This window comes from Psittacula echo (assembly GCF_963264785.1).
Source record: "Psittacula echo genome assembly, chromosome: 2".
NCBI lineage: Eukaryota > Metazoa > Chordata > Aves > Psittaciformes > Psittacidae > Psittacula > Psittacula echo.
In genome coordinates this window covers 10792901-10937079 of record NC_137737.1, presented here as the reverse complement: position 1 = coordinate 10937079, position 144179 = coordinate 10792901, and the positions used below count along the sequence as shown (strand labels likewise).

The 144179-nt window shown below is 43.0% G+C and overlaps 2 protein-coding genes across 4 annotated transcripts; both read left to right on the top strand.

Annotated features, from left to right (window-relative positions):
* The first annotated feature begins 2939 nt into the window (after positions 1-2939).
* BLVRA (biliverdin reductase A) lies at positions 2940-39169 on the top strand. Of its 3 annotated transcripts, none has more exons than XM_080609851.1 (8): positions 2940-3006; positions 20839-21007; positions 21124-21251; positions 22955-23074; positions 23701-23798; positions 25186-25293; positions 26036-26207; positions 31628-39169. In XM_080609851.1, the coding sequence occupies exons 3-8, from the start codon at positions 21133-21135 to the stop codon at positions 31899-31901; spliced, it is 891 nt and encodes a 296-aa protein (XP_080465977.1). In that variant the 5' UTR covers positions 2940-3006; positions 20839-21007; positions 21124-21132; the 3' UTR covers positions 31902-39169. The 3 variants fall into 3 exon arrangements, with proteins under 3 accessions (XP_080465977.1, XP_080465976.1, XP_080465978.1); XM_080609850.1 differs by having other exon boundaries at positions 20839-21036; XM_080609852.1 differs by lacking the exon at positions 20839-21007 and having other exon boundaries at positions 2999-3006.
* A 40219-nt stretch (positions 39170-79388) lies between these two features.
* Positions 79389-141769, top strand: VOPP1 (VOPP1 WW domain binding protein; the record flags this gene model as incomplete). The annotated part of the gene is made up of 5 exons (XM_080611217.1): positions 79389-79439; positions 120568-120626; positions 134854-134931; positions 136975-137111; positions 141015-141769. 5 exons carry the CDS (start codon positions 79389-79391, stop codon positions 141194-141196), a joined length of 507 nt encoding a protein of 168 aa, XP_080467343.1. The 3' UTR covers positions 141197-141769.
* Positions 141770-144179: the final 2410 nt, after the last annotated feature.

Below are 144179 nucleotides of genomic sequence, written 5' to 3'. Positions count from 1 at the left end.
CTCTCTTGTGCCTGACAACATAATTGACAAGTGAGAGGTTGCAAGGTTGTAGCTGAAGTTAATTAATACATCTGCTTGCTAGGACTTGTAACGCTCGTGGGACTGTGGAAGGTGGGAGCGGGAAGAAACATGGTCTGGAAAGACAATCAGCAGAGCAAAACAATGTGCAGATACGGCCAAAAAAACACAGACAATGAGAAATACAGGACAAAAAGGGGAGCGGGTGGCCCAGCCTAGTGGGAACTCTTTTTTTTATGCTCCTAAGAAGCCCTGTTAAGAGGATGTTTTGCATGCAAAGGTGCAGGTTTTTAACCTTTCTCTCGTCCTGCCTTTCAATTAATGTCCCTTCTTTGTCTTTACCTTCAGGGGTGGTCTGACTCCTACATATCTAATTTCTCCCTGAAAAATCTGTTTCATACATTTCAGACCTGAAGAAGGATTTTGTGCCAAAAGCTTGTCTGTGATTCCCAGCTATGCCTGTACTGGCCTAATTACGCCTGCAGCCATTCTCCTTGTAATTTTACAGTGGTGAAAGCTATACAATATCTATCCAATTCCGGTGAAGTTTTATTGGTATTGAAAGGTACTAGTCATTTATAATACTCTCTCTGCTATTTCCATATGGAAAGAGAAACAGACTGTAAGATACGATACACAAGTGAAGCTATGTCTGCACTGGCGGTTATTTGCTGTGCTTTTTCCAAGGTTGGAATTTCCCCCTGCCCACTGTGACTGCCTTGGGAACCCTGGCTTCTCCTGCTATGCCAGCAGCTCATCTCATAGCCACAAATGATTCCTTCAGAGCCCATGTTTCCTTCCATCTCTGGAGGAAATGCTCTCCCTCCAGCTCCCCAGGTCTAGAGTTCAGTTAAATGTTGGGTTTGTTATCCAGCTACCTGAATAAATCAACAAACGTATGGCAGAGAGAGCTCAAGGCTGTATACAGGGATCAAACAGCAAGTAGTTGCCTTACTCGTTTAAGCTAACCAAACTGTACACTGTGGTGGGAAGAGGCAGTTGTACCTTCCTGTTCGGCTGCTTGTTGTCACTCCCACCTGGTTTTGGGAGCTGATTCATCCAGAAAGTAGGGGTATTTTAACTTTTCTACAAGGTTAATTATGAGATCAGATAGGTCCCGCATCCTATGGAACATGTGGCTGTACAAATGGGAGCAGGGTTACTGAATCCAAAGGCTCTGAGTTACATCTGCCTCTGATCACTCCCATATGCCTTCTTTCGTATGTTCTGCTATTCACTATGGTTTCCTATCATGTGCTAATTGATTAATTACTTTATGCTAAGTGTACAGTCACGTGCTAGTCATTAGTAGTCCCATATGTTGAACTCATGTATATCTTTAAATGCTGTATCTCCTGGCCTGCCAATCCTCCTTTATGCAATAGCACACATGTTGTAGATCTTCATTCATGCTTTGATGGACTTGAAAATTCCTGCTCATTAACCTTGTATGTAGTACTTCAGTTACTCTCTGGATCTCCTCCTTATTGCAGTTGTGTAATGACTATAATTAAAACTGCTGATACATAGATCAGTGCTTTAGCTTGTGGTAATATGACGTCTTAAAAGGGGAAGAAAAGAGTTCTGAAAAAGGCCTGCGACATACTTGAAACATCCTGCATAGTAATGTCAGTATAAACCCCATGTTCAAATGAAGTTATATGTCAGACCATGGAAGTTTTGCATGAGTTTATAACTGGCTCAGAAATTGTGACCCTGGAAAAGCCAGTTTGCTGGGAGGAGGCCAGCTGAGTTCCTGAAGCCTTGCTGATGAAGTTAGCTGATTAGCAGGAATGAGGTGGGAATAGATGAAAAGAAGGGCATGTTACTCTTACAATCGCAACCTGTGGGATTTCAGAATAAAGAATTTAAGGAATCTGGAGCTGCATTGAATTTTCGCGTTTTAGATGAAGAAGACAGGCTTCTGGGATTACTATTTACACATAGCATGGCCCAAGATTTGCCAGAAACAGATTGAACACACTGAGGTGCAAAACAAAATAGTTACTGTTTTCCCCAGAGTTATTTCTGCTTTATGTTGGAGGTGGATGAGTACAGGATTTGATCCTTTGTTCCTCTAGTCCCAATGTGACACCGGTTTGGATTCTTTCATAGTCTGTAAATGCCCAACATCAGCATGGTATAGAATGACCTGTGGAATTCAGATGGATCCTCCTTTCAAACACTGTTTATTGCAGGAACGACTGGCCTGGGGGAGAATAGCTGCACCCTTGCACGCTCTTATCTTCCAAGCCCTGAAAGAGGCAGCTGAAAGTCCTGTTGAATGTAGATAAGAAACTAAGTAAAGAGGCTGGGAGTAAATGTGACTCTCTATGGAAAAGCTAGTGCTTCAGCACAGTATACTATGGGCCAGGAAGCAGTGCCTGTAGGAAATGAGACAGTCTTGAGTAAGAGCTTGTGTAACACGTGCCCTGAGCTGTTCCAGCAGCTCCTTTCTGTATACGGCCTGCTCAGGCACTGCCAGGCACAGAATGATTTCTTGTCTACTTGGCTGTGCTGAAGCTCCTGATTTTCTGAGCACGGACTCAGCCCACAGCATAAACCATAAGGATGCAGCTGGGTGGACATAAGCACTGCTGATGTACCATGTCTGTAAGCATTGCATGACTGGGCTCTGGGTAGTGCTTGGCTGGGGTGACCACTGTGAGGGGCTTAACTGGGGGACTTGCACAGGTACCCAGCGAGGTGTCAGCCCCTTGCTAGCCATGTGCAGCTTTCTTGGTGTTCTCTAGGCGACAGCTCCCAGCCTTAGTGCCTGCACCAGCCTTTCTGCAGCTGCCTCTGGCTATAGCCCGCCCCTATAGTGTTCTTATTGGATTCCAGGCCAAAGGGGGTGTTGCTGCAATGATAACGACAGGGCGTGCGGTACATTGATACGGTGGAGCTGCAGAGCGTTGTATAAGAAGGAGCTGCAGGGAGCAGAGTTGAATTAAACAGGATCACGTTTCTCCTCTGTGAGCCGAAGAGGTTAGTGACGATTACTTAATCCCCGCTAACTGTAATTAGGATTTGGAAGCACGTCTTTCGTCTTCTGACCCTCCCTCCACCCTTCCCAAGATTGCTTGCCACTAGTGCTTCCCCCTTGGTTGTGAAGGAATGGGGGAGTCCTGCAAGTCACGTTGTCCTAATTGCTCCAAAGACACCCATCACACTAGAGGGGACTGGCCAGCACTTAGGTGGGGGGGAACAGAGAGAAGAGGGGGGGAAAAAGGGGAAAGACTTTTGTTTGTAAGAATGTCCAGGGTGCAGTGAAGCATTGTATTAGCTTGTAAGTGATGTGGAACAGCCGAATAGCATCATTAGGTGTCCAGAGCACCGTGTGGTGAAAGGTCATTTAAAACCTTTCCTACAAAGTGTCTTCTGGGCTTGTTTTCAGAATTGCTGAGCTTTCTCCAAATCCTGTTAAAATCCATGTTTACTGCAGGTGTTTGACACGCCTTTCTGAAACAGCAGACCATTCACCTTGCTGCACCTCAGTTTACCCATGTGTGAAATGCGGATGAGAATATATACCTTTTTAAAAGAAATGTGATGGGGCCATATTCCAGACAGCCTTTTTTGGGAGAAAGATACAGAATTGGTGTGTAAAGCACGTGGACACCTTACTAGTAGATACTTTATGCTGTAGTCACAACTACCACCAATCTCTAACTCTTAAAAAACTGACGTATCAAGGCTCAGTCTCCACAGAGAGAAAAGACAGGCTCAGCCTTTATATAACTCCCCTGGCGTCATGCTGAACTTCTGTGTTGGAGCTTGTTCAAAAAAACCAAGCTAGTGTTAATTAGGACAACAGTTTATTGAACTGATTTTGTGTGAATCACTTTTATCAAACTCTTTGCATTGCTTTGCCAAATTAATTTTCCTGGAATGAGGATAGTCGTTCAGCTGTTGGTTCTCTGATTACAGATGTGAACACAGATGACACTGTGTCAAAAATCAGTAACAATGCTTGAGCATCCTTTTCATCATTTGTGTTGATAAATGGGACAATAAAGACAAATCTGTTTTAATAATATAAATCCAACTTGAAGTTTAATCTTCCCAAAATAAAGAGCAATAGGTAAATATTTAAAATTGTAAATAGTTAAAATTATTTTCACATGCAAGAATGCACATTTAAGAAAGCCGTAGTTAAAGTGTCGCTAAAAACTGTTGTCACAAGCACTGCATGCAACTTAGATATTCAATAATTGATAGTAAAATATTAGTGATCTATATGATTCTTACTGTTGGATCAGAGAACTTCCCTTATACTGGAAGGCTGATGATTTTGGACTTGTCCTCCTGAGTTTATAACCATATGGTCAACAATCTTTTTTTCTAATACCAACCTCACAGTTTCTTTAGACAGTGAATTGAGTTACTGTTTGTAAGCAGCTGGAATTTGAGTCAATGAAGTATGGTTTACATTATCCTTAAAGGAATGGTAATGCTTATTTTGTAGAGCTAAAAAGGAGAATCAGTCTTCGTAGTTTTCAACTTCTTATGCTTAGCATCCTCAGTATTTTCCAAATTGTTGTGCTCACTGGATGTTTCAACACCCGTTCCTCACTTCCTCCCCAAAATTTCCCAACAACCCTGAAAGATCATGTTCAGCTCTGTTAAATGTCAAAGGACCAAATGTTTTTAAGCTCAGCAGATGAGGACAGGATAAGAAAAGGGCCACTTTGATCTCTGCACTGAAAATGAACCATTCATTTCAAAACAAGTGAAGATAAATGGATAAATTGGAACTGTTGGAACAAGTCCAGAGGAGGGCCACGAGGATGATCAGGGGACTGGAGCACCTCCCGTATGAAGACAGGCTGAGAAAGTTGGGGCTGTTCAGCCTGGAGAAGAGAAGGCTGCGTGGAGACCTCATAGCAGCCTTCCAGTATCTGAGGAGGGCCTACAAGGATGCTGGGGAGGGACTCTTCATCAGGGACTGTAGTGACAAGACAAGGGGTAACAGGTTAAAACTTAAACAGGGAAAGTTTAGTTTAGATATAAGGAAGAAATTCTTTACTGAGAGGGTGGTGAGGCACTGGAATGGGTTGCCCAGGGAGGTTGTGAATGCTCCATCCTTGGCAGTGTTCAAGACCAGGTTGGATGAGGCCTTGGGTGGCATGGTTTAGTGTGGGGTGTCCCTGCCCATGGCAGGGGGGTTGGAACTAGATGATCTTCAGGTCCTTTCCAACCCTAACTCTTCTATGATTCTAAATTAACTGGTCAGTTCTTGAATTAAAACATAAATTACTTTCCATCTTACACTTTTGTGTCAGGACTTCAGTAAGATGCAGAAGTGGAATGCACATTGGCATTTTTGCTTTTTCATAGAATCATAGAATAGTTAGGGTTGGAAAGGACCTTGAGATCATCTAGTTCCAACCCCCCTGCCATGGGCAGGGACTCTGAAGTTACCTTGGTTTCATATGGCTTGTAGAGAGGATATTGCCTGTATATTGTGCAGATTGGTTATAGGAAGCTTCAATGGGTATTTTCCATTACCACTGGTGTGGTACGTTGAAGCTCCGTCTGTGCTGCCATCCTTGGCTAGGTAAGCAGCAGTCAGGCAACAGGAGATAAAAACAAAATCAAACTACATCTGGAAAGAAGTTGAGAAACTTAACAGGAAGAGCTTGGATAGACATGATAAAAGCAGTAACTGCAGTGGGAGAATAACTCCCTAGGAAAGGAGTTACTGTGTTTGACACAGTGATACAGCAAAATCAACATATGCAGGACCAGGGATGACTCTTTCACCTCTAACTTTCAGGCAACTATAGGTCTTTCTGAAACTTGCAGGTAGCACTCAGGGTAGTAAAAAAACTTACATTATGCTCGTACTGCACTTCAGGTTACTTCACCAAGGAGGGTAGGAATGGGGCTTAGGGAAGGACAACAGTCTGAAAACCAAAATGCTTAGCAGCTTACTCCTGTAGTAAAAAGCCCAAACAACCCAAAATTTGAATGTATACATGCTCTATTGTAACTTAGAATGAAGGTTGCTGAGGGCCTGCCTCTCTCGTCTGGAGCTAGGCTTGAACACGGAAAGTGTTCTCATGCATGTAAGGCCAAGCTTTTGGGCTTTACATCTTGCAACTTTATGTGCAACTGCAATAAAAATATAAATATACGTTTGACCTGTTCCTTCTCTACTAAGCAAAATGAGCTTTGGCTTTTTGTTTAACTGAACTTAAGCATTCCCTAGACTCATGTTTGCAACCCAGACAAAGCTCTACTGTGCTAATTAGAAGGCATTGCAGAAAACACACCTGTCTGGGAAAGATAATGAAATGCATTTGCTAATCCTTTTAGTCCTGATGAGTGCAATCTACCACTTTAACAATGAGTTCAACAGCATAAAAGAAGTTCCTCCTTTTTTTGGTTTTGTTCATTCTTTCTTCTAAGTTTAGCATTATAAACCAGTTAGACCCTATTTGTGGCAACTAGTGTTCTTGTTATAGTAACTATCCTAGATGCTAAATTAAAGGCTGAACTACAATGGCTGATACAGCAAGCTGTTCTCATGGCTCAAGTAATGTTACTGTGGTTATTAGCTTTCCCTCTTAGTGAATTGTGTAGGCAGAAAGGGATCTTTATTGTCTTGTCATTACCTTTGTTCTGTGAAGGAGAGAAGGGGAAAGCTACCATAAAGAACATGGAATTATTAAATAATCCCTAATAAGAGGAAGAAGTGGTACAGGATATGAGGGGAGAAGTTGAGACTGCAGTCAATGTAGTTGAAACGCCATGGATGTTTTTTAGCTATGCCAGAAACTGCAGAGCCTTGTGAACTTTCCTGTTGCTAGGAAGAACAGCCCTTTGTCAGTATTTACTGCCTTTTGCAGGCTCCGACACAGATCAGCAAAAGAAAACTGGTTAGTCTGTTTGGTGATGAATTTTGAGAGTGCATTGGCTTGCTTGTACTTGTCTTTGGCATAATTTGTTGATGCTATTTAGGCATAGCAGCACTATGTGCAGCTGGAAGTGGGTCAGTGTGTTTGTGTAGATCTCTCTGAGCTTAGGGGTGTCAGATACAAATGTATAAAGGACTGAGATTATTTTTTAGTACTCATTAAATAAGTTTAATAAAATTAATTTGGATGGAGAAGGCAAATTAACTCCTCGCTTCTGTCTTCTTCTAAAGCTATGATTCTCTAGTGGCAAAAATCTGTGAGGAACTTGCAGAAAAGGATAAAGATGAATTCTCCATTGGTGGCAATTGACTGTTAAATGGTGAGACTGTAAATAGGAGTGATACACTTACAGCATTGGAGGTGACCGTGGGCTTCACCTGCTTTCATTTTTGGTGCCCAATGTAAGACAGAGTAAGCCTGGTTTAGTTTGGGTTTCTTCCCCAGAAGTACAGAGTATTTGAATTTGCAGTCTGAGTAATGATGAGTTCATCATCCAGAAGCCAGGATAATTGTTATCAGCGGCTGCTGAAAATGTTTGCTCTAGGAAACATGTTTTCCATGTAGTCTTCTTTGTAATCTTCTCAAATGGCAGCAGCTGAGCAGAACGTTGATTTTTGAAATCTATTTTACGTTTACTAACTTGCATAGTGAAGTGGAATAGCTATCCTTGCATTTAGCCCAGTATTTACAAAGGTAAGACATACTGTGTGGTCTTATATGCCTGTCATATGTAATGAGACCTTAAGACTAAGAGCTGTTGACTAAATCTTTTCAAATCAAACAGGTCATTCGCATGAGTTCGCTTGTTGTTTAAAAATAACATTATTCTGACAGGTGTTTCCAACTCAGTCCTTTCCTTTCCTGGTGACAACCTGCCTGGTACAGTAATATTTGCAATATAAGCACAATGAAAACACAGCAAAAGAACCATAAAAATATCCATGTTATATGATAATATAAGCAGGGCTTGAAGTGGCTGGATGGCAGCTGGTCCTCTGTTAATAGTGAGGAGAAGAGCTTCACATCCTTTCTGCTCTTGCTCTCTGAGCAGGGAACGTGGCAATGTAATCCTCTGGTTGCTCTGAGTCCCTTTTTACTGTTAAGACTCCACCAGAAAGGATGCTTTCTCAAGAGGACAGAGATGGAGAACAGAGTCTTTATTCTCTGCTTGCTCTGAAGAAGACGTGGTTTTGCACCAGGAAAATGCATGGGGCGTGTTTCCCCCAGATGGAAGGTCAGCATTTTTCTTGCATTCATGTGCTTGGGTTGGGAGAGCACCCTTCAGAAGAGCTGCTGATCCACTGCAGCATAGTGCCATCCCTGTCAGCTGGCCAGTACCTTCCCAGCATCAAATAACCTGTAATACCAGAAACAAAATGTTCCTGTTTTCAAAACACGAGGGGAAGTCTTTCTATCCTAGATGCTGCTAAGCTATCCACTCCTAAGGAAGCATGAAGGTGATGATAACCCTGGAGATGAAGTTTCTTTTTGGTTAAATGACTATTAAATGAGGCTTCAACACTTCATCTTTTGCCTTTGGGATCTCATGCTGCCATGCTGACAGAAATGGCCTTTTTCATCGAAAGAGTTATCATGAGCAGGGAGAACTGATGCAGTTGCCAAGTCACTCTCCATCATATTTGAAAAGTCACGGCAATCAGGCTCAATCCTCAGTGAATGGCAAAAGGGAAACATCGCACCCATGTTAGGGGGGTTGTACTAGATGATCTTTAAAGGTCCCTTCTAACCCAAACCATCCTGTCATTCTAATCAACAGAAGTTCAATATGCATTCCTTTACAGTGTGCTCATTATTTTTAATTTCCAGGTCTTATATGACATTATTTTTGCTTATGTGCCTATCTGGAGTAAAGTTTTCTATTCCAGACTGCAGAACTAAAATCCGTGTGGTAGGAGAAAAAACCATCCAGCCTGACAGTACGTGTAGTCAAATGGCTTGTGACCTGTAAGCCTTGTTCACAAGCCATTGTTTGACCACACTGTTACACTCTTTCTGTGGCTCAGTTGAATCCTAAACAATGCCAATAGATCCAAGTGGACTCAGAGGACAGATCATTGCAGGCAGTTGTCATTTATGTATTCAGAGCTGCTGAGGCTTCATTGCTACCTTTATATACACAAGTCTGACCATGGGAGGAAAGAATGGAGATTGATTATCTGATATCTAAGGGACGTATCTATAAACCAGTGACAACTTGGATATGCATGTTTAGAGTCTGTGTTTCTGGTATTAGTGTAGGATGCCTTGTGTTATCTGTTTCTAATGATAGTTTATTTGTCTGAAACTCATTTTTTTTGGAGATGCCACAGTCATGCCCGAGTAATCAAATCAAATCAATAATCAAAATGAATCTTGCACAGTGAGCTTCTTTCCCAGAACCTCAAAATGCTTTATGGAATTACAGTAGCAGAAGGTAAGAAGAGATTTAAACTGATATTTAGAAAAGCTGCAAGGCTGAATAAAGTAATGAGCAGGATTGCTGTTACATTTTAAAATCACTTTTATGTTATCATTGGTAGCACAGGATGGTGGTGGTGGTTCAGTACAGCCACTCTCTTCAGAACTCAGTGACCTCTTTGGCTGTTTAAAAGAACGGTGCAGTTAAGGACATAAGCTTGAGGTGGGGACAAAGCTCTTTTATAAGAGTAACTGTTAAATCATTTCACCAAAATATTGCAGAACAAAATGAAGTTACTATATTCTAGTAAGATCTGGATAGGAGAGAGAAGTGCCTGTATTATGTTTCAAACAGGATTATTCACTTGTGGAAATCTGCTTCCATGATCCAGTTCTTTTTCCATCTCTTTTACATAATGTATTTCCCTCTTCCAGTGGCCTGAGTATTGTCTGCTCCTGAACCTTTGCAGCAACTGTTTTAGTTACTGCAAAGTTAGGCGGTTGTGCCAATCCTGCTTTTGATGGGATATGATCCATTTGTTCAGCCACAGTTGGTGTAACTAAAATACTGGTCCAAATTAAGCCCATTCACTTGGCAGAGGAAATGAAAAGAGCAGTACTGGGTTCTTTTATCCCAATTACATGGCCATGCTGGTTCTCAATAGGTTGTGTATTTAAAATACTCCTTCAAGCAGGCAGTCAGCTTCACTGAAATCTTCCAGCTCCACATCTTTGAAAACAGATTGTGAGGAGGAAAGGGTTTTTTTAAGCCTACCCATCAATTATAGTTATTTTCACATAGATTTTAGAGAGGGTCATGAGTTTTGTAGGTGCTGCCAGCAGTTTCACTGGTCCCAAACCAACAATATTTAACAATGCGGAACCTATGATGCCCCTAATATGCTGGCACAATCCATCCTGTATCCTTCTCCAGCTAATGTCACTGGGTGGACCCAATCAAGTTCATAATTTTTAATGAGTTTTGTATTCACTATACATCTATGTCCAAGAGTTGCCATATATATTCATCTACCTTCAGACATGCTTTAAATATCAGTAGTTGTTGGAGTGGCTTGAACCAAGTAGAATCTTCTGCTCTGCTTGCAGTTGGACCCAACTTGCTGGCAGTTTTTTAGGTCCTCGTGGAGACTTTTTTTGGAACAATAGGTCTGGTGATGGTGGATCTGTAAAGAGACAGAAGAGTTATAAATAGGAACCATTTTGTATGTCATTCTTTCACTTCTCTGTCAAGCCTTAGCATAAGCATGTCAGGCTCTAGGTTGGCACCCTTGAAGGTTCCAGTTTAAGCATGCTCAGAGCTGTCTGTCCGTACAGGCAAATCAAAATTGGAGGGTAATTTAGCCGCCTTCTTGGCATATGAAACTACATCTCTGCTTGTAGAAATTGCAGGGTTTGATGTAGGTAGACCTAGGAATTGGGAGATGTGGAGTTTGTGTTGTGTCCGCTTATACTCAAAGAAAGCATTGTTCTTCCTAAAACTTTGCGTAAGATCTAACGTGCAGTTGAAGTACTGCAGGAAACACGGTTTTACAGCATTCCTGTAACCTAATTGTTTTTAATTAACTTCCTTATCAGTACAGTTTAAGTAGGGTACCAAATGCCCCCTCTAGTGGCGGATAATTTGGTAAAGGTGGTTTTGGTTTCTTGGGACAATTTTAACAGATGAGTAGCATGCCATTAGTACTTGACTGCTAAATCCCATTGAATTGCTGACTAACTCTTCATGAGAGAGCTGGCTAGTGGCTGGCCTGTATGTTCTTTAGTGTTGCGATGCCCAGTATGATGAAAAATACTGAGCTCTAAAGTTAGAAGGGATTTGAGTAATCTCAATTGTTATTCTTCATTCAAGAGCTATTTTTTTCTTACTCAAACAATTGCTGAAATAGGTATATTTCAAAAATTTAATGGGAATGGAGAGCATCTATTGCATTTTTCAGGCCCTACTGAAGAGTGGTAGACTGATAAAATGACAGAGGTGTTAGCTGTTGCATGCATCATTTTTAGGATTACAGTGTTATGCCAAACTTTATCTATTTCTGAAGTTTTATCAGTCTAGTTATTAAAGAAAACCCCAACTTTCTATCACTCTCAATTGATATTAGAAGGGTGAAAACATTTTTGCTGGGGTAGAAGAAGAGAAAGTTTGCTAAAAAAAAGGTATGCTGGTCTGACCAGCTCCAATTTACATGTATGTTGTTTGCTCTGAAGAGAGTATGGGGCAGGCCTCTGGTGTTATGAGTTGCATCGTGCTAACGATGAAAGCAGGGGGTTTCATCAGCCATGGTAAGCAATATCTCTATGGTGACTGCAGCATGTAGCAAGAGTGCTTTTTTTGCTTGGGGAAATCTCAAAATAGGTTAGCCTGTTACAGATCTGTGATGCAGTGACCTTTAGTGGACCGGAAGATAGGTATCATCGACTGGGTTGAGTCCAGAAAGATATTAAAAGAACATACTTGTGGCTGGATGTGTTTTGTTCTTCTGCCTGCTAGTATTACAGTAAACAGCAAAAGCTCTTATTTCTTAATGTACTTGTAGGAGCATTCTCATTGATGTCAATAGGATTACTTGTGATTAAAGCTAAGCCTGCATAAAATTCCTTGTAGGGCTTGGGTTTCTGATGAATTTAACGGCAAGAGAAGGGAAAGAAAAATATTTCGCATGTTATATGGTATTGGTTTATATAGATATTTCTATACAAACCTTACTTATAGCCACCTTTTCTAGATGTCTGATCTGTGTAGAGTTTCCTACAGTGAAGAAGAGAGGTTATAATGATACCTACATCTTACATTGCACTTATCATCACTAGGTCTGAGAGTGCTTTACAGAAGAGAGAAATTTCCCCTGTTCTGGAACTGGGAGGACTGACAGGAAAAGGAGATGTGATTTGCTTGCTTCAGGTCACCCAGTAAACTTATGGAAGAAAGTAAGAATACAGGGTGGAAATACAGCTTTTCTGCATCTGCTCAGCCCAGCTCTGCATTTGTTAGGCCCTCTGGAGAAGAAAGCGTTTGTAGAAAGGACTGCAGTAATGGGCAGGCAAATTCAGGGGCAGATGTAGTAATTTAGAAGATAAATTACTTCCCTGTAATTGTCCGTCATCACTTTCATTACAGCAAAGGCTTGGAAGCCTCTCCTGGCATTAGAGTTTACCTGCAAAGCACTTGTGAATTGTTCAAGTGAGGTGAAGAAGCTGCTTACGTCATTAGGTGACACAGGGAAAACAAAATGAGCAATAGAAGGGAGGGAGGGGAATGGAGGGAGATTATTTGGCATGTCTCGGCTCCCTGCCCGGTCAGCTACACCTCATGTGATTAGCTTCGAGTAAAGTTTCCCCCAAAATGCAGGTATGGATGAGCAGTCCTCCTATTTTATTTTTAATATGGAAAGCTCTCCATTTTATAAAGTGTTAGAGTCAGCACAAAACAGCAAGGTCTCTTATCAAATAGATGTTTAAGCAGAGTCTCAGTGGTTAGCCATGTGGAGACTTTACTCTGGTGGCTTTATCGTTCTGCAGGGAAGCCAGGGGACACCGTTCATGGTCCACAGGGAGTTGGCAGAGTTCAGGTCTAATAGCTTTAGTGTTTACATGAGCATTAAGTCAAGCCAGTGGTGGATAATGTGTATCATGCCTTTTTATTTTTCCTCTTTGAGCAAGTATCATTTTTAGCTTTACTCAGGGTTATTTTGTCCAGCCTGTGTTCAGACACAGACTGCTACTGGAGCAATAATATTGTTTGATCCCATGGAAAACTCTGATCTGTGAACTGCTGAAAGCTCCATACCATAGCACATTCTCCTGAATGCTCATCTAAAATTGGACTTTACTCCAAAGTAATTGACAGTTGCTTGTTAAAACACTCTTCTACTGCCAGGGACAAATCCACTTTCAAAAATTGATAGTACATTAAAGCCTGAAAGAAATTTTGGAGACTTTTTGTGGCTCTCTCTGCTTTAGTCATATGCCAATTAGCTATGTACAAGCAGCCTTTTGGTTAAAGAATAGCTGTGATGAGACTGCAGTTATGTGAGGTTGTTTATTTACCCACCAGAGGTTTCACAAAGCAATCTGTAATTCCCTCCTGAGTAGTTCCTGGAAACTTAAGGTTGGAAGTAATGGGTTGGTTTTTAGTTTATTTTAAGGAGATATTTTTATATACATGAAATAAAAAATGAACCCCTTCATGTTGCCCAGGGAAGTTGTGAGTGCTCCATCCCTGGGGGTGCTCAAGGCCAGGTTGGACAGAGCCTTGGGTGACATGGTTTAGTGGGAGGTGTCCCTGCCCATGGCAGGGGAGTTGAAACTAGATGATCTTAAGGTCCTTTCCAACCCTATCTATTCTATGATTCTATGTCATGTTAATTTTTTTCAGGTGCCCTAAAGCAGGCTCAGTTCTTTTCTGGATAGTTTCAGCCTTTAGCAGTGTAGGTGTATCAAAATCTAATTTTTCTCTCAGAGTTTCAAACAAAATGAGCCTGACTGAGGACTTAGCTACTCTACACCCCTCTGGGACTCCATCTCAGAAATGTTATTTGGCTTTTTTTTTCCTCTTCAGACTAGCAACCAAATCTGAACCACAAAGGGTGTTTACAGACAGAGAACAGGATGAAATGGTCATTCATAGCCATGCACGTATGTTGCAGCACTTCTGATTTAGTCACCCAGAGGGTGAAATATGTCATGTATTAAAAATAGATCTTTGGATTCTTCCAGTACCTTTTATGGTTTTTATATTACTTTTGTGAAATGTCTTTGCTGCAAGTATGGAGTTGTGGCTGTGGAGAGCTGCCTTAATGTGATGGCAGTCGGGACCACTGCAGACTCTGGAGTCAGCAGGGTTAGGTTGCAAAAGTGTGTTTTAATAAATGTTTTTCTTTCTGCTCAGATATTAATGCTGGAGACAGCATATCCGTTATGGGTGCAGTCATTTATTATTAATCACCCATTGTACAGAGTAAAGGTGCTTGTTTGGCAGCTGTAATACAGCATCTGGCCATGTCTCAATATAACTACATCAACTTCAGCTTTGGCAGCCCACTGGAGAACCAGAATTTAATCAGAAAGCCTGCATATAAATGTAAAATGACGCATGTGTATAGTTCAAATAGTGTTTGAAAGCTAGGAAGAAAAGACCATTCCGGCTGTTTCCAGGGCACAGTGGTGCCAGTCAGGGTGAGAGACTGTTTTCTGCTGGCAAACCTCTGTGAGAGTTGGTGCCTTGAGTTACAGCTCACCAGAGCCTATGTGCCTGCCAGGAGACTGGGGCCTGGGTTGTGATGGCCAGAGTGATGAGTGTGAGAGATGGAGAGGCACTGGGAGGGGGTGGGATGTGGGGGGTGTGATACTCAAGACTGTAACAAACGGCTCTCAAGGAAGATGTGTGTGGTTGCTCTGCAGCTTCTCGGTGCTGTTGTTTTCCTTTGAAATATGGAAACTGTAAACGGTCTTGGCAGGTTTTCAAGAAAATTTCTGACTCTCATTTTATGGCCAATTAATGTTTTAAAAAGAAATAACGAAGAGTGTTCGTGGTTGCTTTCCTCACTGTCTCTTGTATAAAGACTACTTTTATCTCTTGGTTGCAGCAAAGGCAGAGCAAAAACACAAAGTCACGCTCCAATGTGTTAGCAGTCGAGCAATTATTTTCTCTGCCTTCATTTCTGGTTTTCCTTCAAGTTCTGCCTATAGTTAGGATTAGTGACGCCTATGTATGGTCTCCTTGAGAAGGTACTTCAGCACATACAGGTGTTAAAGCAAGTAAATGGCTTTCTGCAGAACAAAGGATATTTATGCCTTTGAATAGGCTGCTAAATTGGAGCGTTTGTGCAGTTCTTCCCTTTTAAAAAACAGCACTAACAAAAGCCACATTGTTCAGCTCCTGCTTTCTCTGCTCCAGGCAGATGTGTCTTGCTAATAGTAGACAATGAGAATAAGATGGGGTGGTACAGGCTCTAGCATGTACCAACACCCCTCTGCCAGGTTGTGACTGCTGTTGTCTGTCCAGTGTTCCCCTAAAAACTTCTGTTGAGGGAGATGCTGCAACCCTCATCTCAGGGCTTTGCTGCTGTAACAGGAATTACATTTTGTATGATGTTTAATACATAAGTCTCCTCACAGAGACCTCTGGAAAAATTCCTCAGTCCGTTCTGGGTTGCGTTAGGGGAAAATGTCAGGCTGACGCAGCCTGAAAGGGGCAGGGCTGTACAGCTCCATGGACCCTGGTCCAACCAGGCTGAAAACATACTCCCGATCACCACACACACAAAGAGCACACATATACACCACATATATAGACATGTATGTGGCCAGCCACACAGATTACAGACAGAGCACTCACAGAAACACAAATGGCACCAGCAGCATCTCTGGCTGAAGGTCTGCTAGTGAGAATATATATATATTCTTTATATATATATGCACTTTATATATGTTGAAAGTACAAGGTGGATCCCTCCAGCAGCCAGGCTCAGACACCCAGTCTACCCAGTAGCAGCCCCAGAATCCCAGTCTTTGTTGCTGGCACTTGGCCATGTGAGTTCCTCTTTATTCTTTGGAGTACTGGGAGGTGGCTGCCTGGAGTGTGGGAGTTGTGTGTTTTTAAGCAGCAGGAAGGAAATGATGACGTGTCGGCACTCAGGTTTGGTAGAGTTATAGATTTAATGTAAGCAAAGCTCTGACAGGTATAGAAGGGGGTGTTGGAGAGAGAATTGCTGAAAAATCACTGTGGGAATGAAATGGTTCAACTGTTGAGTTTGCAAAAGTGAACTAACCTTGACGTACTCATCCGCAAGGTTCCTGCTACTCTTAAGATACGTGTGGCAGCAAAGCAGTAGTCACTTGAAGTGGCACAATTAAAAAGACCAGGCTGGGAGTGCTTCAGGAAAGCCTCCCACATCAGTGTTACGCTATTGCAGGTGACATTAATGGCAAAATATTTCGATTTTATGTGAGTCACTCATTCATCTCTGTGGGAATGAGACTTTGAAAACTGCAGGAACAATGTACAAGGCCTACTGACATTCTCTGCGTATCGTGAGAGAAGGTACCCGTTCTCAACCTGTCATGTATAGAAAGGCCATGACAAATTTTCTTGACGGGAAGATAATTCTTCAGTTCTGCCTTTTACCTCGGCTCTGCACTGGCGTTAAGTGATACTGCACAAAACAGAAGTAAGCCTTGCTCCCCATAAGCTTACCTCGGTGAGGTAAGAGGTTCTGAGATGTAGGGACTGAAGTCCCATTGTGATTGTACTGGGGAGGCACATGCTTGCTGGGTGACTGATCCCTTTAGGCATACTCCATTGCTTGGTTTGCTGCTGTTTTACTGCTAAATTTTGCAAGAATATTTGAGTATAGAGCTGTTTGTTTGGGTTTTTAGCCTAGATCCACCCAATGGAGGAAATAAGCAGAAGAGTCACAGAAATCTCAACAGAGAGCAGAGGGGTGATGTGACAATGATGTATTAGTGTAGGATAAATGATCTTCTTCAGCTAGATGCCTTTCTCATCTCTATCTCTGTGTCATGCAGGGCTTGTCTCCCTGGGTAAGAGGACCCCCTTTGTGCTGGCCATCAGTGGGAAAGAGCTCCCACACCAGCCAGCATTCACCATGCCCCAGTTCAGAAGGGACCCTTGGTGGGGCTGGCAGAGCTCCGTGCAACCAGGCCAGACCAGTAGGTGCTGGGTGGTGGGAGGTACTCCTCAATCACAATCTGTGAGCATGAAGGATGTCCCTTTCTAGTCTTCTCCTCAGCCCCTTTACTTTCCTACAGCGACTTAGGTGGAGAAAATGCTTTTGGACACTGGCTGATGCACTGTTATATCACTTACTGTACATTTCTTTTTTCAGTATGACAGGAGTCAAGTTCAGCAGCCTTAAAAAAACCTCTGAAATCATTTCGTTAAAGCTTTAACCAATATCACTGATTTTAAGAAAAAAGCAAGGAAGGCAGGCACAGCAGTTTACAGTTTGGCCTTCCTCCTTCATCCTTTTCCTACTTGAAAGAGAACGTTGCCGTTATCCTCATGCAAAGGTTTGAAGTAAGGAGTAAATTTTCATATATTCATCTGGACTCTCAGTTGAGTATTCTCTATTCTGCTCTTACCTGGTTCTGAAAAACACCTAATTTACTTTTCTCCCTGAGCAGCTGCAGGATTTGTTGTGTGGGCAAAATGAGGGTAATAAAAAGCTGCAGCAGGGATGCAGACATAGCGATTTTTCTCCTCACTATGTGCAAAAGCAAAGGCTCTGTAGCGTACATTTAGCAGCTGTCTCTTTCCGTGTGGATACCGTATTAACCTGCAAACCTTGACCTGGACCGAATGGCTGGTTGCCATGACAGCATGTTGCATCAGAACAGTTATTGGGTTTAGGTTGAAATCATCTCGCCCCTCTTAAAATGTGATTTCTGGGGAGGTCGTCAGGTGAAACTTGGAAAGTTTTTTCAAAGGAGAGGCAAAAACATTGATGTTCAGCAACACGAGCATCTGCCCAGAGATGTTCTTTGTTCATGGCAAGAAGGCAGGTGGCTCCCCACCTCCTCCACTTCATTGGAGAAGGAGGTCAGCAGATCACCAGAGAAACAAGCAGTTCTTGGAAACGAGATGGCTGTAGGAGGTTCAGGGGAATCTGTCTGCTGTGTGACTCCCACTCCCAGTCCCGCTAAAGGCAGTAGGTGAATATTAACAGCTTAACACTCCAGTCACCTTGAAAATTTCTGAACTTAAAGTAAGCCCATGATCAGTTACTGTCAAGCTGGACTGCTTCTAAACCTCTGCTGACCTGGTCCTGATTCACACTGAGGCCCTTTATGACTCTAAAGAATTACAGTCATACACTTCAGAAAAGCATTTCTCTGGCTTTTTGATGGCTCTGCTTGGCAACATCCTATGGGAGACTGCCCTGGGGATCGGAGGGGCTGAGGCTGATCTGCAGGGGCAACCTCCCCAGAGCACAGGTTTCTCACTTCAGTGTGCTGCAAGCGGAGCCACGCGTGGCAGAAAGCTGGTGTGGGTTGGCAGGGACCTGACAGAGCTCAAACACAAGAAGTGCACAAGCTGGGAGGGACTCTCCAGGAGGGACATAGAAACAGGGACCAAGCTTTGCAGGGACAGAGCTGGGAAAGGCAAAGCTCAGCTGAAGCTGAAATGAGCCACAGGAAAGGTTTCTCTGGGTGTGCTGGCAACAAAAAAAAGGCTGAGTAAATCTCAGCCTGCAGCTCAGTGGGGCCAAGGTGAAGGAAATTAAAGGCACTTGATGTCTTTTTCTGCTGTGGCTTTGACTAGTAAAGGTCTGTCCTCAGACTTCCTGGGTTTCTGAGTCTGCTAAGTTGTCTGTAGGAATTTAGCATTACCCACAGTAGTGGAAGACAGTGATACAGTTCTGGAGCTAATTGAATGTACAGCAGCCCCTGACACCAGACAAGGTACATCCAAGGGTGCTGAAGGACTTGGTTGATGTCACTGCGAAGCCACTTGGCAATCAGGAGAGGTTCCTGGTGACTGGTAAAGGGCAAGTACTGTTAAATGTCTTTATTAGCCACCTGGATGATAGGATGGAGTGCAGCTTTGGCAAGTCTGTGGATGAAATCAAACTGGGGGGAGTGGTCAGTGCACCACTGATGCCTGGGGGGGCTGGAGAAATGGCAGACAGGAGCATCCTGAAGTTCAACAGAGGCCACTGTGGAGTCCCATGACCACGGGGGAATAACTCTCTGCATCAGGTTGAGGACTGCCTGGCTGGAAAGTCAGAAAATGCCATGCAGAGGCTAGTGGACAAGTTGAACCTCAGTCCACAGCATTCTCTTCTGGCAAAGAAGAGGCTAACCTTGTCCTTGACTCCATTAGCAAGAGTGTAGCTTGTTGCATTGAAATGGCAAAAAGCAACAAGGGAATTCTGAGTAGATACTAAGAAGTTAGATACTACTACTACTAAGAAGTAGATACTAAGAAATTCTTGCTCTGAGGGTGGTCAAAGGCTGCATCAGCGACCCTGGGAGGTTGCCAGATTCACATCTGTCACTGTGGGTTCAGTCAGAACTTGGTGTGACCCTGGTGTGACTGAATGGGGTTTGGATTGGGTGACCTGAAGGAGCTTCTTCCAGCTAAGATCATTCTGCAACACTCAAGTCTTCTCTTTGGCCATAGAGAAAGTTAAGCCCAGACCAGGGCTCTGCCTGTGGATTCAAGTGAAAATGGGTTGTGTGCTTATGTTACTCTCTTTTCCCTCTCGCTCGCTCTCAGCCTTATACATCTCTCTTTCCTTCTTTTACAAGGAGGGCTTTTACAAGTTTCTTTTACAATGTGCCATCACGTTGTACCTCAAGTATTTGGTAATGACATGTCACTGTAATCCCCCTAGAAAATTCTTCCAATATCACTCACTTCTTTTATATTAAACACACTGCTGTGTGTTTTACCCTGGTACCCTTTTGGCATGTATAAGAAAGCAGAGTTCAACACTGACAGGAATATCTACATAGGCAGGAGCTCACAATAAAACAAAATCCAAATGACATGTGATTTCTTTGATGAACTTTTCTCTTGGTGTCAGTTGATGTAATTTCTTTACAGCTGTCAACCTCTAACTCTGCCAGAACGGTCTCTTACAGCTGTGCTGCTGCACTATGATCTTGTCAGACAAGAGGCACAAGGAGTGAAGTGGGGTTGTCCTTTTATCCCTTTAAGTCTTAGGAGGATTTGAAAGGCTGCAGCCAGGTAGTGGAACTGATTGAAAGAGTTCACTCGGGTGAAGGGATTGGCAGTGGCAGGAAGGAGAACACTGAAACAGAAGAAACAGAGTTTGAAGGGATGCTGTAGTAGAATGGAAGGAACAAAAAATGCAGTGGGGCTGACTTGGCTTGGTGTTAGGATGGCTTTCCTGTAAATCTTAAAATTACTGTACAAAGTGTTGCTAGTCCTCAGGGTGGTGGAACAGTGCAGGTTTGAAAGGTTACAGCAATTGCCTAGTGCTTCTGCAGATCAATGGCAAATCATAAATCCAACAGGAGAATTTATTACCACTGGTCCAGCAAGTGCAATTCCTGGCTCGTCCTCTCTATGATGCAATTGTGGCAGGAATGCGCTTTTGGGAGATGTAAATCTTGAAGACATTAAAGGGATGGCAGAGCTTTCTTCATGCATGGAAATGTCAAGCCGGCATCTTGACCAAATTATCAGATGGTTGGTTGCATCTTGACGTTGTAGGACATGCTAGTGGTTACACAGGGCAAGAAAAGATGCTCTTCGCTTCCTGTCCCGAAGTATTTCAGCTATGCTGCCATGCACTGTGAATGTCGGTGTGGCAGCCCAGGGCAGGCTGTGCTGCAGACACTCAGGAAGTCAGCAGGGTTTATATAAAGCTCTGCTGGGTCTGTAGAACTTTTTGGCTCCTTTCCAGCATGGAAATGGTGATATAAATAGCAGAATGTCTCACTTTTGAAGTCTGCCTTCTATTCACAGAAAGGAAGAACTTTGTGCTGGAGCTGTGATATCATAGCTGTTAAATACAAGCCTCAAGACCAGCCCTATGACAGTCTGAACCGCTTGACCACATCTCAGTGGGATGCGAGTGAGCTCAGTAGCCTGTAGCATCACATCTCTGTTAGCTCGTTGCTGACATCTGAATAAGGTTTGGCTGTATGAAAGCAGGGTTTAAGAGTAAGCCATCCTCCCTCCTCTCTTCCCAGATGCTTCTCTCCCCGCTAAAAGACAATAAATGTTGCTTTTTTTTTTCCCTTTGGCCAGATTAACAAAATGTTTGGGACAGTGGTGGTTGGAGTTGGAATTGCTGGCTTAGCACGAATCCGGGACTTGATGAATCCGATGCCTTCCAGCCCTTCTGAGCACCTGAAACTCTTTGGATTTGTGTCCAGGTTAGAAATGTCATCTTAGCATGTTTAATATGCGTTCTGTAATGATTCTTTCTTCTGGTGCACATGCCTTTCCATGAGGAGGACTATTATTTCAGAGGGCAGGGGATGAATATCTGAAGTATTATATTTCTCTTATAATTAAGGCTGTCTGAACAGGGAAAGTGTATGCAAATATGCCTGTCATTCTGAGTGGCAGCTAGGAAATGAGCACAGAAAGCTTTGCAAGAGGGAACTAATGGGCTACCTTAGTGAGATACCTTGCAGAAATTGCTGAAGTAAAAGCTGGGAGATGTTCATGCTGTAGGATCTGTGTGGTAAAAGGAAATGCAGTTGTGTCTGAGATTTCCTGTAGGTTCAGAGTGGTACAGACAATAGTTACTCTAATGAGCTAATGTTTGCATGGTATTTGTCGAGATGTTTAAAAGACATAAGTTTTACAGCATTTAAAAAAAGGTGTGTTTTACAAAAACATAGGTTTGTAACATTCCTAATAATGCAACTTCATCATAAAATTCTAATTATTTTCTTTTTGGCAAGGTAGTGAACCTGTAGTGTCTTTAAAGAAAATCCCTTAATTTAGTACCTACAGTAAAGTTGCTTCTTAGAGAACCAGAGTCTTTCTCACTAGCTCGGAGACATGGAAATTTAGTGTATACCTCCCTCTGAGCATTCCTGCTAGGCTCTCTGCCTGTAACATCAAGGTTTTAAATAGTTAAGCAGTACATGTATGGATCTCTGACTGTGAATGTATTTTTCCAGCTATATTTAAATCATACAGTCAGGGTTGGTTGTTTGGGACTGAGAGGACCCATTAGGTCATTCAGTCTATTTCCCTGCCAAATAGACTCCTGGTTCCTTGATGCCTTTGCTAGTGCTACAGCTAGCCTCAGACAACACTCAAGATAGGGTTTTCACTACTTCTGCTGAGAAACAGTGCTGCCAAAATGCACAGTTCACAGGTTCACAGACAGCTTGCTTGGATATGTTGTCTTGCTCTTTGCATTCCAATCACATGCAAACGTTATTTGTCTTTGCTTTCAAGTCCGGCTTGTGGCCTACCCTCATGCCCTCTGTCACCTATCCTAACACTATCAAGGTGTCTGCTCTAGTCTTTACTGATGTAAAAGGCTTTTGGGGGGGTTGCGTGTGTTTCATTTTCAGGTGGAGATTGCTCAGAGTGGTGGCCAAGAGAGCCTTTCCCTTGGCTCTGGCATTGGGTGTGTGCCATCATAGCCAAGCATCTGCTTTGTCCCTCTCCTTCTTGTCCATACTTGTTGTAGTTGCATGTGGCCCTAGCAGCTCAAGTGCTTTGGCCCGTGTTATCCAGCATGGTGGGGAGAAGTTCTCCCGTAGGAGCAGTGTTCTCCTTCTAGTCACTCTTTTAAAATGGTTCTTTCGTAATGATGCTTATTGAAAAACAGAACAACAAAACTAATCAGAAAGCACTTCAATAGCAGGACAGTTTCTGTGTTGATACCACCACCTACGCACTGGCCCATCTATTTTGTTCTTTTGTGGACTACACTTCTGTCTGTAAGTGCTCATGATCTTCCTGGATAACAAACTGCCTTTGTTCTACCCTGGTTGAGCTCAGTGAGACAGCCATCCATGAGAATAATTTCTACGTGCTGTTGCACTACATGCAGTTGGAGAGAATGGACTGTGACAGTTATGCTCTGGTTGTATTTATGCTAAATACACAGGAGAAGCTTTGGCAATATTAATGAGGTCAAGCAGATTAGCCTGGAAGATGCTCTAAGAAGCAAAGAGATCCATGCAGCCTTCATCAGCACAGAGAACAGAAGCCATGAAGAAACCATCAGGTATTTTGAAGTGGTTTTTTTCCCTCTTTCCTACCCTTTCCCATGTAATTTAGAAGCATAGAGGAGCTGTGTAAAGCTGTTGCAGGAGAGGATGTGGACACTGGAGAAGAGACTGCCAGACTAGAAGCCCGAAGCAAAAGATAGTGAGTTCCCTAGGGCACCCAATAAACCCTGGAAGAGAATGTGATTTAAGATGCACTCATTTCCCAGGTAATTCAAATTGCATACCTCTAGGCCTGTGTTTGGTGGACAGGCAGCTAAAACCAGGATTCAAAGACTTTCCTCACAGATTATATAGACAAAAGTCACTCTGGTGCCCCACTCCAGCCACTCAAGTGTCTGGAAGTTAGAAATTGCGGTGCTCAACGCTGTGGCATTTTAGTGACTTGCTATAGGTGAGTGAGGAGATTCTGTGGAAAAAGAATTAAAACTCAGCTCTCCCTGTGTTTGAATGTGTGATGTAGCCACACACCATCCTTGCTAGGAAACTTGCAGTTGGTTTTGTTACTCTGCATTGTTCATTTCTCTGCAGGGGGCTGATGGTGGGAATGAGAAGCAGCTTGCACAGTGCAGAGAGAGGATTATGATGATATTCTTTTTAAAGACTGATCTTGTATCCCTTTCAGAATGTTTCTAGAAGCTGGGAAACATGTCCTCGTTGAGTATCCCATGGCTTTGTCTGCTAAGGCGGCCCATGAGCTCTGTGAGATGGCTGAGCAGAAAGGTAATGCATTTGTTCTCAAGGGTGTAAAGAGTATTACCTGCTGGGTAGCACCAAAGGCATCTCAGCCCAACTCACAGGGCTCCAGTCTACTCTTAGTCATAACATACAAGGGAGTATGCTTGTCTCAGAGATGTGTCGATCTAGGATTTAAGTTGTGTGTAATGGGAAAACAAACACACAGATGTTATTGCAAAGAGTAAGCTACATTTGCCCTCACAAAAGCACTGGTCTCTGTGACACTAAATGCAGTTAGAGAAGGCAACATCTGGCACACTGATAGGAAAGCACTTAATTAGTGTAGCCATTTGACTTGTGCCCTTTTCTGTTCTCTCTCCCTGAAAATAAACTGGAAACAGCTCCCCTAACTAGTATTTGTGATGTGCTGGTCACACGCAGCTGCTCATGCTATAGTAGGCCGGCAAGATATCCCTGTCTGAAAGACAAAATCTCTTTATTTCTGGAAAGTGTATGGCCCCATCCCTGCTGTGCCAAGGGTCAGGAGCTGGCAGTTCAGCTGAGACCAATGGGGATGTATGGGGCTGCAAGGAAAAGGACAGTGCTGGGCAGGAGCACAGTACAAACCCTTTGGACAAGCTGCACTATTTAAACCACTACTTCTTAAAAAATTCCTTTGTGACTTTTGTCCTAGAACACTGGAGGTACAGGATTTCTGCTTTGTTGTTTCCTTGTGCCATCACCACTTAACTGCCTTCTTGCTCGCCAAATAGCTTCCCATTGAGCGGAATTTATGCCTTTTCTCCTGAAGCAGCAGCAGTTACTGTCAGCAGACTAAATTGTCTCTCCTGGAAACCTTCCAGAAACACACATACTGAATGAGGGCCACATTCAGTGTGTATCGGATAGCCTCTATTCCAAAGTAGTCATATTAATTGCAGTGGAGGGAGGTTATCTTTAACATATTGTTACAATCTGGATCTGAGTATTATAGTTTTTTTTACTCCTCCTTTTTTTTTCCCTCACAGGGTAGTGGGAAAGAAATGCAGAACAAGGAAATGTGAGGGGAAAGAGGCCAAGAATTAATCTGTCATTTGCTTTGAAGACTTATGTTTCAGCTTTAGTTGGGTATTGGGTTTCATTACAGAGTTTCTGTTAAACATAGTGGCTACTGTTCCTGTAGTCTCTATATTTGTTGTCTCCTGAAAAATCCTTAACCCAGATTGATGTCTCAGAGCAGGGCCCGTGTTTGATTTTCTTCCTGACATCATTCTGACAGCCATGCATGAGAACATTTATAAGTGAGTTCCCATGGGTGGCTGGTGAAGCCTTTATGGCATAGACGTGCCTTTGATTCACTCAGAAAGCTTTTATTTGGTCTGTCCTGATTTTTGGTGGATTTTTTCTTTGTTTGTTTTGTTCTGCATGGCAGATAAAGTACTTCATGTGGAGCACATTGAACTTCTGACTGAAGAGTACAAGCAGCTGAAAAAAGAGGTGGCTGGGAAAGACCTGGTGAAGGGAACATTGCATTTCACAGGTCAGTACCTGTGGGGGAATTGAAGTCCATCTGGATTTGTCTGACTGCTCCACAGGGACGTCAGTCCTTCTAGGCTTCATTCAGTCCTTTTAGATAAGAGTCTGCCTATAACTGACTAGAAACACAGGTATCAGTTCTGGATATTCCCATGAAATTGCAGAGCTGTCTGGAAAGCACCTTTGCCTTAACTGTTGTCTTCTATGGACTGTTGCTTTGCTACTCTCTTTCTGCTATTTGGTGAAGAATGCCAGCCCATGCCTTGTTGTATGGAGGAGAGGATACTTCCTCACCCCTTCTGTACTTTGGTGGTAGTGACCACCATTTCTCGTTCATATTTGTCTCAGAGAAGAGAATGAGCTCTGAGGAATTGTCCCAGTTTCTAGTGGGGACTTTGTTTTCACTACTGGTATTTGGCCCTGGAAGAGTTGGGAGAGGCTTTCAAGCTATTGTTTTCTCCCTACTTTATTCCCTTGTTGAGTCCAACAGTTGAATATAACTTCTTGTCTACAACATATCCTGAAAGGTTTGTCGTATATGTACTTTGTGCAGCCTTCTCTCATACCTTACCAACTGATTTCAAGGTTGACTGTGTTTGTTGACTTTCCTGCTCAGTCTATCCACTCATGGCCTTTCTACACCCTGGTCTCTAAGCCTGCAACACTGCAGTTTCTTCATCCTTTCATATGTGGAGGGCATTATTCTCTTTCCCATTTCTCAAGACTTTCTGTTGCTGTGTTGCCAGGTAGCGTCCTTGATGAAAACAAAACAGGATTCCCAGCTTTCAGTGGGATTGCCCGACTGACTTGGCTGATTGACCTCTTTGGAGACCTCACTGTTACCTCTGCCACCAGAGAAAAGCAGAAGGATAAGAATTATTCTAGAATGACTGTTCACTTTCAGACAGCAAACAAGAAGTAAGTAAATGGGCATGGCAGCCAGGCTTCTCATGTGTCATCTGCAGGAGATCTGCATCCTCTCTTCCTCTTGTGGAAATGGAATGAGTAGCTGTCAGCATGAAAGTGTACAAGACAAACAGGCCTGAAAGCTAGGCATCAGACATTCTAGCTGTAAAGCTAATCTTTCTTTAAACACTGAAAAACTCCAGCTGTTTGAAAAGGTGGTGCACTGCTTGTAATACTTAACTTATAGCACTGTAATGCTGTGCTAGTAGGTAGTACTAGCTGGAAAGTAAGAGAAAATTATACATTTTGAGCAGAGGTATAATATACTACTGAAATGCCACCATGCCAAGTTTGCTTTTGACTAATGCCTAATCTGCAGTACTGAAGTTTCCTCGATACTTCCTGAGTAGGACAACAATCTGTTTCCCTTTCTTGTCTTTTTGCTTTTCTTTTTTTTGTCTTTCATTGCATGGGTGAGAATCCAGCAGCCAGGATTACTTGTCATTTTTTCCAATCATTGCACTATGGCTTTGTTGCAGAAAACTCTTTTGATGATGCATTTTATAATAACGTTTGACCTTCCTTTTATATGATAACAATAGCTTTGTTATCAAATAGTATATTTTTAATGCTACAACATAGTGTATTTTTAAATACTGTGTGACCATGAAGTAAGTCACCAGTGTTTTATACTGTGGATTGAGTACTGAACTTGGTCTGAAGTGGGGTGGTGTAGTGTTTTACTGGAAACTCTCAGGTTTTTTCATTCTGGGCCATCTGCCTGAAAGTCATGTCCCTCAGATACGTTGAAGTTACTTATGATGACACTTTACTGCATGCTATAGGTGCAACTTGGTAATCATCTGACATGAAAATGTACAGAGAAGTTACCTAAGGTCTATACATTTCTTAGGAGGTAGGAATGGTGACGGAACAATTTATTCCTTTCCTTTCACTCCTGCTTTCCTGTTTTCCCATATAGCATGCTGTGCCTTTGAGAGAGATGACCTCTTCATAGGCATATGACAAAAGGCATACGAGAAGACTAGGGAGAGCAAGGGAAAATAAGACCGTATGGGAAAATGTTCTGGCCTGTCTGTGTAATAAAGTTCCCTTTGTATTGCGCATATACTGCTAGAACGCTTAAAACAACAAAAAAACCAAACATCAAAACAAAAATCAACCCCCCAAAAGCAACAAAACCACCCCAAAAAGAAGCAACCACAACAACAAAAAAGAAAACTCACCAAACTTAACGCTTGCTTCTTTAGCAATTTTATGTAAGCTTTTAGTTAAAAATTAATAACCTGAAGGACCAGCTATGTGGGGAGTGAACAATCAGGGCTCATCCGAGCTGTTGGTTTCACCATGGGTCTAATTAAGCATTTTATCAGCCAGTCCTACAAAGCCCACTGCAGTTTATTGTGGGATTAGCATCTTGTCTTAGCAATCTTCCTCTGTTTAAAGAAAACATCATTTTCAATGCCTTTAAAAATGCAGTTCTGAGAGGACAGAACTCCGTATAAAAGCTCTGTTTACCCTCTTAGCAATTTGCCAGTAATTAAAGTAGCTGTAAAGATCTATAGAGTGAGATTTGAACTAATTCCAGCAGGTGGAACTAGCGGGTGGTTTAAACATTTCCCTGGCTGTCCTGTCTCCTAGTAGTCCTTAGCTGACATAAATATTTGCTAGATACAAACCCATTTCTACATTACTGTTTTTTTCCTGCTCTACACTGATACCCACTACTGTTGGTATGGGTCAGTGTGTGTTTTGTCACCATGAGCATTTTAATGACCTCGGGGGCAGTCAGCTTTATGCCTGTGGGATAATTTACGCTGGCTGGAAAGTTACATAGCGTTCCTGTATTCTGTTCGGTGGCAGGGCCATATTTCCTGCTGACCTTCCCTCCATTGACGTCAGTGGAGTTACAGCCGCAGAGAATTTGGCCCACTCTCTATCAAATGAAGTTATGGCCCAGCAGTAATGGTGGTGGTGTTACAGCTCTAATTTGCCCAACCTTCATTGTGCTGAGGGACGGGACAGGTCTGCACCTTCCCTCAGAGCTCTCTCATCCTTTTTCGAAAGACATGAATGCACTAACCCTGAGAAATCAGGTTAATTCAGCCTATTTTTTACCTTGGAAAATACAGCAGGTGCAGAATGCAGGAGCCTGTGTTCTGCTTGTTAAGCAGGGATTTGTGCAAAGGCTATAGTCTGCCTCTGCTGCACAGCCTGCACTGGCTGCTCTTCTGTCTCCGGGTGGATTTTGGAGGTGCGTATTAACGCCTGACACCCAGCTATCTGAGAGATGACCTCTGCCTCTGTTCTGTTTCCAAGAGAGTTGAGCTGACAGCCTATCTGTGATAAAACATTGAGCAATCCAAGGAAAGCCAAACCCCCACTGACAGCATGCCTGGTTTGGGACTGCAGTTCCTGTCCCAGGATTATGGAGCTTGGATTCAGTAAATGTCAGAAATGAATTTTCAGTGAGAGCTGGAGAGAGAATGATTTGGGCAGTGTCTCTTTTGATGTTAACTAGGGGTAGGCTCTAATTGTCTAATTCCCATCCAAGGTAAGGTAGCTCCTTTTGATTGCATGGTAAATAAAAATTATTGGCATTGTCAAAGCATGAAAAGGAAAATGTCTTAATTTCTTTTAAACATTTTCTGAACACATAATCTGACAATAAGCATTTGAAACAATGTTTTTATTGAGATCTAAGCTTACAAAGTCTAATCAAATAGCTGCAAATTGAACATCCGTAAAAAAGCATGTAATAACTGCTTTCTGCAGAAGTTGCTACATAAAATATTAAGCTGAGTGGATCCAGAATTCTTCCAAGCATGAAACCAGCTTAATTCTTTTGCAGGTACAAAGATTGCTTGCCTCATTTGGGTTTATTGAGCTAGCACAGTCCAACTACAGCCACTTATTATTTGAGGAAACGAGAATCAGAAAAGCAGAAAGCCTCTTCCAGCCTCTGAGTAAAATATAGCTAGGAGAGCCCAGTCCAGGAATCTGGAAAGACACAACAACCACAGAAAGTCAGGATGGTTTCTTCACTGCAGGTAGTGCTTGCTTTTAAGAAGTTAGTATAAAAGTGGTTTGTTACTGTTCGGTTAAACTTTCTTTGTCGTCTTAAACTGGCCAACATATTTTATGTGGCATTATTCAGCTACCAAAAATGCTGGATTTGTTGCTTCTAAGTAACATTTCTAAATAACTAACTTCCTCCATAATACTTCGTACAAATCTTTAATGAAAATGGGGAAGTTACTTTTTGAAAAGCAGCAGCCCTTCACAGTTTTCTGACATAAAGTGCAAACCTGTTTCTTAAGCTACAAAGTTGCTTAAATCACGTGCAGACTTGCAGCATGCATATTTTTATAGCAGAAGAGGGATTAATTTTAGTGTAGTAGTTGTTGTTAATTAAAAAATTAATAAGTTCTGGTTACCAATCAAGTAATTTTCTCTTTGGGAAAATAACTAAAAGTCCGATTGCAGGAGATCTATTTCTAAACCCAACGTTTTCCTGCCCACTGATCTAAATCAGTCATTTTAATCACTTTGATTAAATTGTGCCCTCTCTGCATGATTGTGCTTCTGGTTCAGTGGCTTCCCCAAGCTAGAGCAGAAGGAAGCGTATGCTCGAGCCTGATCACTGCTGTGTGTGTGCACTAGGTCACTCCAGGGAGGTGATCCTGCATTGACACTGCCTGTTTTGGATCATATCATGGTCTCTCCACTACTGCATGGTGAAGATCTTTGTCTATGGCTGCCCAGTGGTTTCTTCATACCCATCTACCTGAGATAAAGCAGCTTTGAATAACAGTGGCCTGTAGCTATTTGCTATCATAAGAACATAGCGCTGACTCTCTTGAGTTGGAGCAAAACCCAGCTTGCTCAACAGCCTGCCTCTGACCAAGGTCAACATCCAGCACCTCAGGGAAGGAGGATGAGGACGTAGAAAACACTGAGCGATATGGTCCTCAAGCACCCTTGTGGCCTGCAATGACATGTAGCCTTGAGACTTCCTGAAACACGAGGTGTCCTCACATTTATTATCCTCTGAGAATTTTTCCCTGTGCGCTTTGCAAGCTGTGATTTGGTTTCTTCTTTTTTTTGTCCAGTTGTGTTATTCTATCCAGTCAGGTTCATCTGGCCATGCTTAATTTTAGAAGAATAATTGATACAATGATGTGCATATAAAAACTGGATCCTAAAGCATAAAAGATTAGGTGCAGAATCATTAAGCTGAGTGCTCTGCAGAATGCATTCAGGAGTGATTGACAAGGACTTTCTTTTTAGATCTAATGATATTGAGGATTTAATGGGCACTACTTGAAGACAGAGTTTATTCTTCCATGCTATTGATGCCCTCATAATTTGTGAGTGGCAGACTAAAATGGGTCATAAAGGACTGTGGAAAGGCCATCAATAACCAAATAAGAAAAATGATGTGCATCCTCTAAACACAGGCAGTAGTGAGTGCTGATGAATGAGCTGCAGAAAGGTAATGGCACGTTTTAGGCAGTTGACAAAAGAGCAGGAAGGGAGGATCGTGGCTGTGGCTTGTGTTGAGGACCATTCCTCAAAGCCTCTGTATGAATTTGCATTTTAAGTCCCCTGAAATGATGCAGCATGTGCCGTGGCTCCTCTCTCCTCAGTCAAACTAGGAAGTTGGGGAGGAAATTGTGAGGACCTGTGGGCTGTGCCAGTCGATAGCCAACACCACCAGTAGTTGGCCTGGAGACTGTGTCTCATGTTGACTTAAGACAGGACTTTAATTAAGACCTGCTTGAGAGTCAGTGTAGCTGAAACAGGTAAAATTGACATTTTGTGGTGCAATCTCTAGGATCAACTTGGTGCTCCCAGTGAAGAGAAAGAAATGTATTTGAAAAGCTTGGAGAGTATGGATGCGAGTGTGTGCACGGGTGAACTTGCCATCTGTTCAGCTCATTGTAAAGGGGTGGTGTTCAGCTTGCATGGAAGCACCTGGTTCACGTAGATTTATTCTTGCTGGAGGAATAACTGGAGACTGAGGGCCTTGTGAATTTAGCTGTGATTGGATCACACACAAAACATTTGGATGTTTAGCTGCACTTTTCATCCAAGTCCAGAAACAAGCAGATTAAATTTCTCTCATCCCTGTGAGATGGCTAGACATTGCTGGCTTCACTTTGTGCAGAGGGACATCAAAGCTATAGAGAGTGCTCAGATGGTGTGCTGAAAGTCATGGCATGAAGCAGTTAAAAGACCGTTACCTGGTATTCAACTCTGCAGTGACTAGGCACGTTGGTCAGAAAATGTTACCTGAATATGCAGTGATTGAAATGGTGCATTTATTAGGGCATTTTCTGCAACTAGAACTAGAACTGTTGATTCCATTTCTTCATAAATACTCTTCTTTCTTTGTTCCTCCACACTAGACCTCTGACTTGGATTGAAGAAAGGGGACCAGGGATGAGACGTGAAAAGAAAATCAACTTCTGTTTCACAAGTGGTTGCCTGGAGAACTTCCCTCAAGCCCCGAGGTCTGCTGTGGGCCTTTTCATGCAGGATCAGAACCTTTTTGCCAAAAAACTGCTGGGCCAGGTATCCAAGGAAGAGCTGGCTGCTGAGAAGTGGCGAATTTTGCGGTGTCTTGACCTTGCCGAGGAGATCCAACAGCACTGTGAACAGCCAGAGAAAATCCGTTCCTGAGACTGCTCTTAGGGAAGGAGGAACATGGCAGAAGGGAAAGCTGTAGGGCTAGAGCTCACTGTTGCCATCAGGCAGTTGCTATTTCTGTTTCATGACCTTCTTTTTGCCTAGCTGTGATTCCTAGGCTCTCTGGGGGGGCTGGAGAGCCTGGGCTGTACCCTGTGCCTTCTGGTTTGCGCCAACACAAAGCGACGTTACCTTGCTCCAATGCATTGCTGTCCTTCCAGGCAGGTAGGAACCTAGCAGCAACAAGCTTTCCTGTGACTTGGCTGGAAATGTCCCTGAGAGCAGATACTGGAGGACTGCAAACACTAGATATGATTTTCCCTCCTGAGTTCTCATCTTCCCCCTGACAATGAGGTATGTCTCATTTAATAGTATTACCTAGAAAGACGTATTAGTTAGAATGATGCTCTAGGTGAGTTTTCCACCTCTTTACCTGATCTGCAGAACTTGGGCCACCACAGTTCCGACCTTTTCTTCCAGATACCCCACATTGTTCTGTGTGTTTGCTCTAGTTAGTTGTTGTGCCTGTTTAGGGGGTTTTGTTGGTGTTTTTGTTGTTTGGGTGGGTTTTTTTTTCACACTGGAAATCATCTACCTTCAAATAGAATCAAACCAGAACAGAAGAAATATCTTGTCTCTTGATAGATGCCATGTTGAGCTCACTCAATTTCAGTGGTGCCCTGTGCCAACATAGAAATCTTTTCCCAGCAGAAATGAGAAGAGGGAAGAAATGAGAACAGTACATTAAACTAATGCATCACATGGCTGCTTTCTACTGAATTTAAATACTTTTCTGGAAGCAGCATATTACTGTCCTTCATTTGTGTTCTGTATCTAATTCAGCATGTGAGTGGATGACTGCAAAAAATAATATACGTGCAAATTTCAAGGAAAACAATAACTCGTGCACTCCTGGAAACAGTGAAATTACTTAGAAATAGTGATAAAATTAGAATAGGACTATAGAAAATTGAGTGATTTGCAAATATAGCCATGCAGTTTTGTTGTGGTTTAACCCTAGCTGGCAACTAAGCCCCACACAGCCGTTTGCACTCTGCCCTGGTGGAATGAAGGAGATAATCAGAAGGGCAAAAGTGAGAAAACTTGTGGGTTGGCATGAAGACAGTCTAATAAGCAAAGTAAAAGCTGTACATGCCAGCAATGCAAAACAAGGGATTGATTCATCCCTTCCTATGGTCAGCAGGTGCTTGGCCATCTCCAGGAGAGCGGGGCTTTGGGAAGACAAAACACCATCACCCCAAACATCCACCTCTTCTTTCCTCTTCCCGCACCTTTTATTGCTGAGCGTGACATCTTATGGTCTGGGATATCCCTTGGGTCAGTTGGGATCAGCTGACCCAGCTGTGTCCCCTCCCAACTCCTTGTGTACCTCCAGCGCACTCACTTGGTGGGGTGTGTGAGAAGCAGAAAGGGCCTCAAGTGTCTATAGGTGCTGCTCAGCAATAACAAAAACATCCCTGGGTTATCAACAATGCGTCCAGCACAAATCCAAAACACAAACCCATACCAGCTACTAGGAAGAAAATTACCCCAGTGAGACCCAGGACAGGTTATGGCATACGACACCTGTGAGGCATTTTATAGTAGTCCCAAGGTCACATATGAAGATATTATCACTTCCCTAAAGAAGCACTTTAGTTTTAGGAGAAGCCTAAACAGCGCACAAAACTCTTTAACAGTTCCTTTGTTTGCCTTTTACTTTCTAATTACAACATCTGTCGGTGCTATATTTATATAGCAGCAGACTTCAGCCTGTGCAGTTGTTCTTTCAAACACAGAACCACCGTTTCTCTTTCATGTCATTACTTGGGCAGTTTTAAATTAGGGCACATACATGTTGTGAATGGATACAGAATTACAGCCAGTCAATATTGATGGGGAAGAAAGTTTTCCTTTGAGTAAACAGTGTTCTTTCACAAGCTGACTACACTTCAGTTACTTCTAAACAGCGAAGGAAAGTCTCTGTGTTATTTTCCCCAATCAGTCAGATTTAGGAGCAACTGGAACTTGATATGTGAATGGATTCAGCATGTGAAATTCGTTTAAAGCTACTCCTTTGTTTAAATCAGTGAAAACCCTCCTATTGACTTCAATGGGTTGAAATATGTGGTTTGGCAGCAGATCTGTGCAGGTAGTTCATGCACTTGCCTACTCAAATGGACACCTTCCCAAGCACTCACAGGAGTTCTTTATCAATGTGATGGCCACTGCCTGGGTGGATCTGATGCTGTATGACGGGGAAAAAGTGGGTTTGTGGTAAAATGGGATTGGAATCTCTAATCCCATTTCATTCCAATCTGGAATGACATTCCAATCTGGGATTGGAATGAAATTAGTTATCTGCCATGTGTGTATTTATCTGCTATGTATGACAGCACAAGAGGAGCTGTTTCTTGGCAAACTCTTCAGCTGCAAATATGGGGCGAATACCACTTGTTTACACACTAATTCACAACAGGTAGCTAGGGAGGGAGGGCAAAGGGAACAGACTTACACTCCCCATCTACAGGCATCAAAACTAGCCACCACGTTTCCCTGGGTGCACTCTGCATTGGTGGCGAGAGCAGTATTCCTCTAAGGAATGACAAATAAATTCACAGGAGCGCTGTAGAGCAGCAGTGTAACACTGTGCAGTGAATCACCCTCTGGAGAAGCTTGTTTCTATAGAGAGTGCCTGGGGAAATTAGCTGGTTAATTGGAGCTAGGGAAGGCAGATGTCTAGAGCTGTATAGCCCCCGCCCTCCTCCACCCCCCTCCGCTTCCTCCCAGCTAACCTGCTTGCATACTGCTCTCTGCCCTGCTCCTGGGAGCCTGTAGCATTCAAATGGTTTTTCCTTCAGCCCTTTGAGTTTGCTGAGGTGCTGTCATGGTTTGCATACAAGACCTACTGGATGTCAAGCTTCAAATGCATATTGTTTAACCAGATGTTGAACTCGCCAATAAAATACTGGAGCCCCTAATCATTCCTTTTAGTTCCCATTGTCTTTTCATTTGCAGTTCCTATTGCTTGTGCTGAAATGATTCTGTCCCAACTGGTTTTCCTCTGCCACTCTCACTCTTCAAGCCCTGTGAAATCCTGCCAGCGACTACAGGCTGTGATCCTGTCCTAGAGCCCTCAGCTGTCTCCCTCTCCTATTTCAAAGTTTTCAATACAATGTGGTGGCATTTGTGACCTTATCTTAACTCCCACAAAATTCTTGCCCTTCCGGTCTGCTCCGACTCCTTCCCAGGAGTACTGGCAAGTCTAAATCTTGGCTGTTTAAATGTTTCCCAACTGGTGTATGTGAGCAGCCTTTTTGAACTTGCCACATAGAATCTGAAACAGGTATTGAAATGGGTTTTCTTGTGGTGTTAATAAACTGCTTTATCATAGAACAAATACTAGCAGGAGTGTTTTTCAGACAGTATCTGGCATAGCCTGAACCCAGCCAGTTTTAGAGTGGTAGAGGAATGAAAGGTAAGTATAAGGTGTGACACGGGCAGGTTAGTATATCATATTCTTTGGAGAATAGCTGATTTTCTGCTGGAAATCACCCTACTCCTGTGGGATGCTGTAGGAAGTCCATTGCAGTACACTTGATCAACTCTGCCTGGTGCGATGGAGTTGGTATGGAAAGTGCCGTAGTGCAAAATGCTCCTACATAAAGGAGGGATGCTCGGTTTGCTGACACAGGCTGAAGATGAGAGGCATGGAGTCACTCACTGCAACGTGCTAGCTGGAACCTGGAAGAGGTGGTTTGGTCCAAAAGCCCTTTGAGGGGGCTAGAAATCAGGGGAATGGAACATTTCCAAGGGGGAAAGAAACTAACTGTTGGCATGAGGACTCGCAAAGCTGTGTGGGAAGCTCTAGCTCAGAAGGAAGGAGGTGGATGTGATTTACCTGAAAGCCTGTTCTGTGGGGGCTGGGAATGGGGTCTAATTTAACTGTGTGATTACTCAGGACTGTCAGGATCTGTATGGGAACATTGGAGGTGGGATAAGCGGAAAGGTGAAGAGGACCTGGGCGTGCCACAGGAGCTGCTTGAGTTGACATTACTGATGGGAAAGGTATCATTGGAGATCCCAGTGCAGGTTAGGAGGGCACAGAAGAACGTTCTGTTTCACCTGTGATGGCACCTTTCTTGTGTGCTACGCTGCAGGGACACTTTCCAGTCTTCCAGGCAAGCATTCCCGTGCACTGGCTTTCAGTATGTCCAGATGCCTGGCACAGAACTTCCCCAGCTCTACAGCTTTTCCTCTGGAGGCGATAGAAGTATCCCAAGTACACCAGCCCCCAGTACCTCACTCTGGGATTCAGGGAGACAAAGAACAACATGGTAGAGTCACCCAAGCCAAGCAAACTCAGGAAGCATGAGGAATATTTTGGAAATTGTTAATACACAATTTTAGATACATACATTACTATGTATTTAATTATTACTAAAGACATATTTCCTCTTAACAACACATTTCCACTCTGTGAATGAACTGTGGCATCAAGGATTTCTAAGTTTCCTGCCTTTCTGCTTCAAGTCTGCTCCTTTCAGTCACTCTTCTGCCTCTTTTCACACCATATACCGGGTGTTTCCCTCCTGGCCCATCACTGCCAGACATCACCCAGTGGATTGCATCCAGCTGTGCCCTAACATGGGCCAGCTGTGCCAGAGACCCCTTTTCCTGCAAAGACCCAGTAAATAGGAGAGGGTTCAGGAGATGAAGGAAATGTTTGTCACCTCTTCGGTCTGTCCAGCCCAGCGCAGGCAACGCTTGGGTGCTTTCCCCTGACCCCTTGTTTGGTGAGGAGTGTTTCTTGTGCCAAAGATATGTTGAAGGGAAAGGCAGCACATCACCAAGCTCCCTCAGTGCCTTTGTTTGCCAACAGCAAGACCCTTTCTTCCAAAGTTGAGAAAGCTGATGTTTGAGGTGAGGAGATGAGGTGAAGACATGGTGAGAGATGGGGGATTTTGTCAGCCTTTTCTCTCTCCTTGTTCTTTCTTTGTTACTCACCCAGGCCCAGCACAGAAAGCAAGTCCTTTGGGACCTGTGAGAAAGATGTTTCCTCTGTAGGCTTAAGATAGCTGGCACTATGCAATACCTTCCAGGTGTTTTGTAAGGGGAGATGTTAAGATGCAGAAGTGGTGCTGGCTTACCTGTAGTTCCTCATACTTGTGGTGGTTGGGTGGAAAAAAGAAGCCTGAGCTGTAATCATTTGATGTGGGAGGAGTCCCATAGTTTTGAAGGAAGGCTTAGTGCAGGGGTTCACATTAGCATCTTTGGGATGTTCATTTATGAGCACAGTTTGCCTGAGAAGGGGTGGCAGAAGGACAGGGGAAACTGGAGAATCACCTAAATGGAAAAAGAGGGAAAACAAAACAAAGGAAGAGAAGAACTACAGCTGTAAACCATATATCCGAGTGCAACAGCAACTTGGATGTAATTTTCTCCAAAGAGATGTTTCTGACTTCAAACACTGTTCTAATTGTGAACTCTGGCACTCAGGTGGGTGTCTGTGGAAAAGCTGGGTTTAAAAATTGAAGTCCAAAAAGATGTTACATTTATTCCTAAACCTCCAGGTTCTTCTGTTTCCTTTTTTTTAACAAAAAGCCCTTCAACACACACAAAACCCTATAGGAGAGTTCACATTTACGGTATTGAAATACAAGTCTGCCATTGATTTGACTCCTGGAGAGGCAGCAGTTTGCCATGTTTTGCAAGAAGGTTCAGCTAGGACAAGGATTAATTTGATTATCTTTATTTATTAATGCTTATTTCTGACACAGGAAAGAAAAAACCCTGTTATTCTGGGATGGAAGAGAATGGGCAGAATGGATGCCTCTTCCTCCTGTGGGAAAAAGAAGGACATCTGAAAATTAGCTGTTTCCAAACTGGGAGCTGGCTCTTCTCCCCAGGGAGATACTCCTCCATCAGTACTCCATCAGTACTCTGAATCAGAGAAACTGGAAGAGCTTGTGGCTGGGGAGAGATTAGAACAGCAGGGAGCAACAAGATGGGGACTGAGGGAAGATGCAGCCTCCAGCAGCAGAGATCAGAGAAGAATTAATTTCCCCTTGAAACATGGTCCTTGTGACTGATATCACTGGCATGTCACCAGAAATCATTAGCAAGAAGAGCACTGTCCAAAGCTAGGTAAACCTAGATGGTGCCAAGTTATTTTTCTTGGGTTGAGATATGTGTCCAATGTTACTAAATCCTTCTTACTTCCTGAGCTGTACTGTTTTGGCCTTAGGCAATGTTGGAATTGAGGTACGGTAGCCCTGTTTCTCACCCACCACCTTGATGTGAGTTTACTATATTGACCTTATTGGGAATGCAGCCCACAGACTGATCTTCCATCCTCAGAGACACAGTTACGGTTCATCTTGACCCTGACTGGTTGTAAACGTGGCACCTCAGAACTGCAGGCAAAACAAGAATATAATGGATTGGCAAATTCAATGTGTTGCATTTGTCGCATGATAAGAAAATTCTTCCTGCAGTGCAGCAAGCTTCCCCTGCAGTATCTGTAGGTCTGAAATTATTGATCCTATTTCAATTTACATGCAAATCCAAAAATCATCCTGGGTTCTGACCAGTAATTGCTAGTATTGGGTGCTTTGGGCACCAGGTTGTGCTCCATCACTTCAAATAGGTAATACCTGTATTTGTACACACACAGAGCACAGCTGGATTAAACCTCTTTGTTGAATGGAAACAAGTTATGAATGCTGTTAGATCAGTATAAAGCAGTAGTCTGTTTTAATCCCCTGAATTAGGATTGTTTTTACCATTTTTTGGTGTTGTGAACCCAGTTTATTTTGAATATAGATGGCAAGCCCTCCAAACGTCCTCATAGTTTATCTTAGTGTACTGCCTCATCTTCTTGGTGTCTTTTTGCTTATCTTTGTCCTGCCATGAAATCTACTCAATTTGTGCAAGTTCCTTTGTAATTGCTGTAGCAATGTATAAGTTTAAGTAGAACTGAGTTTTAGTAACCCGCTTAGTGTGGTTTGTTGAAGCACAAAGTTTACAGTTTGCCCGTAAGGGGATCAAACAAAACACATGAAGCATTCAACACTATTAGAACACATGTGGTTTCTAAACCAAAAGGAAAAGGGCTGCCAAATGCTGTGTTGAGCTGATATTTACCACTGTAATGCCTACTTCCGATTGTGCGTTACGGCTCACTGTTGGTGTCAGAAGAGCAAATGCCCTGGTATGGCAGCTTGTTTGTTAAATAAGCTGTCCTAAAGTTGGTAGGGATAAAATGGAGGCACAGAAACAGTGACTCACTTATCATTTGAGAAGCCTTTGTCAGCATCCTTTTGAGATTGATGAAGTGGATGCTTCTCAATATGAGCTACTAAATGTCCTCTCTAGCCTTGCACCTGCAGAAGACTTAAAGAAAGCTGAGGAAGAAGAGGTATGAGTGAGATGGTTGGGTAGAACAGTGAAGCATTCAGGAAATGAATAATAAGGTAATTTTAGGATGGAAGAACTGAAGCTGGAATGGTTTATACAAACACTTGTATAGCAGTCAGGTAAAAATGGGAAAGAATATGTGTCTTGGTGAAGAAAAGAGATTGGGAAGAGGCATATTTGTGGTTATCAAAAGAAGATCTTTCTATATAGAGAGAAAGAGAGAGACTTGTGGAAAGAATGGAAAAACGTAATGGGCTTGGAAGTGCTAATGGTGGAATTTTGAGGTTAAAATAATACAGGGAAAGGAGGAAGTGGCTTACAGCTCAGAGGCAAGAAAGGCTTGCAGAATAGCAGCACTAAATATAGTGTGGCAGCAGAGACAGGATCATCCAGGGAGCAGAATGGGAGGAGCAAAGCCTGAGGAGGGTAATAAACCAGGCACAGAAGGAAGAGCAAAGCAGCAGTTTGGAGGAAGATGGTTTTTATGGGGAGATGAGAGGATACACTCCTTCTCATCAGCACTTTATTCTGTCCTATTGATACCTATTTTTCCTGTCATCTTCTATGTCTGTTTCCACTTCTGCCATTTCATCCACCTATCCAACCATTCACCCATCCAAATCCTCACGCATCAGGAAGAAGCTGAGAAGCCACCTTTCCTGTGTCATGATGACCCCTGGTTGAATTCAGCGGATATTTTAGGCAGAGGTTTAGTTGCAAGATTGACTTCTGGTAAATTGTATATGAAGTGCTCTGCTTTCCTATTGACCATAGTGTACGGTTTACTTCCTGGGAAGTGTCTCCACTCACCCCTTCACTCAAGAGAGGTGTTTCTCTTCCAAACAATGCTGGGTTCTTGTATTCCTTTTGTTGGCAGCTCTTTACAACCTTTGCAAACAGCTGGAAATCCTTCTGTGTTGGGGGAAACCTCACAGGTCATTCGGAAATGCAATAAAAAGAGACTGTTTGTGTACAAGGATCAATAAATCTGAATGCAGTTGCAGTGAGAGAAAACTGTCATGAAAGAAGGGGAAAAGGCTAAAGTGGCCCACTGAGTGAGAATGCTACTTACACTGGAAAACCCCTATTCTAGCTTTTGATAGAAAAGCCTGTGCAATATGAAGTAATAATAACTGAGCAAAATTAATGGGACCTGTTGTGACATGGGAAGAGTTACAAAGAAACCTGGAAGTTAGTACTGTAGATGCATGAAGGGATTTTGAAGTTAGCGAGATTCAAGGAGGTCAAGAATCTGATGATCCCAGAGGGATGAATCACAGAATGGTTTGGGCTGGAAAGGACCTGAAGATCATCCAGTTCCAATCCCCCTGCCACAGGACACCTCACTCTAGACCATGTCACCCAAGGCTCTGTCCAACCTGGCCTTGAACACTGTCAGGGATGGAGCATTTACCACTTCTTTGGGCAACCTGGTCCAGTGCTATTTGAAGCCAGTTTGCAGATTGGGCTCTTGCTGATCTTGAAAATATGAATTAGAGTTGTTGGGAGCAGTAGGGAAGAGAGATATAGGATACTAAGAGTTCTGAGAAGATGCATAGGACTTTTGCAGCCCCTGGCACTGAATCCCTCAAAAAAGTGGTTATGCAAATGATTGTATTTGAAGCAGGTGCTGGTAATCCCTAAATATTTTGTGTGTGTATGTTTTGGTGTGGTGGGGCTTTTTGGTTTGGTTCAGTGTTTTAACAACTGCATATTGACAAGAATAGAGCACAGCAGTGGTGATTCAGGGTTTGACAGACACCGGCTATAGCAGAGCCAAATGAGGCCTTGAGAGAGGATGTGAAAAGTTCAACGTACAGATAAAGAGATGAAGGTGAAAATCAGAAGCTCCAGTGGAAGATCACAGAACTGAAAGCTGACTCATGCTGCAGCTTCTGAAGGCTGTGACATATCAAGAAGCAGGTGGGTAATTTGGTAGTTACTGGAGAGTATGTGAAGGATGGAAAGTTCATAGAAGCTGCTACAATGGAAGCGCTAGAAGGCAAAGGCGTTCAGCTGGGAAATGGGTTTGTCCAGTGATACCTCCTTAGGTAGCGAGCCAGAACTCCCATCACTATTTTCCTGCTCTCCTGGTAAAATAAGAGTGGGAGAAAAGTGACTATATAGGGAAGGAACAGGTAGTGTCACAGGGACAAGGCCATGGAGTGTGTCCTGGAGTGTTTCAACACAGTGCAGAGACCAAACTGAGTTTCTGACTTCACTGGGGGGTAGGTTTCAAGTCAGATAATTCTGACTTTAAAATAATTTATCTGTAGCCAACCTTCCATGCAGAATCCACTAACACAGGAATAAACTTGTAACACATCACAGTGGATGTCCTGCAGATACTCTGAAACAGAGGCAGCTCCCAAGAAATGATGGAGACAACTGTAATAGTGTCCCCTCAATAATGCCAAAGAAGGATCTCAGGATGCTGCTGAGCTTGGTGGAGGATGAAATCCTGTGGGAAGGCAATGTAGGTGATTCTGCCTGATCTCCCTCCAGAAACAGGGACAAATGCACAGTTTTTAAACCTTTTCGTGAGCTTTTTATCCCAGGATGTCCCCCCAGTGGGATCAGATATAAAATATAATGGCTAAAGCTGTTCAGAGAATGCAGAGCAAGTGTAATTTTTCAGCAAAGAAGGGAATAAACCAGAAGTCACTCTGCATGTAGAGGGGGGAAAAGCAAGTTGAAGTATTACTTTATTAAATTATTTATTAAGCAGGTTTTAATTTGAATTCCTGAAAACTGGTTCATTCATTATTTATCAGTGTGGGTTTTGTACGGCTGAAAAAGCTTCATGGGAGTTAAAACACTGGGAACTTAAAAATTAGGAATCAGTCAATGCATTACACCCAGTGAAACCCTTTAGGTTTCCACAGGGAAAAGCCTTGTATTATATCTTAGAGCAAGAATCTTTGCAAGATGAAGTGGTTCCAGTAATATCTGATGCTGCAAAGAAGAAAATCAGGTAACAGATGGAAAAACACTTGCAAGCTCTTAAAGTTAAGATCAGAAAGGAAATAAAATGGTCTCCCCACACCTAAGCCTAATGAAAACTAAGGAGAAGCCATCTGCCACCAGCCAGAGGCTGAGCCAGGCTCTGAATAGGTGTTCGTAAGTCAAACGAAATGGGAAATGAAATTAGTGAATGAAATGTCTTTAGAGCAGCACAGACGTGTATGAAATGTCTGGCTCTGCCAGGTTTGTGGAGCGCTTCTGTGGGCTCCAAGCAAGGGAACACAGGATTGTTAGTTTCAGTGTGATGCTATGGATATCTAGCTTATGTCTAGATCTGTCAGCATGCATTTATTTGATACTAGTTGACCAAATTGTGAGTGTTAACATGGAATGTGCTCGAAAAGGGATGGCAACAGCTATTGTATCCTGTTCTCAAGGTTGGGTTAGGTGCATGCAGCAGTAATTGTGTCTCCTAGCAGCCCATCCTACTCCAGCTCTTAAGTCCATCCACAGCTGAGCCAGAAAAGTATCTGGCTTTGATCTCCTCTCAGTCTGCTCCAGGCATGACAGAAGAGCACCCACCCTCCTCAATGCCCTGAAGCGACAGCAACTTAATCTAGAAGTTTTCTTCCAGATGACAAATGTTGACTGAATGTAGCAGTGGGATCTGGCAATGGAATAATTTGTAAGTGATTGGGAGCATCAGAACATGTTTAATAATGTGCAGCTTTGCAGATGATGTATAATGTGAAAACCTGACAAACTTCAAGTTGCCATGACAGCTTTGTCACAAAGACTCTACACTTTTATATGGAAATGGTGACAGAAGCGATGCAGGAGTTTTAAGTAATCGGTAGATGAGATGGTACTGGGGGCAGGGAGGGAATTTGGCATCCCAAAAGGGAAAATGTTACAAAATGGAGAGAAAGAGAGATATGGGACGCTGGGGAGGATGGCACCCTGGGGCCTCTGTGGGCTGGAGGGACTGGTGGGAGGAGAAGCAGCAAGCAAGGGTCCAGGAACAGAGGTTATTGGTGGACATTAATAATTCTCAGTGGGAGGACATAGAAAAAGCTTTAAAAGCTGTTCAGAATGCGGGTGGCAAGACATCCAGTTAAGAACCATAAAATGAACTGTTGTGAGCATTGTGTGACAGGCCAATACATTAAAAACAAGTTCCTGCATATTATACAGCACCTTACTTAGTTACCAGGCTTACAAGCAGGAGGTAGAGGAGCCCAGCGTGGGGATAGAGGAGGAAAGTATTTGGGTCCATAAACCACAAGATGCTGGAACAAGGCAAAATAATATATGTGAATTGATGGAGGAAAAAGGAGCCCTCAGATATGGGCAGGAATGCACAATGGATGCCCTGGATACCTTGTGTTCACAGTGAGGTAGCTCCTGGAGACGCTGCTTTGAAGTGTGTTGCTGGCAAGTGGCTTACGTTGAGAGAAGAGCCCCTGGACCATACTTTGCAGCCAAGGCAACTGATGGCGGCAGGGTGGTGCCTGGACTGTAAAGGTTGAAGAAGGCAAGAATCAGGTAATGTGTGGTGTAGAGCATGTCCAGTGTGTGGCACAAGCCCATTGACATGACTGGTAGGGGTTTTATTTCACAATGGAACAAGTAACACAAGCAGGAGACACCGAGTCCTTGGTCACAAATCCCACATCATTAAGCTGTTGACCTTTGGCTACTGCTCCTCTGAAAGCTGTGGGTCAGCAGAACTAAGTCCTCCTTCATCTCTGGACAGACATGAAGAGCTGATGAGCAGACAGCTGAATAAGCTGATAGCCTAAGGAATCTGTGTCTCTGTAGAGATGTAGATTTGCTAGGAAATTCTGCTTGATTAGAGCTACCCCATCTATGATCAGAGCGTCTACTGTGTACAGCAGTTTAGTGAGCTTTTCCTAATAAAATGACTTTATAATACTACTGGTTATTCTCATGCAAGCTGAAGGCTGGAAAACAAGCTTGAAGAAATATATGGAAAGCATCGATCTTGAATCCCTGGGAAGGATTTGGGAATTCCAAGATACTGACAATTATTATGAGAGCTTGTTGGACAGTTATGAAAAAAACACGAATGAATGTTAGCAAAGATGTTTTGCCGCACGCAAAGAGTTGTAGTCAATGGCTCCATGTCCGGCTGGAGACCAGTAACGAGTGGTGTCCCTCATGGATCAGTGTTGGGACTGGTCTTGTTCAACATCTTTGTCGGTGACATGGACAGTGGGATTGAGTGCGCCCTCAGCAAGTTTGCCGATGACACCAAGCTGTGTGGTTCGGTTGATACACCGGAGGGAAGGGATGCCATCCAGAGGGACCTCGACACGCTTGTGAGGTGGGCTGATGCCAACCTTATGAAGTTTAACCATGCCAAGTGCAAGGTCCTGCACCTGGGTCGGAGCAATCCCAGGCACAGCTACAGGTTGGGCAGAGAAGAGATTCAGAGCAGCCCTGCGGAGAAGGACTTGGGGGTGTTGGTCGATGAAAAAATGAACATGAGCCGGCTTCAGTGTGCACTTGCAGCCCAGAAAGCCAACTGTATCCTGGGCTGCATCAAAAGGAGCGTGACCAGCAGGTCGAAGGAGGTGATCCTGCCCCTCTACTCTGCTCTTGTGAGACCTCACTTGGAGTATTGTGTGCAGTTCTGGTGTCCTCACCATAAAAAGGACATGGAACTGTTGGAACAAGTCCAGAGGAGGCCACGAGGATGATCAGGGGACTGGAGCACCTCCCGTATGGAGACAGGCTGAGAAAGTTGGGGCTGTTCAGCCTGGAGAAGAGAAGGCTGCGTGGAGACCTCATAGCAGCCTTCCAGTATCTGAAGGGGGCCTACAAGGATGCTGGGGATGGACTCTTCATCAGGGACTGTAGTGACAGGACAAGGGGTAACGGGTTCAAACTTAAACAGGGGAAGTTTAGATTGGATATAAGGAAGAAATTCTTTACTGTGAGGGTGGTGAGGCACTGGAATGGGTTGCCCAGGGAGGTTGTGAATGCTCCATCCTTGGCGGTGTTCAAGGCCAGGTTGGATGGGGCCTTGTGTGGCATGGTTTAGTGTGGGATGTCCCTGTCCATGGCAGGGGTTTTGGAACTAGATGATCTTAAGGTCCTTTCCAACCCTAACTATTCTATGATTCTATGATTCTAAAGTTTCAGAAGAGTGATCTATAAAGTGGATCACAGACGTGAGGATGCAGAAAAGTTAGAAAGGAAAAGGAACACTTGGAAAGTTAGCAGAAATTGATGTGAACAAGCAAGGATTTCTCATTAATGAAAAAGAGTGGGAAAATTAGGGAAATGAAGGATTTAAAGAAAACAGATATTGTTAATGTAATGAAGGTCTGGTATGTCAATGAGGTATTGATCCCAGAGGGAGCCCACAGAGGACTCTGCTCCTGCTTGTACTTGTGCGTTACTTTACATAATCAATTAAAATGTTACCCCGAACTCATTGATGTGGCAAACTTTACTCAAAAACCTGTCCCTTGTTGCTCTTGAAATAGCAGCTTACAGCCTTGTCAAAGCATAGCTTACTCTCTCAGGCCAAGTTTATCCTTCAGTTGCTGCTGGTTGTTTCACCTCCAAAGCAGCCCAGTGCACTGGTAGCTGCTTATTATCCCTCATCATGCTCCTGCCCTGTAACTGCAACGTCTTCTTCTAACTATGCAAGCCCTTAGTGCATGAGGACAGTGCTATGGAAAGCATAGCTTGGAGAGTGTTTGGAAAGCAATTTCTCTAGAGAGGCTTTATGAGCCTTGGGTCTCGTCCATGCTGTCTGTCTTGCAAGTTGTTAGTCACGTTCCAAGGGAAGAGTGTGCCTCAAGATAACCCCTTTGCTCCTCTGGGACAAGCAGAAGCTGCTTCCTTAGCGGTTCATCCATTAATGGAAAGAAACGTGACCTGGTCAGTAGAAAAAGCTGACCAATGCTCTGTAAGGTCTGTTTGTACACTAGTGGCTACTAACAAAGGAACTGAGGCAAATTTAACTGTTCAGGGTACATTTTTCACCCCGGCAGCAGCATGGACTTAGTTGTTCTTTCTGGGTTTGTGGCTCTGAGAAAGAAATGAAGATCAGCCTGAGATTTACATTTGGTGCTGTTTGTAAGAAGACTCTCTCTGGAGCCTTGCAGTGTCTTAACAGATGGAGACGGGGCAGAGATTCATACCATGATGCTTATTTATTATTAATGCAGCTTTTCCTGAGACAGGGGAAAAAATATGGTTTTGTAGGAAACCTTTTCCCCTTTCCTGGAATGGAAAAAGAATGACATCTGGACATCTCTTATTCAGCTGCACTTGGGATGCATGTTTTCCCCAGACACGCATTTCTGAATCTCATGATGAGCTGGTTGCTTAGAAGTAGCTCTGTTAGGCAGCTTCTTTTTCCCACAGAAAGCAGCTTGAAGAAACCAGCAGTTTTGTTGTATGGCAGTGCCCTGTTCCTTTCTTGATCTCAAAAAAAAACCTCCTTCTGCTCTTATTTATCCACCCCAAATACATAGAAAAACATAGAAGAGGAAAACTCTACGAGGGGCAGTTCCTGCTCGATGGGTGCGATAACAGGCTGTTGTTGATTCTTGTCTGTAAGACAGGGGTTTGAAGTACTAGGAGGAAGATTTAGACAGGCAAGGGATCCAAATTATGACGTTTATTTCTCAGTTCGTTTTTTACTGAGAGGCAGGAAAAAGGAGCGTTTCTGGAGGAGCCACTGTGAATTCTCCCTTCTACGCATCAGTCCCTGTGAAAAAGATGGAAATGTCCTTTTTGGCTCTTTTCCTGAGGCAAATATCCCTCCTTCTGACTGGTATTCTGCAACAGTGAGGTTTAAAATAAGCCAGAGGGCCAAAGGCCTGGAGTCAGGGGAGACTGGAAGAGTAGGGAATAGGGAATGAAGGACTCAACAGAGAGGCTGCATTTGAGAGAAAGATGAGATGAAAGGCAAACCTGGGTTTCTTTTTGTTGTTTTTCACCCTTGGGGCCTAATTTACCAGCTTGGTCCCCTGTAGAAATAAATGATTAATCAGGATGATTAATGGTATCCACCAGTACCAGTGGAGCACAAATCCTGGACTGGTGACAGTGCCAGGAGCTTGACTGAGCAGAGATAAGCAATGACCAGTTTACCAGCCTCCACGACTGCGGAATGGTATCATTTTGGCAGTCAATGCCAAGAGACCTGGCAGGACTCAGGGAACATTAAAAATGCCCTTTAGTCATGATTTTTCCCCACTGTCTTGTGCTGTGCATCCTCTGTTGAGACTTTAGGCCAGCATGGCCCCGAATGTGCTCTTAAACCTGCAGGAATACAGATCCTGATGCATTAAACCCCAAACCAAACCAATTTTATGGGTGGCAGATGACAGTTGTTGAGTTGGCATGTAGGAAAAGAAAGGTGCTGCAGTGTGGGAGCCCAGCTGGCTCCTCTCTGCAGCCTGTAGTTGAGATTAATGGAAATCTTTTCATTAGTGCTAAAAGCTCTGGGGACCAGTTCTGCCCAGTTAGTTGTTTCAGCGGACATGTTGTGTAAACACAGAGCAGACTGTACCCTGGAATGGTGATCACTTCATGTACTACTTATATGGCCCTCTCGCCCCAGTTTGATGATGGTCTTTTTTTTCCAGGGGGAAGGGAAAGGTGAGGGAATTCGAGGAAGTGCACAATGCAAGAAAACCAGCAGCTTCCTCTTCCCTGTTATATTCAAGTTTTCACAGGTGTATTTTCTGCTTCTTTTTAATATTTGCCAGGAATTTAGTTCAGGAAGGATGACTGCTGAACTAGGGTCTCCTTCCTGCTCCCTCCTGCCTTGCCTTCTTGTGTCTCCATTTCCCCTACTGCTCCCAGTACCCATGTCTCTTGCATTGCTCTTGTCCCCTTTTGTCTCTGCTGCATTGTGCCATTTACTGACGCAGTCAGGCTAGAGCGAAACAAAATGTTTGGAAGAAGAGAAGGTGCCTTTGCTTTCCCAGGCTTGTCACGCCTGCAGGTCAGTGCCTACTCTCTGGAAGGAAGGATAAGAGGAAGGATAATATGACTGAGACATCCCAGCAAAGAACAAAATCAGTCTTTCATCTCATTGGCATGTGGCACTGCAGGACATGAGTGAGTCATTAGAGAAAACCAAGTCTTTCAACATGCTTTGCACACATGTTTGACTGCAGAATCAAACAATTGCATTTTTCATATTGCTGCTTATTTGTTTTGTTGGGTTTGGTTTTGAGGATTGCTGAATAGGGTGTGCTGTGCATTTGTGTTAAATGACTGAAATGAGCATGTCCCCTAGATCCCGTCGATTACAGTGTCTTGGCTCTGAGGGTAATCTGTACCCTCCAGAGATACCCAAACTCGTGTGGTTTGCTTCTGGCATATGGGTTACCTTGGATGCTGAGAAAAGTTTTGTAGGGTGTGAAAAATAGATTCAACGTAAGATGGTAAAACCACTCAAACAAATCAAGTCCCCGCTTGTCCTAATCTTACACACACATGTAGACCTGTCTCTGTGCATTGCAGTGATCCAGAACACCGGCGTCGATGACAGGAAATCATAAACATGACCCATAGCCTTGCATGTACAGCATGTGAAGCCTTTGTTATTCCGTGCAGCTAGAGATTGGCTCTCTCTGTCTCAGCCTGTGCCCTTTCCTGGTATAAATTAAGATGATCCTGGACCCTTTACAGTGGTGAGGTGTGTAATTTCACAGGTTTTAAATGAAATGCACTTAACCCTATCAGCAGGATAGCTCTTATTCTGAGTTATTCAGGGCTCTGCAGGCAAACAGAATAACTGAGATGAGGGAAGACATGCATAATGCAAATCATAAATGATTTAGGCCAGAAGAACAGATCTGGTGTGTTAATCTTTGAAGAACACGTAAGGAGATCCCTGTTGAGACCAGGGAAGGTTGAGAGAGCAGCAGGCTTGCTGGGGCCTGACCTAGCTCTGCATCAGGTCTCTCCAGGACACTGTACCATAGCTGCAGGCAGTTGGGGAGAACTGGTTGATGCACCAGCCAGAAAGAAACACCTAATGGTCCCTAACAGACCGTGAGGACAAAGGGATGTAGTAAGAAAAAGCCAATAGCATACCAATTGTTCTTCCTCCTCCCATGCCCTGCAGTATCTCATTGTAATTGCTTATACTATGGGAACACTGTATTATCCTGTGGGTGTGCAGCATCCTGAAACCTAAGGGTATTGATGACAAACAGCACCCATGTGGAAGTAAGTGGCTTTGCAAAGAGGAACAATACCTGTCTTGTGCCTACGCTGAGCAACACAGGCTTTGTCAGAAAGCCTGGCATTCTTCCATGCTCGGCAGCCTGTAATCCTTTTACAATCATTTCCTTCTCCTTTCTGGGATATGAATATAAATGACATTTCTTGCTCCAGGGCGTTTGGAGAGGCTCTATAGAGATTCAACACACGAATGCATTGTAAACAATATGCCTGCCAAAGCTCACACGTGGATATTGCTCTTGATGGCACCTGGCTTTCCTCTGGGTCATGTTAGGAGCGTTGACAGAGGAGTAGTGTGTGTCCCATAGCAAGCTGAGCACCATGCTGCGGAACAGCCTGGCTGTTCATGTGGCAAAACTCTCACAAACTTCCAGTGGCTTCTGACAACCACCACAAAAGAAACCCAAAATATTCCCTAGGGGGGTTTGTATCTTTTGGAAATAACTAATGCCTTTATTAGCTTTTAGCAAATACCAGTTTTGCTTTCTTGTAACACAAGCCTAAGGCTGAAACCAGCCAAAAGCAGTAGAAGTCTTTCAAGGACGTCCTGAATTGTTTCCATCAGATTTAAAAACAAGCAAACAAACAAAACAGTACTGAGGCCTAAGAACAGGAAAGCTGTGAGAATCAGAACTTACATTATGGCATATTCTGAGTATTCTTGACAGGGATAATAAAAGGAGAAAATAAAACACTACCTCATCTGGTCAATACAAGCTGTGCAAACCACAGTACTTTTCTCTTTCGGACGCTATCATCTCTTTCAGCCAGACAATTATCTTCCTCACTTTCACAGCTGATTTCCTTAGCTAAGCTGTTGTTTGGATGCTTTCATGTAACAACAAAACAGAAATATTCCAACACAGTAAATTGTTGTAGAGCATGATTATACGTGTAGGATGACAGGTAACTGAACAGCTTCTGAACTTCCCGTCTTCAACAAATACTCTGTGCTGAGTTGAAGATGTCATTATCTGCTGGATAATTGCCCAGAGTCAAATGCAAGTTGTTCTGTGAGCAGCAGAGCTAATGAAGCTTGCTTTGCCACATTGTTTGTGCCTTTTGTCCCTTAATTCCCTTTTCCGCATGGAAAACTTGTTGTAAAATGCTTCTTACAGTAGAGACCAAGTGTGCTGTGATCTGCAGTATCTCTCTAGCTCCTTGTTTTCCCCCAAAACTTGTAGAACTCCAGATAGGAGTCTGCAAAGATTAAGTGATGTCCTCTCCTATTCAAATGTGAGTGAAACAGGTCAGTGGCCTCCAAAAGCATTAGGGTTACCAGGAGCCAGTAAGCAAGTGGTTCATCCCCAATCATGTTCCTCATCAAATTAGTGCTACTGTTGGTGAAGAGTGCTAGCCTGGCACCATCTGAGATGAGATACAGTTAGGCAGAGAGCTGGGTATGCCCTGATGTATGCACCAATGAGCCATGAGAGAAGCTTCCTCAGCTCTCCTTGCTACGGTGGAAATCTAGGAGAATATGTGGGCTTCTCAAAGGAAGTTGCCAACTGGAAAAGAATAGCAACCAAGTGGGATAAACATTTGTGCTTGTGTGAGAAAAATATGTTGAGATTTGGACTGGGAACATAGCTGGTAGACTGCAGTGGAGTGTGCTTATTGTTACTGGAGCAGGTATCCATCCCAAAGGCAGTGCCTCCTGCCCAACAGCGCTGAGCTGAAGAGGCAACACATGACTGACATCCCTCAGTATAGCTACCAGCACAGTGCCACGTGTGCTGCTTCATGTGAAAAGCTATGTCTATGCTTAGATAGATTGTTGGGTCCAAAGTTTGGAAGCCAGTTACAGCAGCCACCATAGGGGAAGAAGGTGCTGGGATGCGAAAGTGCCAGTGTCATGGTCCCTAGAGTTGTCCCTGGGTTGTCACTTTCCTGCTGCATTGAAAATAACAAGACTGGTTATTTATGTCCCAAATGACAAGTGTCGGCTTTCATTTATAACAGCAAGGATGACGTACTCATTAGCTCAGATTTCCTTTTTTTTAATACAGAAGTAGAACTACATGCAGGGTTAAAGCTGCTCTCATTGTTTTTAGCAGATGTGGAATTTCAGCATTAAGAAGACCAGAGTTTTAAATTAATCTAAAATCACGAGCAATATGTGATTTGGGGAAAAAATACCAACTGGCTGGAAATAACAAACATAAGAGGGGAAAATACACCTACCACCAGAAGCACTTAGTGTGGGGAAGCATAAGCAGCTGCCCTCTCATTTCATAGAACCATAGAATCATAGAATAGTTAGGGTTGGAAAGGGGTTTCTTCTTTTTGCGAATATTAAAGGATTACTTAGAGAGGTGGTGAAAGCCATGGTCAGTGAGAAGGCTCCTTTCTGTGGCCTCACCATGAGTAACACCAGCAGATTTTGGAGCAGGAGAAAGTGGCTGGGGGGGGGGGTACATCAGTAGTATAATGTGTGACTTTTAGTACAAACTTCAGTAAGGAAATTAAGGATGTGGAAGATAAAGAAGCAGCCATAGGGTTTCACTGACTTGTAAGGAAAGAAATGCATTCAGCTTGTTTGATATAGGACAAGTGAAGGAATAATGATCAGGGGCAGCACAAGGGGATAACATGGGGGTTCTCTCATGGTAACGGGGAAGTCCTTATCTTAGGGTTAGCGCAGCGATGCTCAGCTTCTTCAGACTGGGTTTTAGGATCTAGCTGTGAAGTAGGTGGCTGAGGTTTTAAATAGCAGCCTGGCATCCTGGCTATAGCAAAGGGGAAGGGAATCTGGCCACAGGAGCTAAATGCCACTGATATCACTTGGTGGTATCATTTAAAGCCAGAACAGTAACTCAGATTAAGGGGCTGACAGTGCTTTTTATAAGCAAGAATGTTAATAAGTCCCCAGGGACGCTGAGGATCAATCTCTGCAATCCTCTCTGTTAGAGATGACCTAAGAAGTTTGAGGTGCATTGACTACATGTTAAATAGAAGGCAGGCAGAGATGTGATAAATTTACAGGATTCAGAAATCTATAAATTTCTGTTAAAGTTAGAATAAAAGGAAGTAATAAATTCTCAGTCTTGGGTTTTCCTGTCTGGGAATAAATCCCAGGTCTTCCCACCAGCCAGGACACGCAGCTGTGCTGCTGCCAGGGGCGAGGAGGCTGTGGAGGTAGAGATGGAAGCACGGACACTGAGCTTTGCTTGTGCTGGAAGGGGTGGGCAATGTAAATGTTCATAAACAGAAAAACACCGGGTCAGGTCTGACTTCTGTCAAGAATCAGAGCACTGTGGTAGGAAAGATCTCTGCTAAACCTCTCCCTTGGGCAAGTTAACTCTGAGTCACATGTATAACAGGTAAACCATGGGATTATATATCATGGAAGTGTGCCAGCTAAACCTTTAATGCCATCCTGGAACACAGCACAATGACAGCGATAAACAACATGTGCAGTAATCGATATCTGGAAGATCTAAGCCCATCCGAAATATTTTCAGGAATCAATACAGTGGTTTTGGTGTATTGTGTTGGTGAGGGGCTATCACGTTTACAGACAAACAGAAAGATCTGTGTTGTTTAAATTCCTTTCTAGTATTAGCTTAAATGACAAATTCATCAAATAAGCTTAAATATCTCATCTGTTACCTCTTTGCATACTACACAGTTCCCTAAAATCCTCAAAGGTAAGGATCTCTGAGCAGCCAGGTCACAAGGGCAAGTGGCATGTCAGCATTTCAAAACACATATACTGAAATCCACTTGATCTGCTGATGTCCTTGAAGATAGCTGGGGAAGGACTTCCGGGCTTCAAGAAAACCGGAGCCCTCTCCTCCTGGAAGTCTGAAGTAATTGCTTTGGATTGGAGTTTCCTCCTTAACAAGAAAAATAATCCTAGGAAAAAGATGTTTATTTAGTTGAAAGGCAGCGTGAAAACTCTTTGGCACCTGCAGAGTTTTTGGTAAAGTAGTGAAATCTCCAAACAAGGGCCTTTAGTTATTTTCTCTTGGTATGCATTTATGCAGTTCTTATGAACCACCACAGCAAGAGAAGCCTCAGTGCCTTGCAATAACATGTTCTCATCCTGCGGGCCAGTTGCTGGATACTACTTAGAGTGACTTCAATGTAGAAATAAAATTTAGGATGCCTGTTTTTAGGATGGCTGTTTTTTGGTCTCACAGGTATGCTATTACATTAATCAGAATTTTCTCCTCAGAAATAACCCTCTTTAAAGGTTTTACTCCAACTCTGAAAATAATGGGCTAGACTTGAGCTAAATTTGTGCTGGAGAGGTGGGGTTTAGTGCTCTTTTGGCATCAGCAAACTGTTTAACCACGTGCCTCTGTGCAGTCACACTCAGGCCAGTGAGTGCATCTCAGTAATGTCAGAGAGAACCTCACTAGTGGGGAACCAGATGTGGAAATGATACAAGATGTTCAGCTTACATCTGCTAAGCTGGCACTTACAAACAAACAGGGTGTCTTGCTTGCAGAATTAAGACCCTGACAGAAACCATAATGCTCCTGTTTTACAGTGGAGCTACAAACGCATTGCGGGCATGAGCTCAACAAATTCATAAACTAAAAATATATGAATGTTGGTTTGGGTTTTTCTAAAGGTGCTCCCTTTTCTGTCTTAGCCATTTTCTTCGACTCTTGCTCTATTTTTGCTTCTCCATACTTTGCAGGTACCTTCTTTGCAGTGTGTTGTCTGTCAGAACCTCCAGAACAGATTTCATCAGTGTCCCTCCCTTTCTCTATTTTAGGTAATAGAAGAATTAATTCTATTTCACATAGTGTTCCCATTTGAGACCTGCAGTAGAAAGCAGAAATGACAAGCTATTCAAGCCACAGGGAAGATACTGTTCAGAGCCCACGACCATCCTGTGTTACCATGCTGGAGACACATGCCATGTTCTCTGAAGGTGTTTTATTTTGTGTATCATTCTCACTTGGTTGCAGTGTGCTATTTTGAAATCATTTCAGGCTCTTCCTTGCTGATATGAGTACTGTGTAACAGCAGCAAAAGTATTCTTCAACCATTTAGAAACTATCAAAGGTTACAAATAATGGTAGATCTCTGCCTTCAAATGTAAATCCATATCTTAACCATTCAAATGCTTTGGTTCAGCTTATTAAAAATACTCATCACACTAGTCTGCAATTTATCAAAGAAAGGTTTTCCTACTCCTCTGTATGTTTTAATTCAAGCTGTGGGCTTAAATATACTGTTTCATTAATTACAAAAGAGATTTTCTTCCTGCCTTATGTTCTACTCTGTATAGCATACCAAATTAACAGCCAATGCAGGATGAAAGTAAGCTCCCCTGTGCACAAGTTTATCTGGAGGCAGAGTCTGATCTGCTACAGATTGACATGAGAATCACCAAGAGACAGGTTTACTCTTGCATCACAGACTGTTTGTTATGCTGGCACCCAAAGAAAACAGGTGTAAATGGAGATGTTTAACTGAAAAATTGCTAACGTAAGAAACATGGAACTTCATGTCACCATTTATGCCATTATTTATCAAAAGATGTTTGTTCCTTATGGTTCCTAAAAGACAACACAACATTTTGTATTAAACTGTTTAGCCAGAAATCCTATGGAAGAGATTTTCCAAGTGTTCAGATTGGTTGGCATCGGTCCTTCTGAAATTAAAGCTGGCAGGTTGGGGAAGCTGATTGGGCTGCTGCTGAGACCTTTACAAAAGTTCATCCTGCATAACATGCTGCCTTCAACAACACAGCCAGTTCCTGTTAAAGAGCTTTTTGTGTCAGGTGATGCTTTTTAACTTGATAATGAGCCTGAAGTTCATAAAAGCAGAGCTTGCTCTATCATGGGTAGCAGCAGGGTTTCTTTGTCAAAGGGGCTGGGTGTTTGCATCTGAGTTTTGCTAACAATTAACATGGCCCTAAAGGATACACTGAAAGCAACCTGCTGAGCATCTGGAAAAGCAAGTATATCCTATTTGTAATTGAAAACAAGCGTTACTTTGGTGGACATGGTTTTGAATTCTTCAGGAATAAGCTGTGTTGTTTGGTTTCAATGAGACCTGTTTCTGCTGGAACAAGTGTGTTGTGTTAAATGGTGGTCTCAGCAAAGCCTCCTGATCAGCATATGACTTTCTCTTTCCATTGTGGTGGTAATGATTTGAGAATCTTGCTTTTTCCTGTTTGACAACCAATGTATTGATGGGTAGGTAGTGACTGGGCTTACAGCAGGCTTCTTATAATGCAGATGTGTATTTGCATGGAAAAGATGGTAGGAAAGAGTGGAAGCCTTGTTATGGGAACCCTCGAGGGGGTTACTTCAGTCTCTTCTGATCTTGGTTTGGGAGACACACTCAATGCTGTAATTTGCACACAAAATGTAGTCTACACGAGGAAAAGCTCAGCCAAACTTGCTTCCATGTGGGGTGCAGTCAGTATAGAAACTGAGGGCCTTACTCCACCTGCTTTTATTGAGTAAAAAACATTATCTAAAAGAAAAAGCATTGCTTGAAAGGTTGAAATGCTTATATGATTATCCCTCTAGGCATAATAAAATAATAATATTGCTTAGCAGAAATAATTTCTTTTTTAATGCAAGCAAAACACTTGACAAATTCCTTGTAACATATTATATTATACAAACACTTAGGAAATTGTCAATAAGAATACAAAGAATGTACAGAGGATAAGAAAATACATGTGTAATGTAGGTAGGGCTTGTATTGCAGTGGGAGAAACTGGAAGGATAGGAGGTGAAGTGGGAACATTTAATATTTGGGGTCAGAGAGAGACAGATATAGATTGAATGTAGTGCGCTTGTGGTGGATTGATTAAATGCTGTGAGAGTGGGCCTGGCATGCAGATGGAAGAAATCCCTCCTATGGAAGATGCAGCCAGAGAAAGAGCTGCTAGATGGTTGTGGAGTGGAAAAAGTAGGTTTCTCAAGCTAAAGATATGTCTTCCTCAAGAACAGCGAGTTTGGTGAGGAATGAAGTATAAAAATGTATTTTTTCAGTGTGCCTGCTACAGCTTTTAACAGAGCAATCTAAGATCAATGGCACAAACTGCACGATACAGGAATTTGTTCTGACAAGCTTACCAAACTGCCTGCTGATCTCTTTATTTTTATAAGGAAGAGGGACGGTACACCTATGTATCATTAACATGAGGATTCAAAGCATGGTAATGATAATGGAGGCAGACATAGGAGCAGCAAAGCTCTTGGCTTTCAAGGGGTCTAGGAGGCAGTGGACAATAAAAATGCCCTAGGTCAACCTTAAGGCAAAAAAGCATGACTTTACAACATCACAGCAAAAGCAAAGCTGAAGCAGCCTTTCTGTTAGGGTAATTTACCCAGAGGTATTTAAAGGTAATGGTAATTAGGTGGAAATTGCATCCAAACATGCTGGATGTGAGGAATATTTAAAGGAAAAATGCTGAGCTGTATTTAGCACAGTCAGTGATGAACTCACTTCTGAGTTCCTTAAAACTAGGTCTGTGGTTTTACGTTCTGCAAAAGCCTGGCACAAAGTATTTGGATAAATTGTGAAAGCAGAGCGTAATTTCATTTGTGGAATTTATGGAAAGGGCTGCACCGTTTGCAGTGCTCCAGAGAGTGATGGCAGCTTAAAGAGCTCTGGGTGCAATAAAGCCACCGTAAATCCCAGCTGAAATGAATCAATATCTTGTTTCCAAATTCATTTGCAAAACTTGAAGGCTGGGTGGAGCTTACTAAACTGTGCTTGCTTTGTGTGTCTTAGGAGTGAGTATTTGAACTAGAGCTGAATATGTTTCTAACAATGAATGTACATGAGAGACTATCTCAGTGTGAGCAATTACCCTACAGCATAGTCAAGTGCATTTGTTCTATATCTAAGAATAATGAATTAATGACTTCCAGGATGTGTTGCCTGGTGTTTTATGGCAAAGGAGTAGGGAGTAAAAAAAAAAAAAGTTAAAATAAAACAGTGGGACATGCATAAAACTGAGATGGAAGTCTGCATTCTGCCTCACCCCAGGAGAATATAAAGTAGGTGTGGATAGGAAAGGAAAACGTAACATGATTTTTGAAGAAGCAGTGCTGTTGTAGGGAAGAATAAGCAATTGTACCAGGTGATGGTTGTTGCATATTCTTTCTGGCTAGAAAAGGTGTATACTCTAGAACAACCTCTCCTGTAAAATTAGTTGAAGGAGTATCAGTTATGGGTTGCCAGCACAGCTGCTTTTGGATGAAGGTCTACAACATAGCTTTGAAGTGTGACAGATACTTGTATGGCAGGAGATATTTAAATTGGCCTCACGTTGGATAACAAAGGACTTGGTACTCGCTTCAAGAAGGGCATTATGCAAAAGCAATAGGGAATCCAGAGACTATTCCAGCAAACAGTGGGAAAGGGTTTGATTTAGTGCAAGTAGATTTAGCAAAGGACTCAAGGTGGACATGGCAAACAACAACAAAAATGCCCCATAGTCTGGATCTCCCCTAGTTTTGCTGCATAAAGCAGATAGTGCTGATACGTGACTGAAAGGAAGGACAGAGGGAGTAATCCAGTATGGCATATATTGGGATGGGTGAACATATTTAGCACTGAAAGAAAGGAGAGATAACAAAGAGGCAGTTTATCTGCCTGCAGATAAAACCAAAGTATGGCTATAGAATATGCACCCTGACGGTAATGAAAAATCAGTTTCAAGCTTTTATGAGCTGCAAGAGGGAACCAGGAGGTGGTACTGGGAACTAATAAGCATGAAGAGATGAGGAGCCACGTTTGTAATGATCGCAGGAGCCAGAAAGCAGACTCATGCTTATCACATCCCCTGGTGCAGCTCTGCAGGTTTCTACCCTCGGGGCAGGCAGGGCTCTGGCTGCTAATAAATCTTCTCTGCCTTCCTAGGGAAGGCCTTACAGCATGTGGGGTGCAGATGGACAGGGAAATACAGCCAGACAGTGCCAGGCAGGAAGGTACAGGCTTGGGTCCTTCCTAAGGGTGGTTGTGGGACCCAGTGTTCCCCAGAATCTGCAGCTGTGCTCATCTAATGTGGATGCAAGGAGGATTTGAACACATGCATGGAGCCTGTCTTTCACTTTAGATGCAGAATTAGATGGAGACAAGGATACTTGGGGGTAATTGCTCAACAAAGCAACAACAAGCACTGGAGAGCTGTTTCTCCTCTGATTGCATGCCCCACAGTTCTGTAAGGATAACCTGTGGATGTTTTGCAAGCAGGAATGGTTTCTTGAGAAAGGATCACCAGCAAATGCTGCAATAAGCCCAGGACTGCTTGCTCTGCCCTTGCACTTGGGCAGCAGCCCTTCTGCTAGATGAATGATTTGCAGAGCTACTTTGCAGACCGGATTTGTGAGGATGATCTGGTTTTAACAAAAAATAGCTGAGGGGAAAAAAGTTATTTTTAACCCAGATCAGTTCATTATTCATGCTTAACAGGAGAGCCTTACAAAGTCAGGAAGGCACGAGTGGGAGGAATGCATGCTACAGAGCAGGGTATGGTTTCAGCTGCCTGAAGAGGGGCTGTGGGGCCCGGGATTTAGACTCTGCTTCTGGAAACCTGGCAGGTCTCACCCTAGTCCAGGGTTTTTCTTCTTACTAGTCACCGTTCTGTATTTGAGCGGCCAAAGGGAACTCTTGAAGTTGCTGTTAACTGTTAAAGGCTGCTGCTTTGCCAGGAAGAGCATCCCTACTTTTACTTTTTACTTTTAAGACACCTAGGTTGGGAAAAGGTAAAAAGACTCCTTCTTTTTCTTCCTCTCACCCCAAGACTGTGTATTAACTCACAGTTCCTCTGTGCTCAGCTTAGAAATCACAAGGACTGTAGTGAAGGCCAGGTTCAAAGGAGAAGGTGGTGATCACATCTGGCCTCCTGTGCTCTAGCCGGCTGCCTGGGGAAGGCTGGGCTTGAGGCTTATAGGATGGGCAACAGAAAACAAAGGCGAAAATAAAAGCCTGGCTTTTAAATCAATAATAATACTGTCTCTTTATAATTGTTGGTGTTAGTTATGCAAAGCCCATTCTTTGTAACAATGGGGTGGCCAACTAAGAGATGGTGCCCTGCTCGGAAAGGAAAACAGAACATTATGGGTGTGCTACCACCAAGGTATTAACTGAGGCAGGGTGAGGCACATCTTGACAAAAGCTAGCTATCCTCCTGCTATGAATGCCTCATGTGGTAGCTGTGACAGAAGCCTGCATTTTTTGTGCCTCGGCACAGTGCCTCAAGTACATAAATTAATTTCTCCTCTTCCCTTGTTTTCTTTTATCTTGGGAGATTACTGAACTGAGTGTCTGCCTTCTCATAATGAGGCCAGAGTACATTGGAATTATCTGCGGGCATCAGTTAATAAATAGCAGAATAAAAAGCAAAGAGCTGGCTGAGGCTGATGGGTGTCAGAGCTTCACAGAGCAGCAGCCCCTCTCTGCGTTGGGTGAGAGCAGAAGATGAGAGCCAGGGCAGGAGGGCACAGCTTGGCCATGCTCCTCGTGCAATTAAACTCAATTACCTGACTCTGTTACCTCCCCCTCCCTCAAAAAGCAAGGGTCTAAATTGCTGTCGGGCTACAGCTGCTAATGAGGCTGAGCTACACAGTGGCATGTTTAGTGTATACTCTGTTGTGGTGGTGGAGATTGAAGTAAGAGACAGTGGGCTGCACCAGTGGGGACAACAAAATCTCACAGCTTACTCTAAGAGAAAGCCATCAATTCTGATTTATGACTTGAGTGGCCATAGCAAGTCATTAAGCAGTTACCACTCATCTCAGCAGGAGACAGAACCAATGTAAATGGAAGTGTTATTTACTTGCTATTCTCCTTTTATTATTATTTCATGCAGAACTTGTTGCACTGCCTATCAGTAAGGCTGCCCAATGCTTTCCTTTGGGGAAAAGCTGTTTTCACTTGCTTCTAACAATTCCTAATCATTTGGACTGTGATTTTTCCACACCAGATACCAGGTTCAGACCCAAGTAGTTTTGGAAAAATTCCCAGTCACTGTGGTTTGAGGTTTTTTAGGTGTTTCTTGGAGAATACACATTATTTTGTGCGTGTTAAAGTTTCACCTTTTTTTAATGCTTTGAAGTGGGAAGGAATTTGCTGCCCCTGTGGTGACCTGCCAAGATTTGGCAATATTATAAACTGATGGAAGAAAATACAGTAAGAAATCGGAGCTGAGCACCACCGTCCTACCCTGGCCAGCTCAAGGGTAACAGGATGTTGTGCTCTGAAGGTAATTGAGCAAATAATTATGTGCTGTTTGTTTGCTGAGTCTGTGGTTCTGTTTTCAGTGTGAAGCTTGCAGATTTCTGCATTTCTATATGTGTTTGTGTGGCAAAAGTGAGGGCAGCTTATCAGTCCCAGCTCCTAAAGCAGCAAGATGTTTTCCTTTGGAACTGGCCCTCTCTGTAACTCAAATCTCTATCCTTAATACAGGATTGTATTTATTTTTGATGGAGCTGAGGCATGAAATAAAAGATGGGAAGCGCCTTTCCCTCCTCCAGGAAAACACAGCAATTACTCCAAAAGAATTGTTTCTATAACATCACGTGCCCAGGTAATCTTCTAGTTGAAATCTTCTGACATTAGTGATACAGATAAACTCTTGTGTTTTCATCTGTTTGGATCAAGGAACCTAGAAACAGTGACAGCCTATTTATTTTTATGGTTGCTGAACCTCTATTAAGAGGTATTATGCATGGTGTTTGATTTTTCTGCCTTTACATCTTCACATCCCCATGGTTACTGTTTGATTAAACTTTGATCAGAGAAAAGGCAAATTATGTTGTTAGTTACTTAACCCTGTATAAAAAGGGCTCTGCGGGTAAGAAAGTCAATTCTAATTCACACAGGCACAGAATCTGAAATCCTTTTTCCACTAGAATTCCCACTTGCAGGGAAAAAAATGGAGTTTTTAGTAGCCTGTGTATGATATGGTCCTTTATTTTGTTCCTGGTATAAACTTGTCAGTCCTTGTTTTTTCCTCATCTATTGACTAGAGCTGCCTGCTTGAATAAGAAAGAACTGTTTAAGGTTGAAAAACCACCCTTATGTTCAATGTTAGTGACGTTAGGCAATCAATGCTTGATTAGAAAATCAAAGCCACTTCCTTTTTCATTCTTTGAAAATGTTCACATATTCACATCTCTTCAGGCTGAGCTCTAACGGTAGGATAGACTGGTTACCTCTTTGTGATGCTGACCAGCTTCAGTGTATTACTAGAAGAAAGAAGTGACCCACCCAGAAGACAGCAGCTCTGTGCTCTCCAGGTATCCATATATATAAAGTATATGGGGCATCTCATATTGGACCAATAAGTAAATGCTCAGCTTTTGCTGCTCAGAACTTGAGCATCAGCAGAATATTTTTTCCTGATTCATGAGGAATCAACTCAGTTTCTTGCAAGGTTTGACTGAGCAGCAGCACATATGCCCAGCAGTGTGAAGTACATGGCTGGGGAGGGACATCTGGGGAGCTTGCGCTATGGTGGGACCTGTTTGAGTGTTTGACTGTGTGTGGCCCTGGCACAGGTTGCCCAAAGGAGTGGTAAATGCTCCATCCCTGGCAGTGTTCAAGGCCAGGTTGGATGGGGCTTGGGTGACATGGTCGAGTGTGAGGTGTCCCTGCCCATAGCAGAGGGTAGAAACTGGATGATCTTAAGGCCCTTCCCAACCCAAACTGTTCTGTCATTCTGTGATTCTATGTTTCTGTATTGCAGTGTGACATTGCCAGCTTGACTCTGCACAGGGATGAGTGGGTCAGGATTAGGCCAACCTGATCCTTAGTGTATTGGACCAGGGAGTGACAGAGGGATTGCAGCATAGTTTAGTGGACAAATGTAGCTGGAAGCAGGCTGTAGAGCTCAGCTTGGGAGTCTTGACAAGCCTAGTTTTAGGAACATGTGATATTCATTACAGTGCTTGCACTGGCAAGAGAACAGGAAACTCCTGTGAAACCAAGGGACCCCATTATGGTCGATGCTGTAAGCATGGGACTGTGCCAAGCTGGGTGGAAAAGAGGGATTCTCATGTTTCATGGTGCTTGAAGTGGTTGGAAAGAAGTGTTAAGTTTGGTTTAAACCAGGAAGCTGGCAGTCAGAAAAAGCAGAGAAGCAACTGTGGTAAATTCTACTACTGTGACAGAATTAGTCACAGTCAGGAGGATTGTTTGAAATATAAAATAATCCTGGGATAAGCATCACAAGGGAACAAGTCCTGCAAATGACATGGAAAATGGGACAGAGACAGAAAGTAGGGTTTTACTTCAGCTGAGGCAGCTAACAAACTTGATAGCAATGTGGCTAGCCCTTGAAACTGTGAAATGTGCAGGAGTCTTGGACTCTAATATGCATAGATTAATGTGATAATACTAAGAGACTGATAAATGAACTACTTATTCATCTGCAAGGTGAAAGAGTGATGGGGGATTTTGCATCTCCTTAAAAAGGAGGAAATTGCACTAGCGCTGTAGACCTGCATCAAGAGAGCAAGAACATTTGATAGACAGTTGATCTGGACTTCATAAAAAGTGAAAGACATACGAGATAGGAATACACTTGAGAACGACAGCTTGTGGCAAGTTATGATAGCTCCTTTTTTCCTTATACAAATCAGGAAACAAATGCCTTATTCACTTTCACATAACAAGCAGAGGTTCAATAATCATCTGCTCCAACAATAGGAGACAAAAATATCTTGGATGTGTTTCAGATGAATAATAGTTGAAAGTTGCCATGAATTTAAAGACAAGAAAGTTGTTAAGATGTGATTTCTATGTAGACAGGTGACCCTCAGTCATTTTCCTTTGCCCCTCTGCCCTGTTCAGCTACGGATCACCACCCAGGGATGATGGACAATGACATTAACTGCTTAAGGAATAACTTGTGGAGTGACTCAAAAAACCAATCAGGCAGGGGTCAAGCCCTCTGGCACTTTCAAGCCACCAGTTTTTACAACACATGGGAAATGACATCCAGTTGTCTACATAACAAATTCCTCTCTTCATGCAACTGGATGTAGGGCACTAGGAGGAAGAAAAATATTGCAGCCTTTAAAACGGGGAAAGCCCCCAGCCAGAGGCAGTTTTAGGTTAACTCCAGAATAAAACTGAAGTGAATGAAACTTCATAATGCTCCAGCCAAGGACAGAAATGTGTCATACCAGCTCTGTCACCAAGGCATCAATAGAAACACACAGAGCAGTGAACTGAAAACTATTTAGAAGTAGCCACAGTAGCTCTTCTTATGTGCCCCAAACACAGAGCCTATAGTATGTAACACTACAGTCAGTATTTAAGACTCTGGAGCTGCTGAACCCTTAAAGTTCTCTTTCTCCTCTCTCTATAGCTGAGAGCACAAACTTGCTGCATCAACAAAAATACTGCTCAGTCAGAAGTGTGTCAGACAGATGACTGGATGATCTGTATAGCTACTCACCACTTCTGCTGGTCATCAGGAACTGAAAGAGAAAGAATGGGATTTAATTTTAGAGACTTCTTTGACATGTACAGAACTGCAAACACTTTCCAGTGTCACGCACTTCAGTTTTGGATTCTTACCAGATGGTGTTGCATGCATATGGCCAAACTAAAAAGTACCTTAGGCTAGTTGTACCCTTCCTTTCACAGCATTGCTGGGAGAGAGAATAAATGCTTGACAACTGAGAGGGACACAGTAAATGATTGTCAAATAAGAAGTTAAAAGCCATGAGAGTTCTTGGCACTTCTTATTCTCTACTACAATGGTTTGATGGTTATGTGCATCTGGAACTGTACAATATGCACATTCAGATTGCTCTTACAGGGGCTACTCTTGGCTTTCTGGAGCATGGCTGCCTCCTACTTGGCTGTTCCTCCACCTTTCTTCATCTTCCGAGACTTCTGCAAGTTGCTCCACTTCTCCTTGTCATCTCACGATTCATCCATGCCTTCACACTTCAGTTGGTCTCTTCTTCCAACACCCGGAAAAGTGTTTGGTTCTTCCTCTAAGATCCAAGCTCAGTACTTGGAAGGGGCTTCTAAAAACCTAAGCATGGTCCTTAAAAGGACATTGCAAACAGCTCCACAGGAGAACCAAGAATCTTTCTTTCTACTTATCCTAGCACATGCTACAGCTGGGTGTAGGAATATTTACAAATGGTGAATAACATAAAGGTGTTATTCTGAAAACAGAATCTGAGATGTGAGACTTGTAACAGTAAAAGTTGCCTATCACGCAAAATAAGTAAAGAGGGAATTTCCACCATCAGAAAGAAATGCAAAACTGTGCAAACTGGGCCAATTCTCCAGATACTCATGGCAGATGCACACAGGGCTCAGATTAAGATCTGAGCTTTACCAATATAGCAAAACTGTTGTGATGGTTTATGAAAACGGGGAACCCAGAATTCACCACAGTGAAAAAACCCCTCTTGAGACTGTTTCCATTTTAGCCAACCCACGTTTCCAACCTCTGGGGGAAGATTTAAGAGAGAGAAGAAAAAAAGCACTTATCATTGTAGGATGTCTTGATGCAAGAGGGAAGGGGAAAACTTTCAGCCTCCTGCTGAATGCAGGATGCAGCTCAGGGAGAAAGGAGTCATGATAACAATAAATTCTTTCACTGAACCACAAAGGAATCCTAGAAAGGCACCTCTCCTCAGTTATCTGAGTAAGGTTACCTGCAACTGCTGTATTATTGTAGCATACTGGGCAGTCGTAGTGCAAGCACATGCTGGACTGTGGACCCACCTTAGCTGAAATGCAGGCTTGCAAAATGCAAAACAAAGTTGTAGAATACTTGATTTGGAAGCTAATTTGGATTTGAGATGACTTTCCTAACAGGCAAATATAGAGTAATGAGCTTGTACAGAGTTTTAAAATTGCTAATTTTTCTTTGGTTTTCAACAGAATTTGATTAGTGGAAAGATGTCATTTGGTATATTTGTGGTTGAAGTGAGTGAGATTCTTAAGATAGCAAAAAACTAGGCTTGCTGACTCAGGAGATCTCTTTTAGGTTAATGGATATAGCCTGAACATATTGATAAGCCATGGCATATAAATAGATTAATGACTTCTGGCTGATGTGTGAAGCCATGCTAAACCTGACCGTGAGTTGTCTCAAAAGCTGTCATTTGGGTGGATGGTGTTCTGTGAAACCTGTAAGGACTGCTAGCGGGCCTGCTGATGTTTAGAATGTGGGAGCTGCAGCTTCATTAGCGTCTTTTGGGGTTAATGTGGGGTGCTGTATGGAGAGGTGGCAATGGGAGACCTTAGATACAAAGGCCAAACTCTTTCAAGCCAAACAAGCCCCTTTATGCAGTAAAAACAACAGTGTGTGGGAGACTGTGGGCATTAGGCTTAAAAGCAGACTAAACCAAAGCTGCTTGGTGCTGAGGATGACTGGCTGCAGGTGCTGGAGCATGGAAGGTGAGGAAGACATGACCTCAAGAGGGAGCAGAAGGAGTTTCTTGGACTTGGTGTTGCTGGAGTGGTAATCAGTTGTGACTCTGAGCACAATACAGGAGGAAATTTCTTCTGCTTTGCACAGGAAAGCAATCTCTGTGTACAGCACTGTAATAAGACATGACTAGAATGAGAACTCTGTTTGGTGACACATAGAAAACTTATCCTTCAGGAACATCCCTGTGAGACCCTGCATACAGACTGGCTCACCACATTCAGGCGAAATGAGGCAACAGTGTTTTCCATGTGTATTTAGATTGTAAAATTTTCTCTTTTTTGATGAGTTTGTTTCTTTGCTGAAGAATTTAATGAAGATTTAAAAAGTGCAATGCATACTGCGTGCAGCTGCTGGGACAAGCAGGAGTTTTCCCTGGGCTGCACTCACAGAGGGTCTTCACATTGTTTCTCCGAAGAGTCTGTCAGCCTTGCCGAAGCAGTACAACTGCAAGAAATGAATGGCTTATGAAGGCTTACCAGGGTACCAGACATCTTTCTAATTACTTCACAGAATCATTACAGAAAAACAAGGATGAAAGCCCAAATGAAGTGCAGAATGCCACCAGGTCAAACACCGCTGCCATCTCTTCCTTCTTTCCTCTGGACCTGTCCTTTCATCTCAGCATTAAGTACCCACTTCCTTTAAATAGCTTTTTATCCTGACCAACTCTCCTAATTAACAAAGCTCCTTCAATTTGTTTATTTTTGTTGACTTCTTGCAACAGAAGGCTTTAATGGTCCATTCCTTGTAACTGAGTAAGCTTTCTGGACTCTGCTTTGCTTCAAGTAATCAGGCAATGGTCATCTGCCCCGAAAATGCTAACTTGGCTTCTTCAGCCAGAAAGAAAATAGACTCCTTGAGTTTTGGGAGTAAGAGAGGGTGAAGGAGAATAGTTACTGTACATAAAACATGGTCTATAAAGAGGAGCATGTATCTTGTATCAGTAAACACAGAGAGAATGCTGCTTCATTTATCTACAGACTGAGCAAGCTGCTTGATATTCTTCCTCCCCGACAGAAAATGACAGCGCACAAAGTGATAGCATTATTAATTCAGATGAATAGTAGCACACATCCCTGTGCTATATAATTATTTCACTAAAGTGAAGGATCAGTTTAAAATGTCATTAGAAATCTAACCAGCAGAAAATAATATGATTCCACTGACATTTATTTAATTAAAATCTAGAAGTTAGGAATATTAAAATGTGTATTAGCTCTAGGAGGTCTTTTAGGGCAGCATCACCCAGTACCTTACCCCTCTACGTGTCGTGCTTCTCAGGGAGCCGGGGGCAGAAGAAGGGCAAGAGGAGCTCCTGGGGACCCAACTCATCGCTGAGCTTTACTAAAGGTGGCTTGCACGCAGTCGTCCAAAACATCCTCACATTAGTCAAGCAGGGTTTCCGCATTACCAAAATAAGTATTTTCCATTCAGTCTCCAGAGTTGAAAAACCAAATTGATTCTCTGATCTGAGAGAAGCAATGGCTCTGAGCCAGAGCCCGCTGAAACCAAGACAAAGATCCTGTGCTGACTTCTATAGCTTGCTGGATCTCACCCAATGAGAGTAAATGATATTTTCTTTTCTAAAGTGAGTTTTCTCTCCTATAGCAGCTTCACACAGTATTTTCCACTGTGGCTACCTTCGTTCTGTTCTCCTACTTGCAATTTCAGACTCGTATTGTTTTGAATACTTTATAATTTTGCATTGTCAGGGTAGTTTTCTCCATGGTTTCACAGAGTGAATTGACCTAGTTAAAATTAAAGGTTGCCAGCATAAATTAGATTAGGTTGGTCTAGTGATCTGAAAAAGCACTGTAACATGCTGTGTTTGTCTTTATTTCTTTCAGTAAGAATGGCTGGGTGAAAAGACAGCTATTAGAGCTATGCGGTTTAAACTAATACAATTACAGGTCTGATGGTATCCTATTAGGATGCAACAAGACCAATTGAGCAGTTATTTCAACTAGATACATAATAATTCCACTGTTTTATTTTTAACTATGAGATTTCATATTCCATTTGAAATGCATATGAATCTAGTTAGTAATGAAGTAATACCATTTACTGACAGCAAGGATATTTTTACCTTAAGACCATCAGTACTGTGAACTCTCAAGCCTGACATAAAAAGAATATCTTATCCTGAGCTTCAGTGACTGCAAGAAGCAGAGATCTTGCTCTCTGTATTACAGCACAGGCCCAAGGTCTGTCATTCATGAGGGTTATGAATACAGCAGACAGGAGGGTGATGTACGTTACCAGCCTCATCTACAACAAACATCTTGACTCTAACTCTTTCTAGGCACAGTGTAATACTTTGAGGCTGAGCTGCTGCTTGAATACTGGCTGGTTCAATCTTCTTACGCTTGCCCTTAAAACTGAGTGGTTATTTCTGGAGAGTGAAAAGCAGACTGATGTCTCCTTAAGAAGGATATTTTCTCCTGACAGTCCTATTGTTCCTGTAAATAGCTCCCACCACCACTAAAAAAGGACAAGAGGATAATGGATATTCATCCGAAGTAGAGTCCAGAAGCAGTTTACCTTGGGAACTGCATCTCTCTTTGCAGGCAGAATCCCTGCAAAAGGCAAAGCAATGCCTATTATTAATAATACCTAGATAATAATCAGTAAATAATTGGTGTTGACATGGCCATTTGCTGCTGTGTATCGCTCTGCTGTGTGTATGGTAAGCTGAATTGTTGACTCCACTGGCAAAAGCTCTATTGCTTTTTGGCTTGTTGATACTCACCTGCTTGTTACTTCACTATCAAATGCATGGGTGTGTAAAGATTGTTACACTGAGCTGTAGGACTCCAACACTCCTGCTATATGTGGGAGCAATTTGTCACAATTCTGTATCACACCATAACTCTTTCTCCTCAAGCCAATTTTTAACACAGCTGCAGCCCAAAGAGACTCTCTTTTGGATCCATTTTTCAATGTGGAAACTGTTATTGTTTTAAACCCATTTTCTGCTCTTTTGTGTGCTTTGCTGTTTGTTACTAAGAATTCAATCTATCTGTCTAAAAATGCACCTGGGAATGAATGGTGTTTTGCACTGACTGTAGAATGGTCTTGTTATTTTTTGGGCTATGGCTGCATTATAGCTGCCATCTTAAAAGTATTGGGACACTTCAGATTTGCTGTTTTCTTCCTTCTTTGTGCAGTCAGTTACTATTTTGAAAAGAAAGGAGAGAGAAAGGAATGGGATGACTTAGGATGGAAATACTTGGGGCAATGAACAGAGAAACATTTCCTTTCTTTTGGAGGAACCCATCTTGTGTTTGTACCATTTCTGAGTGGTTGCAGCAGTTTCTGCCTTATCTTGGGTTTCTATCTCAAATATTTTGCCAGTTAATGCTCCTGGGATATCTCTATTTGAATGCCACATAATCCTTACTATCTGAGAAGCACTAATGCCCATCACATGCCCATCATAGTATACAGTGTTGTGTAGCAGTGGTTGCTATAGTGTGCCATGTAAGATTATCAGCTTCCCTTGGTGTTTGGTAGGACTGCTTTTTTAACATCCCTGTATCCCAGAAGTGTTATTTAGCCCCACCACATCCTGGGCCCTGCGCTCAATAAACAGCTTTATTTCTGCAGTTGGGCACACATTGCCTCTTCTTTGGTATCAGCAAGCTCAGAAAATCCAAACCTTCCTTCATAAAACATAAGGACACCATAGAGTATGCTCATGATGTGGTTTTTCAAGAGTGGGCTAGCTGGAAGAGGGAGCATTACAAGAAATGGGCATGGGAGCATAAATATTGATTTGAATGACTGGACTTGAAATTGACTGAGAACAGGGCAAATGTTGCTAACATAAGGCAAGCTGTGCCAATAAAAAATCTAGCATAGTTGAAAATGAAGCTCCTTGAAAGTTATTTAACAATGCACAGCACACTGCAGTGGTTCAGAACAGGGAAGGAGAGTCTCAGACAATAAACACTGTAGTGGAGTTTAGGTAGGTGTGAGATATTTGTCCACACTGAATAGCATTAGAGGCTTGTTAAGGCCAAGCAAATAATAAATCACTGACTTCAACGGACTTTACTGTTTACTATGCCCTTACATTTAGATCTACACCGTGAACCAGGATGCCAGAATGCATCTTGAGTTAGTGAACTGATACTCTTCAGCTGAAGGAGTTAGCTTGATTTATGAGATAAGCAGTAATGCACACCTAGAGAAAACTAAGGTAGTTTCCTCACACAGGGCCTTACACACTTCAGTGCCTGCATGCACATTCCTTTTTGCACTATTGCCTGGGAGAAATTCTTGGCTCTGGTCCTCAAGTTTCCTGAAGAAGGTACAGCAAATGGTTGGAGACACTCTTTTTGAGGGTGAAAAAACCCCACTATGCAGTATCTTCACTCAGGAGCTCTTACACCTATTGAATCTATAATCCATTGGGCTTCTTTCTTCACTCTTGACATAGAAATTGCCTCACTGTTTATATTCCAGCAAACCTAAAGTTTTCTTGTCCACAGCCTTTCAGGATTCATTTAGACAGCAAAAGCTACCCAGGTGCCAGCACTTGTATCAGTGCTGTGTTTTGTGCTTGAATGGTTTAGCACTATGAAACTCTGGGATAAGTGCTCGGAAACCCTGCCCAAGGGACAAACCTACACTCGACCCCCTGTATTCCCCATCCACCTTCTTTGACTCATCATTCCCTCCTGGAAATTTCCTCGTCTGACAGTTCATTACCTCACATGAGCATGCAGTGGACAACCCTTTTCCACAGTTTAAACAACATGAGTTGTTTAAACAACAGAGTTTAAACAATGTGGCTCTGCTACACCTCATGCTGTTTGTGCCAGCCAGCTTTGCAGATCTGCCTGCCCTACACTTTTATCTAAGCTGTGTATCCCTATCATCGAGACTGCTTCACTGTAGACCAACCAAGTGTTTAGTGCTTAGGGTCACCCACTGGGCACACTTCCAGGACATCACTCAGTGAGAGGGGAAAGGTTACTCATCTATCTATTACCACTGACCTTCTTTCTCTGTTTTAGTCCCTGCTGAATTTTCAGGAATGCAGGAGATATGCTTGATTCCCCTCTTGTGGTTTTGTATGTAACCCTGGTAGTGGAGGTGGTAGTAGCAGCAGTAATAAAACCTGGGAGAATAGCTGGATGGAGATGCCACTGCGGACAAATATTCCCTAAGTGTTGCATGTGTGTGAATGTAGATGGAGACAGCACATCTCAAAGAATTTTGATTAAAGGTTAAAGAGTCTGCCTTTTCATGATGGACCCCATGAGGCTTTCCAAGATTGCTACATCAGAGTGAGCGAACAGCATTGTTGCACAGTTGTTTTAACAGCCCTACATAATTTCCATTATTGAAAATAGTTTTACAGATCAGATGCCCCATTAGTATTGTTCTGATTTCTTGTCATTCTGACATTAGTTGCATTTTACCCCTTGTGATTTCTAGAATACATCTAGTGTTCATTTTGTTTCAGTCCAGCAACAGCTTAATCTGCTCCCCGTCTCATTACAATATGAACAAATTGAGATTGCTGTAGGGGTTGAGAGATTGTTCACTGCACGGACAGGGAGATGAGCTAAGACAAAGTGAAAATAAAGTGCTTCAGACTATTTCATTCCGGGGGGCTTGTCCTCACAGGCCACAGGGGATGGCTTTGCATTTCTATTATGCCACCATGTGCTTGGAATTGCATTCCCCAGGCGTTTACTCCTGAGCTCAAAGACAGCTCACTGACAGCATCTGTATAAATCACATACTCCTGACGATAAGTTCAAGTTCTCTAGTCTCTGCCAACACTCCTTTACTTTCCTCATCTCTTTTCTTTTAACTTAGAGAGAACAACCATGTATTTAAAACAAGTGTCTACTCTGTAGAAGAAATCTGTGGTAAGCAAAGCAGAGAGTAACCAAGCACTGACAGGGATGCACAGACATTCAGCCAGAGCATCCTTTTTTTCATTTGCAGTTTGCTGTACTGCCTAAAAATGACTCTGGAACAAAAAGTGGTTTGGTACATTATATATTTTTACATACAAATTACAGCTGGGTTACTCAACCTCAGCGGCTGTTGGTTCTGTGCTTGCTCATAAGGGGAGAAGCTCTACCACCCCCTTGTCCCCTACCCTGCCTCTGTACCACGGGCTGTCACTTTCCTATGGGAGGATGCACACTGTATTTTATCAGCCCCACAGCACTACCACTCCATGGCTTGCAGGCCATCATTATCACCACTAGGAAACTCTATTTCAGTTGATTTCCATCCGTGTGCAACACACTGCTTATAGTCACTGCGCTCTGTACCGTGCCTTTCTCTTCAGAGCCCTATCTCCCTCTGTCCCATCATCCTCTCATGGCTTTCAGACCCTCCTGACAAAATCTTACTCTTTTTCTGACCTTGGTTCTGTCTGGCCAACGTTAGGCTGTTTTACCTGACTTCTACAGATGTAATTCAGCCCTGTCCTCCCCTGGCAGATGTGAGCATCTGCCCAGAAGACCTTCTTCTGTCTCCTTACAAACCATTTGAAGGCAGCTTGAAAACTTACTACTTTAATTTGACAGTGTTTCATACTTATGGTGCTCAGGTCTGAAGTAGTGCAGACTACCCCTAGCTCTAACAGCATGTGTTTAGACTTCTAACTATCCACTGAAATCAATAATAGGAACCTAAGTAGGAATTCAAAGCTGAAGTGTGTTGTTGGCGCTGAGCTTTTGTCCTAAACAACACTCTGAATGAACTTAGCCTTCCTTAATCCTTCCACCAAGCCAGTGTTTGTCCTTTCACCATGGACTGCAGACAAGAGTTCGCATTTACAAATGATCCATCTTGTAGGGAAAAAAATAATCCCTCTGAGCTCCTGACTTCTCTAACATGAAGCATTAGTATCTTTGCTGAGGGGATAAAACTTCATTCCTGATTGAGAAAACGGAATAAAAAAGCATTTGATCTGATTGACACAGCTATTCTGATTGCATTGGGTAGTATGTTTAATCAATAAGCTTTGTCCTTTGGAATACTAATGCTTATCTTGTACTTGCTGCCTTTCAAAATACTGTTTGATATAGAATTATTTGTTTAATATGACGGGCAAATATCTGACTCTACCAAGAAAGTCTGAAAGTCACAGAGTGTGAACAGTGGGATATTCTTTAGGATCCCAGGTAAGGTGGTGTATAGATAACCATTTCATATTTTCTTAGAAATGGTGTCTGGAGTGGCCACAGATTTCCAGTGTGGTAGTACATAGTGACGAGGAATACTCTGGACTCTCTGTTGGAGGCCTCTGGGTATAATCCAGTAAGCAGTCATTCTGTTTCCATTCAGGGACTTATTTTTAATGTCAGTAGATATGAAAACTGATCTCTTGATGCACTTTGCAGATATGAATGAAAATTTAAAAAATTAATGTATGGATGTATTGGAATAATAAAATACAAATCAGGTACACTTTATTTGTTTTTTGACTGGTGCACCTCTATAATATCTTTCCATACAAAAATGAAGTTGGAGGAGGTATAAGTACTTACATTACCACTGGAAGGAGGGTTACTATGTCTGGCTCATCTCTCTAAACCTCCACAGACTTTTACTGAAGATGTAATTATTGAAGATGGAGGCACTGGGGGTAATAAGCTACTGACTGTTATAAGTTAAGCAAGTCCTGAGTCAATATTTCCTTTAAAATTTCATTTAAAGTCAGTCATGATGAGTAGTTATTGGTGTAAGTAATGAAAAAAGTTAGTCTTTATTCTGAGAAATTGGTTTATAATTTAACTATTATTCTGTCAAGAGACTACACCTTTGTGTAAACTGCTAGACAGTTAGGAAAAATGGTCATGTTTTTTTCAGTAAATGGCCCATGTGTCTTAAAAGAGGCATAGGATCTTTAAGAAAACACAGCACACACAAAGAAAGTGCTTTGAACAAGCCACAGAAGCTGCAGAGATATGACATTATGTTTGTCTTGGTTGGTTATTGCTGCATTCATGAATATTTTTTCCTACCTGTTTTTAAATGAATAATGCTAATGGAGTTTCTCAGCAGATATCAGCGGTGATTTTGAAGGGCTGAGACATTTACTGAATTTAATGTAATTTAAAAGGGCTTTCTTTTACTTACTGACAAACGCTATTGCCATTTACACAATCATAAAAAAAAAATCTCAAGATATATTTGAGGTAGATCCTACACTTAGGATGCAGAATTTGGAAAACAAACAAGAATTTGACTAATTTTTAATAGGATCCATGAAGGAGATAGTGGCATATTTTAATAAATACAAAATTGTAGATTTACAGTTCATGCAGAGTTGCAAATGAGAATTTGCAGCTGTATTTGTTTGCTCATAATAAAGTTGTTACCTGCTTCACACACACTGAGTGGAACTGAGTATTTCTCAATAGTATTAGAAGCAACTGTTTCAATATAAACAAGAAAATGCTCAATAAAGAACAGTTTATATGCACTATAGTCTTTAAAAATATTTACCAGTCTAGGTTCAAAATAAATAGGGTCTAATGGAATACATGTGTGTATACGTACTGCGAGTACCTCCTAGGAATTTTTATACCTGTTACTCAATTTGAAATAAATAGAGGAGTGGCGGTCTCAAAAATAGTGTGTGTTTTTACATTTCTGGAAAGAGAGATGGCTGAGTCAAAGAAATATGTTAATATTGGCACCTCTGCTAAGAGAATGATGGCAGTATCACGGGCATGGTGTCCCTGGCCATGGCAGGGGGTTGGAACTAGATGATCTTAAGGTCCTTTCCAACCCTAACTATTCTATGATTCTATGAATATTATTGAGGAACACCCAAGAATCCACAGGAAAGGGATATTGTGAATGTTCTAGCTGCAGTGCAAGCCTCGATCAGATAAAATAGAGCTTCATTAATGCTAAGTAATTCAACAAGAAACTGAACATGAGCCGGCAGTGTGCACTTGCAGCCCAGAAACCAACCATAGGCTGAGCTGCATCAAAAGGAGCGTGATCAGCAGGTTGAAGGAGATGATCCTGCCCCTCTACTCTGCTCTCGTGAGACCTCACTTGGAGCAGTGCGTGCAGTTCTGGTGTCCTCAACCGAAGAAGGACATGGAGCTGTTGGAGCAAGTCCAGAGGAGGCCATGAGGATGGTCAGGGGACTTAAGCACCTCCTGTATGAAGACAGGCTGAGCAAGTTGGGGCTGTTCAGCCTGAAGAAGAGAAGGCTGTGTGGAGACTTCACAGCAGCCTTCCAATATCTGAAGGGGGCCTACAAGGATGCTGGAGAGAGACTCCTCATTAGGGACTGCAGCAGTAAGACAAGGGGTAATGGGTTCAACCTTAAACAGGGGAAGTTCAGGTTAGACATAAGGAAGAAGTTCTTTACCGTGAGGGTGGTGAGGCACTGGTGCAGGCTGCTCAAAGAAGTCGCAAATGTCCTGGCAATGCTCAAGGCCAGTCTGGACAGAGCCTTGGGCGACATGGTCTAGTGAGAGGGGTCCCAGCTCATGGCAGGGGGTTGGAACTAGATGATCTTGAGGTCCTTTCCAAACTTAAACATTCTATGATACTGCTCCTGGAACTATTTTTTATTTTCTTTTTAGATATATATGTTTGCTTCTATGTGCAGTCTCTGGGCGCTCTGGTGTATTAAGCTCTTTGAATGCCATATCTGAAGAAAGACTGGAATCAGCATGGGAAGGAAGGGGCTGTTTTTTTTACCTAGGGACCTTGCCTCCAACAATAGCCTTATCTCATTTCAGTGTTGCGTCAACCCGGCACAGTGTGTGCACCCTGCCTGCGTTGCTGTCTAGCTGCAGTGCAGTGGAGCGAAAGTGTTTATTACCTAGACAAGCTCGAAGGGGCTCTGCTGCCACTCGCACTTTTGCTGAGAAAATGCCACATGCTGGGCTAAGTTCATTTGTACTCGAACTCCATTACAGCTAATGGGCTTTCCCTGGGGATGAAGATGGTTCCTTGAAGCTAGGCGGAAATGAAAGAAGACATCACTTAAGGGAGCCAAGATATGACTGAAATGAAATATGAAACCGTTTATTCCTGGGTCAGGAGCTGGTTTTCCTTTTTCAGCTTATCTCTTGGCCTGGAAAGGATTTTATAGCATAGGATATCCATACCCTTATCTAGCCTGGATAATAAACCGTGTGCTAGGAAGCTGTGTGGCTTCCTATTCTTCCAGCCCACTGCTCCCATCTCACTCTTGCTAATCTGTTATTGGGTAAAAACAGTGTTTATATATATATATATATATATTTTTTTTTTTTTCCTTTCTTGACCCAGATTAAGCCTTTTTTTGTGATAAAAAAAAACTAATGCTTTCTTGGTTCTCAACCTAAACTTGCTAGTGATGTATGTGTTAATGATTAACTGAAATGCATCTGACAGCTGGCTCTTGCTTAGGTGTATTGGATAATGGGACATCAGCTCAAAGGGCAGGCACTGATGGCCTCCATGGATAGCGATGTCTTAGGTTGCAAGACCCCAGATTCCTCTCCTACCTTTTCTTTATGCATTAGTGCACTCTCAGTCATCCCAGAATTTGTGCTATCAGGGTTTCTGCCCATTTCTGGGCTGTCAGACCACCCCTGTCAGGAAATACAGCAGCAGCACAGAGCACCTGTGCTCAGCACTGACATTCAGATTCACTTGGCGTCTCCCTATATGAGTCATGCTGTTTGGCTTCTCCGTGAGAAGTCATCATGTCTTCGTTATGTCTCCAAAATGCCATCTCCTGGGTCACGCAACACAAAAATTAGGAATGGGAAGGTTGTTTAGTGATAAAGGCATGTGCCAGGACAGGGCTCTGAAAACTGTCCTCCTAATATTTCTATGACTTGGAGCCTTTTTGAAGTGATGCCTGACTTTATTTGTATGTACCTAATGGGGGCCTGAAAGAAATGTGGAGAGGGACTATTTACAAGGGCATGTAGTGACAGGACAAGGGGAATGGCTTTAAACTGACAGAGGGGGGATTGAGATTAGACATTAGGCAGAAATTCTTCCCTGTGAGGGTGCTGAGGTGCTGGCACAGGGTGCCCAGACAAGCTGTGGCTGCCCCATCCTGGCAGCGTTCAAGGCCAGGCTGGATGGGGCTTGGAGCAAGCTGCTCTAGTGGAAGGTGTCCCTGCCCATGGCAGGGGGTTGGAACTGGATGAGCTTTAAGGTCCCTTCCAACCCAAACCATTCTATGGCTATGTGAGAGGCCTGCATCAGCCTGGTAGATGGGAACAGGAACTGCATGGGCTGGCTTAGACCCCCAGCCTCCAGGGTGTACCTTTGACACTTCAGAGGAGAGGGTGTGCTCCTGCCCTGGCCCTTCATTTCTTCAGTGTGCTTAGTAACAGCCCTAGGTCATCTTATAAAGGTCTGAGGACTAATCCTAGACCAGAGGGAAGGTGTTCACCAACTCTTGCAGTGAGCCCCCTGACTAGGTGTCTGGTATAGTTGTGGCCCAGGTGTTTGCTTCACCCCTACCTTGTCCTAGTGCTTTGAGCCTCCCTTTCCAAGCCCTTCCCAGCCTTACAACAGCAGGACACCCGTGTTTGGTCTTGTTTTTTAAGTTTAGGAGAGACTGGAGTTTATTGAGGTCTCTTGCTCTAGCTTTATAGGAAAGATAGCTATTTAGTCCTCAGAATATCAAAATAGATAAGGGAGGAAACTCTTACCTTCTCCTGTATCCCTCTGAATGCACACATTTCCAAGCAGCAGTTCTGAAGGAGGTGTACCCTTCCGCTGTCCTTTTGTGGGCTAAAAAACAATTAGCACATCCTTGCAACACACAGCTCCTTCATTCAGCACTTCCCTGTTGTTACAGCCTTCAAGGAAGAAACTTGCTGTCTCCTGATGCCATATTGCCCAGCGAAATGTCAGCAGGTGGTTGTTATTTCCATACAGTGAAATTGGGGAAGTTTAGGAGGTTTTATTATCCATTAATAGCTGGCAGTTTTTATTATCCATTAATCATACTTCTTCTCAGGCCTAGGTCATATGCGTAAGAGGTGACTAAACTTTAACGCTTTCCCGCACACTGTGTGACATTGTGCACTCACAGGTAGCCTGTGCAAGTCCTTCCTCATTTTGATACTTCTTTTTGTCTCTATTTGATGTCAACCAGTCTGAAGCTGAGAGGTATATTTTTCAGACAAGTACATCTCTGAATTTTCTAGAAGATGTCTAAGGATACGTCATGGCCATCACTTTGTCCGACACTGAAGATGGAATGATTCAGCTACACACACAAGTCTTTCTTACATAGAAAAAGACACACTGTACACTGGGTGCCATCATCTAATATGGATCAGCTCATGTCTCTATACAGAATCAGAATGGTTTGTGTTGGAAGGGAACTTAAAGCTCGTTCAGTTCCAACCTCTTGCCACGGGCAGGGACACCTTCCACTAGACCAGGCTGCTCCAAGCCCCATCCAACCTGGCCTTGAACACTGGAAGGATGGGGCAGCCACAGCTTCTCTGGGCACCCTGTGCCAGAGCCTCAGCACCCTCACAGGGAAGAACTTCTTCCTAATGTGTAATCTAAATCTCCGCTCTGTCAGGTTAAATGAGTTCCCCTTATCCTGTCACTACATGCCCTTGTAAATAGTTTGTCTCCAGATCTCTTGTCAAGCTCCTTCATGTATCGGAAGCTGCTATGAGCCGCCTTTTCTCCAGGCTGAACAACCCCAACTCTGTCTTCACAAGAAAACCTGTTCCAGCGCCCTGACCATTTCCATGGCCTCCTCTAGACCTGCTCCAACAGGTGACTGTCTTGTGCTGAGGACCCTGAGCTGGATACCGCGCTCAGGTGGGTCTCACGAGTGGAGCAGAAGGGGATGATCATCTTCCTCCACCTCCAGCTGGCCCCGCTGAGCTCCACAAGGCCCACACGGGCCTGCTCCTCCACCTCGGGCCCGGCACCGGGGGCACCCCGACCGGCTGCTGCCCTCTCCCGGAGACCCCACACGACCCCTCCAGGCACAGGCCGCCCGTCTGCGAGGCCAGGACCGGGTTCGCTCTCCCGCAATAGAGTAGCCCGTTACTTGCCCCTCAAGGCCGGGCAGGGCTCCGCTGCACCGCTCCCACCCTCCCGGTCCGAAGCGCCAGGCGGTGCCGGGGCGGGCCGATTCCTCTCCCCGCCCTCGGCCTCTTTGTGCCGCCCGCCCCAGCACCACGCTGCCCTCCGCCTCGCCTCGCCGCGGCGCTGCCCGCCCGCCCGGCTCCGGCTGAGGGGATCGGCGGGTCAGCCCGCCTCCGTCCCCGCCCCGCCTCGTCTTTCTGCCCCCTGCGCGGGCTTCTCACCGCCCCTTCCTCCAGGCTGTGTGTCAGCCTGTCCTGCTCGCTGCCCCTCGGCTGTCCCCGGGGCTTCACCACTGCCCGCCCGGGATGGCGTCGCTGACAGCGCCTTGAGCCGGCCGGGGCGAGCCCGCCGCCGCCGCGGGAGGAGCAGCAAGAGGAGGAGAGATGAACCGCTTCCAGCCCTGGGTCGCGCTGCTGCTCTCGCTGCTGTGGGAGGTGAGGTGGGCCAGGGGGCGAGGGGATCTGCCGGCGGAGGGGCAGCTGGAAGCTGGCAGCCCGTGCCTAGCCCTAGGGTGCGGGGGGTGGTGCTGTAGTGTTTGTTTTGAGGTGAACGTCCTTGCTGGAACGGGCTTGGCTCCGGGATTGGCGGGGCTAGGCTGGGCAGAACCCGGCTCTGGTGCCGGGGGAGGCTTCCCTGCCCGGGTGCGGTGGTTACGGCTCTTGGCAGCGACCTGGCTTTGCCTTCTGTTTAATGTTCTATTGCCGGAGTAGACGATGGTTTGTGGTGTGCCCGAACAGAGTAAGGCGGGACCTGTAGGCAGAGGCACGGGATGGCTCTTAACATCCTAACATTCCTAACAGGCAGGCTAGCCCTCCAAGGGACCCGGAGCACGCTCCTTTCATCAGGGGTTAAATGGAGGGTGCGTCTTGTATTTGAAGTACCCTTTCGTGGGCAAAATGCGCGTTGCGAGGTAGAGGTGCGGCGGCATCAGCTCGGGAGGAGCCGTGGCAGCGTGAATGAACTTCTCCGAAAGCCTCGGTTGTGCAGCTTTGGTAGTTACAACAAGCAAGCAAAAACAAACAAAAAAAAAGAGCAGAAAAAGGGGGGATAAATAGCAGCTTATGTTAATCGGAGGGGGATTTGCGCCACGCAGTTCTGTCACGGGGCTGGGAAAGCAGCTCCTTTTCTAGCAGGCAGATCCACAGATGCGTTCTGGTGGAGAGCTGTCTCTCGGTCTTTGGTTTGCCCTTGGGGCTGGGGGTATCGGTGGCCACCCTGGGACAGGTCCATCATGAGGACGCTGCCAGTGTTGCCATCAAGTCGTTGCCAGGACACGTGCAGTGGCAACGTGCTGGGGTGACTTCGGAAGCAGCCCTGGGCTTGTCGTCTTAGGTACAGCCTTACATGTATATAGCCCATAGGTAGCCTAGCTGAAGGTGTCGGAAGGGTGGAGAGCTGTGTTGTCTCTTTGATGGAGCAATTTAGACAGAAAATGAATGAATTTCTTAAAAGAACAACATACCACTGAGCCCATATGTGGAAACAGGAGCGCTGGCTGTGTAATTATTGGTTTTGGTAATGGGTATAATTCATGAAAATGATATTTACTACATGTTTACGCCACCTACATAAATGAGCGATTTCTGGTATGTTGCCTGCTAAGTCATCCAGCATCATCTCATTGAAACACTCAGATCAAAATCACCATTTAATGTAAATAAATGCAACTCTTTTCAAGTTAATAGGGCTGTGTCTCATTACCCTGGCTGTAAACCTGGCTCAGAGCCTGGCCAGCGGTTGCTCCTTGACTCTGCTCTTCAGAAAGAACAAATGGCAAAACGTTGATTAAATGAAACAGGCACCGACATTTCCCAGAGGGGATTTGTTCATCCTAGAGTGTGAAAGGTTTCACCCCTCCAGGATCTGTTTGATTAGATGTCTCTGCTCTCTTAAGGTGTATTCTGCTGACAAAGATCCGGCCTGCCTGAAAAAGAGTGATTTGCATAAATCCTCTTTGGATGTAGCCGATGTTGCTGTTATTTAAGCTTTTGTACTGGTTTTAATTGTGAGGGTGGGTTTTTTCTTCCATTTAATCCAGGATGTTTGTTTTGACATCTGGTTTTATGGATTTTCTTTTTTTTTTTCATGTTTTGCAAGTGCTTAGGATACCTTTTTAAATGAGACGCTATGTAAATAAGTGTTACAAATTGTTTTAAGTTGTACTCTAAAGGAATCAGGATGCTGGGGGGTTAAATAACTGGATTGGACACAACTGGTCGTTTAGGTTTTTGGTATTTGAAACTTTTGCTGTCTTCTGCACTGACTTCCATACTGGCTGTTATCTGGAATAGCGTTGTTACAATTATTTTAAATCTATTTGCAGCTTCAACATGATCTTAGTTAAGATTTAACAGAGCGTGAGCTGAGGAATATATTTTTCATTCAGTGTTCTGCAGGAGGCTTTGGCTGTTATCCAGATAATGGAGGGCATGGGAGGGAAAGCCATTTAATCCCTCAGAGCAATTTGCAGTAGTTTACTGATGCTTAATATTCGCCTTGGTTAAATTACCCAAAATACTTGTTGCAGGATGTTCATGTGTTTCCTGGCATCACTGTCAAACCAGGATTTACATGTAAGAAGTTGCTGTCTCTCAGTGCTAGGGTGCTAGTCCTTTCTGCAGAAAAGCTTGAGATAAACTAATTACAGAAATGCCCAGAGCACTGTCATGGTAGGAAAGGGATATTAATTCTGAGTTTTCTTGTTTGATGAGGGTTTTCCACTATAGCCACAAAGACTTCCTATGTTGGAAGAAAAATCTCCAACCAGAGCCCAGGAAGTCTTGTTTTGAGAAGAAATTGTTGCTAAAAGCCAAAGATGCCATGAGTTTTGCTCACAACTTAGTCACAGTTGAGCAGTTTAACGTGAGCTAAAATGGGGAACTTTTACGGTGGATAACTTGACAGGTAATTTTTAGTTCTTGCAGGGAGAAATGAATGCTGTTGGATCTTCATCCATCTGTCCAAATTAATTTGGCTTCTTGGAGGTAGCAGGGTATTATTAACTGCAGTTGCCTGAAATGGCCTTTTACACCAGGAACCTGGATGTCTGGTAGACCTGCACTACTGGGGCATGTGGTTTCAGCATTCAGATATTCAGGGATCTCGGTCGCTAGCATGGCTCATGGTTTCACCCAGAGGACTCTGTTTTGTCTCAGTTTTTTGTGAATAGATGGCTCTCAATTTTATGGAAGGCTTTGAGAAGGTCCTTAAAGTGATGTCTGTTTGGGATGTGTATGTCAAGATTTTTCTGCTTTTATTTCATCAGACATCCCTGGAGCTTTGGCCATCTCAGCTTAAAGGTGATTTTAATGCAATGTCTTTGGGATAGGAGCAAAAGTAAAACTAAACAAACAGCCTGCCCCCTTAATGATGAACTGAGTTTATTTTCAGTCTGAATGAGGGCACTGGGGTGTCTCTTTGTGGCTTATTTCTCAGACTGAATGCTTGCTTTCTTCCCAGCAAGCTGTGGAAGTGCTGGGTGGAGGTGATCTGAGTTACAGAGGCTCAGTGGAGGATGGGGAGGCCCTACAGTTGCTTAAGCTTGGTAGAGGACCCTGCTTGTGCTGCAGTGGTAATAAAGGTGTTTTATTGTTGTGGATGAGTAACTTGCTGGGTAGCCTTAACTTGCAGAACTGTCAAATAGCTTTAGGTGCCTAAGCTTCTGTTTGGCCCGTATGGTGTGTCTAGAAGAACCTAGGAGCTAATTCAACTGCCTGAATATTTAAGTCAAGCTTTTTAGTGCTCTGTATTAAGGTAAGCTGAGGCCTGTGGTAATTGCTGTAGGTGGTGTGAGATGTGGGTGAGAATCTCACCATGAAGGTTTCCACATAGCTGCACAAAATTCAGATCATCACTTTTGGAGATACTAGCACTGATATTTCTACACATTCAGTTTCTCATTGCTGAGAATTATAATGTAGATGCTGACAGAAATACTGGCAATTGAATAGTTGGGGGAAAAATGAGCAGTGTAGTCCTCCTCTTATATCTTTCATCTGAAAAAATAACTACAGAGGAGCCAAGTGCCTATTTTTTCTTAAAAGAACAGAAGAATGGACATGTCATATGAACAGCAAAGTGTGTTATCCTGAAATAAGATTCAAGCACTCTCGACAGTCTGTCATACAAGATTTGCTTAAATAAAAGCCAAGTTGGCTACAGCTTCTCAGTTGGGTGGTAGCTGTTGTGTGGATGTTTTTAGTGTTATTTTTGTGAGTGCACTTCAACAGGAGAGATTTTAGCAAATAAGAGAAACCTTAAATCTCTGTCCTTCCTGAAGGAATGTGTAGGAATGTATTTACCCATGAAAGTAGGAACATTCATGCACACTGGGGTTATTGTCTCTATGAAGTCCCTCTCTGTAGAAGCTCATGGATACTGTCGCATTGCTGTTTTAACTCTTGTGGGTGTTGTGTCAGTGGGTGGTGGGAGGAATAATCCTGTCCAAACTGATGGGTAAAAGTCTATCCCAGAAATTCTGCAAGGGAGGTGTTAGTGTAGATGTGTTAACTAACACTCTCCTACTTGTTAGTTTTAGTTGTGTACAGGCTTAGCAGCTTAAACAATTTGAGGTGTTTTGTTGCTGTTGTCTTACCCTCTTGCAGCCAGTTGGAAAGCAGCTATTGCATTGCTGAGTGAAGGCAGGAAAGAGCTTTCTTAGGGTTTATAGTTTGGGGATCCAACTGGTGCTGGCAGATCTTCCCTCTCTCTTGACAGCAGTGAGATGGGCTGTGATTTCCAGGCAGGAGGACTGAGCTTGCACACTTTTCTCACTTTCCTCCTTTTGGAGAGGAGATGGATTCATGTTCACTGCAGGAAGGGAACAATGGCCAAGTGCTATTTGCATCCTGTAAGGATAGCTCTGTATTGGAGTTTTTGGGGCTTGGGGTTTTTTTTTTTTTTTTTTTTTTTTTAATGAGAAAAAGCATTTATAAAACTGTTTATATGTTTTTTACAGCAGTCAGAAATGTTTAGCACCTTCTGTTATCTGTTCCCTGTAAAAGAGAAGTGATCTGACTCTCTTTAATTCTGGTGCTTCGCACTCAGCTAATGCAGGTGTGTGGAAACATGTATTAAACTTGACCAAAGCAAGCCTTTAGACTTCAGCTGTTCTTTGAAAATGGATTTAGTTAAATCACTGAAAAAAGGCTTAGTGGAAACTGCCTGTGGTTTAATGCAAATTTGTTTTGGTTTACTCCACTAGGAAGAGAGTTAGGAAAGCTGGAATGAGTGTGCCTGCATATAGAGGTTTACTCTGCTCATCTATGTAGGCTGAGTTTACAGGCAGGAACAGATTAATGCTTATGCTACAAAATTTAGAATGAAGGTGGCTACCAATGTACTTCAAATTTGTTGTGATATAAAGTAAACCCCCTATATTAAATAAAAAGCCAACAAAACAGAAAGCTAGCAACTTCTGAATCTTTGAGGCTCATTTTTGAAGGTGCTACATTGCTGTATATCCCCAGCAGTGCAGCTGTTTGCACAGGTTTTGTAGTTCTGCTGGAAGCTTTGTTGAAATCCTGTTAGGATTTATTATGGCAAGTGCAAACTCTGTTCTGACTAGCAAGAAACAAAGCCTTTCTAAAATGACAGGCACAGTAGTGCCTTTTGGGCAAGGAATTTTAGGTCTGTCTGTACGCTGGGAACACAGCCTGGAAACGTGAGCATTAAATAGCACTTGCAAGACAAGAGAAAGATAAGGTCTTAAATAGTGGGTATTATGACTTTCCTGACATCAGTAAGGTAATACATGGGATGAAATAGCAGGCATGGTATTTCAGGGGTCGTGAGAGGGGAGTCTGATTTTATTGAATGCTTTCTTCTTTTTTTTCTCTTCTTTTCTTTTTGAGAACAATGTATCTTGACAGGTTTCTCACATATTAAGTGGAAAAGTTTTCACTGCTGAGTTAAAAATGTCTTTCTTCTGAAGTGTGTCTTCAGCTTTGCGCTAGATAGGTGTTAACTAAACCATGTTTTAAATAACTCAACTAAAAATCTCTTCCTCTTTCTCAATGACTCAGCTTTCAGTCTGGTAGTTTTTTTAGAAGGAAAGGAATTAACAATCTGTGTGTCATCCAGCGCAGAGGTGGCAAAGGTGGTCCCTAACCCCTTGTTCTGCCAACTCCCGCAGGTCTAGCGACCATGTGGCTAGAGAAGGATTGGCTCAACCCGCTGATGCTATGGATGACGGAGCCACCAAAATTGGATAGGGAAAAATTGAGATGGAATGGTTTCCCATTGATTGAGCAGAGGTTTGTGCAGTAGTGTCATGAAACTTGCTGCAAGGGAGGAGCGGGAGTGTATGGCTTGGAGCAGGGCTGCACGCTTTGGTAGCACGCTTCTTTCAATACGTTAGGTGTCACCTAATGGGAATCATAGCATCATTTAGGTTGGAAAAGACCTTCAAGATCATTGAATCCAGTTGTAAACATAACACTGCCAAGTCCACCACTAAACCATGTCCCCGGACAATACTATGTTTGTACTGAAGCAGAAGGCAGTTATGCAGACCTTTTCCATGCACAGCTAGAAGGGAAAATAAGTGGAGTTTGGTTTTTGTTTTTCCCTGAAAGACGCCATTAGATAAGACTAACTTTTCCAGACCGTGTCTTATCATTTTCCCACATTGCTTGCCAAGTGTCCATCAGAGCAGAAGTGCTGAACCTGGTGCTAATGACCTCCCCAGCCTTTCCCCTCTGTGGGGTTGGAAGGGGTCATGGATGGAGGCTGTACCTCTGGGGAATGTCCACCATCAGCTGCAGTGTGGGAGGGACCATTGTCCTTGAGTCCAGCTGACGGGAAACTGCGACCTAGCAGTTGTCCAGTGCATCCTACACTGTGTCTCATTTGTGGATTGATCTGGGCCTGGGTTTAAAGTTCAGTGGCAGTAGTGGAAAGTGGCTGGTTTTGGATGGCACTGAAACAGAGTGATGGGATTGTGCTCTGACTCCAGCCTTGGCTGCACTCAAACACTTGTTAAGCAGCTTGTCCTTTCCAGCTGAAGGAGGAATGATGGTATGCCAGTTGGCTTGGTCTCCGGCCTCTGGCATTGATGGCCATCATGCAGCTAAATAGCTGGCAGTAGTTTTGCGGGTGGATCCTTCCTTCTCAGCTCTTGCAGTGATGGAATTAGAGGTGAGGATTGTGGACCCCAAGTATGCAACCTGTACATGTACACATCTGTCTTTCCAATACACTAAAGCAAGTGCATTTGATGTATTTTTATGCCTTTCTAGTTACATGCATTCCAGTCTGTTTGGATCTTCCCTCATAAGAAGAACTGGATAACCCTGTAATGAAATTAGTATGGGAGGAACGTAAGCATGTGGCAGGGGGCTCACTGATGGCAGACTGAAGACCAAGGGCATCATGGATTTCAAGAGCCCGACACTTGATGTAAGAGGTGTATATTACACATGTTCATCTTCTTGAGGCTCAGTGACACTTCCACCAAAGGAAGGCTGATGCTTTTGTAGACCAACAGACCTACTCTGCTTAGCTCAGTCTTGCTGGCAGTATAGTTACAGTGACAGGGCTGTGCTACCATGGCATTAAGAGCTGGTAGTGTGCCTGTGATCTGGAAGGCTTAGTCTTCCAGAAGTTAGGAGCTCCATCAGGGAATGTATATTAGCAAAAAAATCTGATAAAACTCCCAATGATGTCTGTAGTACCAAAACCAGGCTTGTTTTAAGTTGATGCAAACTTGGGTTGTTTTGTTGACACAGTTGTGACTTTCTGCATGCCTAAGGGAGGTAGGTAGACTGGTGTGTGTCCTGGCCTGAGTCTGTATTTCTCCCTTTTTGGACAGGAGATGCTCCTTCCTAACCAGAGAAGCTTAGTTGTTTATACTGTGCTGGTTTTAGTACCGTCCTGTTAGTGTTGACACAGCACATTAATATTAGAGTGCCTGTATTGCACAGCAACATCTATTTAGGCATGGCAGTATGATTCAGACAGTGTAAGGGTCTCTACCTGGGGAATTGTCCATGTGTAATTCAGTATTTTGTTTCTCCCAATTTTATTGAATCTCTCCCCTGAAGTGGATAGAAAACCTGTTAACTTAGTGTCGTGGTTTAAACTCAAGTCAGCCATGCAGCTGCTCTCTCGCTTCCCCCCACTTCCTCCTCCCCGCTCCCCGAGGGATGGGGAGGAGAATTGAAAGAATGTAACTCCCACGGCTTGAGATAAGAACAGTCCAGTAACTAAGGTATAACACAAATCACTGCTGCTGCCACCAATAATAATAATGATAAGGGAAATAACAAGGGAAGAGAATACAACACCTCACCACCTGCCGACCGATAACTCGCCCCCACCCAGCAGTGATCCAGCCCTTCCAAGTAACTCCCAGTTACATCCTGGGCATGACGTGCTGTGATATGGAATACCTCTTTGGCTAGTTTGGGTCAGGTGTCCTGTCCCTGCTTCCTCCCGGCTTCCCCTCCTCCCTGGCAGAGCGTGAGACTCACAAAGTCCTTGGTCAGACTAAACATTACTGAGCAGGAACTAAAAACATCGGTGTTATCAGCACTGTTCCCAGGCTGAAAAGCGAAAACACAGCACTGCACCAGCTACTAAGAAGGAGAAAAATGACTGCTACTGCTGAACCCAGGGCACTTAGTGAATTACTTTCTGCTTTCCCCACAATATCTCTGTAAATGCAGAAAGTCAGTGCAGGCGGTTCTTGCTGTGGCAGGTGACTGTAAGCGTGCTTCAACTCTTCCTGCAAGAACTGGGCAAGGATGAGTCAAGCAAGTGTTTTCTTTCATTTCTGCTCCTGAGGGGGCAAAATGTATTGCTCATCGCTACAGATAATTATCTCAACACTTGTGTAATATCCAGGAATTCACTGCTGGCTCTCTTACAGTGTGAGTTTCCAGCTTAGGGCCCTAATTCCCTGCCACATTTGGAGCTGTGGGCTCAATCTGGGACAGGAAGGATAATGGGTATAAAAGTTCACCTTCATTTGTTCAAATGCTGTTAAAACTGACAGGATTTCAGTCTAAAACAGAGGAGGGAATCTTCCTGTCTGAATATGCTGCTTTCAAATGGTCAGACAGTTGTTTAGCCGAAAAAAAAATGGGGGGGGTGTGGGTTGGGGAAGAAGTGGTGTGTCAAAAGTTTTAAATCTACTTTTACATGGTTTGATTTTCTTTTTAAGGCTGGCATGAGCTGCTTCTATCCTGAGTGCTGTCTTGTCTATCCCGAGCAAATATCCCTAACAAGAATCGTGATTTTTCAATGGTTTGAGCAGTGCTGAGGATGCCTGCTGGTCCAGAGCTATCAGCAGAACTGTCATAAAAGGCACCGTCATGTGCAGTGGGGTTTTGCATGAGGGACCCTGATTCTGTTCTGATCTGCTTTTCCACTAAGGTAACTCCCATCTCCTGGCTTTCATACAGAAGTAATAATAGAGTACGTGATTGGGTTAAACCTCTTCAGAAGTGGGTCATCCATAGTTTGAGATAGTGTAAGATAATATTAAGCTGCTTTTTTGTTTTCTTTCTGTAGCTGAAATGATAGCAGTGTCTGTTCCCAAACCTGTGCATGTGTGTCCCTGCATAAAGTGTATTGTGCCATGCTTAAGGCTGGGGGTTTGCCTACATATGGCTTGGAATGACTTGTATTTTGAGGGAAACTAGGGAGCACAGGAAGCAGTAAGTGCCAAATGATGTCCAAATACTACTAGTTGTATAACCTTGAGAAAAAGCTAAGCATATTCCTTTGGATTTGAGTGTCAATTGGAAGAGGTGAATTGAGATCAAAGTTGTTAGTTTGTTCTGTCTTGTGTTCCTTTGGTATTTACAGAACCAGGTCCTTGGTTTTTAGTGGTGTTAATGCCTTGTTGAGGAGCTTCACAGTTTGGGGTTTTCCCATAATGCCAGCAGTGTGCAACTGAGCTTCGTGCCAGACTTGAAGCGTGGTAATGGAAAAGTGTCCCAGGATCTGCAGGTGATCTGTGGATCTTGAAGCTTGTATTTTCTGAAATCCAGGACTTAAACTGTGCTTCTTGCTTACTGTGGGTAATACTTTTGCTGCTGACTTCTTAAAGCCCATGGTGAACTTTAGCAAAATGGGTCTTGCTACACCCTGTATGTGGCAATCCTCTGTGTAGATACCTGCAAGGGCTCCAACAAGGCATCGGACAAGATCTTGAAAACGCTGTAGGAGATGTGTTAGAGCATGCCCCAAACTGTCTGGTGGGTGAAACCTCCCAGGAAGGCTATGCTGACCCATACTTTCAGCTCCTCATGTGTATGCCCGTCACAAGGTGCCCTGTGGGAACCTGTTCAATTGGAGCTTCACCTGGCTTTCCCTGTGCGTGGAAACTGTGGGCATGGCTGTGGCACAAAGCCAGGAGCATTTGGATTAAGTTTTTTTTAATTCTCTAGTAATCTTGACCTCCTATTTTTATTAAAGCCCTAATCCTGGCCCTCCTCCAAAGGCTATTAAAAGTCAATGGAGACATCTCACTTGCGAGTGCTGGGTCAAGGCTGCCTGGAGGGCGCTGGACATCTTTGACATCTCAACCAGCTTGAGGTGCAGGTGATCTGTGCTCTGTGCATATTCTGAAGCAGCATGGGCAAGGATGCTCCTGTCTTCCCTGGGCGGAAGGCACATGTTTGTACATCACTGCTTCTGAAAAGCTCAGTTGCCTTGAGTTGGCTGTTGCTGTTGTCACTAGTCTTCGCACCTCCAGTAGCCAGCGCATCCGCCCATGGTGCTGCTGGCACAGCTCTCCTTGGGGAAGGAGCTGCTTCAGCTAGCCGCAGTTGCCCTGCGTGTTGCATAAGGAGAAGAGCATCGTAGTGATTATATAAAAGAGATTATGCAACTGGGTAATTTGGTAATCGCCTCTCCGGTGAGTGCTAAGAATAGCTTGTGAAGATGCATTTATTTCTGTGATAGCCATCCACAGTGATTAAGTGCTAGAAGCTGCGGGTGCCGGGCTGTTGCGTGGGGTGAAATAACTTCGTGCCTGCTGTGTGAGTGTTGGCACTGAGACTCCCCAGCTTCGTTGCCCCTGTGCTGCCCTGGCAAGGCACATTGGTTCCTGTTCCCCTTGCACTATAGTGTGCTGTGACCTGCTATGCAGGTACGGTAAAGGTATAAAACTGCTCCGACTGTAAGTTGTCTTGGCTCTTGATGAACCTGTATGAGCTGTTGGTGGCATCCTTATGGTGGTGTGAGATGTGTAGGCAGAGCAGATGATGGAGGAGGGAACATGTGTTTGCTTCTCTGTGAATTTCAGCTGGTTTTGCTTTCTCTTGCTTCCCAGAATATCTTTTATTCATGCTGAAGTTGCCAGTACCCTCCATGAGGTGTCTGGTGGGTGCTGGATGATTTCCAGGATCCTGGTGAGGAGCAAGGATCCTCTTGGGCTGCTGTGAGACGACTGAGAAGACCACATGTGCTTCAGCCCAGCTCCTATTTGTGTTTCTTCTCGTGGGCTTTTCCCTCACTTGCAGAGGGGAAGGTGACTCACAAAATACCAGATGCAGCCAAAGCCAGCAAGAGCTCCTGTAGTGCTAATTGAAAGCTACAGAGAGAAACAGGGAGGAGATAGGTGCTGTTCCTTGCAGTCTCTTAGCCCTAAGAAGGTTGTGCGGGGATGAGCTAAGGATAGCTCTGGAGAGGGCGGGAAGGGAGAGGAAACGAGCAAAGGAGCTTTCTGAGCACTGGTGATTCATCTGGGAACATCAATCCTGGCTCTGAAAATGTTTCTGGAGCTCTCGGCTCGGCTGCTGGAGTCTGGGCAGCTGCTCTGGGCTTTCTTTTTTCCTTTTTCTTTTTATTCCCTGTCTTCCCCTATTCTTGCTTTTGTGGGTTTTTAACTTTCCCTCCACTACACCGTCCAGTAGGTATAGTTGCCACCTTCTCTTGTTGCTCCAGCCACATCATGTTCTCTACTTTGAATTGCTTTATTAGCTCTTCAGCTCTTGCTGCCTGAAGCTCAAGCTGTTTAACTGTATCTTCAAGCTGCCACATAATCCTCTTTGTACCTACAGCTCTGACCTGGTTTCTTCCTTTCCCTGGCCTGGCTCTGAACCGTCGTTCCACCCTTCTTGGTTTAGGAGGACTTTTGTCTCTTGTGCATTCTTTGACTCCGTGATTTGCAATAGTTTCTGATTCCTTGGCTGCTGGGTGCCCATTCTCTTTTAAGAATGGGTGCAATTTTCTTTTAAAAAGGCTTTCAACTTTTTCTGTACTTTCAACTTCTCTTTCTCTTCTAGGCTTCAGTTCCGTCATGATTCAGCCCTGGCACATCCACTTCCCCCATGGACCTTGCCTCTCCCATCACTTCCTTACTTTCCCCTATTTGCAGAGGGAAAGGCTGTGCCATCTGCACTTACAAGTGCCCTGTAAATGCTTCTCATGTCTTGAAATTAGGTGTTGGATACAGATTAACAAAATATAATTAAAATCCATTTTACTGGAAAGGAATACAGATTTTCATCTTTTCCCTTTTGCTTGAGTATCTGTTTCCTTGCATGCTTCTTCTCCTTTTTGTGTTAGGCTAGAGATTTGAGGGGTTGGCTTCCTGCTGCTTCCTAGAATTCCCTTTGCAGCATGGGTGACCCCTCGTTACAATGGGCTGCCCTGTGTACAGACCCTTTCACCTCTGTATTTATGCCTTCTCTTTTTACTTAGGGTAGCAACCCTGGAATATGCTGCTGTTGCTGTCAGGGCTAAAGGAGCGTTAGGGGAATGTTTTTAATGAACATATGGTTGTTGTGTAATGTAGATGGGAAGTAGGCAGAGGGGGATGCATGTGCAAGCTCTCTGAACTGTAGAGACCATGGGCAGCCACAGGCCATGGCTAATATGAAATTAGTATGATACCATGTAAATTCTCAGGTGCTTAATGGACTTAATTTTTCAGTCTCAAACTACACATTTGAAAGAAGATGTGAGTTGAGAGTTTTTGTGCGAGAGCGTGTAAGGATGCATTGAGAGCTGTTGTGGGAGCTGCTGTAATGTGAAAACTGTTTAATTTGCAACTGTGCAGATACATTGAGAATAATCCTAACAGGACTGATAGGCAAGTGTGAAGTAGTGAAAAGAGGAGGGAGGCCAAATTTATGTGCTATAATAGCTTGTTAAAGCCAGTGAAACTGAGATGATACCTCATTTACATCAATATTAATGAGAGGTATGGCTGCAAACTCCTGCCTAGGATCAAAGGAAAATATTATTCCTCAGTTTCAGATAGATAAGGGGGCTCAAAGTATATAAATACAGTTTAAACAGGTGTGATGGCGATATTCAGATCTGGAACAGAAACACTGTACAAAAATTTTGCTTTACTTTTGTCTACATTGCCAATGGCACATGCAGTACATATAATCTGATTAATTTCAGTTCTTCTGAATTAATTTAAATTCTTCTATTTTCTGGTACCCCCAAATGCAGCCTTGCCCCCAGAAACCCTGGGGCTCAGCTGGAATGTACCTGTTATCTCACTGCTGGGGAGGAGAATGATGGGTTACGTGTTTTGGAGTTTTATCTCAGATCCTAATTGATGAACTGCTCCCTTCCAGAAAAATAGCCTGTAAAGATATTAAATTTCTTATGAAGGTTCAAGTTCAGTTAAATATATTCTGTTAAATAGATTTCTAAAAGCAAGCCTGATGGAGAGGGAACAAAAATGAGTGGCGTCTGCAAATATCCCACTGTCTGGAAGTGTCTGATGGAGCCAAATTAATAACTTTTAAGAGGTTTCCTTTTGAAATGTTCCTGCAGCAAGCTTTTAAAAAAGCTTCAGAGAGGCTTGGAAACAGGAACCCTTTGTATAAAGTCTTTCCTTCAAGCAAAAACATTTAAACATGATGTGAAGGAAGGTAATGAAGGGACAATTAGTACTGGGTTCCCTGATTCTGCCTAGGGAAAGCTCAGCGGCATTATTCACAGAGGTAGGGATGGCACTTGTAATTTCATTGTCAGCATTTGTAAGTGTTACTCAAACACTGCTAATGACTCCCTGGACATCTCAAAGGTGACTGCCTCACTTGTAAGGCTTGTAAGCATGTTGGTCTTGAGGAAGGACTGAGACCTGACTGTGAAGCCATTCCAAGGTGTTTATCTCACTGTCTACACAGATCTGCCAGTTTTGTCTGGACTTGGCCTTCCCTCAGCCTGGCAGGTGTTTCTGCAGCCAGTGGATGCCAAGTGCTTAGGAGCTGTATGTGTGTCAGCTTGGCACAGAAGTGCCTGCGGGGCTGGCATCCTGCTGCTGTGCCATGTACAGCTTCTGTCTGCAAGGTCTAGGTGGACCTGCAGGGCCAGAGGGTAGTGCTCATGTCCGGGAGCCTGTTCTACAACTCGCAGTGAACATGGCAATATCATGTACCTGACTTTAATACTAATTTTAAATTTTTAAACTTTAATACTTTAATACTTTTCTACTTTTCTGCAGTAGAAGAGCCAGGTATTAAACACCCCACCTCCCCCAATTCCTTTCTTTAGTGCTGTACATAGTTGTGGAGGAGCAACTCCTTTATGACTCCCTAGACTTTGATATATGCTGTATTCATGGTAACAGCTTCTCCAAATATCTGTCTTCCAAATTGCATTAAATCTATTTATACGTTTGTGGTATTTCTTCATGCTTTATTCAAACACAAGTAATCAAATAAAGAACAAATCAGGCTGTCATGCTTCAGAAGTCTCTGACAGTTAGTACTTAGATTTTTATGGGGAAACAGAATTTTACAATTCATTGTAATGACAAAAAATGGTGCTTTTCTGCACGTCTCTCAGAAAGATTTCATAGTAGGTAAGAAAAATACGCTGTAGCATGTTCCAGTCACATCCAGGCCGGATGCATAGCCATTGTACAGATGGGTAAGTGGGCAGGAAGTAATGATAGAGTAATATAATTCTACCACAAACACTGTACAAGCTTAATATTTCTGACTCCTAATTTCCCACTCCAGTATAAGGAAACTGCTTTGACTTCACAGTAAATTTCTTTGGCTTAGGTAGGCGCATGCTTTGCTACAAGCCCTCCCTTTTTGTGGACTTCTAAACAGGGGCATTTTTGGAAGTCCCGTGCTAGACATCTTGTAGATGTGTGAATCCGTCCAGGCACGTGAGTGGTCTGGAGACAGATTTGTTTTTGGTTGGGAATCCTGTCCTTGTGGAATTACCAAATTGCTTGCCTAGTATTTGTTCAGTGCATCCTGTTAGTATTGAATCTGAGATCAATAGATACGTCCAGACTCTTGTCCTATAGGCATCTTTATCCTAGTGTTTTGATTTATGAATTTGGACATTTGCCAGAGAGCTATACCAGTACTGGGATTGTATACTTAATGGCTTTCTGTTGATCTCATTAACCTCAGAGACTGTTAGTGATGGCAATATTTATTTGGGTAGAATATGAGCTAACAAAAGTCTTCACCTCATCCCACCTCTTCTCATAGCTGACTAAATCTGTTCAACTTATTGTTGTCTTTCTTAGTGCTGTGTTCATGGACACTGAAATACTGCAGGGCCTAACGCTTGCATTTGAGGGTGGGTTTTTTGGTTTGTTTGCTTTTTGTGGCTGATTTTACGGTTCTTTGGGGTGTTTTTTTTTTTCTTTCAATTAGTCATTCATTGAAATATACAGTCCTAGGCCAGTCTAAAGTTTTGCCACTGAGTAGTTTTGGTCAAAATAGATACTACAGCACATTGAAACAGTTTCAGCACTTTCAAAGCCTGGTTTTGTTTCAATGCTTCTGAAAGCTAAGGAATTGAATGCATAGATTTACAATATGTGGTCAGAGGAGAGTGGAACTTCTTTCTCAAAAGCTTGGCATTCACCCAGGGTGTGGGAGGCCAGTTTTATCTTCTTTATGTCATCAGGATTCTTTGCGCGTGAATCACTCATCTCCTGGAAGAGATCCTGGCTGGCAGGACATAGGATGTACTGGGATTGATTTATGTCAATTGTTGACATTATCCCTCTTCTTCAGTGTGTAAAATACAAAGGAAATAATGCACTAAGCTAGGTGGAAAGCTACACCTTAGCTCAGGCTTAGATACTCTTTGAAGAGGAAGACTTGTGTTTGCAGTGCTTGTTCCAGTTATACATGTTCAGAGACAGAAGAACATAGACATGAAAGACAAAAAAGGATGACATGTTAGGACTTTTGGTTGCTGTTAAACAGCATGGCCTTGACTTGGGAAGTGCTTATGTGGGGGATTTGGGTCTGTTGGAGAAGGAGGTAATTTTGTACTTGCTGGGTTTTATGCGATGTGCCCAAAATTTTGCCACTGTGTCCTGGTAGAGATAGGATGCTGGTGTAGGTGGGTATTTGCTCCTATATTTAGGCATTTCATGCAAACAAACATTGCCAGCACAAAAATCTGTGATGTTGTCTCCTGGGATTGCCTGCAGCTTGGTGTGTGTTCACTTCCAGGAGAGCCAGAGAGGTTCAGGCGCTTCTGGCCAGAGACTAGAACACAGATTTGCCATATTCTGGCAAAAACACATTAATGGTTTGGGTGGATCTTTACTGCAAGGTGACAATTACTACTGCCTCCTTTCCCTTACCTCTCTGTTCTACAGATGTGTCCCTTGGGATGTTTAACAGATACCAAGAAAACAAAGATATTTTTTTGTTTCAGGAATGCAGGAAACAATTATGTTTCAGAACCCAAAACCTCACACTTATGTGCCCAGCTCCCTATTAGGAATGGGTTTCTGTTAAAGTTTCAGATCAAGCTGGCACCATCTGGAGTTTACCTGCCACTACATATTTAATTCATCTGCTGATAAGAAATATTTATCTTTAACAAATAGCTCATGAAAATCTGTCTTTCCTCCTCCTTTTTCATTGAGGGCGTCTCATAGCAGCATTATGAATGTTATTGCACACCCAGGCAAGGAGTATGGCAGTGCTGGAGAGATTTATTTCAAATAAGCGCTGTTCCTCTGCAATAACTAGGGAGATTGAAAAGTGGTACAGTGAAGGCTGCAGAGAAGGCAAAACTTTGTATGCCTTACCCAACTTGAAAGACTGTTGTAAAGCAGTTCTGTATGACATTTGGGCTAAGGGCGTCTATAGTGTCTTTCCTAAGCACCAGATTTTTACAGGGCTGTGGTGTTGCTGACATTGCTGTGCCACTTCACGGTGCCTTCCTCGCCTCCTGTCTGTCTCATAGAGGCTATGGTAGGGAACTCGTGCTGAGGGTGATTCTGGGGCTGTCCTTTATCTTTAATGAAAATCTTAAGGCAATTTTAGGTACTTTTTGAAAGATGTTATTTTTATGAACTAATGGAATGTCCCTGGAACTGGATGTTTAATACATGAAGTGGCGAGTGTATATATTCCTGCGTAAGTCTCTTCTGTGTCTGCTGCTCTTATTTTGGGTTTTTTTTCCCTAATATTTTTAAATAATCCAACGATTTACACTTTTTCAGGACTTTTTTTTTCATTTTCAGTTTTCCAATCTTACGTTTCTGTGGCCAGGGACAGGGCTGGTAAATCAAGATTGATTTAGCACTGACAGCCCTGTTGTCAAGACCATTCAAGGGCTCTCTGCACTGAAATTAAGAGAGAAAAAACAGTTTTCATATGAAAGTATGCACATCAGCAACATCAGTGCTGAAGTTCCTTGTACCAACATGTAGAATTTGCACTCCAGGTTTCCTGTTGCACACTATGAGGAGGAAACCCTGCATCTTCAGCCTGTGATCACAATTTTATGTGCATAAATAGTGCTAGATTGTACAACATCCCCCAAGACTTCTCTGTCCTGCTATCAGGCAGACATAGCACAGGCAGCATGGCAGCAAGCTGCCTACACACATGCCTTGCAAATATGCTTCAAACCTGACCTGGAGAGAACACATCTGTGGGTGGATACACAGCACAAGCTTCCTACCTCTTCAGTGCTCTGTCCCTCAGCTGAGGCTATCAGCAAAGCTGATGATGAGTCCTGGTGATGGGGATGTCTTTTTATGTTTGGTGGAGGAGAGTCCAGTATGGTGGTACGACAGTTGAAAAGAACATGTTATTGCTTTAGACCTCGGCTTATGTTAGAAATAATCAGTTACCTCATTCATTTCTTCATATATTTGAAGATATTTTTCCAACCACTGTTTTTATATGTGATCTACTGTACTTCATGGGGAGCAATAGAAAAGTATGGCCCCATGGCTAAGGCCATTACCTCTGTTGAGAAAGATTAAATTCTGGGGTTCTCTCTTTCCCTTTGTTTCATGTCCTTGGAGACGTCAACTTTCTTCTTGGCCTGAAAAGCAGTGCTTGACTTGTGATACAGGTGGAGTTGTACCTGAAGAAGCCACAGGCATTACCATTGAGAAGTCTCCTCCATCATTTCCCAGAGCAGGGCTCTTTTATTTCTCTTGCGATTCTGAACTTTGATACATCATTCTGCAAGGAAAAAACCCAAACTCTTCCTATTTAAATCCATGCAGCTTTGATTTGATATTTGTCTTCAAAGGAATTCTAACTCCAAGTGAAGTTCAGTCATTAAGTTATCTCAGTTGTGGATTCCCTGTGATTTTCCAAATGCTTGCCCAAGTTAGTCAGAAAATGCTTTAAATGAGAAAGGTGTTCCACTGGTTTGATCTGTCTCGAAACCCGAAATACTGTTTGTGGCTTTATCATGATGCTGTCATGAAAAGCTCATGAATAAGCTAGCACACAGACCCATCCATATGCAATGTGGATATCTGGGAGCTGTTGGTCAGAATCAGATGCCTTTCTAAATCCTCATCTGACCAATTCTCAGGCCAGGAATGGGACTTCTGTATGGGTGGGAAGAGATGCTCCTCCTGCTTGTTGTGTTAAATTTAATGGTCTGTGTCTTGTAGACGTAAAATCATCTTTGTGGTTGTTTATGGATTTTTAAATCTCTGTAATCATGGGGTTTGGATTCTTTGACTGTAGCAATATAGGGAGATTCTGAATATTTAATGGGGTATTGAGCACTGCATAACTTTCCCATGTATGGACTTGCAGAAGGTGTTTTGATGGATAGGGTGGTTTGTTTCTCAAACTCTGTAGGGTCAGAGATCATGTGTCTGAAGTATTTTATACATGTTGTGTGGGTTTTAGGTAATTAATACTTTATGCTTGCCCCTGAGATATGTGGCAGTGGTTAAAACTCAATTAAGTGGTGATTATACAGTGATTGTACTGAATGATGAATATTTCATTTATTTGGTTTGAAATAGGAAATAAAATATATTGCTGCCATGCTGGTTTTATTTCAAAAGACTCTGTCAAGACTAGCACATTCAAAATCTGTTCAGTGTCCTAAATTTATCCTCCTGGAAGAGCGCAAATATTGCTTTGAGGACTTTTTAAAAGGGATTTTGTTGTCTTGCTTTATAAGGATGCTTGTGGTACCTTTAATAATGGCTTTTTGCCTTGTCACCTTTAGATTGCGACCAAAGTCTTATTCTGCTCACACTGTTCGTTAATTGAGCTTTTGCTAAGTGCACATTGAGAAATATATGTAACTGAAAGAAATAAGATGGGTGAGGCAAGTGTCTGTCTGTACTTCTCCATCTTGGACCATGGTGCTGTGCCAGAAAAGCTCATGAGCCTGCCTAGTTTCAGAGGTCCATTCCTGTCATACTCCTCCAACGTATCTCCACTTGGATCAGAGATGTATCTAAAGGGTGTAGCTCCCTTTTTATTTCCTTTAATGACTGTTTTGGACCTGTCTTCATGGATTTGTCTAGTCACTTTTGAATCTGCTTCTGCTATTTCTTGCAGCAACAGACTTCAGATTTTGTCTATCTGCTGCATAAAGAAGTACTACTTAAACTAAGTTCCTGCTAGGACAAGAGGCATTCATTGAAACTAATGTTACAGGACCTGCTGAATAATAGCTTTGTACTCAGCCTCATTCAGCAGTGCATTCAACCTTGCTTTTGCCCATCACCCACGCATCTGTTTTCCAGGTTGAAGGCTCTCAAACCTTTTAGACCCTTCCTGAAACGTAGCTGCTCCATCTCATTATTCATTGTGGTTGCTCTTCTCTGTACTTCTGACTCCTAGCTACAAGCACTTATTGGAGAGCAGAAATAAGGACTTGGAAGTGCCCTTCAACTTCCAAAGGGAGAAATTGGTCATGAGTATCTGCTGGAAATTTGGGATTGCTCTCCTATATGGAAAAAGACTCTAACTGGTCCTTAAAAAAACCCCAAACAACCCTAACTTTAATTTCTGAGCTTTTAAGGAACTGTAACAGAATAACTGATTGGCTTGATTTGGATTCCTGTAGCATTACTGGAACTTAGCTGTAACTTACTCTGTATGAGGTTATTAGTGAAGTAAAGGACTTCTCAAAACAAAGAGCTAAAGACTAGGAAATCTGCCTTGAAAAGTACATAATGAGTCATGCCTTGTGAAGATTCATTGTCTTTGATGGGGCTGGCTAAGGGGTGAATTAGTATGTGTTCACCTCTGTGCTGATGCTGAGAAAGAGGGAAACTAGTCTGACATAACTTTGAAAGCTCAGCACTTGGAGGCTTTCTTGAGAGTGCCTGCAGGAAGAGATGGGCAGATTGTAGCCTGAAGGATAAGTGGATAAGTGCAGCTGCCAGAAGACGGTTGAGATACATGTATTGCTTCTGCAGCAAGTGCTCAGCTCCCTTCTGTGAGCATCAGAAGGAAGGCTGCTTATCATCATGACTGACTCCTAAGAGCTCTGCTGTGTAAATGGAAGTTTTATCACGCTATTTCTAGCTCACACTATTGTTTAGGAGTCAGTTCTGGTTTATATAGCTGTCCCACGTTTATGGCTGTACTGCCGCAGTGTCTTAGTGGTGTACCAAGCAACGTGGCTAACATCCTTCTTAGGGTTTTTGTGCCTCTCAAGGGAGGCTTTTTGGTGGAGCTCTTGGTTTGGTTGGTGTCTTGTTTTCTTAGGTTTTTAATGTTACACATTGTTGTGTCAGGGCGATTCCTTGTGTGTTTGGAAAGAAAAGCAGTGGTGTTTATGAAGGTGTGTGTCTGTCTTTGAGTAAGACTTTGAAAGATCACAGAGCTGAGACCTGGGCTGCTGTCAGAGGGAAAGCTTGTCTCACCCTGCTTACTCAAAGATGAGCTAAGACTGTGTGAGATACTGCTCCAGAGTCAGCTGGGCAGGATCCCCCAGCTAGGTGATCTTCCACTAGCTGAGTGATTTTTCAGATAAGAGGCTCAGGCCGTGGAAAGTTCAAGCTCAGATTTGTATTATTTTATTGAAGAGAGTGGAAAGAAACTGGGGTTTTGTTTCATTTTTGGTGGGGTTGTTTGGGGGGGCCTGTGGGTTGTCTTTTCTTTTTTGATACCCTGAGCCTGTTGGATTTTGCAATGTGTTTATGGTATAACATCTGTTAATGCTGTAGTTGGTGGTAAAGGCACCTATGCCAAAACATAGTCCACAGCACATAGTCCAAGCTGTTGGAGTCTCTTACTTATGCTCTGCCCTTGAAACTGCAGGCAAATTTGACCAGTTGTGGGTGTGTATGGAGAGTCAGGGATGAATGGAAAATCCTCAAAACATGTTTTGGTGCCCCTTTTACCTTCCTTGTGTAGCTCTGTCACCACACTGATACCTCTGTGGTCACAGTGGTAACGTGCACTTAGGACTGGAAATCATCTGCAAATTGTTAGTGTTCGCATCCACATCACTTGTATCCATTTCAGTATTGCTATAAATAGAGAAAATTTGTCCTTTTGAGCCTTAATTTGGTTATCTGGACACAAACTGCTGGAGAAAGAACGGGATTATGTGCTTTCATCTGTGTTGTTTCAAACAGTCAGGTTACATAGTCGGTCTGTTAAGTAGTGCTTCTATGAGTATATCTTACATTAAATATTGTAAATCAAAGTTCAGCCACTATGGATCTTACTTGGTGGGTGGTTTGTTTTTTTTTTTTATGAGCTCCAGTGTGGGACTATAATAACTGTAAGTTCATCAATATAGAGATATGTTTAATTTTGATTTTTAGAAGGGCTCTTTTAAGCACATCTGATACTTAAAGTCATCATGACATGAACTGAGTGAATGAATGACTTGAAATTCAAGCGTAGACATCTTGGTTTAATTCCAGCTCTAAACTCAGATGCTGAGACTTCAGACCTGGATACACTTAGTCTTTTTGCTTTGTGTTGTGTTGAAAATAGTACTATAACACCAAATCAGCTACTTAGTACCTAGGTCGTTCCAAAATTGTTCTACAAATTCAAGAATATTACTTGATAGAGCTTAAAATAAGAAGAGGAAATGATTGACAGCCTAATGCCAAAATAAAGTCCTGTCTGTTTAGATGGGGCCAGAATATCAGGTAGCATAGTTGTCAGTGCAGATGAGATTGAAAAATATTTGTAGGCTTGTGAGGCTCATGCACTCACTGCGGGTACGTGGTATCTGTTGACACTACACTCTGAGGAAGACTTGCAGAAAAACACAGGGATGTGAACAGTCACATTTAGATCGGATGTAGTATCAGAAAAGAAACCAGTGTGAGATTCCTTTCTGTTCCAAATGTTTCCTTGATTCTCCTGATGCTGCCAGATGTTTTTGCTTTGCTGCTGCTTGGATGAAAACATGCATAGGTAGTTAGTACAAGACTTTGCATACCTGTCCTATTGCCCCGACCCTAGTTCTTTCTTCCTAAATCCAGCCTAATCTTCAAATAAATCTGTGAAGTTCTCAGTAAGCCTCCTTCATGCTGCCTTTCCCCTTAACCATTAGGAAATCCTTTAAATAAATACCTTCAGTTTCTTCCCTTGCCCTTCTGCAGGTCCTGCCACCGACTGTATGCCATGAATGCAGAACGTGACAGCAGCTGAGCAGCTGTACTGAGGCCGCTTGCTGTCGTGGCAAGGAATATTGCTTTTACTCTGTGTTTTCACCTTGCTTTCTGTTGTTTCTTTTGTTTTAGACTTTGCTAGTCTCTGTTCCCATTTTGTGCAGTGATTGTGCAGCAATGTCCTGGTGCCTCATTAGGGCTTCTAAATGCAACCAATGATAAATACAACATAACAGTCATCCTGACATGCTTTCTATCAAACTCTACTTCTAGTGAATTTATTTCCCCTTTATTTTTTTCTGTGGTGCTAAGCACAGCAAACAGCTGCTTCTACCAGCAGAAACTCGAGGGAACCGACTTTCCCACTGTTCATTTTCTCTTTGGTCCATATGGATTTCTGCTTAGACCTAGGGGCAGATGCACTGTGCCTGAGCAGTTGTATAACACGCCGTTGCCTGCTTTTCTGCTCTGAACTCATAATGAAATAACCTAAATGATTATAAAAGCTTTAGCACCAGCTTCATTTCATTTTAATAGAGCAATAAAAACAACCAGTGTGCAAGCTGCTGGCTCCAGTACTCCTGCGTAAGCCATTAGCAAAACAACGTTAGTGGCTCTTGACAAAGAAAAACAGCAGTGGCAAATCCAAGAATTTGCTCTGTAAAGAAGTCAACCAAGTGCTAGTGAATCCAGAGACCCGCTCTTATGCATGCTGGCTGCTGTGAGCTTTTTGTTTGAGGTTGAGAAATTGGCACTTTCTCATGATTTGTTTTACATGCTGGCTTTGTCTTCTGTAAATATCCTTTGCAGTGTTTCCAGCAATGATGGCAACTGCCAGGCACCCAAGGAGCTTTTCCAGTTAACTTGTGTGTATGGAGACCTGACAGGTTTTGCATTTTATGCATGAGTCTAGCTCCTCTGGCTGCCTCTTATGGTCTCCTTCTGCAATACTAGCAGCTAATGTATTTGCAACATTATACCTCTCATGCCAAGTGCGGTGTGTGGAGTCTCCACATAAGGCCCAGAGGAGACCTGAGATGTCCCTGCTACAAGGACCCTGGTTCCCTCACTGGTTGTGGGAAAGCATGCCCATGTCATGGGGCCCAGCACATGGAGCCTTCTGTACTGAGGCCTCTATCTACCTAAGGTTTGTTAAGTGTTCCTTGAAGGGTGCCTATGCAGTTGGTATATTGTGTATTTGAAAGGGTATAGAAATTGTAATTAACGCTCATTAAACTAGTACCAACTGTTAATATGTAATCCTGTAGTGTTTTACTCTGTTTAAGGAACAAAGTGCTGCTTAAGGCTTGGTTTCCGTATGGATAGCAAATGGTCTGGTTTCATTCATGGCTACCTGTCAGAGTGGTTGCACCCTGGTGCTTTCTCATGGATGGTAAAAACACCCAGCAGGGCACACTGGGAGATCTCTGAGAGATTTGGTCCCCTCATCCCTGTCTCTTCCATCGTTTTCCTTTCAAGCTGAAAAAACCCACCTTTTTAATTTCACTGCTGAATGTAAAGAGGTTGCGATCACTCTTTTCCAGGAAAAGCTTTCAGCATTTCAAACTGTCCTAAGACATTCACTGCATATAGGCATCCCCAAAAACATCCGGCCAGCTGGAGCAATCTGAAAACATAGTATAAGCTAGAACAAGAGAGATGCTGGAAGAGAGACATAGATGACCGCAGGGTGAGTGAGAGGATAGAAGATGAAATTATCCCAAAACAGAGCTTGAGAAAAGAATTAATATCCCTTTATTTTGTGTTACATTCTAGTAGTTGTGTAATTCGGTACAAATAAGGGAACCAAGACTTCTTTCTATGCCCCTATAGCCTGGAAGAACATTTAATAAGTTTGTATGGATTCTTCCTTTCTGCTTTTGCAGAACTGGGTAAACAGCACAACATCATCACCTTTCCCTCTTGGCCAGATCTTGTTTCTCTGTTTAGGTTTGTTTCACTGTCCCTGCAGAACATCTGTCAATCACGTAGATGGATGTGGTTGCATGTATACATTTTTTAAATTGATATTAATCTGTGATTCATTTATGTTCAGCAGTGCCGTTGGCAACAGCCTGAGAGGTATCCTGGTCCCATGTACTTCTCTCCTTGCTTCTTTCAACTGACCTTTGTAGTTGTGAACCTTTGAAGAATGTTCATCCTGTTGTTTCCAGTCTCCTGATGCCTGTTCTGTTTTAAATGAGATGTATCCAAGCTGTTAGGAATGCCTTTTCTGCAGTAGCTAGACCTTTCAATCTTTGGTAGAGCTGTTCTGAAATAGGGCAAGCATTTCCAAATGTTTATCCTTAGACTCTCAGTGCTTTGTGGATTTGTTATTTTTAGTAATCATTTAGTTGTCAGTCTCACGTTGGAGATCTTCCTCTCCCCCACCAAGGCCAGCTGCTAGAATCAAGGGGTTATGATGACTTTCACAAATGAACGGGGAGCTTTGTAGCCTGATGGTTGCAGACAAAAGTGCTTGACATTTCGTTCTCTTTGAACAGAGTTATAAAATGTCAACACAAAAACATATCGTGTAAAGAATTCCAACAGCATCCCACTGCAAAGCCTACCGATTTTGGCTCCAAAGTGAAGAAGTTTTTTTTTCTCCCAATGATGTTTCCTTTCCTTTCTTTTTATTTAAATGAACATTGTACTGTTCCAAGAGCAGTCCATGTGGATGTGCCTGGAAGAAGTCATTGAGTTTATCTCACAGATGCAGTCATTCTGGATGCAGGGTTTTGGTTTTATGAACATGGGGCCATGGTAAAACAGCTTCATAGTGTGGGGTTTTTCTTCCCCGCCTCCTACTCCCACTGAACTAAAAACGTAGTTAGCCCTTTAGTTGCATTACCTGGTACTATAGTTGAAAGCCCTGAAGTCTCACTGAAAGCTTCTGGCTGAATGAGGCTTGAAGTGTAAAGAACATCCTCTAGTTGTAAAAGTGACCAGTAGAAATTTCCAAAATGTCATACAAGTACCACTGATAGCATATGAGTCCAGACGGGTGCTGATACTACCCAGTTGTGCAGGTATGGGGTCCATTCATATTTGTGTAATACCAGTTAAGTTCTCTTTCTGAAACCTCTCTATTAAGTGGATTGTTGGAGCTCATCAATGACCAGGGTCTGGTTTCATCCCTTCCATGCATCACTTTCATGTTGCAAGTGTGTGGAGCAGCACTGCTGTGAAGCCAGGTGTGTGATTCTCCTGTTGGTGGAGATGTTTCCTGTTTTCCTTGCTTGTCTTGTCTTACCTAGTTCTGCGATTGTTCTGTGTCACAGGCAGTTGCTTACATTATTGGTAGCTGTAATACTAAATTTAAAGACTGAATAAGGTAACTTCTATTGTCTAATTTCTTTCTTTGAAGAGAAAATGAAATGTTTTAGCAAGATGGTAACTTCTAAGAGAGGTATGTACCAAATGACCCTGTCTGAGAGTGCTGAGTAGCAGCCACGTCTGCTTCAAACCGTGAAGGCCCTGTCTTTTAGCACTCTGGACTATAGCCTATAGGTCTTTACTTGGCTAGATAGGTGCCTGTATGCTTTCATATGTTTATTGTTCTGTGATGTGACCTAACATGTACAAGCATCTACTGTCACAGGAGCAGACATGCATGCAGGGAGCAAGCTGCAGAAAGCCAGAACAATTAATCTAACATGAATAACAGGTTCAGCTGTATCACTGCTGTCTTTGTAGACACCAGAGGGATATGGCTTTACTTTGTTAAACATCAGGAAGGACCAGACACCTTCTATGAGCAGGATGAGACCAGGGAGACCTCAAAAGCCCGAGGAACAGTTGGAGACTGATCTGTTTCCAGCAGGCTCTTCACAACTCTCACCACTGCTTTGTCCCTCGACAGAAGATTTCCCCACATCCACCTGGCTGCTCTTTTGCATCCCAGGACTGAGGGTAAGAGCACAGTGCTGTTGGGTTGCCTGCCCTTAAGTGCTCAGCAGTGGTGTGCTTTGCTGCATATGCGCTTTTGATCGCTTTTGGTTTAAACTCATCCTATTCTTTACCTGCAAGAAGGCACAGGGGCCACATGTGAAACTGTTTTCAACTCATCTTCCTCACCTCAGTCATGTTCACCAGGTGGGTTTATTTGATGTGATAGAGAGGTGCGAACTAGAGTCTGATCTGTGGAGTGCTGGAGTGAGCCTTTGCTTTCACAGGGAAGGATAGGGCTGCTTGTCTTGGCCAGTGGTGGAGAAGTCTTGCCAAAGGCTGGGTTGTTGGGGCCTTGGTTTTTATTTTCCCCTCCCTGGAGTGGAATAAAACTGCATCTGAGCATAACAGAGAAGTCTTGGTAATGTTGCAAGCTTTGACTTTTAAAAGATTTCTTTTATTGTCCTCTTTAAAACTGTTACTTATTGTGTTTTACATTTTTACCTTTTAAGTGGGCCCTTAACAAGAGGAGAATGTGTTTTTTCACTAAATACTACCTGCTGAATGCTCTGTGTTTATGACCTCGAACTGCCTGATTCACATGCATAAAAGCACAAATGAAGCCCAACAGAAATAGAGGCTCTGTGTAATCAACAGTTTCCCAATTTCCCGCTTCTGAGCCTTTGATTTTTACTCCTGTACCTTAGTCTTAATTTTTCTTTTGTACTTCACTGCTACTCATGGATGTTGTGTGTGTGTGTATATGTATATATATATGAGCATTGTCTCTACTAATTCTGCTCAGGCTACTTTGTAAGTGCATAATCATGAGAAGATACTTAGCAAAGGAGTACAGAGCTGCAAGAGATGTAACTAATAAGCATTTTTACTGCATGTGACTTCACTGCTTCAAAAGTGGTTTTAGTATTTAGATGTGGTTTTAGTTTCTAAATTCTCCTTGCCAAGCCTAAGAGGCATGTTTTATTTCACTTCTGTTCCCTACAAATACCAAGTCTTTTATTACTTTGTTCTGTACTAAAGGAGGGAAATCCACTCATCTGGACTATAGACAAGTTGGTTAAAGACTTTATTCAGTGAGATAAGCAAGTGAAACCTCTCTGTGTAATGCATTTAACACCAGAAACACTTGATACTTAAAATAGAAAGAAAAAAAATCAGCTTTTCATCTGTAAAACATGTTTTGCACTGCATGAATTTCTTAGGCGCATGTTTTTCCTGCTGTATGCAATAGTAAGTCTGTGAGCCTCATCTAGTCAGTTGGTGAGTTGACTGATAGTTTTACATGAGAAAGAAAAAGGAGGAGAAAATGTTTGGTGTGGATGGCCAGTGGTGTAGATCATGTTGTCCTCTTACCCTTTCTCTGCTTGCTGTAGTTTGACTTGCCTTTGGCATTCTCACGAGCTAAAATATCTGCCTCCCGCTCAGCTAGCCTTGTGCCAGGACTGAAACTAGAGCATATTGTTCCATCATTAAATGGGCAACGTTGAATACTTGGGAAATTAACAACAGCTGCAAGTTCTTCAGCTATTTTTATTTGTACTGTGGCTATAATTTTTCTGGTGTGTTTGTGCTGAAGTCAGAAGAGGAAAGGAAAATAGATCCCCCAAGAGGCTGGCTTTTTGGTTTTAATTAAAAAAAGGCCCTGCTGAACAAAAGCATCCATAAAACAAATAGTACTGAGGGCAGCCCAGGAGTTTATTCAGTGTTACGTGGGCCCCTTAGTCTGCTGCTGGTATGACTTTCTGGGGGTTTTAGTGGCACCTCGGCACAGGGTGAGGTAACTGGCACCTTCCATGGTCAGCCCTCTCCTTTAAAAGCCCTACTGCTTGTAACATCTGTTTGAGCTTTACATAAAGATTGATGGCAGCAAAGCAATTTTCTCTTTTATTTATGTTTTATGCTCCTCGCCAGAGATATCAGCATAAGTCCACAGCCAGGCACTCTGTCAGGCAGTCTTTGGATGAGGCCCTAAAATCAAGCTAAGAAAGCTTAAGAACATGATTGCAGAAGTGTTTCTTAAGTATCATTTAATAGTCCAGTGGCTCCTATTTCTTCCCAGAAGTCGCATGGTCATGTGCCAGGAATGACAAAGCAGAGCCCACGCTTTAAAACTAAAGGTCAGCATGGGTCCATGAGGTGGCATCTTGCCCTCGTACCAAAGGGGTTCAGGCTCCTCCTTCCCCCACAGCACCAGGCAGCTCTGTGGGTGCAGAAGGGAGATTGGGAGGTGGTACTAGGGGAGAATGGATATCACAGCATTTGTTGTTGGTGCTTTTTGAGCACCTGGAATTAATATCCCTCACAAGGAGTTGGGATGTTGCCTTGAAGTTGGAACTGTACTGAGAAACAGCAGCTGTAAGCGTCACTGAGGGGAAAAAATGAGGTCTTTGCTTGATCTGTGGCCTTTTTAATAGTCTGTCTAAACACTTGGTAAATGCAGGGGTGAATGAGAGGAAGCTCATTCTGAAACATTACCCCTTCTGAAAGTACAAAGAAGATGCTCCTTAGAAGCCTTGCCATTGTGCAACTGTAGGAGCCAGACATAAGTGCATTGTTTTATTTGAAAGCAATTTAGCACGAATGTCTTTTTCCTCTAACTGAAGAGAGATGTGCTCCAATTCTTTTGTCTTTTTGTGTGACCCAGCTCAGGGCAAGACATCTATTCCTTAGGCTGCATGCAACTTTAGAAAAATGTGGGAATGCGTAGCCATTCCTTTAAAAACTTGGAAAATGTGTTGGTATGTTTCTGGATTTGAATGGAAACAAATAAGAGAGGTGGTTTGCTGTTCTTACTGAGTATCTTAAAACTTCAAGGGCAAAGCCAAACCTCTTCCCTCTAACACTTGTGCACATGCTTAAACTTCACTACCGTGAATAGAAATGGTGGTAACACAGGCTGCTGTTTGTATATGGGATCTCCTTCACATATTTGAAAGACTGAGGCTTTATTTGGTATCTGATGTCTGATTTGGGGGTCTGTAAACTGGGGTAAAGAATTCTGCTGCTTTAGAGAAACATGGCTTTATTGACATGGGCTGGCACTGCTACATTGAAACTTTCATCATTTCATTGGGAAAGAACAATGTCATGGCAAGCAGCCTTCCAGTGGTGAGGTGCCAGGCTTTGCCTTTCCCAAATTAAAGGCTAAGCACACTATAAAGGAAAGGGTTGGGGTTTTTTTGCTTTGTGCTGTGGGAGAATGATAACAAGATTTCTGCCCTGGGCTGGTGTGAGGAGCTGTAGCTAATTCATGGTGTCATGCTTCCATGTCAGAAAGGGCTCCTGGTTTGAAACTCAGTTGGAGGTGAAAAAATGGGAACTGCTGCCTTGCATGGAGGAGCAGAGCACCAGTCATCTGCCACTGGAGTTGTCCCCTCACCCTTTACAAGATACTGTCATTCCTATATGGTTGCCTATCATTCATAGTCTGCCTCTCTGATGTCCTCAGCTGCCACCCTGTTGGTTTCTGACCTCTTAAGCCTGTTTGGAAAGGGGTTGGGAAGAAGCCTTGACTGGCTCAGTCAGTGCCATTTATTCCAGTTAGCCTCTTCTGCTGCATGATGGTTTTGTTTCTGAGGAGCAGAAGGACATGAGAGGATATGACCTGACTGAGGTCTGATGTGCTTCTGGATAATCCACATCCTGAAAACTACACCCATGGGATCATAGGAGATGATTCTGACTCTGTATGATTCTGGTTTGGTTCTTTGCTTCTTACCTGCTAACTCTAACTGGTGTGCACCCTGGTGAAAGAGGAATTAGCACCAGATTTTATGCCTTTTCTCACCTTGCTGGTTGTCTGGACACATCATTCTCTTGCTCACTTGTCTGCCTGTTGCTCCTCTCGCATTTCTTTCTCCCGTCCGTGAGTTTCAGTTTGTGGTTGTGATGTAAAGGTTCCTTGGCCTGCACAGAACTGCCCTGGAAAACTGTAGGAACCATAGTGCTGTTTTAGTGCCTTTGTTCTGTGGTGCTCTTTACCCTCTGGGATGAACCCTGTAGTGCTTGGAAGAGCAGCTGGCGGGCCTGTGAAGAGAGGGGCAGCAAGCCAAGCCATGTCCTGTGGAAGCAGGAGCAATGCCCTGGATACTTCTGGAGTTGCCCACTGCTTGCAGAGGGATTGAACTTTCTCCAAAAGTTCAATTTATGCAACACTGACCAAATACGCAAGTGTGTCTGTGTTCGTTTCTAAGCTGTTGATGCTACTTCCATCTGTTAATGTGGGCAGACACTATCAAAATCCTCAGCACTTTCAGTCTAGTTGAATAATTTTCTAGCTGCTAGGTTTATAAATTAAACATTCATGGCCATATCTCATGCTATTATCCATCCATAGCAATACCTCCAGGCAGGGATCTTGAGGTTTTTTGGAGTGTAGACCACATCTTAGTGGAGAGTGAATGTTTCATTTATACCTCACCTCACTCTCACAGGTCTCAGTTGCAGAATGTCCCTGAGGTAACCCCAGGTATACTTTGTGAGGCAATAACCTTGGTAAAGAGATTTTTGATGTCTGTGTAGTCTGTGTCAAAGGGATGAGTGGAATTCATTACAGCATCCTAACTTTTCCTTGTGTCTCGTCAAGTAACTTCCTCACGTACAAGTAGGATCTATCACCTGCAAGCAGGAATAAAGAAAATGAAGATGAACCGCAAGCCACAAGAGTGGTAACTAGAGGTCCAACAGTGATAACTGGAAAATTTGCATTGTAACTGTTACTAGAGGAAGCTGAAAGCTTGATGGGGTCCAAGAAAATCCACATAAATGGATGGATGTTTGAGCAAGGAGCGTGCCCTGATTTAACAAGAGAGGAAACATGCAAAGAGCCATCCAGCATGTCCTTCATCAAGCTAAGAAGTAGGTGGTTTGAGGGGTGAAAAGCAGTTTGAGCCAAGACATGGCTCCTATACCAAGAGATAATTTGAATATTTCTGGTTATGTGTATCCACTATCTCTATCTAAAGGGGCACCTTTGGAACCTGCAGTAGATTCTTCCCCACCCCTTCTAGGGAGCTGCTTTGAATGTGGAAAAACTGACGTGATCGCTCAAACCAAGAAAATGATCCTTTTAGAAACATGCCAAATGTTGGTATGCTTTTGACTTAAATGGAGAGATTTGTCAACACTCTTACTGGATTATGTTGAAAGTTGACAAACTGGGACACTGGAGATTTATTGTTTAAGTACATTCAGGCTCCTTAATAGAAGAAAAGCAAATGTTATGGTCATATGTAGGAAGTTATTTCATTTGGAAAAATGCTTTGCCAGTAGTAGGCATTGCCACTTGCCAGAAAGGACTGAGTATTTATTTTCTATTACAGTCTTTTCATGGGGAATACTCCAAGGACAAATGTGCAGTATTTCTTCCTGGTCAAATAAGTAGTTGTGAGGTACAGCTGTTGGATTTGTCTCATTGGAATTTAATAATCATATGCTGTCACTATTGGACTGTCTGAGTAGGAGCCAGTTTAGGTTCTTAGTTTAATTTAAAAGGCATTGATGTTTCAGTCTACCTGGTCAGTGTCTGCCCAAAAGCCACAGTAGAGCATCCCCCTGAGAGCTTGAATTGACTTGTTAAATAAATACAAATTACACCCTGTCAAACTCTTCTGCTGTTTCTTTCTTTGAGGAGAATTTTGGCCTGAGAAAGAAGTGTGTTTGCTGCCAATCAGTAGGAAGTTTAATAGACTGCAAGAATAGAAAAACCTGATTATTAGCCTGGATGAACCTAAACATATAAACTCCTCCCGGTGTTCCAGGAACTGAGTCCCAAAGCAAATGGTTTTCTGGACCACAGTATGGAGATGATCATATCGCAGCATTGTGGTATCCACAGTATCGCAGCCCTGTTCAATGAGCTAGTCTTGCAGACAAGACATTTACCTCTGCTGTGTTCCTATGTGGGTTTTAATGTTTACTTCAGGGTGGTTAGTCTAGTTGATTTTGTCTAGCTACATTGAAGTTTCCTTTAGAACTGTTTTTCCAGCCCCGGTTTGGTCATTAAACCAGACTGGATTTGTGCCATAAATTGTACATCTGTGCTTTTCCCTTGAGAGACTGAGGTGCCTTGTGAGAATGTGAATGACACAGTAATGATGGCTGTTAATGGAGACACCTGTAGGTAAGCATCTGACAATTCACTGTTAAGCAGGTGGGAGCTGGGCAAGAGCAAAGCTTCCCCCTGGCAGTGTTGAAGTAGATACTTCTGCTCAAATACCTGGAATTTGAATTGCTGGGGTTTTTTTTAGGAACTGGTTTTCAAATATGAGAATGTTTCCAAGGTAACCTCTTTAATCTCTACTGTATTCAGGTGCTCATTTATTTAATACACACATGATGTATTTAATCTGATTTAAAATGAACAATCTAACACTGAACATGAGGGGTTTCTAGAATAACCTCTTGAAGGTGAGAACTTGCCTTGGCCTTGCATACCTTCCAGGGGAACAGCACTGAGATGATATTTCATTATTATCGATTTCTTTTGTTCCCTGCACTGGGTGTGTGATTAGTCATAAACTCAGCATCTTGTTTCTTGAGACTGAGGAGTTGCTGCCTTCAATGTTACTGATGTTTACAGGACTTTAGAGCACAAAGGGTTTTGATCCAGTAGTTGCAGAGTTGGAATAAATCTCTCTGAAAACTGAAAAAGTCTTAGTTGAGTTAAAAAAAGAAGTTGTTTTCCAGTGACTGCTCATAAGAAGGATCTGTGCAAGGTGTGCATCACTGGATTAAATGTCAAGAATGAAAAATAAGGGTAGTAGAGAGAGGAGCTAGAGTTGCTGTGATTATGCAGCTGCGCTCTGGCCTGTTCGCATGCTCTCTATGGAACAAATGAGTGTGTGGGGGATGCATAACATCAACAGAACAAAGCCCAGGAACTCCCAAAGCAACTGCCCTGAGTCCTGGAAACCATTAGAGAAATCTATTTTCCTTCAGCCTTTGATGGGCTGTCATAGCTTAACTAACCAGCATCTGTATGTAGCAGTGTTTTTCTACCTCAGTCTTGTCTGTGCTGCAAATGACTGAGAAAATTGAGTTCTGAATCCATCTTCCTTTGCCCAGTCTTTCTTTGCTTTGTTTTTTCTCTTATGGGAGATGAAAGGCAGCCCCTGAGGATTTAAGTACCAGGTAATTTAAAGGTTGTTTTCATTCTTGGGGTAGTAAAAAGAAGAATGAAATGTACATAGGAAACAGGCAAATTTGCCAGTTCAGCATGAACTGAAGGGAATGAATGCTGGCATGGTTTTAGAAAAACTGGGGGAAACCCAAATCTGTAATTTGCTCTTACTAGTACTCTAGATAGAGTAAGTTCCTGTGAGGAGTAAGTGCCTACTAGGGTTAGGGCTGGAGATGAACCAAGCTTCCAGTCCTTAGTCAAAGGAAAGTGCGTTTGGTATCTATGTCTTGATGCTGACTCTGAAAGTGCTACCTATGTTCACTAGAGGCTTAAAAGTAAAATCGTTGTATTGCTGTCATAGTATTTGTTTTATATATATGCTATATATTTATATGCTATAGATCATAGTATTTATTTTCTTTCATTTTTAATGAGACTGAGGGTGGAAATAGTGAATATCGTCACTCTTTGAATGATTTTCCTTTCAATTCCTGACAAATGATCCCTTTTCCCCATGCACCCTATTTTATGGCTTGTTTTATAAGGTGCTTTATGACTTGTTCTGTAGTTAAAGAATGCAAATAATAACCTTGGTTTTATTTCTCATGCAATATGAAAGGAAACAGAGTAATTGCAGAAGCTAAATTCAATTTTGGAGCTGTGGAACCTGCCCAGTATCATTTGGAACAGATCAACTGCTTCTAGCAGAGTTGGGAAAATGTTACATCTGTTTCCTTCCATTTGGAACCAAAAAAAGCTACCACTACCCCCTTGAAGCTGCAGACTCCAATGGAATGTTGAATGGTTTTTGCTTTTCTTAGGTGAAAATGCTTTCAATATGTGGCATGCCTCATGCTTTCTTGCAAATCTGCCATTAGAACTTCCAGTGTAGGGTCAGTTCCACCAGGAAGGTGTAAGAAAACCCCCAGCTTTTAGGTTTGTGCAAATGTTGCTGAGTTTATGGGTGTAGAAATAAGAAGGTAACGCATGTCCTGACCTTCTCTGGTACTGAGGATCTCCTGGAACTGTCATAAACATCTGGCTTGACATTTTGATGGAGATCCAAGCTGGATATTTCACATAACAACTTCAGTAATTATCATAACTATGGTTTCCCAAACAGTTTGAAGATGATTTGGTACAGTTGTTTCATCCAAGACAGTCAGTGGGGGTTTGGGCAAATTGAGTATTGGTCAGTGGTGACCAGCAATAGAATACGAGGATATGGAATGCAGCTGCATCAGGGTAAATTCACATTGGACATTAGGAAAAGGTTTATCACTGAAAGGGGTGGTGGATCACTGGAGCAGACTGCCTAGGGAAGTGGTCGCAGCACCAAGCCTGTCAGAGTTCAAGGAGAGTCTGGATGATGCTCTTAATCATCTGGTTTAGCGCCAGGTAATCCTGCAAGGAGTGGATGAGTTGGCCTTGTGAATTCTTCTGAGTCCCTTCCAGCTGGAGATGTTCTGTGAGTCGATGATAAGTTATTAATGTCTCAATTAGCACTCACATATGGCATGAGCTGTTTAGCAGGTGCAGTGCCTCCCGCACACCGTGCCGAGTGCGGTGCGGGTGATGGTTACACCCGTGCGGCGGGGCGGAGCGCAGTGGGAGGCTGCTGTCCGAGGTGCTGAACGGGAGCCCAGCCGCCTGCCGCTCACCCCCTCCATCTTACTGTGGGCTACGGAAAATGAGGGTCTCCTGCTTTTCCTTACCCCCATCCCCTTTGGAGACTGATAAAAGGGTTATATTTAATTGAAACTATTGTTCTAGGACTGAAGTGCATTTGCAATTTGCTGTATAATGGCAAAAAAGAATTAAAATAATGAGTCAGGCTCCTGAAATGAAATTGCATGCAAGGGATAGTTTGTACTTCTTTTGTGGGAAAGGTTAATAGATCTAAATGTAAAGTAATGCTTTGTAATGGGAGGCTATCTAATGTACAGTCCACATTAATTCAAAATAAAAATATGATGATTAATGCATGTGCTCTGAGCAGCAGAAGAACTAATAAGAAACTGCTGTTTGTGTTGAAATTTTTACTGTTGCAAAATGCACACTGATTAATTCAAAGTGGAAAAGGTGCTTCTTCTAATAATCCTGTATGAGAAATATTCCATTCTTTCTTGGAGAACAGCCCAAAAAGACTGGCCAGAAACACCTCCTTCTGAAATATATGAAAATCGTTCTTTATACTGCAAGTTATATGACTTTGTGATCATGGTCTTTATGAAACGGCTGTATATCTGGAATAGATTTTGTCCTGTTTATGGTTGCATGGAGGGAAGGCTTGGTAAAGGATCAGCATCCTTTCATACAACTTTCCTGCTGTTTTCTTATTACCTTAGTTAATAAAAATACCTTAGCATAATCCTGGCTTTTAGTAAGACTTGCTTCTGTCTTTTGTGACAAGAGCATGTCTTGAAATCACTTGTAATGTGACTTGCAAACTCAGTTTCTTAAAATAGTTTAGAGATGGGCTGCTTTTACCCTCAGTTGTTAGCATCACCAAGGAAGGGGGAGGGATAGATTTAGATAGAATCAGGCAAGGTTAAAACCAAATGTATTTTCTCTAGTAAAACGTTTTCACCCTTAGGCTACACTTTTCAGTTTGAGCATGTGTTGTCTCTAATGGATGATATTTTGCCCTTTTCTGGGCTGTGGAAGAGCACTATACTCATATTCGTGTCTCTGTAAATCCAGTCTTTCAAACTTTCAGCATGCAGAAGTCCTTCTGGTTTCAGTGCACCACATCTAATGAGCAGCTTGTAGCTCATAATGCTTTCAGCTCTTGTCTAGGCACTGAAATGGGTAGTGTTCTGAAAACTGATACAATTTTAAAGGTCAGATCCCCTAAAGCATTGTGATTCCTAGCCATTAATTGCCTTCTGGAACTGATTATTTAGCCTGGAGTTGCACTGTAGACTATCCCATCCTTTTTTCTGGGTTTCATCAAATATTTGCCAGGTGCAGTGACCAGTAAAACTGGGAAAGAAAGATGTGTGTGGGTGAGTTTTGCAGCTGTCCTTCTGTAACAGAGGCAGCAGGTATAGCCAGTTGTTTCTCAGATGCTGTGGAGCCGTATGGTCAGAAAGGTGTTGTCCTCCCGTTTCCTCAATTACTAGTTTGATCTAGCTGTGTGGAAGACAGAATATTGGGTGTAGGTTGGAACAGGATTGTGTGATCCTCAGAAATGATGTTCCATGTCTCAGATACTTTTAACTCTTTGTTCTCGTTCCATGTCTTAGATGCTTTTAACTCTTTTTCTTCCTGTTCATCTATGAATTAATCCTAGCAGAGCCTCAGAGGCTGTCACCACAAGAATGACATTTTGGTCAACTTGCGCTCTACTAATGTATAGCATATACCCAGTTGATTGGGAGGGAACGTGCTAAGTGGGTCACCCCAGCATCCTAGGAGCCATTTCTGCCACGTCAGTGTGGCAAGTCATTCTGTCAATTACCTTTTGGGTTTTTTTCCTAATGAATCTACCTATTTGAATCCTTATAACTGTAATATGTCATGGAAATTGTGTGTATCACCTAGGGTTTTTTGTGTGGCTTAAAAGAAGCAGCCTCACCCTCAGTTGCTGATAACTGATAGGGTTTCATTGACTTTGTGATTGATAGCAGACCTGTGCCTCTTAACAGAATATGGCTTTGAGCAAATGTCACAAACTCACTCTGAGTGTCCCTTCAGCATGCAGATAGCAATCGCCCTCCCTCTGCCCTCCACAAACACATTTGTCCACTGTTGGCTGCTTTCTCGTTGGTACCCATAACGAAAATGAACAATAGTCCTACTGGAAAGTATTTACTGTCTGCAGATGGGGCTCCAATTGTTTTTACTTTTCCATTATTAATTTCCAACCTCCAATAAAAACACTGGGCGTGAATCCACTGCTCTCTTGATTACAAAGAATACTTAATTGATCAGCTCTGTTTTCTTTTTATTGTCCTGTGGACTGGAAGATAATGATGTGCAACGGTGAGGATATTCCTGCTTAGAGATAGTATTTCTGCAAACCCTGCAAAGCATAGCTAATGATCTGTAGAGTACCATCTGACACTCGGTGAGCAGGCTGCCTGCTCTGTGTTCCCCCACGCCATGTGCATACCTATGTATTTACATTCTATATATAACGGCGTGATCAAAACCAGTCTTTGGTAAATGTTTTAGTAACTTCTGCTGCTCATTGTTCTTACTAGCAGTGGTAACATTTGCAATTTCGAACTGTGGCAGGAAGCACATTTCCTTTCTTAAAGGAAATCTGAATCAATTTAGAGGCCACAGAAAAGGACAGTTTGCAGTTTGTGTTGCTGCAGTCTGTCAAAGAAAACAGGCTCTGAGATAGATGCTGATGTATTTAAAAACAAACAAACAGGAAAACCAAGTCTTGTGGTTTTTTTTTCTCTTTCCAAATATGGAATCTTAAGGAATGTATTCAAGCATCTGTCTAATTCACATACCATTAATTCCCTAAAGAAACATCTGGACACCAAATCAGACCTGCGTCATTTATTTGAAAAATGAATGTACTCTTATATCTGTGTCAAACTGTTAAAGGACATAGAAAGAGGAATCTTACAAGCAAAATGTGCAGAGTCCTTCTAGAAAAGGAAAAGCATCAGCAGGGCCATATCTAAGCCAGTTTAAAACCCATAAACATACTTTTTTTCCTATTAGTGAATGGGTAAATGTCTTTTTAAAGACATAAACACTTTCTAGAAACTCTTAGGTACAGCCTGTCTTCATATAGGAGCTAGCAGAGTAGGCACCAATGCTGGTGTCTGAGGTCCTATTGTATTGCAGTGATAGGAGTTATCTCCCCTTTGTGTCTGTTTTGAGGACTCCAGCGAGTTCCTGCCAGATCTGTTTTCTTGAGGGTTTAATAGTCTCAAACAAGGACATCATCCTCCAAGATGATGTGAGGATGAGAGTCTGATGCCGGTGGCTTACAACCGCTCTCACACTTGTATGGCTCTTCATCAGCTTAACTAAGAGGCCAGTACCACTCAGAAGAATAATGTGGATCTTGGTAGGAGACAGATGATCATGGTCTGCTTCAGAGGATGTGTGTGGGATGGAAAAAAAAAATCCATGCTCTGGCTACTCTGTTCATTTCTCTGGTACATGAGTGCTAAAGACACTCAACTCCTTAGAGGCAATGACATTCTTGCCTTATTCTCAGCAGTGAATTCCCGTGAGCTCTGCTAACCGGCAGTAGAGACAGTGGTTAGTAGCCGCCGCTTTATGTCAGGGTTTACTGGCATAAAGTTGCCATGGAGATCAGTAGGAGTTTCAACTGAGAAGGGATGGCAATTGTTTGCCCTGTGTGTATAAATCTGTTTGACATGTCATGTGTATCGGATTTGGCTGTGCTGCTTGCACCTGAGGTCCACTGGCTTGTTTGCCTGATTCCGTGTAGGGGAGCTAAACAACTGCCGTGCAGTACTCATAGCACCAGGATGTTAAAAGAAGGCAGAACTGGGACTGGTACCTGCTGTTCCAGGGTCCATATAATAGCAATGTCTGGGCACTGAAGCACTTCCAGTGCAGTAAAGCTAGGAGAAATTGTTTCTTGCGCAACTTTCCCAGGCTGGAGCCTTCCATGTGACAGCAGTAAGCACATTGGTTGTCTGAAACAGAGAATTAAGAGGCAGAAACAGAAATCTTACAACTTGGGAGATGTGGGAAGGAGGAATCTTCCCAACTCATTTTAGAACTTGTAAAGCAGATTAAAATACGGGGAGAAGAGTGAGCAGAATGAGTGCTGAATATAAATGTCTCCTTTACACTTGTAAAGGGTACGCAGCCTCCACGTGCTCAGAAACATTGCTGGGAAAACATCAATTAAAATGCTCCAGACTGTCAAAGGCTTTAAAGCTGTTGAAGTAAACAGTGACTCATATTGGTTGAGAAGCAGGAAGGAAAAACACTTAACGGCCTACAGCCTGAGCTGGGCTCTGAAATGAGGCTTCCCAAGGGGTCAACCTGCAGGCACTGGGATTTTAGCCAGCCCCTGCTGATCTGCAGCCTTCAAAGGTGAAGAGCCAAAGTATTTTACACTGACTTGGCAGCGGACCTGCTGGGTTTACAATGCATATACATTCGCAGGGTGTTACAGAGAAAAACTTGGCATACTTCTGACTTCAGAGTAAGAAGAAACAGCCAGATGATGAAAATATTTGGAAGGAAGGGTAATGAAATTGGAAGCTTTGAAGGAGGTGAAAAAAAAAAAGGAGAAAAGGGCAAATGTGGAGATAGATCTTTGAATACCACTTGCTCCAGCAGCAGTTATGGAACTTACCTCCATATACTTCCTGGACTGTGGCATCAATTTGAGATTCCACTCTGTTTATCCCAAGAAAAAAAGCTCCAGTCCTTTCAGCAGGAGCTTGTGCATCTTGAAGACTGGTGTGAGCCTGTTGTATTAGTGGAAAGGCCTTTTCGCACTGATCAGAAGTGTCTTCCTTCTCCTCCCCCCACCTCGTGTACTGCTTATAACAATTTAATCCAGAGCAGTTTGTCTTCATGGGCTGTAATTGATCTGTCTGTGATTTAGCTCATCAGATGCTCATTAAAGAGCTTGCAGCCTTTCTTATTCATGAGGAATGAGAGTCAGGGATCTAAAACCACTTTGTCTTTGTCTTAACTGGATTCATTTAGTATTCTGGGATTCAGGGAGGCTAATAACTTACACGAGCTATTATTTAAAGGTGAGCTGCCAAGGGAACATGAAGGATGATCCAGCCACCGCCGGTGTGCCGAGCACTCTCCCACATTGGGTATCAGGTGTGAGCAGCAGAGGGAATTGTAGCTAAAACCCCAGCAAGACATTCCTCTGTGGAGGTGTCCCACAATGTCCTGGCTGTGTGTGATGGGATAATGCAGCTTGCGGTGGAGCTCCTGGAGCTGTGTCTGCAATGAAGATGGCATTTTATGCTAGTGATGTCAGTGGGATATGCAGAAATATTTTATGCCTGGTATATAGAGTTCGGGCTTGACATCTGGTGTTCTGTTTTAAGCCCCGTTATTGTTCTCAGCTGCCGTCTGTGCTCTGGCAGTGCCTGTAACGATGTGCGCTTCCCACGTCGCCTGCACACACACACTGAGTAAATGCCTTGTCTCCATCCTTTAACAAGGATACTCTGGCAGTCTGCGAAGGAGAACAATACCCCTGGGCTGCAGAAAGCAGTTTCCTTTCCCCGGTACTTTAATGAACACTTGAGATATTTCCAAGCTGTAGGAAGAAGAGATGGGATGGAGGAGTTCTCCCTTTTCTGGCTCCACACGCCAGAGACTTCCAGAAGATGAATAATTCCCAGCAATTACTGAATATACTGGGTAGTCATATGCTTAGTGTCATCAAACTGGTTGTGCCTTGGAACTCTCTTAAGTAACTATGACCACAAGTGGGTTTTTAAGTTCTCTTAAGAGCTGTCTTTTAAGACAGCAGTTCTGCCAGGGAATACATGCAGCTGGATCCTGAGCCTGCACGGAATGTACTGAGTGTGTTCGGGAATCAGGGAAGCTATGGGGCCTCACAGACAAAGGGATCTGAGCCCTGTTAGGACACGCTGCCATTAATGTGTCCTGACTTCCCAGTTGCTCTGTGTATCTGGATTGAGAAATCTTTGGGAGTACAAACCTTTCCCAATTTCTCAAAGTCACGGAATGTATAAATACTCTGTGCGTGTGTTTATAATTGTACGTTGTCCTATGTAAATATTAATACCATATTTTTCTTCCTTTGTAGTGTACGGAGGCCAAAAAGCATTGCTGGTACTTTGAAGGATTATATCCTACATATTATATGTAAGTAGTCATCACTTCCCTTTTTGTGGTTTCTAGTGCTCGAGAGAATTAGATTCTGAAGGCTCTTACAGTGTTGTTCTTTCACTACTTACACTTTTCCCATAACTTCTTAGAGACTTTTTCTAATTTAAAAATGAAGATGCAATAAACTTCCCTCTGTCCTCATCTTCCATATCTTTCCCTTTCTCCTTATGAACAAAAGTGTACAGACTTGTTTCACCACTCAAGCCACGCTACCTTTCCAATTGAAAAAAAATTGCAGCTTCTTAAACAGCTCTTATTTCAGAATGCTGAAAGGAAACAGAAGTAGAGCCATGTGAGGACAGGTCTCCCTTTGTTTTGAACAAGGACAGGTTATCAGGCAGAAGACCAAGAATGCTTTGAAAGTAAATTTGTCCCTTTGCTAATAGTGTTGTTTAATTTAGGGAGTCAGGACGATTTTCTTATCCATGGCATAATTGTCCTTTTGATGAGTGGCATCTACATTCACATCAGGCTTCGGTGTGACCCAAATGTCAATGACCTGTAGGTACATGATTGAGGATCTCTCTGAACTGCAGTTTTCTGTTTTAAATTGCCCACAGCAGCAACAAAGAGATGGAGGAAATGTGTGGGTGGAAGGTATCTTCTCTGTGGATTTGAGGGCAGAAAGGAAGTAAATGTACTAAACTTTGTATCTGGGTTGTATAGCTTTATAGTTGCAAACATTTATAAACATAAGTTTAAAAACATAAAGTAGAGTGGAGAAGCAGAGAGCAGCATTAGGTTGTCTGTTCTCTGAGCAAGCTCTTCCTTGCTAAAAGATTGGAAATTACTGTAATCCTAATGCTACCCAAGAACTTTCCTCCCTTTTCTTCTCCACCTCCACCTCATCTGCCAGAAACAGGAGAGAAATGCTAGAGACAAAAAGCAGCCAAGAAGCCAGGCAAGAAAGAAAGCTCACTGAAAGAATTAAATACTGTGTGGTTTATTCATCTGCGATCCTGAATGTTATCCGCTTAGGAAGTGTTTGTGCTTAGAACTCACTATCCTTTTTTCAGGTGACTGAAATGTTGAGAATTACTCATAAATGGTTGGCCAGAACAGATGGGTGAATTTAAATAAGTTCATTTTCTTTGCATACCAATAACAGGACTTTGGTTCCACTTACATTTTATTTTGTTTTACTGCAATGTGGGAAAGAAGCTGAGATGTTACGAGATTATGAAAATCTCACTGTGCCATCTCACTGTACTTTGACATTCAGGAGTGTGTTACTCATCATCACCTCAATATTCTGCTTATGTTTCTGCCCACATGCTTTTGCAGCCACTGTCTATCTCCCTTGGTAATACAAAAGAGTAGCTACTTGGATATTGAGTGTTAGTTCAGACTCTTCATGTCACAGGTAAATACATACTGAGTCCTGCAAAGGCAAAGGGTACAAAAGGGAGATTTGTTATGTGCAATAGATCTGATGCATGCAAAGTTGCTTTCTAATTAGTTTCCTTTTAGTAACTAGCTTACTGTTTTCGTTGTGCTCTGACATGGAGCATCCTGTAGAAAAGCAGTGTGTTTATTTTCCAGTCCGTCAAAAAGGTTAATTGGAATTGCACACAGCTTTGAACATTGGAAGGAAAGAAGTTGTGAGAGGGACTATGGTGTTGGTTTGGGAGATCTTTTAATGTGGAAGCAAAACTGTTGTGTATTGACTGCATGTGTGTTTGTGGTAGTTACTGCAGCACCCTGTTATCTGAGTCACTGCATAGAAGTGTTGCGATTGCCAATCTCCTGGATAGTGTAAGTAAATGGAAAAAGGAAGGGGAAAGGGGTGGGATCTGTGTGTGTTTGGTGATTATTGCAGTGGTGATGAGTGTCATGTTATTGCTATTGTTGTTATTGTGATTACAAATCTAAGTGAGGAAGAAGAAATGCCAAGGAAAAACAATAAGGATTTGGGGATGGTAAAGCTCAGAGGATAGATATGGTGTGACAAGTGGAAAATATGGAAGGGAGGGGAAAGAGGGTATTTGAGTACATGGGAGCACAGCAGGTTTAAAGGGGGCACGCATCAAAAGAATAGGAGGTCATTGATGTCTTCGGTTTCCTACTTTGTTACTTCTGCAATTTCAGTTTCTGTGTCTAGGATCCCCAGCTGCTTCCTACCTGCACTGTGTTTAGGAGGTAGAGGAGAGGCACACCACCAATCTTAGTATCTTTGGATGAAGTCCCATTGCTTTGGCACTTGTTTGACCCTTCACTGAGTTAATTCAACTTGCTAATGCCACAGAACGTTGTTCATTTTAGCACTTTCGAGTCAGTGTTGAATCAGCTTGGTACAGTTTTTGGCGAACACTGGTGGAATGGGAGGAAGGCAGTATTCTGCATATTGTGGGGGAGGAGGCATGAATAGGATCTTCTCCATTAGCATATGGTTAGATGTTAAATCATCTAAAAACATAATATGTAACTTTATCCTGAGTGTCTCCTCTGTGCAAATCTAGCTCTGGGATGTGCTGTAGTGAAATGGGTTTTATTTTATCTTACAATTTCTGGAGCAACACTCCATGAGAAGCAGATATATTTAGTCGAATGAGTTCGCAGTAGATTCCCTTCCTTTCTATCACTAGTTTTCTGACAGAAGTTTTTTCTACCCAGTTAACATATGTAGTCTGTCCTTTGGTCTTGAGACTATCTTTAGAGACTTATGAAACCCAGCAATGCAATACTTTTTAATGATTTCCCCGTGATCTCTGTCCCATGCTGAGAGTATGTCACGTCTCTCTTGGAGACACTTTGTGTTATAATGAAAAGGTTGGCTTGTCAGCTCAGAAATACCAAGTCCTGTGTGTGAGTTCACAGATCTAGTGTGGCATGCTTGGACCAAGGCATCCCTGAAGTGGCATGTCCATCCTAGAAGGTGCTTGCTTCTTCTTGCTTCTTCTACTGTTGATACAGAGAATTTCTAAGACTGCTCTTAACTTACTTCATTACCTAGACCAACCATTTCTCCATATCCTAGTTGCCTGAGTCACAAGATATTGTCAGTTAGATACATTTTGCTGACACAGGAGAAAAGTACATGGCCTGAAAAAGTAGGTAAACAAATGTAAAGCAGAGAAAGGAATTAGTCATTGGAGTCTAATTCTTATCATTTGGAAAAGCAGGAAGCCAAGTTACCCCTGACGTTGCTGAAAGAATTAGATCATATATATCGTTGCGTGGATGGACGTAAAGCAAATCAGAATTAAAGCTGTCTCAACAGACTTAACTCTGATCCTCTGCAAGGATCCTCTTCTTACTCTCACTTCAATAAGCCAGCTCAGTCTTATTCGAGATGTACCCAAAGTGTTTATGATTGGTGGAAGAGATCGTCAAGATACTTCTCTTATGTGGCAATAATGTGAATAATGACATAGTGAATGCATTAGATTGAGAAACCACCTCCTCTATATGCAGATGGCAGCAGCACTTAAGATACTCCAGTTGTTTTTTCCACTTCTGAATTGGGAATGAATAGTAGAGGGAAAGCTGCCTTACATTTTGATGATAAGGAGTAGTTTGATTAGAATGATACTGAATGTCCCTCTCATTGTTCTCTGGTATGACTGACCAATGCTGTAGGCCTCTTCTGTTTTAGTTTTCTTCCTGTTGTTAGCTACCAGCACACTGGAACTTTTAATGAGGTGATAAATTCCAGATGCTAGAACCTGAATGTTTCTAATCCTTTCCTTTCCAGGCTCCAAGGAATGTTTATAAAGCAGCACAAATGTTTTTGAGTATGAGTGGTAAGCACGTGTCCACAGCAATAGAAATACCATTGCTGATGTCACTGAGTCAGTGAAGTTGTCACCCATAGGGAGGGGATTGGCTGACTTGGAGAAAAGAGTTTTGATGCTACCCAGTATTGAGTTAACATTATTTCAGCTCATCCTGTTGGATTATTGTGCATTGAATTTTTTGACAGTGTGATATTCTAAGAGAAGCAGTGAGGAAAATAGAGTAACTCTGGTTAGAGAATTAGAGAATAGATCAGGTGGAAAGGTTTCTCAGGAGACCTCCAGTCAAACTTTCTTGCTCAGAGGTGGTCCTCCCACCCTACACCACTGGGAAGATCCTACCTCCATCTTCTTAATAACCTCCTCCTGGGTATTAGCAGGCTGCTCTTGGGTCCCTCTGAAGCCACTTCTTCCCTAAACTGAACAAGCCCATGTCCCTTAGCCTCTCCTTATTGAGCAAGTGCCCCAGCCTCTATCTTGGTGGCCCTTTGCTGAATTCACTTCAGTTTCTAAAATTCATTCTTTTTACTGGGGATGTCACATCCAAATGGGTGTTTTTTAGATGTGGTCCAACAAGTGCTCAGTGGAAGGTGCTGAGTTACTTCCCTTGATGCACTGGCTAGGCTTCTGTTGACACAGCCCAGGATGCTACTTTATTGCTGTCTTGCCGCACGTCTGGCTCACATTCTGCTTGCTGTCTACCATGACTCTAGTGCCTTTTCAGCAGAGGTGCCACACAGGCAGCAAGATGTTTGTCCTTCCCGCAAGCAACACCTTGCTTTTGGCTTTGTTCAATTTCATGAGTTCCTGACAGGCCATTCCTCCAACCAGTCTAGATCTTTGAGCGGTAGCCCTGCCCTAGCGGTCATTGACTGATGCCCAGTTTGGTGCCATCTCTAAATCTGATACTGTGTCACCAATTTGAGCAACATGCTTGTCAAAAGGACAGGTCCAGACCTCTGTGGTACTCCCACCGATTACCAGTACTGTCTAGGGAGTTGACCGCTGCCCTCTGAGTTGCACCATCCAACCAGTTATTTTTACCCATCTAGCTGTCTGCCTGTCCAGACTGTCATGGCCAAACTTGGGTACAAGAATATCATGGAATACAGTGTGGAAAGCCTTGCTGAAGTTAGAGTAAATAGTATCTGCTGCTCTCTGGCTTGTCCACAGATACGATCCACTGCTTGTGTAGTGGTAGAAGCTCTTCTGCTGCACTTGTTGTAGGTGAGGTTTGGCTTTCCTAACTTCACAGCTACTTGTGTATGTCATGAATTCTGAACTCCTCTTTGGTAGCGTGTACCTGCTTCCACTTCCTGAATACTGACTTTTTGTGTTGGGTTCCTTGTTTAGGTATGTTTTGAATGTTCACTGATGTGATACTAAGTGAAAGATCTCCAGAAAGAAGCATAGATGCTTTCTCTGCAAGAAAATGTTAGCCATTGCTGCTGATAAATGTGGAGAATAGACTAAGCATAGGGGAGTGCTATCTTATAACCTCTTCTAATTCTTATCTGAAGCAGGGCCTGAGTTGAATGTTACCAGCATGTACAGATGGTTGTGCTGTATTTTTAGGCTAATATGTTTCTGCTATGGAAAATAGTTTACTTTATACAGGAGGCAGCTGCACATGTGCACATTTATGTTGATTAAATCTGTTTATTTTTTCATTTAAAATAAATATAAGAACATTAATGTAAACCTAAAAAAAAGAGAGAATGTTTGCTATATTTTTCATGCTTTAAGCATGTTCCTGCCCTACTTGGAAACAGTCAATTCTTTTTCTTATTATGGAGAAAAATGCTGATTGTATTCTGTTTGTGGTTTTTCATGGGTTTTGAAATAAATGTCTTGTGCATTTCCACACACTTCTGCACCTCTGCATTTAAATTTTGTCGTATTTATCACACAGTTGTATTCATCTAGGTTTTGAATGTAAGCCGTTATGTGCTCGGTGGTGAGTCTGTAATAATAATCATTGTGCATTATCAAGAACCTGAAAAGTGTTCCAGATGAGAACAATAAAAAAGCAATGTTCTCTTGCTGTTATACAGACAGCTTATAGAGTACTTCTTCCATCAGTGTGTCTACAAGAGACTGGAAACTCCGCCAATCTAGACACATGGCATGTTGCATGACGGGAGCTACTTTCTGTGCTCCACATCCTGGTATGTTTACTGCTTTTAATTAAGTTGGCTTTTCCTGATGATACACTTTAGCTTTCCCATTGCAATTACAGCTGCATGAAGTGTCAGCAGGTGTGTGCTTACGGCAGTAATCTAGCTGTTGATTTATTCTTCCATTTGATTTGAAGCTGGCATGGAGGAAGGAGATGGGAGGCAATGTAATAGTTTTGCACGCTTCCAGGCACCTTGAATAGCTGGCATCATGCAGAAATGGAGACCTGGACTCAGGCCAGGGCCACCAATTTAGCAGCAAGCAGCCTCAGGAAGAGCCTGTTTGCATATGTAGTTCAATGCAAGAATGTAAGCTCGCAGTTTGTATCATGAAGGAAGACAGCAGTAATTATCAGACCATCTGTGTATAAAGGCAGCAGAAACCCACCACCATTGCTCAGTCCTGTGGGGCCTTGAGCAATAATGGTACAAACCGTCACAACTAGCTTCAATAGTCTGTGTCCTCGTGCTATATTCCTTGCTTCAAGTAAAGAACAAGATACCCTCAGTGTTGGTGGGTTTTAAGATAAAACAAGAGAGATTCAGGCTACACGTGAGGAATTCTTTACAATGAGAGTGGTAAAAGACTGGCACAGGTTGCTCAGAGAGGTGGTGGATGCGCCATCCCTGGAGACATTCAAGGCCAGGCTGGATGTGGTTTTGGGCAACCTGATCTAGTTGAAGATGTCCCTGCTCATTGCAAGGGCGGGGTGGAGCAGATGAGCTTTGAAGGTCCCTTCCAACCCAAACTGTTCTACTCTTCTGTGATTGGTTGAGGTTGTAGTCCTGACTGCTATAATCACCCAGCAACCACACACTTGAATTGGCTTCAGTGGATCAGTTATCCCAATGCACAACTTGGGGAGAATAGGGCTACCAAATTAACAACCCACTCAACTTGCTAGGAGTGAGTCCTGAGGAGGGGAGAGGTATTTAATATCTCAGCCTTCAGAGGCAGTCAGGCAGGTGACTGACCTAATTTGAGATCTGAAGCTTTGAATGATTTCAGAGTTGGAGGCTCACCAGCCATAGGCAGATTATTCTGAGAAAGGTGAGGAAAGAGAAGAAGAAGGCAGTCTCTGGCTTCTGGTGGAGTAGTGCTCTGAAACCACGCTCTCCTCTGACTGAGAGGGAGCAGGGAGCCCAGTCCCACACTGCTCTCATTTCCAAATATGCTATAATCACTGTTGTGGCTTATAAGGAGTGAGCTTCAGTTTTTCCAGCTGAGGCTCTTTGACCTGACATACTTGTCAGAGCATTGAGTCTTCCATGTCCCAGGCAAGAACCCTAACGCAAGGCTGAGAATCAGTTTCTTATGGCTTCCTGTACCTGGTTTGAGCTCTAGTGGACAGCATCAAGGAGCCCTTGACTCCAAAGTCATCTCGAAGCGTCTAACCCTTACTGCAGGGGGAGACCATGAATTAGAAGACTTGGTGGCACCTCACTGTTGATCATTAGTTCCTGTGTCCTTCTCTGTGTTTGATCATGCAATGGCTTGTGAAAAGGAAAACAAAAGACTGCTGAACATTAGTATGTTCAGTTCAGGCAGATAGCAAATTCATAGACCCCCATCGCCCCCTGCTAGCAGACTGCTTATGATCTCGCAAAGCAGTGATTAGATGCATTAGGACTGCTCGCCCACTGGGAGCAGCTTGAGTTACCAAGGACTAATTGTCTGTTTAATAAGGGCCCCAATGATTCACTAGAAGTCCTTGTTCTTGTTGGTATGAGAAATTTGCACTTCCACCTCCGGAAAATTAAAACTCATCATACAGATTATCTATGGCTTACTTTTCCAGAGCCTTGAGCTATGCTGTTTCTCTGCTGTGTTCTGTGAAAGGCCTGCAGCCTATGTTGAAAAGCACCTGTTTAAGGTACCGTGTACTGCCACCATACCAAACCCAAACCACAGCCGTTCTTGCTAGGTTCTACCACAGGAGAAGCAGAGGAAATTTCTAGATGGATGTGTGCTGGCCAGTATGCCAAGTGGTGGGACTTGCTGCCTTTAGAGACAACAAGGAGAGTCCCTCTGTAGGGTGGCTTTCCTCTTGGGATCTGAGAACCGGCATTATAGCAAGCTGCTGGGTAGCGGGAAGCTTGTAGAAGGGTTAGTTTGATAGAAGCTAAGTTTGATAGAACACTTGTTATCACATCAGAAATGGGGGAGGATTTATCATATTCCACCCAGTTCTTGCACAGGGGCAGTGTTTATAGGCTCTTTACCTAAAGAATAATTGAGAAATAATCCCTTTTCAGCTGTTGCCTGCTTCTGTTTTTCAAGTGTGTGTGAAGGACGGGAGTCGACTATCTCGTCTCATTGTAGGACAGTTTAGTTGTGTCGAAGCGGACAGGAATCTAATCTGAGTAAATATTGTTTCTGTCTCTGTTGTTTCTACTCTGTAGGAAAAAATGACCTGCCAGCCCCTTTCCCTCTTTTGCCTTATGTTTTCTTATGTGGTTAAGGGCTGGGTGACTTATCAAGTATCTGGGTAACTGTATCTCTGGTGCTGTTCCAGGCAGAAGCAGCAGTGTTTTGCTCTCAAGTACTGATGTTCCATTGCTGTGTTCATCTATGAAGCAGTTGCACTTGTTTATATAGTTACATATTCGCCAAAATCAGACTTGCATTTTACGAGGCACTGTTCTTGCGCGTGCTGAGACATCATCTTTGCTATGTGTAAGAAAAGAAATGCTTAGAACCTGTAGCTGCAGTTGGAGTTGTGTCCCTGCTGAAAATTAGGCCATGTGCACAGACATGCTAAGGGGACACAAGAAGCTCTAAAGCTGGGGCTGGAAAGTAGAGGTTTACTATCACTGCTCCGCCAGCCAAAGACCTTGCCTGTGTTACTGCTCCTCAAGCATTTAAGCGAATGCCAGTGGAGGGATGTGGCCTTTGATTGCAGCATCTATCTAGAGAGTGATTAAACTACTTTGGGACTCAGTGACTTAGATGGGACTCCTGAGGGCAGAGTTGGACTCTGTTTTGATTTCCATGTTTAGTGGCTGTAGCAAAATGGATTCCTTGGGATAACATCTCCACCATGTTTGTAGCATTAAGCTCTTCCACGTTTCTGGTGGTTTTCCCCATGTATGCAGTCAATAATCTGGGTTTTTCCTTGCATAGCAGCACAGGCAGTGGTTTTGCTTTGAAAACTGCTTTTTATTGAAAGATGGAAATGTACATACAGAATGGCTCAAATGAATCAATGGTCAAATGAACTTGGTAGAAAAATAAGTCTCTCTCAGTTATGTGCTACACCATCTATTGATCCTCATTTCTCATCCTTCAGGTCTAAACCTGAATCTTGTGGCAGCATAGTCCTGTTGAGCTCAGTGGCAATAGTCCTTGTGGAGAGCACAGCCAAGACTGAGCTTCACCAGAATTGTTTCTGCTAGTCACTTTGTGGTGGTTGCCTGCTTTGCTTTTCTTTTTGTTTCCTGGCTTATTTGATTTTTCTCTGTTCAGCCTCGCTGTGTGCTGGCAGCTGGGTTCCAAACACATTAAACATTGACAAAAAGCCTTCAAACCTTTTGTCCTAGAACAAGTAAATACATATGCACACTTCAGCTGTCTCCCTTCATCTCTTTAATGCTAGCAGACCTGAGCCTTCTGGCTTTGAGGGCTCAGCACTGAGTCTACCTGGAGGTGACCCAGCAGTCCACCCCTTCCAGTTCTTATGAGCATTTGTTGTTCTCCTTCTGGTCATTTGCCCATGCCAGTATTAGGACCAGAGCTGGGACTTCCTTGGAAACATTATGCTACTAGCCATCCCCACAAAAATGTTTATCTTCTGATTGTAGTTTTGGTCTATTGCTATATCCTCCTTTACATAATTTCCTGGCTCCCTTTGGTTTTCCTCCCCTCACTTCAAAAACTGCCAGTGCTGCTTGTTTTCCAGTGAGTCCCAGTTTGCTTCCCAGATCTTACACATACATGCAGCAGTGACTCAAGCTGTGACTTGCATGCAACCCTTTTGGGAATTAAAGTCAGGTTTGTCTTCAGGACACTGGTTAGAAATCATGCACTTCACAGGTACAGTAATGGTCGTGGGGGGGTTGTGGTTTTCTTTCATCTCCCATCCTCTGTGTCTATAGTTGGGTTTCTGCCACTATGTGTGGATTAACAATTTATGTTTTGTTTTACTCTTCCAAAAGGCATTGATAATCAATCATGTTAAATGTTAAATTGGGTTTTGGCACATATGATGCAAATGGTCTAGAGAGGAAAACTAGAGAGCGCTACAGCCTGCATTTCAAAGGTGTTGATGGGGAATACCCATGTCAAGTGAGGACAGGGAACATCATACCACTAAGGTCATACAGTCTACTGGAGGCTGTAATCCTTGCTTTCCTTCTTTAACATTTCCACTTTTCAGCAATTGCCAATCAGGGAATTCTTTTTATATGCAGTTCTTTGCTGTGACAGCTCTGCTAACAAGGGACTTGTTCAGCTGTGTGGATGTGCGTTTAAATGCGAAAGAGCTTCTGGACCATTGCATTGAGCAGCTATTATCCACAGAACACCTGCAAGTACAGGGTTTGTTTGTGGGGTTTGGGTCATGCCATATACCTTTATTTGAAACTTTGTGCTTTGCTTGTCCCTTAAGGAAAGAAATTCAGTATCATGATTTAAGTGCGAACCCCTACAGAAAGCTTGTCACTGTGATCTGACATGCAGCGTAGCTTTGGTCTCTGACACAGCAGTTCCTTGGTGTGCTAGCAGTGCAAGTCGTTGGACATGCAGGTGCATTCATTTCATTCTACTGAATTATGAATGAAAAGATTTACCTTCTAAATCATAAATCACATTGTGGACAGTTTTCAAAAGAGAGACCGTATGCTTGGTGAAGTTGCAGGTTAGCAACTAATGGATCATGTCTTATCCCATGTAATGGGTTAAATTTTGATCAATGAAACAAGCATTGCCCTAGGGAAATGCAGTTCTGGGGATCATCATTTATGTGTGAAAGAGGGAAATTGGCTTTGGAAAAGTCTTCTGTAGGAGATGGGCTCGGTCCAGTTCAGATTGGAAGTAAAGCCCATTCTTTTTCAACTGGCATTGGGCACAACCAGTCCTTCTCCTTAAAGCAGAGCCAAAACATAAGTGTAACTTAAAAGGTATGCATACCAGTTCAATAAATATATGTGCATGTGTTTAATTGTTGGGTTTTTTTATGAACCAGGGTCTTAATTCTGCTGGGATTTGCTGCCAGGCAGTAAAAGATAGTACATCAAATACTGATTACACTTAAGCTTGCATGTTACTCTATTAATAAGCTGATTTTATTGTCATCCTTTGCCTGCTAATAAATCTGGCTTTTGTAAGTTAATTTTCTTGTAATTAGGATTGATGTTATTGAAGCTGTGGTGCTTTTTCATAGCACATTGAATCAAGAACAGGAGATCAGCAGAGCTTTTGTGGTACCCTGACAGCAGTATCAGTAAATGGGCCACTTGTTCTTCCAGTCTTTTTTGACGCTGCTATGAAGTGGTGAGGAGTACAAACAGCAGGTTGTTATCATGGCATCATTCTTGATTCCAGGCTCCTACATATGGGTACATGTGCCAATACTCACAGGCACACAAAATACAGCGCCTGCGTAGGCGCTGGGTAAAAGTGAATAGGTTACTCAAAGGGATTTTTCTCTGAGTCGCGATACTGGCTTAGCTTCACAGATCCACCCAGCAAATGCAGTGCTTAGCCTTGGATAAGTTGCCTCAGAAAGCTTACTGGCTATTAGAAAATGGAGCTTCTGTAAGCCCAGCCTTAATGAGAGACTTCTTCATCCTTTGCATCATTGTTTTCATCCATTTGAAAGTGTGATCATCTGTGTAGGAGATGAAACTTCTCTTTGATGGCCTGCTTGTCTGGCATTCAGTGGTCTCAGGAGCTTCATAAACATTCAGCAGTTGAGCCTTTCTGTCTTCCAGCTGGTACTTTAGTCCTCTCTTGCTGAAAGAAAAGCTAAGCCACTGAGACTTTAAAAATGATGCTGACTTGTAGCAGGGACAATTTAGAGAGTAAAAATTAAAAGTAAATTCAGGTATTATACTCCTCATACAGATGCTGTTTTAATTTTGGTGGCTTCAATGGCCATAATTATGTATTTTAAAAGAGCCTTTTTCCATCTCTTCTGGCTCTGGAGGAAACATGCAAAGTAAGCAAGGCAAGGGTGGGCAGGGGAGAAGTATATGTTTTAGTTCAACTTTTAGTACAAGTTAAGCTCTTAGAGCTTGATCTAGGAAATGGCTTTGGGGCCAGGTACTGTTTGTGGTCAGGTGTACGTGTCTGTACTGACAGAGCCAGTGTGTGGAGGGAGAGGCAAAGACTGCTCACATCCCTAAAATCCTACTCTCTTTTTGGCCGGAATTGCCTCAAGAAGGGCTACAAGGTTTATGGGATCTGTTTCCTCTCTGCTTTTCTGGCCCAACAAAGTCCTTGCTGTGCAGCAGCAGCAAAAGGGGCAAGTGCCCATTGACATGGATGAGGTGCTCCAACCAAAAGGATGTTGAAGAGCAGAAGGGGTACCATGACCACTGGTAACAGAAGACAGCTGCTGCCACCCCGTTTTGTAAGGGGCCAGAACCTAGCCATGCATTTAACATATGTCTTAAAAGCTCCTGTGTGGGGGGGGGGAGGGTGTTGATGCATTTGGAGAGCATGGAGGAAGTCTTAATTTCTTGGTCCCGATGGGACTGAAGTTAATGCTGACTTACTAAATCTTGTTACTAGCTTTGTGAGCTTTGAGTATGAGCAGTTGTTAGGGTCCTGGCAAGCTTTAAAGAAGAAAGGTTGAATATGGGTTGCTTTTAGTTCCAGGGACAGCAAACTGGGTGTTTTGTCTATAGGCACAAGCATCTTACTCTTCTTGCATCTCAGACTGGATGCCTGAGTATCTCAATGGACCTTCCCCTGCTGATCATGTCAGATCCTCTGGCTTGCTTAAATAAATCCTGCCTACTTGTCATCAGAAGAGTGGGTAACTCTTTTCACTTGCAAAACAACTGATGATTATGTACCTATAGAGCATCCTTCTCTAGCCCCAATTAGAGGCTGAAGCCTATGTGACTTGACATATTTTGTTAGCAAAGGCTTGGTAATTGAGCATGTAAATGTGTAATTGTCTGTGCAATTATCCGATTGATTCTTTTTTCTTCTTAGTTAGCATACAAAAACAGGAGCACGGTCATGCAGGTGGGCAGATTTTCCAAACCCAGATACTTAAACATGTTCTTTGACCATACAGCTGTGAACACCATTAAAAAGATCAATCCAGTTGTGTAACTTCCTCGTCTTCTTTTGATACGTTGATATGATAATCTGCATATTTCCATCAGTCTGTCACATAACATAGTTTTTGTGTTACCTCTGTCCTTTTTCCTAGTAAATATGTTTCATTGGGCAGTTACCATAGAAATTGTTCTGAGCTTGCTGTTAATGTGCTGGCTTTTAGTGAAATGCTATCCTGTGCTTACAGTAGTTGGTTCTATAATACCTTCTAAATACCTTCTATTCCATATATGAAATATTCATTTGAAATGTGTTGGGTTTTATTTTTTTGGAGGAAAGCCTATTTAAATAATGGGACTTGTTGGCAGTTGCAGTCCAGTGCAACTTCTGAGAAGTGAGAGATGCCATTAAATTTGCAAATAACAGGAGGCTTGAAGTTTTCTCTGCACTCGGTGATTTCTCTGTTTGGAAGCTGCTGATTTGCAAAGAATGAGAGATCTGGCAGCTTTGACCTTGCAACTCTTGTTTGTTGCAGTGAATAAAATCCCAAATGGCTCATGTTTGAGATCTGCAGTGTTCATTTACTGTGAAAGAAAACACAATAATGCTGCTTTTCTTTGTAACGGGTCCTTTTGTATAGAATTAAACATTACATTCAGTCTTTTTGAGGTGGCTTTAAAAGAAGTATGCAGGAAGGTAGTTTCAGTAACATGCAAAAAGTTCCTGAATAGTGATAGAACTGTGCCATGGATGTGTACATGTGATTGACAACTTTATCTGGCCAAGGGTAGTCTGTTCGTATCAGTAGACCCACAGAATGGTTTGGGTTGGAAAGTCCAACCCCCCTGTCATGGACAGGGACATCTTTCAGTAGATCAGGTTGTTCAGAGCTACATCCCAGCTGGTCTTGAACATTGCGGGAGGCTTTGCCTCCCAAGCTCATGGCAATGTTGTAAGTAACGCCTCGGACAGGGGTGCAGACGGCATCAGAGTTGGGGATGCTGTTTTAATCTGAGTGACAACCACTCCCCTAACACCCTTTTCTCTCTGTTTCTCTGCAGATGTCGCTCCTATGAGGATTGCTGTGGTTCAAGATGCTGCGTGAGAGCTCTCTCTATCCAGAGACTATGGTATTTTTGGTAGGTCAGGGTGTTTGGGAATTTTATGTCTGTCCTGTTCTCGTTTTGTTTGTAGGACTTAAATCAGGGTGTTGCCAGCCTTAGTATTTTAAAGTAGGGTACAAATATGCACTGTTTATACATGTAAATGTAAGGAGTTTAGGTTTTTGCTTAAAAATTCTCCTGATGTAGTGAGAAAACATTTAAAAATAGAAGTTCCTTGTTTCAGGTTGACCTTTCGTGCTTCTGCTTTCTGCTAGGCTGTACAGGCAGCAGTCCCATTATCCAGAATTGCTGAATTCCTTATGCCTGTCCCAGCTACTACCAAGCAGCAGCATTTGTCCGCTTTTGATGTGCACTCAGTTTTAAAAGAGGATTGTATAAGGAGGATTGTGCATTTAGGCAGGGCTTAAGATATTCCTGCCAGCTGAATTGAGGCTTCAATTAAAAAGGAAGAGAAGTACATTTATGACTATGAGGATTTTACTGGAGATGACAGCAAGGCGAAAGAAGGCAGGAAGATCTGAGCTTGTGAAACCAGCAGCTCAGTAATCTAAATAAAGCTTAAACTAAGCACTGTTATATGCATAATGAAAAAATAAGGTAAATTCGTTTTGGAGAGGAATTTAAGAAAGCACCTGAATAAAACCTTCTTATTGCGGGAGAGAGAAAGCAAAAGCTCTCCTAGAAAGCGTGATTTTCAGGCATTTTTAAGTAGAATTTGATTTGAAGACTGCTTAAAAGAAAAAAAAATAATTCCTTCAAAAGGGAAATGAATAAACACTGAAAACCAGAAGCCTGATCGTAATACAGAGATTTCCTGAAGCTGGCTGTGGGATTTTGGTGTACAATCCTCAGTGATATAGCTGAGGAGCTCTGCATCTCAATCTGGGGTGACATTGTAAATCTCTGGTTTTCGGTTCAGAACAAATCCTTTGCAGGAACGCTGCCAAAAGGGAATGTATTAGTATAGGCTTACGGAAACAGGACCTCCTCCTGCTCTCATTTCCACTGTAAAAACAAGGAATAGAATCTGACCCTTTGCATGAAATACCACTCTCTGCCATGCAGTGTCACACTCTTCCTCTTGGGCACTTAGAAGTGCTCCAGAGAAGATAAGCATGGTGTGTAGGCTTGCCTCTCGCCTACTTCAGTGGCCTCTGGCCACATTCCATCCTTTCCGAAAAAGCACAGTTGGCACTGCCTTCCAGTAAAAGGCCCTAAAATGAGGTGGCAGTTACAGGCAGAAGAACCATTTGGGTTTACAGGAGCTTGATTCAGTCACTAGCTTGTCTGATAATAGATCAAGGAAACAGTGAAAGCCACTGTCTGAAGAACAAAATCTTCTGACCTGCCCTTGCTGCATGTGCCTGTTTCCATGGCACCCAGGCAAGGGAATGATGAGGACAGAGTAGTCAGGTTGGAAAAGGACCTGAGAAAAGAACTAAAGCAAAATGATGTCCTTTTCCTTGCGAGTGTATATCCCATCTAGGAAGCACAAAGGAAAGCTTGTCATCTTCAGTGCCAAGTGCTTCAGTCTTCTGGCTTGAGTTTAAGTGACAGCTACCGTATTTCCCGTGGGAAACAAAATTGCAGTGTTGAGTAATTTAAGAACATCTAAAAATCTTCTTTTAAGGGCAACTACCACAAACCTGGCCAAACCTGAATGCTATAAGCGTGAGGCTTATGTCCAAGATACACAATTTGAAACTGTACCAACCTGGAATTTCAGTTCAGCATCCCAGTGGCAAATATCAGGTGTGAACCTTAACTTTCCAAAAGTTCAGGGGCATTTTAGTTTCAGATTTCTATTTTACATAACAGAAAATATTGGACAATAGTATTAATTGCTGAAGAGGTCTATAATAATCCATAAGTGCCTCATGAGTGCTATCTCCAATGACATAGACCTTTTTCCAAGAGACAGTCTATCTAAGAAACCCTGATAAAAGTCGTAGGCTGATGATTGCTAGAGGATACTCTTGTTTCTCTCAATGAACAGTTCTGGGTATGAGAGCTGCCTATATGCAGATGGGTTTTGACTTCCCTTTTCTCTTTGCCTAGGTTCCTTTTGATGATGGGAGTTTTGTTCTGTTGCGGAGCGGGTTTCTTTATCCGAAGGCGGATGTACCCTCCTCCACTAGTAGAAGAACCTACTTTTAACGTGTCTTACACCAGACAACCAGTCAACACTGCATCAGGTCAGACACAGCTTGCTAAACAAGTTTCACTCATTTCTTATATTTGCCAAAGCATTTAAAAAGGATGGGTTTGGGGGTTTTGTTCGTCTAGGTTTTGGAAACTGTGGGATTTGGGCAAGGGATTGCCCTGCATGAAGCCATGCAGCTGCCTCCTGTGATGAGTGAAGTCTTCTGCGTTTCAAACAGCATAATTCAGCTGCAGTGTACTGAGTGGTTTTGAAACTCAGAATGCCAGGACTTTCAGTTCCCTTCTGTTTTGGTTCCTAATACCTTTACAGCTGTCTGTACATGCATGGAAGGAGTGTAGCAAGTTCACACTTTGCAGCATAGACAAAATGATAGTGAAATGATATCCAAAATGAACAGTGACATGAAGAAAGATTTTTTTAAATACAGTTGGTAACATCTGTCAGAAGTGAAGGAAAGCCTAACGGTTTTTTTTTTCACTATCTGGCTATCAAGTAGTCTCTTTTTGATTTGCCTCCCGTTCCCTGTGATACAATTTTTCTACAGCAGAGTGGTCCTTCTCCCCTTGTTAGTCTAATTGCTGTCTCTCTGGCCAGTAATGGCTGTGAGCAACAGGAGGATCTACCTAGAGATAGCTTGTCTGGTAGTACTGCTTCCTAAGTTTCTTATTTCTTCCCCTCTAGCTGTTAGATAGTCCCAGTTGGGAGAATCCTGTGAAGTGAGACTCACCTGTAAGCAGATGTTTGTGCCTTGTGGGAGCATTTTAAATCCAGCTCTCTCTAGTTGGGAGATCTTTTACAGTGCTGAGACTTTGAGTGCACACTCTGGTGCTTGCTTTCTTCCTGCCTCATCAAGGCCAAACCGAGACATTTTTAACCACTCTCCAGATTGCATAAGCCAGTGCTAATTTGTGCTAGCAAAAGTATGCATGCAGGCATACTTCTACACTGACACTTCTGCTCCCAGGCTGTCATTTTACTGCACATTGTATTAGAGGGAGCTGAAGTCAGAGGATAATGACCTTTTCTGACAACTGTTTCTTTTAATTGGCAGTTTGGTTTTGTTTCATACTGACTTGAGAGTGGCAATACAACTGGTCTGTAATGAGAAGGATGATCTCTCTGAAAATTTGGTGCTTCAAACCTCTCTATCAGAAATCGCCTTCTGAGCCATTACATCTCTGGGCAATACTGTGGCTGCATCAAGACAGCCTCCTTAGAAAAATGTTCTAAAGCCCTTCTAGCTACCTATGACTGTGAGTGTTGTGCACAGATGCAGCATTTGGGCTGTCCCTGCTGTCATGACAGCTATTGCACACCCATGTGCCTTGTGCAGGCTGAGGAAATGCTCTTTTTTGCATCCTTAAGCACGTAGTCATAGGCATGCATTTCCTCCCTCTTTCACAGGTCTAAATGGATAGAAAGATGTTACAGACACAAACTGACGCTTTATTCACCCTCTTTGTGTTTAAATCCTAAAAGTTGGGTTTTTTATAGGGCTTCCATTCTGCATCTGTTTTTCTGCTTGACTGGACAAGCATTTCCACAGAGAGTATTTATTTTTCAACAGTGGAGGGTTGGGGAGGAGCCAAAGTAACTAAAGTCATACTTTGAAGCCTGAAAAATAACCTCAAGATTATGTGAACAGGGACCATTTTTGGCTGGATTGGCAAATACCAGATTTAATTTTAGAGCAGTTTTATGGTTTTTTGTGACGCTTTGTGGAACACAAGTTGTGGGTAAATTATAAAATGAGCACAAGTCCCTTGATGACCTGCTTATGCCACCTGCGTCCAGACTGTTATTACTGTTACTTAAAAGCTTTGGGCTCTGAGCTAACCCCACCAATTTGGGTTGTTGGTTGTTGGTTTTTTGCACTTTTATCCTGGGAATATTCAACAGCAAAAGCAATGGGAATTAGTAGTCAAACAAGTTCGCTTTTTCTGCTAGCTCCTCTTCCACATTTGATGGCAGAAGCCAGTTCACTGTTGTGGTGGAGCACCTGAAATGTGGCTCCTTGCCCATCTCCCTCCTTCCCTGCTGCATCTCCCGCCATCCCAGCAGCAACCTGGAAGTGGGAGGTGCTTTTTCTGTGGGCCTGACTGGGAAAATGGATTGAACACCTCAAGCAGCAGTTTGCAGACTTGCTGGTATCTTTCACTTCAGTCCTAACCTACACAGTCCCAAACTGGTAATTCAGGTGTTAGAAAAGGTCTAGTCCCTTTATAGACACTTAGCCAATACTAACTGAGCTGATCCCATAAGGAAGTTGATACTCAGGTGTTGTTTCCTGCTGGGTTTAATGAACTGAAAATATATCTCAAAAGACTGGTGTCCACACTTGCCCCCTGCCTCCCCCATCCAAGTTTTAATACTACACAAAAGTTTTAATGCAAACAGGTATTTTCCTCATGAGCCAAGCTGCAGGCAGCTACCTCAACCTCTCCCATTTCCCCAGCAGAAATGTGGAGCTAGGCAGGATATCACTTAAAACCAAAAATGCTTAGGAAAAATACTACAGAAGAGGGTATTAGCTCAGACTGTGGAGAGGTAGGACTCGGCTCCTGTTCCCAGCCTGCTTCTCCTGCAGCCATATGCTGATGCTACAGGTGGAAGCAGAACAAGGGCTTCTCATCACTGCAGCAAAGGGAAGGAGGCTGCGGAGAAGCTTTCTGCACTCAGGCAACAGGAAAAACTATTGTGGTGGTGTGTTAAAGGTTATTGTGTTAAGAAGGAAATAGCTGCATTGCTGATCTGCTTTCCTGCTGAGTGTCCAAACAAAGCTCTGTAGGCAGACACCCCAGGCTCTGGGACAGTTTGTATCTGCAAGCCTTATGGCTTGACCCATCTAATTTGATATCAGGACACCCTTTTGGGTCTGGTATGTAGCTCCTGAATGTTTAAAGTACTAAAGGATGATGAAAGCTTCAATAGGCATTTATTCCTTCTGTAGCAATATTGAGTCCTAGTGTCACTAAGTCACAGAAAGGAATGATTGAGGGGAAAATCCCTTAGAGGCTGTGTTGTTATAGGAAAACCAGACTAGCTCCAAAAGAAGAAAATCTATTACTGAGTCATGATGCTTTTTTTAAGACCAGCTTTATGTAAACAGACAAGGAGAAAGGGAAGAAAACTAATCTACATCTTGAGATAAAGACAGTCTGATTTTAATTGCCAGAATTAATTGCTTTAAGTCATCTTCCACCAGCCGCTGCAATAGCTGAGGAGGGTTACACACCACCTGTGTTATTCCTCATGGCCAGCAGGCTCTGTTACCCCTCATGTGTCACAACTAAGGAATTCTGTGTTTGATCCTCCGTTTCCTTTACTTGTCCCTACAGGCTCGAACATCATTTCCTAAATTTAATCTGTGCAAAGCAATCTTGTCCCATTGTGTTAGCCAGCCATAACTGGCTTCAACTTGGGGTTTTGCTTCATACATGCTTACTCCTTAGCTTTATCATGCCTAGAAGGGAAACTGTGTATTTGAGGTGCTCTTTGGCTTACAGGCAGATGCAATACACCACAGAATAATCTGAATCCCTTTTGCAAGGCTTGACTCCTGGGTCATGATTGCAGTGGAAACCCCTTTGTCCATCTGAGATCCCACTCTTCTCTCAGCAGGCCTGGCAGCTTTTCTGTCTGGGGAACTGAGCAGAGCTCAGTGTTTTCCCTCTCAAATGGTAGTCACTTGGGGCAGTGGTGCCCTTTGTTGCACTGAATGATTTCTATTGCATGCAAAATTGAACCTTTTCGGGGAAATCTCAAGAAGTCCTGCAAGCCTGGGTTTTCTTTGGAATGGGAAAGAGGTGGCTCCTTGTCTTTGCTCTGATGAACACCAGCAGAAAACCTGTCCAAGCATGCAGAGCTCAGGCACTGGGAGAGCACAACCTGATGCTATTGCTGATAACCTTTTCTCTCCTTTCCTTTCTTTCAGGGTCGCAACAACCTGGAGTGCCGTATTACACGGATCCAGGTGGACCTGTGATGAATCCCATGGCTATGGCTTTCCATGTCCAGCCCAACTCCCCACAGGGAAACCCAGTTTACCCTCCGCCACCTTCCTACTGCAACACACCACCTCCCCCTTACGAGCAGGTGGTGAAATCCTCCACGTGAGGACTCTCTGGCTCTCTGACCTGACTGTGTGAGAAGAAGGTGCCACTGTAAAATGACCGCAATGGAGAGCATCCACCCTTTTGAACACTTGCTAGTTCTGCAAGTTCTCTCTCCCTTCCTTCCCTGCACCTTCCCCATTTAAAGTTACTTGCAAAGGGGTGATTTTAAAGGTTTTTTTTCTTTTTTTTTCTTTTTTTATTTTAGTAGAAGTGGATTTTTTCTTTGTCTTCAAAATGAGAGAAGTTGTCTTTGTAATGCTTTTAATGGAAACCTATATTTAAAACCTGTATGTCTTTCTCTTTATTGTTCATTTCAATCATGGGTTTAATTGCATTGTGGTAGGCTATTGATAACAGTTCTTTATGCAGTCACAGAGTGATGACCCCATAGCACAAATGCCCTCATCTAAGAGAAATCATAGAGAACAGAGGGTAGAAGTAGAAGAGGCAGGGCAATGCTTTTACCAGAAATGGTAACCACCATCTTTTTCTGTTACAATTTTGTTGTACAGTTTGGTTCTGTACACAACAGAAAGATGCTGTGATAGAAGTTGCTGTGACTGGAGCACCAGCGTTGGTCAAGTCATAGCAAAGGCTTTGCCAAGTGCCCTAGAAAAGAGGGAGTCATTACTTTAAACCATACGTCTAAAAAGTGGAGGACTGGGACGTGACCAGCCCCTGGACTCTGCCTGTGTGACCAGCATCTTGCCTGCCGTGGTTTTGACAGCAGTGAGATTGTATGAAATAGCTGATGACCTAAGTGTTGGTAGTGAGAGGGAGGTGTTATAACCTCAGCGATACTTGTGCTTGTGCCTCTCAACGGAACAGTTAGAAACACTGAAATATGTAGCAAAGTTTTCTTCCCTAAATTGGGAAGTAAGAAAGAATGGAAACCTGGAAGTTTGCTCCCTTTGTTAATGGGGAGTTTTGTCCCTGAGAAGTAGTAGCTTTCATTATGGTCTTACTGCTGCCACAGAGTAGAGCTGTCCTCTCCAGGTGACACATTTGTAAAACTGCTCTCTTCTGTAGGCTAGGTGAATAAATAACTTCGGGGGACTGGTGCTTAAGAGCAGTTCCTTGACCTGAGGCACAGATGTTTGGCTTTCTGTGGCTCTTAGCTCATCATGTGTTTTGTTGTGGGCGGCCCCAGGGCTCCCAGTTCGCCATCTCATGCTTGTGGCTGACTGTCTCAGTAGCAAGTCAACGCCTTCAGATAATCATAAAGCCCCTTTACTGGTGAGGGCTCTCACACCTGTCCATGTCTAGCAGAAATGTGAAGCTGCTGAGACATGACTGCATACATACTAATGGAACCTGCTCGTGCATATTGCAGAGCCATGTTACTAATGGATGACAAAAAGAAGATGCCATCACCTTCTGCTTCTGAAGGACCTTCACAAGCAGCGTAGCTGAGGGTTAAGAGTCTGATACGGTCCTTTGGGTACCAGGTGAATGCTCACTGACTGCCAATACGCCAACTACTCCTATGTCACTCCAGCCAGGGCATAGAGGTCACCAAGGTGGTTTGGAGTAATCTGAAGATCTGTGTTGCACAAGGAGCCGAAGCTTTATTGTGCTTTTAATGAATGCCAGTGGCTTATGAGAACTTGTTCCTAAGTTGGCTTTTGCAGAACTGGCAGAAAAGAGCATCCCTTTCATTACGAAAAACCACTAAGGGTCACTGTTACTAAAAGCTGCTGGTGGAGTTAGTCATCTGGAGCAGAGCTAGCTTTGGAGTGAAATAAGCTTTCCCTTACTGTGCATCATAAACGAGGGACAAAGCAAAGTACTTGTGTGTGTGCAGTGTAGACCCAGTGGACACTTAAGATGACAAAGAAGTACACTTTATATGTGATGACTGCATCCATCTGCACACAACAACTGTATATAGTTTCTAAATTAGTGTGCACTTGAAGTTCAAAGCTGAATGTCACTGAATGTGGTTGTGTATAACATAATGTTTTTAAAGGAAATCCAGCCTTTCTTTTTCTGTCAAGAGAAATGACCGCAGACCTCCTGTTAGTAGATAGATGTTGTTAAGTCCTTTTGTATTTCAAGATGTATCTGTGACAGCAGGCATTTTCCTGGACACATTGAATAGAAGCCTTTTATAGTGAATTTTTATGCTGTACATTGAAATCCAAGTTGGTGATTTCAGTGGTGAAGTCTGGCTGGTTTATTTGCTAGTGTTGATGGATGACACTACCTCTTACAACACATGCACTCCTCTGCTAGCAAACTTGCTTGGTCTTCTGAAAGCACAGTACCTGTGTGGTCATCCATATGAATTACTTGCAAACTGCTTACCTGCCTTTCCTCTCATTGCCTAGCTTTTGGAAGATTTTAGGTTTTCCTTTATTTCCCCCCCCCCGCCTTACTTTGAAAAACAAGATGTGGAGAGAAAGGAGAAACCCTGTAGAGAAATCGTGTAACTTTCAGTAGGGTGATACCAACAATACGAAGTTTACCTTGCACGTTTTGCAAGGTTGGGTTGGTGGGTTGAAGAATGGATGGAGCAGAAATGAAGGTCTTTTCTAGGACAAGAGGAAACGGCTGCACCGGGGGAGGTTTAGACTGATATTAGGAACAATTCCTTCCCCAAAGGGTGCTCAGGCACTGGAACAGGCTGCCCAGGGCAGTGCTGGAGTCACTGTCCCTGAAAGTGTTCACACACCATGTAGATGAGGTCCTCAGTGACATGGTTTAGTGGTGGCCTTATCAGTGCTGAGGAATGGTTGGATTTGATGATCTTAAAGGTCTTTTCCAGCCTGGTTGATTCTGTGATTCTGCTGTCTTGGGGGCTTCTGTTGGTCATAAGACTTGTGCAGGCTTTCCTTTGGAATGTGTTTTAGTAAAGTAAGGTTGGATGTTGCTGTACCTTTAGCCGTCTTCATTGCTCTTTCCTGAGATGTATGTTTAAAGTTCTTTGCATCACTGAGTTGTGTTCGGAGTGTGACCTCTTGTGTGCAGAGCAGGAGCAAAGG

Coding starts and splice junctions, on each gene's coding strand:
- BLVRA (XM_080609851.1), top strand. CDS start 21,133: ATGTTTGGGACAGTGGTGGTTGGAGTTGGAATTGCTGGCTTAGCACGA. Junction 23,075..23,700: donor AGCCATGAAGAAACCATCAG/GTATTTTGAAGT, acceptor TATCCCTTTCAG/AATGTTTCTAGAAGCTGGGA. Junction 23,799..25,185: donor TGAGATGGCTGAGCAGAAAG/GTAATGCATTTG, acceptor TCTGCATGGCAG/ATAAAGTACTTCATGTGGAG.